Source organism: Musa acuminata, chromosome BXJ3-3 (assembly GCF_036884655.1).
Source record: "Musa acuminata AAA Group cultivar baxijiao chromosome BXJ3-3, Cavendish_Baxijiao_AAA, whole genome shotgun sequence".
Classification (NCBI taxonomy): Eukaryota; Viridiplantae; Streptophyta; class Magnoliopsida; order Zingiberales; family Musaceae; genus Musa; species Musa acuminata.
In genome coordinates this window covers 26,825,101-26,968,252 of record NC_088351.1, presented here as the reverse complement: position 1 = coordinate 26,968,252, position 143,152 = coordinate 26,825,101, and the positions used below count along the sequence as shown (strand labels likewise).

The 143,152-nt window shown below is 40.2% G+C and overlaps 11 protein-coding genes, 1 long non-coding RNA gene, 1 other non-coding gene and 1 pseudogene across 16 annotated transcripts; 5 read left to right on the top strand and 9 right to left on the bottom strand.

Moving 5' to 3' along the window:
- Positions 1-24,174: 24,174 nt before the first annotated feature.
- On the bottom strand, positions 24,175-29,240 carry LOC103978447 (probable galacturonosyltransferase 15; annotated as a pseudogene).
- Positions 29,241-38,344: 9,104 nt separating this feature from the next.
- LOC135633222 (protodermal factor 1-like) lies at positions 38,345-39,307 on the bottom strand. Its single transcript, XM_065142435.1, has 3 exons — positions 39,171-39,307; positions 38,918-39,089; positions 38,345-38,835 (listed from the first exon to the last, which is right to left on the bottom strand). Exons 1-3 carry the CDS (start codon positions 39,256-39,258, stop codon positions 38,505-38,507), a joined length of 591 nt encoding a protein of 196 aa, XP_064998507.1. The 5' UTR covers positions 39,259-39,307; the 3' UTR covers positions 38,345-38,504.
- A 9,177-nt stretch (positions 39,308-48,484) lies between these two features.
- Positions 48,485-49,777, top strand: LOC135633642 (VQ motif-containing protein 4-like). The gene has a single exon (XM_065143368.1). The coding sequence runs from the start codon at positions 48,915-48,917 to the stop codon at positions 49,581-49,583; it is 669 nt and encodes a 222-aa protein (XP_064999440.1). The 5' UTR covers positions 48,485-48,914; the 3' UTR covers positions 49,584-49,777.
- Positions 49,778-53,662: 3,885 nt separating this feature from the next.
- LOC108952417 (vesicle-fusing ATPase-like) lies at positions 53,663-59,804 on the bottom strand. Of its 3 annotated transcripts, none has more exons than XR_001977344.2 (5): positions 59,656-59,804; positions 57,319-57,449; positions 56,033-56,089; positions 54,755-54,935; positions 53,663-54,076 (listed from the first exon to the last, which is right to left on the bottom strand). XR_001977344.2 is itself a non-coding variant. In XM_065144067.1 (4 exons), the coding sequence occupies exons 1-4, from the start codon at positions 59,754-59,756 to the stop codon at positions 54,877-54,879; spliced, it is 348 nt and encodes a 115-aa protein (XP_065000139.1). In that variant the 5' UTR covers positions 59,757-59,804; the 3' UTR covers positions 53,663-54,876. The 3 variants fall into 3 exon arrangements, 1 of the variants encoding a protein (XP_065000139.1); XR_010495205.1 differs by having other exon boundaries at positions 59,664-59,804; XM_065144067.1 differs by having other exon boundaries at positions 53,663-54,935.
- A 356-nt stretch (positions 59,805-60,160) lies between these two features.
- Positions 60,161-64,249, bottom strand: LOC103978450 (chaperone protein ClpB1). The gene is made up of 7 exons (XM_009394242.3): positions 62,997-64,249; positions 62,166-62,347; positions 61,787-62,068; positions 61,366-61,706; positions 61,004-61,283; positions 60,707-60,904; positions 60,161-60,616 (listed from the first exon to the last, which is right to left on the bottom strand). The coding sequence occupies exons 1-7, from the start codon at positions 64,153-64,155 to the stop codon at positions 60,308-60,310; spliced, it is 2,751 nt and encodes a 916-aa protein (XP_009392517.2). The 5' UTR covers positions 64,156-64,249; the 3' UTR covers positions 60,161-60,307.
- Positions 62,776-62,847, bottom strand: TRNAR-GCG (transfer RNA arginine (anticodon GCG)). The gene has a single exon. It is a non-coding gene; the product is annotated as a tRNA-Arg (tRNA).
- Positions 64,250-64,575: 326 nt separating the features above from the next.
- On the top strand, positions 64,576-70,696 carry LOC135633147 (probable transcriptional regulatory protein At2g25830). Its single transcript, XM_065142273.1, has 8 exons — positions 64,576-64,806; positions 64,884-65,017; positions 66,273-66,334; positions 66,957-67,113; positions 67,186-67,463; positions 68,515-68,635; positions 70,052-70,165; positions 70,266-70,696. The coding sequence occupies exons 1-7, from the start codon at positions 64,713-64,715 to the stop codon at positions 70,148-70,150; spliced, it is 945 nt and encodes a 314-aa protein (XP_064998345.1). The 5' UTR covers positions 64,576-64,712; the 3' UTR covers positions 70,151-70,165; positions 70,266-70,696.
- A 3,403-nt stretch (positions 70,697-74,099) lies between these two features.
- LOC135633581 (protein unc-13 homolog) lies at positions 74,100-80,177 on the top strand. The gene is made up of 5 exons (XM_065143206.1): positions 74,100-74,741; positions 75,849-76,718; positions 77,121-77,576; positions 78,458-78,647; positions 78,727-80,177. The coding sequence occupies exons 1-5, from the start codon at positions 74,211-74,213 to the stop codon at positions 79,644-79,646; spliced, it is 2,967 nt and encodes a 988-aa protein (XP_064999278.1). The 5' UTR covers positions 74,100-74,210; the 3' UTR covers positions 79,647-80,177.
- Positions 80,178-81,796: 1,619 nt separating this feature from the next.
- Positions 81,797-91,783, bottom strand: LOC135633635 (probable inactive ATP-dependent zinc metalloprotease FTSHI 2, chloroplastic). The gene is made up of 12 exons (XM_065143350.1): positions 90,394-91,783; positions 88,432-88,604; positions 88,042-88,143; positions 87,776-87,940; positions 86,975-87,115; positions 85,844-86,002; positions 85,430-85,515; positions 85,170-85,248; positions 83,414-83,536; positions 83,282-83,338; positions 82,959-83,197; positions 81,797-82,345 (listed from the first exon to the last, which is right to left on the bottom strand). The coding sequence occupies exons 1-11, from the start codon at positions 91,721-91,723 to the stop codon at positions 82,982-82,984; spliced, it is 2,631 nt and encodes an 876-aa protein (XP_064999422.1). The 5' UTR covers positions 91,724-91,783; the 3' UTR covers positions 81,797-82,345; positions 82,959-82,981.
- A 256-nt stretch (positions 91,784-92,039) lies between these two features.
- LOC103978454 (tryptophan--tRNA ligase, chloroplastic/mitochondrial) lies at positions 92,040-100,639 on the top strand. The gene is made up of 15 exons (XM_009394246.3): positions 92,040-92,160; positions 92,264-92,404; positions 93,853-93,940; positions 94,475-94,516; positions 94,732-94,821; positions 94,912-95,034; positions 96,218-96,289; positions 96,521-96,633; positions 96,739-96,760; positions 96,868-96,933; positions 97,141-97,197; positions 97,945-97,991; positions 99,541-99,622; positions 99,769-99,858; positions 100,092-100,639. The coding sequence occupies exons 1-15, from the start codon at positions 92,090-92,092 to the stop codon at positions 100,224-100,226; spliced, it is 1,239 nt and encodes a 412-aa protein (XP_009392521.2). The 5' UTR covers positions 92,040-92,089; the 3' UTR covers positions 100,227-100,639.
- On the bottom strand, positions 100,091-110,495 carry LOC135633119 (uncharacterized). Its single transcript, XR_010494902.1, has 4 exons — positions 109,560-110,495; positions 103,611-105,802; positions 102,022-103,426; positions 100,091-100,350 (listed from the first exon to the last, which is right to left on the bottom strand). It is a non-coding gene; the product is annotated as an uncharacterized LOC135633119 (long non-coding RNA).
- Positions 104,339-108,130, top strand: LOC135633118 (auxin-responsive protein IAA6-like). Of its 2 annotated transcripts, XM_065142228.1 has the most exons (6): positions 104,339-104,645; positions 104,729-104,894; positions 105,748-106,010; positions 106,219-106,357; positions 107,583-107,646; positions 107,880-108,130. In XM_065142228.1, the coding sequence occupies exons 1-6, from the start codon at positions 104,339-104,341 to the stop codon at positions 107,919-107,921; spliced, it is 981 nt and encodes a 326-aa protein (XP_064998300.1). In that variant the 3' UTR covers positions 107,922-108,130. The 2 variants fall into 2 exon arrangements, with proteins under 2 accessions (XP_064998300.1, XP_064998301.1); XM_065142229.1 differs by lacking the exon at positions 107,583-107,646.
- A 2,118-nt stretch (positions 110,496-112,613) lies between the features above and the next one.
- LOC135633117 (hexokinase-2-like) lies at positions 112,614-118,814 on the bottom strand. Its single transcript, XM_065142227.1, has 9 exons — positions 118,237-118,814; positions 116,171-116,321; positions 115,906-116,088; positions 115,070-115,144; positions 114,785-114,940; positions 114,573-114,671; positions 114,362-114,492; positions 113,378-113,459; positions 112,614-113,288 (listed from the first exon to the last, which is right to left on the bottom strand). Exons 1-9 carry the CDS (start codon positions 118,506-118,508, stop codon positions 112,935-112,937), a joined length of 1,503 nt encoding a protein of 500 aa, XP_064998299.1. The 5' UTR covers positions 118,509-118,814; the 3' UTR covers positions 112,614-112,934.
- Positions 118,815-124,152: 5,338 nt separating this feature from the next.
- LOC103978459 (probable serine acetyltransferase 1) lies at positions 124,153-125,446 on the bottom strand. Its single transcript, XM_009394250.3, has one exon. It carries the CDS (start codon positions 125,318-125,320, stop codon positions 124,421-124,423), a length of 900 nt encoding a protein of 299 aa, XP_009392525.2. The 5' UTR covers positions 125,321-125,446; the 3' UTR covers positions 124,153-124,420.
- Between the last annotated feature and the right edge of the window lie 17,706 nt (positions 125,447-143,152).

Genomic DNA, 143,152 nt, shown 5'->3' with positions numbered 1-143,152 from the left:
GTCGTCGGAGGTTCAGAGAGAACAGATCCGAGAAGTCCAGAAGCTTGCCAAGCGAAGCTCGTCGGAACTCGCCAAGTGGATCGTCGCAAAGTCCAGGAGTATGCCGGATGTCCGCAGAAGGATCACCGAGGGTTATCGGTTGATCGACGGAAGTTGGCAGGAAACTCGCCGGAAGAAGCGATTGACGCATCGGAGCAAAGCTGCAGAAGTTGTCTTAGAGTTAATCGTAGTTAGCATGATGATTAAGCATGAAAATGGGAGGTGATCCCATTAGCTTAATCTTGGGGCAATTGGGCCCCTGAAAAGATTCAGAGTGGGCCGAATGGAGTGAACCATTCGGACCCTGATTGCACCAGGAGGTGCAACCGCCCCAGCCAGGAGGTGCAACCGCCTGGGCTGTGGGGTTGGGAGGTGCAACCGCCCCAGCCAGGAGGTGCAACCGCCAGGGCTGCGAGGCTGGGAGGTGCAACCGCCCCAGCCGAGAGGTGCAACCGCCCAGAGCTCAGTCTTCGAGCTAGACTGGGCGGTGCAACCTCCTCTGCCAAGAGGTAGCACCGCCAGAGCTCAAGTTTCGAGCTCTGCCAGGCGATGCAACCACCGAGCTCAGTCTTCGAGCTCTAGCAGAGAAGTGCATCAGCTTGAGCTCAGTCTCGAGCTCTGCCAGGTGATGCAATCACCGAGCTCAGTCTTCGAGCTCTGGCAGAGTGGTGGATCAGCCTGAGCTCAGCTTGGAGCTCTGCCAGGTGATGCAAGCACCAAGCTCAGTTTCGAGCTCTGCCAGGTGATGCAATCACCAAGCTCAGTCTTCGAGCTCTGCCAGGTGATGCAACCATCGAGCTCAGTCTTCGAGCTCTGGCAGAGAGAAGCAATCGGCAGAGCTCAGTCTTCGAGCTCTGCCAGGCGGTGCCACCTCTCCAGTCGAGAGGTGCAACCGCCTGATCCCAGAATTCTGGGATTTGATCGATTTGATCGTTTTGAGCTCGAATTTTGAATTGGGTTGGGGCCTATAAATACCCCACCCATTCAGCACTGAAAAGATACAGACCTATACCGAAATCGTGATCTTTTCTGTGATTCTAAGAGCTCAAAAGTGTTGTAAAGCCTTTAAGTCTCCTCCTTCTGTTCTTCAAGTTTTCAATTGTAAAGTGAGGAGAGAAAGGTCTGTAAAGGTTGTCTCCTGAGCCTGTCAAAAGGAGAGAAATTGTAAGAGGGAAGTTTGGCCTTCGCCCATTGAAGGAAGGCACCTAGTTGACGTCGGCAACCTCATTGGTGGAGGAAGCCAAAAGTGGAGTAGGTCAAGGCTGACCGAACCACTCTAAATCTCTGGTTTGCGTTTATTTTCGAGCACTTTATCATTACTGCAAACCTCCCTCATCACTACTGCTCTCTGCGCTTTCACGAACAAGTTCTAAGTGCTGTTCTTCCAAATCTGCATTCAGACGTAAATTCGTATTTTCATACATTATAGTTTACGTTTACGTTTGATTCTGCAGAACTGATTTCCGCGCTTTGACGAACGAGCTTCCTTGCAGTTTACGCTTACATTTTAATCCTATTAATAACTGCAATCTGTCCTCTACGATTTTACGAACGAGTTTCAACATTTAGACGTAAAACTACATTCAGACGTAAATCGGCTTTCCTCGCTCAATCATCAGATTTCAGTTCACGTTTACGTCTTGATTTCAACTGCATACTGCCTTCTGCGAGTATACAAACGAGTTTCAAAGTTTAGACGTAAATCTGCGTCTAGACGTAAAACTGCGTTTAGACGTAAATCTGCGTTTAGACGTAAAACTGCGTTTAGACGTAAAACTACGTTTAGACGTAAATCTGCGTTTAGACGTAAAACTACGTTTAGACGTAAAACTGCGTTTAGACGTAAATCTGCGTTTAGACGTAAATCTGCATTTAGACGTAAATCTGAGTTTAGACGCAAAACTGCGCTTAGACGCAAAACTGCGCTTAAACGCAATCTGCGCTTAGACGCAAACTGCACTTAGATACAAACTGAGAATTTGCTTTTGCATCATAATAGTTTTTGAACGAACGCAGCTTTTGGTTTTTAAATTATTATAAGATTTCCGCTGCACTAATTCACCCCCCCCCCTCTTAGTGCTCTTGATCCTAACAATTGGTATCAGAGCAAGGTTAACTCTCTAAAGGATTAAAACCCAAGAGAGATGGCATACGCCGGAAACCAAGAGGGGCATTCAATTACACGTCCACCCATGTTCAGTGGAACGGACTACACTTACTGGAAGACCCGAATGAGGATCTTTCTTATTTCTATGGATTTTGAACTGTGGAACCTTGTTGAAAATGGATTTTCAAAATCTTCTCTTCCAATGATCGATTGGAACGATTTGGAGAAGAAGGCTTTCGCTCTTAATGCAAAGGCTATGAATGCCTTATTTTGCGCACTTGATAAAAACGAGTTTAATCGTGTTTCAACTTGCGAAACTGCTTTTGATATTTGGCACACACTTGAAGTGACCCACGAGGGCACAAGTAGAGTGAAAGAGTCAAAAATCAATCTGTTGCTGCATTCTTTTGAACTTTTCCGAATGAAACCGAGTGAAACCATTGGCGACATGTTTACCCGTTTCACGGATGTCGTCAACGGTCTAAAGGGACTCGGAAAGAGCTTTTCGGATTTTGAGCTTGTTAGTAAGATACTAAGATCCCTTCCTAAGAGTTGGGATCCTAAAGTCACCACCATTCAAGAGGCAAAAGATCTGCGAAATTTCCCTCTTGAAGAACTAATCGGGTCATTAATGACCTACGAAATGACCTGCAAAGCTCATGAAGAGCAAGAAGACATCCTTCCAAAGAACAGGAAGGATATGGCACTTAAAACTTCTGAATGCCACTTGAGAGAAAACTCAAGTGATGAGGATTGTGACGATGACTTGGCACTTTTGACAAGAAAGTTTAAGAAATTCTTCAAAAGAAACAAGTTTAAAAACGATGTGAAAAATAAACTTGAATCAAAGAAGGACCAAGTGATCTGCTACGAATGTAAAAAGCCGGGACACTACAAAAGTGATTGTCCCCAAGTCAAGAAAAGAACAACAAAGAAGAAGGCGCTCCAAGCAACATGGGATGATTCGAGCGCATCTGAGGAAGAGGAGTCCAACACCGAGCAAGTTGCTCATTACGCCTTTATGGCCATCGAAGAGGAGGTAACGGATTTATTAGATGCTGATTTATCCTTCGATGAATTATTAAATGCCTTCCATGATTTATTTGATGAATGCAAAGTTATAAATAAGAAATACAAGTTGCTAAAAAAGGTACATGATAATCTTACTTGTGAGTTTGATAAGTTAAAAGTCGAACATCATGATAGTTTAAATTCATGTATCAAATGTCATGATTTAGAAACTATACAAAAAGAAAACTTGCTACTTAAGGACACCTTGAAGAAATTCGAGGTTGGTAGCAAGTCATTAAACATGATCCTTACAAACAAGGGTCATGCTCCCAAAAGAAGTGGGATTGGATTTGTGAGGAGTCCTCACCGAAATCCAACTACCTTTGTAAAAGGCCCCATCTTACATGTTCAAAACCAAACCAAGTGCAACTTTTGTTGCAAATCTGGACACAAGACACATTGTTGTCCATTCAAGAAAATAAGTCCAAACAAATTAATTTGGGTTCCTAAAGGAACCATGATAAACTCTATGCAACATGATAGAAAATGTAGATCTATTTATGAGGCACCCAAAAGCAAATGGGTTCCTAAAGATCATCCCTTCCTATAAAAACATTAAAAGTCTAGGCCGGAGCAAGAAATAATTTTCTGCTCCTTGACTCTCAATGGTCATAAACCAAGAATCAAAAAGGAAATCACAACGCTTAAGTAACAAGTGGAAGTTGTGAAATCACAAAAACGATACAACCTTATTAGAAACATATGATATCCAAATTCACATACCCCCCTGATCTTCAAAACCCGTTCATCTACGAATTAATTCTTGTAGAAACTAAATATGTCATGATCTTAAAAGGGATACCAAACAAACATACGTATGCACGTTAAAAGATCTATCTTGATCGTACAAAGAGCTTCTTCCTTAAAAACTCATACGAAATCATGTAACATACATTAATTGCTCTGAAACTCTCCTCAAGGCAAAGACTCCCTAATCAAATCATCTTAGGTGTTCACCTGCTGCAGGCGGTGGCACCTCTCCAGCTGGCGGTGGCACCTCCAGCCATCACGGGTTGCCAGAGGTTGCACCGCTCCAGCCAGAGGTGCAACCGCCAGCAAGCTCTGCCCTTTAAAACCACACTAGGGCCGGCTAAGGAACCGACCCCAACTCACCCCCATTTCCTCCTCTACTCTTCCAAGTCACCTCCATTCCCATTTCACTCCTCTAAGCCTTCCAAATACCTCCCATTTCGGAGCAAAACATCAAGAAACCTTCCTTCTCTTGAAGATTTCACAAAGGTACTCTCTAAGAAGCTCTTAAATTCTGTTTTGTTCTTCATTTACTTTAGCTCATCATCATCCCTCTAAACAGCAGTAGTAATGGGATCTAGAAGATCCTCAAGGGACAAGGGAAAGAGGAGAGTAGTAGAAGAGTTTGATCTCACTCTTTTTTATTCCAAAAACCATGCTGAAAAATTTCTCTCCTTCGAACTAAGAAGCATCAATAAGGGAAAATACGTAGATCTGAATGAACTAAGAGATGTAGAGACTATCCATTGGTTTGCAAACCTAAATCTACTTCCCATTTTGCAGATCAACGAACCCATTTATCCTAGACTAGTTAGATTGTTTTACAACAACATGCAAATAGATGATGAAGAAAGGATATCAACCTATCTCTTAGGACAACACATCTCAATCACTGATAGATTCATTTGTGATATGATAGGTATTCCCATGAAAAGCATAGGTCTTTACTTTAAAGGATCATGGGATGAAAAAACTATTGAAACATCCTACGCTGAAGCCTTAGGAACAATCCTTGCCAATCCTAACATAGAATCTATTCCTAAAAGTTGTGAACATCTAATGCCCTTTAACACTAAGATACTTCATCATATCATGACTAGTATAATTCTTCCTAAGCAATACCATCATGATGAAGTGAGTCAATTGGAATTAGGAATTATGTACCTAATCATGAAAGAACGTGACATTTGTCTTGGCTATCTGATCCAACAAAACATGTTGGAATTATCTACGAAAGATATGATGCTCCCATATGGTGGAATTATTACTAGAATAATGAAAGCTTACGACATTCAAATACCACTAGAAGAAGAAGTAATGAAATCAGATAGATTCAGCATAATAAACAAAAATCTACTTCACCGACTAAGATGTCACTATAGAAACGGTAACTGGGTTAGAATGCCTAGAAGAACTGATCCCCCTCAGCCTGAACCTGAACCTGAACCAGAGCCGGAAACCCCAGTCTTTAGGAGTACCCACTCTCCTCCGATCTGTCCCTTTGAGGAAACACATCCGGTTGAGCAAACTCACACATCATCCATCGAAGATATCGGGATTCGGATGGACCGATTTGAACAACGACAAGAACGGCTTGAACTTCGACAAGATCAAATCCTAACCGAGCTGCAGCAAATCCATCGACAATTTGACTCTTTACTTAGGCACTTTAATCTTCCACCTCATGAATAAGCTTGTATAAACATCTGATGTTTTTAATCTGACATGTTGTAAACTTCTTATGTTATTCATGAAGGACTTTGTCTTTATGGTTACCTGATATGCTGTACATATGTTACATTGATATGGTTGCTATTGCTAATATGATTGCTATCATGCCATGTATCAAGATATCAAACAAAAATTTGCATCATACGAGCTGATATCTTACCATGTGATGCAATGCTACACTTGCTGAAATAAAAATCCTGCTATGCAATATGATGCAATGCTACACTTGCTGAAATAAAAATCCTGCTATGCAATATGATACAATGCTACACTTGCTGAAATAAAAATCCTGCTATGCAATATGATACAATGCTACACTTGCTGAAATAAAAATCCTGCTATATGATATAATGCTGCACTTAAAATAATTGTGTTACTACATCAAAAGCTTAACACTCAAGAATCAAACGCATTGATATTAGACATCACTTTATACGAGATCATGTCACTAATCATGATGTAACCATAGAGTTTATTGATACCAAACATCAACTAGCTGATATCTTCACAAAACCCCTATGTGAAGAACAATTTGATTACATAAGAAGAGAATTAGGAATGTTGATGTGTCCGAATACTTAAAATTATTTTTCAAATGTTATTACTATTACATGCCTTGACAACGCTTGATCAAATAACATGTTGCAAATTATGTGACAAATATTTTTAACCAAATGCATGTAAGAAGTTCATTTTTCGGGTTGTATGCTAAAAATGGGATGTTCCCGTACACTCTTATGAAAACTCTTTGGAAAATGACTTTCCTTCGTCAAGCAAAAACAATAAAGAGATATATGTGTCATGACTTCCTTTATATGCTTGATAATGCTATCATGCTTTTTGTTGATGACAAAGGGGGAGAAAAATATGAATTGATAAACACTATGTCATAGCTGAACTGCCATAATCATATCTATGTCATAGTTGCAAATACTTGAGTGATGCCATAAACAATGTTATGCCATCCTTGCATCACCAAGAGATATGTGAACATGTACTATAGTTTGCATCATATCTTGATTTGATATTGTGAAGAAAATGCAAACTTACTAGAAAATCTCAAATGTGAGCATCATGTAAAAAGTCCTTCGTAGCTTTATATGATTACATGATGAATGGTTACAAACACAATCATACAAACTTGATGATGTATGTCATGCCTTGACATCATTCTTGAAGAGATACATCATGATGGGCATCATGATGGGAGCATTGATAAGTTTAACTGATCTAACTTATCAATACGTCACTTGAATTCTTAGGTCTTGAATTCAAGGTTGACTTATCTCAACTATGGCATATAGATAGGGGGAGTTAAGGACAACTCCTTTATCAATTGATTGTCATCATCAAAAAGGGGGAGATTGTTGAATCTCGGATTTTGATGATGAAGTCAATTGTCATTTGTTATCTAATCTATGTGTTGAGATAAGTGTGCAGGATTAACTACGATGATAGTAAGACAAGCAGCAGGTGTTGCGCCGGAGTCAAGATCATGATCACGTTGGGAGTTCGAGAGTTCGACGGAAGTTCGGACGGTCGTCGGAGGTTCAGAGAGAACAGATCCGAGAAGTCCAGAAGCTTGCCAAGCGAAGCTCGTCGGAACTCGCCAAGTGGATCGTCGCAAAGTCCAGGAGTATGCCGGATGTCCGCAGAAGGATCACCGAGGGTTATCGGTTGATCGACGGAAGTTGGCAGGAAACTCGCCGGAAGAAGCGATTGACGCATCGGAGCAAAGCTGCAGAAGTTGTCTTAGAGTTAATCATAGTTAGCATGATGATTAAGCATGAAAATGGGAGGTGATCCCATTAGCTTAATCTTGGGGCAATTGGGCCCCTGAAAAGATTCAGAGTGGGCCGAATGGAGTGAACCATTCGGACCCTGATTGCACCAGGAGGTGCAACCGCCCCAGCCAGGAGGTGCAACCGCCTGGGCTGTGGGGTTGGGAGGTGCAACCGCCCCAGCCAGGAGGTGCAACCGCCAGGGCTGCGAGGCTGGGAGGTGCAACCGCCCCAGCCGAGAGGTGCAACCGCCCAGAGCTCAGTCTTCGAGCTAGACTGGGCGGTGCAACCTCCTCTGCCAAGAGGTAGCACCGCCAGAGCTCAAGTTTCGAGCTCTGCCAGGCGATGCAACCACCGAGCTCAGTCTTCGAGCTCTGGCAGAGAAGTGCATCAGCCTGAGCTCAGTCTCGAGCTCTGCCAGGTGATGCAATCACCGAGCTCAGTCTTCGAGCTCTGGCAGAGAGGTGGATCAGCCTGAGCTCAGCTTGGAGCTCTGCCAGGTGATGCAACCACCGAGCTCAGTTTCGAGCTCTGCCAGGTGATGCAATCACCAAGCTCAGTCTTCGAGCTCTGCCAGGTGATGCAACCATCGAGCTCAGTCTTCGAGCTCTGGCAGAGAGAAGCAATCGGCAGAGCTCAGTCTTCGAGCTCTGCCAGGCGGTGCCACCTCTCCAGTCGAGAGGTGCAACCGCCTGATCCCAGAATTCTGGGATTTGATCGATTTGATCGTTTTGAGCTCGAATTTTGAATTGGGTTGGGGCCTATAAATACCCCACCCATTCAGCACTGAAAAGATACAGACCTATACCGAAATCGTGATCTTTTCTGTGATTCTAAGAGCTCAAAAGTGTTGTAAAGCCTTTAAGTCTCCTCCTTCTGTTCTTCAAGTTTTCAATTGTAAAGTGAGGAGAGAAAGGTCTGTAAAGGTTGTCTCCTGAGCCTGTCAAAAGGAGAGAAATTGTAAGAGGGAAGTTTGGCCTTCGCCCATTGAAGGAAGGCACCTAGTTGACGTCGGCAACCTCATTGGTGGAGGAAGCCAAAAGTGGAGTAGGTCAAGGCTGACCGAACCACTCTAAATCTCTGGTTTGCGTTTATTTTCGAGCACTTTATCATTACTGCAAACCTCCCTCATCACAACTGCTCTCTGCGCTTTCACGAACAAGTTCTAAGTGTTGTTCTTCCAAATCTGCATTCAGACGTAAATTCGTATTTTCATACATTACAGTTTACGTTTACGTTTGATTCTGCAGAACTGTTTTCCGCGCTTTTACGAACGAGCTTCCTTGCAGTTTACGCTTACATTTTAATCCTATTAATAACTGCAATATGTCCTCTACGATTTTACGAACGAGTTTCAACATTTAGACGTAAAACTGCATTCAGACGTAAATCGGCTTTCCTCGCTCAATCATCAGATTTCAGTTCACGTTTACGTCTTGATTTCAACTGCATACTGCCTTCTGCGAGTATACAAACGAGTTTCAAAGTTTAGACGTAAATCTGCGTCTAGACGTAAAACTGCGTTTAGACGTAAATCTGCGTTTAGACGTAAAACTGCGTTTAGACGTAAAACTGCGTTTAGACGTAAATCTGCATTTAGACGTAAAACTACGTTTAGACGTAAAACTGCGTTTAGACGTAAATCTGCGTTTAGACGTAAATCTGCATTTAGACGTAAATCTGAGTTTAGACGCAAAACTGCGCTTAGACGCAAAACTGTGCTTAAACGCAATCTGCGCTTAGACGCAAACTGCACTTAGATACAAACTGAGAATTTGCTTTTGCATCATAATAGTTTTTGAACGAACGCAGCTTTTGGTTTTTAAATTATTATAAGATTTCCGCTGCACTAATTCACCCCCCCCCTCTTAGTGCTCTTGATCCTAACAGTGATTACAACTTAATCATAGGCACGCAGGCCCGACAATAAATGAGAAATATAATGGAGGCTCGCAGACCTCAATAATAATAATCACAAGTACACACATCACACGGTCCATGATCATCCGTCCACACATCATACATCACATGTATAAATAATCATCATCATGTAGGACTACTAGATAATGATCAAAAATAATAATCAACTAAACCTTTTAATTAATTAGTATTTTATGAAATCAGGGACATATAGGGAATTTCTCAATTCCTAAGGGTATTTTCATAATTTGGACAAAAGATAGAAACTGAAATTTCTCAAATTCATAGGGGTAAAACTATCTTTTTGCCCAAAACCCTAATTCCCTCTTACTACTATCGCTGCACAAGCGGCACGCCCGCTGGTGGCGTTGCCGCTGCGGGTGGCAGCCCCCGCGGGCGGTTCTACCGGCGGTGCTGCCCCTGTAGGTTGGCGCCCCTATGGGCGCCGCCACCTCCGGGGGCGGTTGCTGCCCTGTGGGAGAAGTGACCGCAGGCGCCTCTGCCCGCGGACTGCTAGCCCCGCCGGATGCAAGCCTACTGCAAGCAGGCTACCGGCCGGCTACTGCAGACGTAGCCCTTGTGTTGCTTGCTTACGGTTGCGCTACACGCACGTAGATCGAGGGCAACAATTGTTGCTGCCCTTTCTCGCTATTGCGTTAACGATTTTGACATTAACAGTTTTTCCTAAACACAACACACGCAATTCAAAACCAATCATTCGCACGAACAACCTGGCTCTGATACCACTGTTGGGAAATTTTGGAGGCGACATTATATGCGCAGCGGAAGAATAAGAAAACAAAATCCCTGATTCCCAAAGAGATGTTCGTCATCTTGTGAAGATTGGTGCGCAAAATCCGCGAAACTTAAAACTGCGTATAGAGTAGATTGTGTTACCTAGGGAGATTGTATATCCCTGTTTCCTTGCAGATCCTTAGGAGAGGGTGAAGAAGGTCAAGAGTCCTCCTCTCTAGAGGTGATCCACACAGCAGGGTTGTGACGACGCTCCTCATAACTCCAGACCTGCTCTGAGGTGGAGAGGGAGAGGAGAATAGGAGAGGCAAGTAAAGGCTCTAGCCTATGAGGCTCTGAATCCCTCCTATTTATAGAGGCCCCCTGTCAAACCCTAATGGGTCCTCCCCTAGTGGGTATTGGATCTGCATCCAATAAGACAAGGGCTCCGTCGGATATCTTATATCCAAACCTCTATTCATCGCAACGCCTACCATATGTGTGTGACCCTCTAGGCCTAATATCGAGCTGGTCGTGAGTCATACCTATCAGAACTCCTTCTAACTCAGTGAATTATTATCTCTGTAATAATTTACTCGATTCATCGACTACGGACATACTATGCCACTACGCCGTAGTCCCCAAACGATACAAGGGAATCCAATCCATTGGACATGTATGCCCTTAGTTATCGTGTACCTATAGTCCCTCATCCATCTAATATCCTAGAGACCGTATATCGAGCATGGTGCTGTCAGACCCATACAGTTTCTACTCGAGTCTTGCTCTAATCGGATTCTCCCGGAGAACTCTTTCTCTCTCAACCCGAATGACCCTGGCCAGGGATTTGTCTGAGCAAGAACACATGGGATATTCCTCTCATGACGCCGAGAGTGGATGATCCTCTATCGACACTCAATAGCCCTCATAAGGTCGACTACCACTCCCAATGACCAGCTGTACTAGATCTAGGATAGCCAAACCTATAAGTCTGGTATTAAAGAGTGGAGCACTCATACAGGACATCCTTGGTGTCTCAAGTCTAAGGACCAGATACACCACTAGGACTACGGAATCACTGTCCGACAATAAGGCATCATCAACCATCCAGCATTCCATAAGCGGATCAATCAGTGAACTCATTCTCCAATGAGCACCTGTATTGTATCCCTAGTGTCCCTACACGAGCAGCTATGAGACCAACTGCATCCATCATATGGATGGGTATATAGCACACCAGTCTGTCCGGTTATCACGATATCCCTCTCGAGTAACCTAAGACTGGGATTATTTAGGATATGTGTTTAAAGGTGAATCGATCTCATTATCGTGATCTCATCACGATTCGATTCCCATTACATAAATCCAAGGACATCACAATATATATATGCATTTATGCAATAGTTATAAAGTGATATATGCCAAAATATAATAAGCAAAAAGATTCTGTATCAAGTCACACGTGCCATCACTCACGTGATTGGCTTGCTGGGCACCTATGACTAGCAGTTTCATCATCAAAATACGAGATTCAACAATCTCCCCCTTTTTTATGATGACAACCACTTGATGATGGATTTAACCTTAACTCCCAGAGTTTAAACAAACTCCCCCTATCAATATGCCATATTGATAGAACCTTGAATTCAAACTGAATTCAAGTCATTGCAATATTCATCATAAATACTTACAACACGTCATCATGAACATATGCATAAACTTATGCATCACATGTCATGTCATCAACATACTTCTCTCCCTTTGTCATCAACAAAAAGGAGAAGTACAACTATTCTTGTGTTTGTGATATAAGTTCAACTCATTGCATGAAAAACATAATATCAGGTTTTATCATCATGTAGTTTTGAAGCTATAAAATTTAGCAAGTGTTATATCATGCTTAGAACATTCAAGCTATCAAGTTGTAGATATGCAAGTTTTACAGCATACAAGATAGCACATACAAAGATATACAAGTTGGCATATTTGCTTTTCTTGAGATAGGCACGATAGCACATTTTTGCATTTTCTTGAGATTTCAAGCTAGCAATTCTCGGTGATGTTCAAGATAGCAATTTCTTCTCTTTTGAGAAGTGGAATTTTTGCTTTCTTCTTGAATTGTGCAATTTGCTTCTTTTGAGATAGCAACTTTTTGCTTCTCTTTAGATCACAAGCTAGCAATTCTAGCAAATTTTACATCATGCAAGATAGCAAATTTTTGTGATGTTCAAGATGTCAAGTTCTTTTCCTTGCAATATGTAAGCTAGCAAATATTTGCTTCCTTTGCAAAGTGCATATTTCTAAATTTTGTAAGATGAGCTAGTGATATTTCTCCCCCCTTGTCAATGTCAAAAAGAAGGGAAGACCCTTTGCGTCAATTTCTAAATCATGACAAAAGTGAGTAATCATTCTTATTTCAAAATTCCATAATTGAGATAAACCTTGAATTCAAATTAAGACAATTTTAATCATGATTCACATCATATGCAATATATCACATACATCATAATAAAAGGTATAAGTATTGCATGCATAATGTCAAATCATCATGTATATAAAATATAACATCATCATTACATGCATGATTCCAAATCATCATTCTATCAGAAAATGATAATTATTGATTTTCACATTATTTTAAAAAAAATCAAAGTGTTGCATGCCTTTTTATCTAAGGAAAAAATCATAATGTTGCATGCATTTTTATCTAAGGGAAAAATCATAGTGTTGCATGCATCATTCCAAAACATTTCAAGCCATGCAAGCCATAAATACAAAGAAATCATGTCATGAAGGATAAAATCATTTGAATACCAAAAGACATGATTCATATAATAAATATCTTTTTCAAATAAAATATCAAGAAAAATCATAGGAGTACAAAGAAGAGATCTTGTTTTAAAAGAAAATCAAGTAATAAATCCAAGAACTCACAAGGAAAAATCATGATTCATTTAGAAAATCTCCTCTTATGAAAATATCAAGTAGAATCATAGGAGATTGATTAATGAGAAATTTTGATTCATAATAAAATCTCATGTATCGAATGTCGAGAAATCAAAATGATGATTTATATAAAAAAAATATCACAAGTTATATTCAAGAGAGAAATCATCATTCTTTTTCAACTCATTCAATTTTTCAAATCAATATTTCTTAGATATGCATGATACCAAAACATGGTTTCAAATGTTTGACATATAACATGCATAAATTCAAAAATTGAAAGGAGAAGGGAATACTTCAAAGCTACAAATATTTCAACCATTTCATAAACAAATGAAGGATCAAGTAATGAATCGAAAATTCTATGAATCATTTCAACAAATCTCCTTTTAAATAATTGAGATGATCATCAAGGGAAATCTCATGTTATTCCAAGAAATCAAGATCATGATTTTGATAAAACTCATCTCAAATTCAAATTACCAAAATCATTTTTATGGTTCACAAAATTCATAACATAAGTAGATTCATGATTTCATTGATAATATATTTTCCCTTTTTTAAGTATTTCATTTTAAGTGATTGATTTCATGTTAGTATACTTTTTCATTTATGTTAAATAAAAACATGCATCAACGTTTATGATCGAAAAATGAATTTCATCATAAAACCATTAAGATCAATAAATCACAAAAATGAATTGTTAGGATCAAGAAAATCTGAAAATGAAATTTAACACTTTCATGTATTCGGACATGGTTTTGCTATAGATTTTCAAATTCAATCATGAAGATAAAACATACTCATGATCATGGAAATTTTTGTATCCAAAACACATAATTTCCAACACGTTATTAAGGCATGTAATAGTGTAAAATCATCAAGATACATATGCATGGATTAATCCTAAGCATTATCACATATCATATAAGTATCATCCCTAATGTTGCATACATCATTCAACATTTCAAAATATAACATGCATGAAACCTTAGCAATATACTTTTCATGATCAAATTTTTAATTTTTCAAAGATGCTAAAAAGAAAAACATGTTATAATTTTTGAAAAACAATTTTTTATTTTCTATTCCTACTATCTAAATTAAGCACTCATCAAAGACTTCAAGTAATTTCAAAATAATTCAAGGGAGTTGAGTTACTTACCTTGTAGTCGAAGCTCGTCAAAGCCCAATTCGCCATGTCACCTTTGGAAGTTTTTTATTCATCCTTGGTTGCCTTCCTCTTCTTTAGTCTCTTCCTCCGTTCAAGTTTATTATTTATTTTAGATTTTTGTTTAATAAACTTATTAAGATTTAGTGTTCGAAGTTCAAGTTCATCATTGTCCTCATCACTTGAGTCATCGCTCAAGTGTTATTCATTTGTTCTATGTCCCAAATCCTTCCTGTTCTTTGGAAGGTGATTTTGTTCATCATATTCATCATTTGCATTGTGCACCATTTCATATGTTATCAACTAACCAATTAGTTTTTCAAGTGGAAAAATATTTAAATCTTTTGTTTCTTGTATTACGGTTATTTTAGGATCCCACCTTTTTGGAAGGGATCTTAAGATCTTACTTACGAGATCAAAATTCGAAAAAGATTTACCAAGAACTCTTAGATTATTGATGACATCCATGAAACGGGTGTACATGTCGCCTATAGTCTCGTTTGGTTACATTCGAAAAAGCTCAAAATCATGTAATTAAATGTTAACTTTCGAGTCTTTGACTCTACTAGTTCTCTCGTGTGTGATTTCAAGTGTTCACCAAATATCAAAAGCCGTTCGCACGTAGAAATCCGATTGAACTTATTTTCGTCTAAAGCGCAAAATAAGGCATTCATAGCCTTTGCGTTTAAAGAAAAATATTTTTTCTCCAAATCCGACCATTTGTTTATCGATTTAGAGGGAAGTTGAAAAATGTTTTCAACAATATTCCATAAATCTAAATTCATAGAAATCAAGAAAACTCTCATTCGAGTTTTCCAATAAGTGTAGTCTAATCTGTTAAACAACGGTGGATGAACAACCGAAAAGCCCTCTTGAAAGCCATGAAGAGCCATTTCTCTCGGGTGTAAATCCGAAATTAAAAAAATCGGGTTCTGATACCAATTATTAGGATCAAGAGCACTAAGAAGGGGGGGGGGAGTGAATTAGTGCAGTGGAAAACTTTCGACGTTTAATACTGTATTCGTACGATGAAATCGTTTCCGACGTAAAACCATTTTCAGAAATTTAACTTGAAAGCAAGTTCGTAAATGAGCGCAGCAAAAGTAATGAGGAAGTAAAGCACATATGGAGGTTTGCAGTAAGGTAAGCAGCAAGAATAAATGCAAACCAGAGAAGACGAGAGTTTATAGTGGTTCGGTCAATCGTGACCTACATCCACTCCTTTGATTCCTCTTCCGTCGAGGCCACCAGCATCCACTAACGATCTTCCTTTACTAGGTGAAGATCAACCTCCTTCTTACACCCCTATTCTCCTTTTACCGGGTTTAGGAGACAACCCTTACAAGTACTCACTCTCCTCTCTTAAATAGAATTCTAACACTTAAGCTAGAGGAGGGAAATTCTAGAGATTACAGTAGTGTTTTCTCTCTTTTAATCTCTCTGTGCTTGTGTGTTTAACCCAGGAATGGGAGGGGTATTTATAGGCTCTAAACTGGTTTGAATTAGGAGCTCAAAAATGTCATCTCCCGGATTTTCGGGGTCTTGGCGGTACCACCTCCTGACTAGGGCGGTACAACCGCCTGGTAGCTCAGAGACTGAGCCTTTGGGCAGTGCCACCGCCTGACAGGGGCGGTTGCGCTGCCCAGTCTCTCTCGGAGACTGAGCCCTGGCGGTGCCACCACCTGATTGGGGCGGTTGCACAGCTTGGCAGAGCTCAGAGACCGAGCTCAAGCGGTTCCACCGCTTGTCAAGGGCGATTGCACCGCCCAGTCTTGCTCAGAGACTGAGCCCAGGCAGTGCGACCGCCTGCCTGGGGCGATTGCACCGCCTAGCTTTCCTGGAAGACCCTCTCCTGGGCGGTGCCACCGCCTAGCAGGAATTCTAGTCCGAATGGGTTGATCCATTCGGCCCAATTTGAGTCTGTCAAGAGCCCAATTGTCCCCAGATTAAGTTAATTGGATCACCTCTCATTCCTAACTTAATCTACATGCTAACTATGACATTTCTTAAGACATTTACTGCAACTTGCTCCGGTGCGTCAATCGCTTCTTCCGGTGAGCTTCCGACAAACTTCCGTCGATCATCCGATGAACCCTCGGTGATGCTCCTGCAGATTTCCGGCAAACTCCTGGACTTACGATGATCCACTTGGCGAGTTCCGATGAGCTTCTTTGGCAAGCTCTTGGACTTCTTGGATTTGTTCCCGCAGAACCTCCGACGACCTGACACGGACTTAGCTAGTTTTGCCTAAGTCGTGCGGCACCCTCGCGCGTCCGTCCGCAAAGGTCAGCCTCCCCGAAGCCTCCCATTGTCCCTTAGGACCTACAAAAGAGAGAATGGGTTAAAGAGAACGCCTCAATCGGGATCCACAAGCAAACATGTCCAAAAAACACTTCATAGACAATGCAAATTACAAACAGACTTTACAAGCTCTGAACAGTGACACAACAAAGGGTAAAATGGTCCATTACAGACCGAAAAGCTCTCGCACATGTCCACATGACACAACCTTTATTTACAAGCCTAAAGAGGCCACCAACCCAACTAAAATGTGACTATTATGCCTTCGGTCGCCCCTCTACATGTTGTACAAGGCATGAACATGCCAAAAGACACGGACATACATAAGTATTACACCAAACACCCTGTTTCGAAGTTTGTCTGTGACATTCTCCCCCACTTATCCCTTCGACGTCCTCGTCGAAGCCTTTGTGAACACTGCAACTCTTCGCCTTTACTGAATCTTCAATCTTCTGCTCCAGCTGCAATGCGCCTCCTGGCTCCCAGCTACTCTCCGTTGCTGTTTTTGAGTAGTCGAACCTTTGATCCGCCATGCTGCTTCAACTTGCCATTGACTCTGACTCTGGTGTGGGGTTGGCTGAGTTGTATTGATCCTCGTTGATTCCTGCGGATCCACCAAATGAAGGAAAAGACCATTCTTACTGTGCTAGTTTCTCAAAATTTCCACATGCTGCTTGAACTGGGTGGATGCTTGTTGGAGCTTTAACGAGCATCGCCTCGCAAACTTCTAAAGTTTTGGGTCCTTCCTCCACAAAATCTGCTCATTGACTCTTCTTTTAGTTAGTTGTCACATCCAAGTAGGTTCGCATCACTTCCACTTTTGATTGGCATTTCGTTGGGAAATGAAGTGGACAATCTACTCTCAGTAGCACTGATCACCGTTGGTGAGGATTTAACAACTATTGTCTTCCATTATCCTCGAAGGGTCTTTGAACTTGTGCAGAGCTCCTCTGCTAGATAAATAAGAGAACCGGGGTACTCGGTTTTGCCCATTCTCTTAAGAGTTGAGAAGGCAAAGGTTACTTGACTTCGCCCGCCTCCTCGAGGTTGTACTTCATGCATCGAGCTGGTTATTGGCCTTTGCCTGCTCTTTGCTCACACTTCTGAAGTACTTGAAGTGTTTGCACTCCTTACGTTGAGTTAGCTACTGTGATTCACCTTCTCAATGCCATTGAACTTCTGGAATGCAGGAAGTTTTCACCCCAACTTGGAGTAATTCTCTGATAGATGAGGTCGCCTTTGGGATTGTACCGTCTTCTCCATCAACCCTACCGCCTACTCCACTGAGTAGCAAAGGTACAGCACCGCGTACTACCTGCTTCGTTCCTTGGTCGTGCACTCTTGCATGACCCGAAGTCCTTCACTTATGGCTATCTTGATGAGAAACTTGTTGACACCGGTCTTACGAAGTTTCTCGGCCTCTGCCCTTCAGCCTTGTCTCGGTACTTGGAGATTGCCTCTGCATGCTCCACCTCCTCGACCCCTTACACGACCAAGCGCTCTCCCTCCGTGAGAGTAAGGGATCAATGACTTTCACGGAAGTCCCGCCTCTGCGGTACCATGGCGCTACCATGCCCATGGCCCTACTATCCGTCTCCTTGCATCTGTATCCCTTTTCTTCACGATCAGTAGATATGTCTCCATGGCACTCCTCTGAGTCCACCTCCATTCTGACTGATGCTTGAGTTTGGGTAGCTAAGTCCCTCTGGACTCGTCGTCGCTTCCTCGCCCCTTTCGACCTCCTGCTTCAACACCTCTGTATTCTCCAAGAAGTCTGTTTGGTCGATGGAAAGACAGACTGCAACTCCCATGCATGGCCTCTGCCATCACATTGTAGGGTTTGCACCGATTCTGTTCTCCTTAGCTTCCTTGGTAGCAACGTTCGCTTACTCGACCTTGTCCCCTGACTTGTCGGGCTCCCTTAAGCGAATATGAGCTCTGGAGTAGTCCAACTCTCCAGCTGCTTCGATCATACCTCTGCATGATCAAGTTCCTCCTATGGAACTCACTGGTACTTGCATTCGAACTTTTCCCTTGGTGGAACCCAACCCCCATATGCTGATGACCAAGGCTTTCATCCGAAGCAAAATTTGATGCACGCACGGAAGACCCGCCTCTGCGGTACCATGGCCTTCACTCCTTGAATTCATACCCTTCTTGCCGTCGTGTTGTTCACCGAAGTGGAGCTCCCAGTAGCTCCCGATCATACCTCCATATGATCTAGTCCCTCTCGGGACTATGTTGTGTGTGTCGCATTGCCACGAACTGTTCCACCACGATCCGCTGCACCATGTCGCCTCCTGGTGACATCTCCATTGCATTCTGATCCTTGTGGAATAAACTCGAATTGTGAACCCTCCATGTGTGGCCTCTGCCAATACATCGCAGGGTCTCCTCCACCTTCGATTTTGTTCGCTCCTTTGGCAATCGACCTTCATCCACCCACTCTTGGGTCACACCTAGATGAAGCACCGCTCTAGGACAGTCCGTCGCCTAGTAGCTCCCGAAGTCCACCGACTTCACTGTAATTTGTGCACCATTGTCTGGATCCTGTGCCTCTGCCCCTACCAACACAATCTCCGCTGTGCACTGCTTCCTTCATAGCAACTCGAATGGCAACACTATGGCATATTCTTTAAGAGTACCCGCCTTTGCGTCCTCTTGCCCCGTGCTAAGGCCTTCTGAACCCAACTTCGCCTCCGCAAATTGAGTCGCCTTAGTTCCTCCAAAAATGCTTCTCCGAGATAAGGTGCATTTGCCCCGAAGCTCCCTTCGTCTTTGGCACCATGCAAGATGAGTCCGCTCCGTCAGAATGAAGGACCCATGGAACAACATGATCCTACTATTGCCTCTGCAAGAGTTCATGTCCTTGACCTCTGTCTAAGGAAAGCACTGTGCCTCTGCTCCACGTTCCAACTTCTATGCTGGCTCCCTTCATGCGGCTTGGGTATTTCGCCAAGTTACACCCAAGTTGCTCCGCTCCTCGTTTTTGCATTGAGTCGATGGTGGCCCTCGCCCACCATTCCACGAGTCAACCCTCCCTTGAGTCCGATCTCTACATCGACTCTAAGTGTGCCTTCATTTAAGTTGCTTTAGGTCGCTCCCCCACTTGATCTCGCAATGCATCCACCAATGCATTCTCTTGAGCGAGATCATGCGACAACTCCTCGCTGCTTGCTCGGTCCATTGAGCTTCGTGCAGTTGTTGTTTGTGAGGTACTCCTCCTCAACATGTGAAGTTCGTCTCACATGATTCTCCCTCTAGAGAGCCGAGACTTATCCCTCCTGGATAACTGTCCCGTTGGAGCAACATCTCTCTTCGTTTCAGAGACCACCATCCCCTTGGACTACTCCGATCTGCTGAACAAACTGTGCATTGTTCTGCCTCCTACAAACGCACTTGCTAGATTGTGACTCCACGTCAATACAGCCCCCACTGCACCCCTCAAGGCCTAGCAACATGCTGAACTCATTGCACACTTCAGCCTCCTACGAACGTATCCTTCGCATGCCGAAGAGAAAGTTTCAATGCTCCATGGCGCCGAGTCTCGGTCGCCTTGGGATGGCCACGAACATTCCATCGTCCGTATACAAGCCCATGCATGAGTACCAAATTCTTCAAGTTAGCAATTCCCCTCACCTCTGTGAGCTTTGCATAACTCTTTTGGTCATTGAGCAACTCATTCCACCTTAGATGGTCTCATTCTTGCCAAGCGCCTCGCTTGCCTAGAGCACCATCAAGTATAGTTGTCAACATTGAGCCGTAGCTCAAACTCAGCCATCCCAACCTTTGTGCGCTCTAAATTCTTCCAAGCTTGCCTGTTCTCGTGGTGCCTCTTGCGCGAAGGGTTGCCCATTCCTCTGAATGCCAATCTCAGATGCCCGCTCCTTTGAGCGACTCCTTTTCCCTACATCTCCATGCCCGTTTTCCCGCAAACGGTCGCGCGTGTGCTGACTGCCCTCAACGTAGCCCCACTAGGTCCCCCACGTTTGCATGTCAAGTGTTTCTATGAGTGCTTGTCCCGCTCTGATACCATATGACACGGACTTAGCTAGTTTTGCCTAAGTCGTGCGGCACCCTCGCGCGTCCGTCCGCAAAGGTCAACCTCCTCGAAGCCTCCCATTGTCCCTTAGGACCAACAAAAGAGAGAACGGGTTAAAGAGAATGCCTCAATCGGGATCCACAAGCAAACATGTCTGAAAAACACTTCATAGACAATGCAAATTACAAACAGACTTTACAAGCTCTGAATAGTGGCACAACAAAGGGTAAAATGGTCCATTACAGACCGAAAAGCTCTCGCACATGTCCACATGACACAACCTTTATTTACAAGCCTAAAGAGGCCACCAACCCAACTAAAATGGGACTATTATGCGTTCGGCCGCCCCTCTACATGTTGTACAAGGCATGAACATGCCAAAAGACACGGACATACATAAGCATTACACCAAACACCCTGTTTCGAAGTTTGTCCGTGACAGACCGTCCGGACTTCCATCGAACTCCCTACATGATCATAGTCTTGACTCCAGCGCAACTCCTACTGTATGTCTTACTTCCATCGTAGTTAATCCTGCACATGTAAAACAAAACTTCGATCGAGACAATTAATCCTAGGCAATTAACCAAGTTGTCTAGCATGTCATTGGTCCCTCGACGCTTCGTCCGATTCTTCGACGCATCGTCCTCTCCTACGGCCTATTGCCCAATCGACCAATTGACTCCGCAACTCTGATATCCTTGGCACAATACCCGCTCTTCTTGGCCCGATGCCCGAGTCCACGGCCCGAAGCCTTTTGTCGATACATCGACCGATCCACTGGCCCGACGTCCAATCTTCTGACATATTCCTCCAGCACAACATGATTTTTCCTGCTTTAATTGTCTCATCCTGATCGAAGCATCCTGCGTCACTCAAAACGTAGATTAAAACATAAACACATATCAAGTGGTTTCATCATCAAAATACGAGATTCAACACTGATATGTTCCGAAATATTTCATTTGTCATTGACATGCTCCAAAACACTTCATACGCCATTGATAAGCTCTGAAATATTTCATTGGTTATTGATATGCTCTGGAACATTTAATACGCTATTGATATGATCCAATTACTCTTTATTTTATTTGTTATAAACCAAATATATTTGATTGAAATGACATTTGTGATTTTATATCTAATGAGATTATATCTATGAATTCTTGTATTTTGCCTTGTATTTTGATATCTTATTTGTTTGAAAATTGTCCTCTTTTGCTATAGATATATTAGTCACTTACTGAGCTTTATATGCTCACTCCATTGTTATATAAATTTCAATGAAAGACTAGAAGATTTTGGGCATATCTTTATTAGTAGATATGTTTTTATTATATAAGTACACTTTGTGTCTAATGAAATATGACGGTAAATATAAAGTTATGGGTTTTGTATAAGTTTAAAGGACCTCTCGTGTTTAGGATCCGGAATGTTAAGTTTAATTGGTGTAATGATATGAACTTATGGTAAAGGTTGGTTTTGTGATTGTATAGATTCCCACACTTATGGATTTATGTTGCGGTTATTGTTTTGGTGAGTTGACTTCAGATTTTATAAATCATCGAGCGATTATGTTGTATGATTATAAACTGTACAGGTTTTATGGATCATTAGATGTTTGAATATTTTTAGTATTTTTAAATGTTAGTTTGGATCTGGATTGGTTTGTGATGAAATTTTAATATTATCGATTTGAGGGGCATGATAGATGTTCACTTAGGGATCTTTAGGGTTTAGTTTATATCTATAAGATGGCCTAGTTAGAGGTGAAGTTGTTTGATATGTTTGATTAATCAAATTTTGTAAAGGTAGTTTGCTTGAAACTAATATTAAGTGTGATCAATAAAGTCGTTGTAATACTTAAGTCAATTCACCGGTAAAAAAAATCATAAATAACTTAAAATTTCATGATAAGTTTTGATAATTTGAGATGAGAACGTACTTAGTGAAATACCTATTGCTAATATTCATTCTATAATCGCTATAAGTTATAAAGGATTACATACTTGGCAAAGAAATATTTTTTTGAGATACTATGATAATGTGGCATGCCTAGTTGGCATGTTGAAGTTGGGTTTTATATGTCGAGTCTCAATTGACTATACATAATTATCATATCACTTATCCCCATAACGTATTATCCCTATAATATTTTAGAGTAAAGATATATCTATGCTATAGCGTTAATGTCCCTCTGGAGAATTTTATGGGGTGTTTCTTGGATAAAAAATGACTAGAGGGTGATTTAGATGCTTTCGGATAATATAGATACATCAAATATAGGGATGCTTTGCTGGATCAAGATATATCTATAAGCATAAAATCTGTAATATGTTATATGTAATGCGAAAAACTTTGATGCCAAGATTGAAATCAAATAACAATAGATAGAATATATGATGTGTACCTTATGATGCCATCTGAAAATAACTTTATCAGATCTGGCTAGACTTTCCTTGTCCTCTTTTTCTATCTTTTTATAGGATCATTTAGATTGATGGATTGGGTATAAGAAGGATGAGAGGGAAACCGTAATCTCTAAATAACTATCATGTATCTACGTCCCATATTTGTATCCACGTTCATCATGTCATACATCGTGTAACACATGTCATTTAGATCCTAGATATCGTATTTGTATATAGACGAAAGTAATAAGCAATTAGGAGAGTTTCTTCAAAATCTTCTAAAAAATCCTATAGACTTCCTTTCTATTAGTTATAACTTTCATAATTCAATCAATTTATAATATATCTTATTAATTAAATAAGATCACATAATCTAACAATATCAAGTTTTTTTTATACTTATTTCATCAATAAATGCATTGTACATGAGAATATGTTTTCCCTCGTTAAGACGTATTGGATGCTTTGATTCTTATATCATGAGTAGACATGATGTGAGCTAGCAGATGCTACAATTGAGATATTTATGATAAAATTCTCTTTGATGCGCATGTCCGAGGCATCATGATGCTTTGTTTGAATAGTGTATATCAAATACTTTGATGCTTATGTCTTGAATAGACATGATATATTTTACTTGACTAAAGCAAATAAGATGCTTTGATCTTTGCCTGATTATGACATCTTCATTAGTGCCCTGTTAACGTAGAAAGTTAATTCACTAAAAGATCAAGAAGACTTTAGGAGCCTAAGATGAGTTTTAAGGGTATAAGATGACAAACTACCTAACAACTTATAAAAGATTAAATACTTTAATAAAGGAATACTTTTAAAAACATTAATAAGAGAATATTCTTCCATTATATCATTATACTTTTAAAAACATTAATAAGAGAATATTCTTCCATTATATCATTCTGATGTGGCACTCATAGTTGACACATAATCATTAGACCCCACATGTTTGATGTTGAGTTATGATTGAGTGTGGATAATTATCATATCATATACTAACTTTAACATCTCTACTGGGGTGTCTCAAGCTCCACATAATTTTTCTGATGGCTGCAATTAGGGATGTGGTAGTAAGAGAATCACATTATTTTCATTACCCAAAACCACACTTTATTCAGTAGCATTACAAACAAATTTGAATAATCCAGAATATCATGACAACTGTTGCACATTCCCATCTCAAGTTACATGGAAATTGTAGTGAAGTATCAGTGGCCATCCCATATATATATATATATATATATATATACAAAGTTGCTCCTTGTACACAAAGTTGCTCAATTCTAAGAAGAAAGTAACAACCAGAGATAGCTGGAGCAGAGACTGAAGGCGACACCAACTTCTCTCTACTCAAACATTTTGCCTCTGATTGCTGGAGAGGAGGGCAAGACCTTCACCAGCCTCTCAACATGTCATCACTCCACAACCATACAGCTGTTTATCAACTCATAAGATTGATTTAAGTGGCTTTGCCAAATTTTTCGTAGTTCTGGATGCCCGGTCTCAAGCCATGGCTTCCCTGGTCCGGTGAAGTGAATGACAGCAGCAGATTCCAGCAGTTAATGATCGGGCATTTGCCAACCTAATCCTGACAAGAGCCACGAAAGATCAATTGGCAGAACTTGTCCACGGAATGCTAGTAATGCTGGCAGCAGCGATCCCATGGGCCACAAAGTGAATCCAGACTCACGATTCTGCATACAAAATTTAAGCTTTCGGTTAATATTGTTTACAGCTTAGCACCTTGTGAATGCAAAGAACACTAAATTGTTGATCTGGAAGAACATGCCAACTTAAGCCAGCGCTGGTGGGTCCTGGTGATGTTGTTCTTTCTCCATGCTCGCAGATCGAAAATGTTCATGCCCTCCAAACATGCACACTGAGTTCTCTGCAAGTCCAATGATGATGACGATATCAATGGATTTGAGACATTCATGTAGTCATTGAATGTCTTCCCAATACAAAGGCCATGATTGCACTCTTGTGAACTAACAGCACCCATGACAAGTCCATGGAGATCTAAATGCCACAGTGATGTCAAGTCTCTCTGCACCACCACATCGTCATCCAGAAAGATTACCCTTTCCAACTTTGGAAACAGCTGCTCGTGCAAAACCACCAGTTAATGCTTCTGATTATTTAACTTCTCTTTCAAAAGTTAGCAGTATATATCATTTAGAATCTGTGTTACCTCTGGAAGATGTATCCTCATATAATTCACGAGTGAAAACGTGCTTGGTTTTAAAGCTGAAAGTCTTCTGTATTCTTCAGCTACTCCCCTGTAGTAGCGATAAGCGTATGAGCTCTGATGAAGCTCCTCTACTGTGTCCATGATCACCGCATCCTCATCAGGAGGGAAGTTGAATTGGTGAAGTCCCCTTACCTCCAAAATGGCAGGAAAGACAGAGTGGAGAGCAAACCAGGTATGCATCGAGGTGTAGGTTTTCTTATCAGTGATAATGTGGAACACTATATTCTCGGCATCATCACAACTTGTCAGCATGGATGACACCACGACAGCAGCAGCAAGTATGTTGTCAGTAACAAGGGCAACATGAAGGTAAGAGTTATTTGTCAGGCACGAGGCATGTTCAGGTGGTTGGAGAGAAGATCGAGCAGCAGCATTCACTAGGTACTGCTCTGCCAACCTCAAGCTGAGGCAATGCATGCTTCAAGCCTAGCAGACTGGATTTCTTGATCCATCTTCAGTAGCTGATCAGAGGTTATAACACAGTTAGCTATTTATGATAGTATGAAGTGTAAATGATCCATCAGATGCAATGAATTCTACAACAGAAGGATGTAAAAAATAATTCATTAGATCCAATTAAAATCTCCCAAGGATCTAAGTCTAAGGGAAAATGGTTTTATTATTGGAAAAATGACAAAGAAAGCAAGGATTTAATAGTTCATTCGTAAGAGGCTTACAAGGTTTCCTTTTGGACTAAGATATCCTAATTCTAACCATATCATGCTTCCATTACTTATTTTTCTACATTTTATTATGTCTTTCTCTTATTTTTTTATCAAATTTGTATTCTGCTCTTACCACCTCAATAAGTTATATGCATTTTGGCACTGTGTCAACTCCGATTAAATATTGGATTACTACTTTCTATGAGTTAATGACTTGATCGTGACACTCTTTTGTATCCATATAAGGTGATATAGAACAAAAGAATGGAATGGGAGTCCTATAGCAAAGAAAACATTTCCTTTACCGGGATCTCATATTGATGGAAGCGAAAAGAGGAAGAGAGAAAAAGTAACAGATGAAAATCATTTTGATTCTTAAGCAACACATGTAGGGTTCTTAAATCTCACAATAGATACACCTCATGAGCAGATAATGAATCACATATTTTCAAAAAGATGGTGGCCTCATATCACTTGTATACAATGTAAATAAACACAAATTTTCATTCATTCAGTCATGTTCTTGATTAACATATTATCTTCTCTATAGACACCCCTTTTAAGTGTGTTGTGAGAACTCTCCAAAAAGCTAAAACTCATGAACAAAGGCATTCATGTACAGTTGGATATTGCACATCCAGTATGTAATTTTCAGACAGCATCTGATGGTGTGCATAATAAGCCAACAGTAGACGTCCATTCAGCTAGCAACAAATGGATTGCAGGCATGATAAATATCGGGCCATGCAACCTGCACCTCTACTTTTTGGCGCAAGTATGGCCCTTCATTTTTCAACATGAAGCCAGCACTAGTTTGCAGAGTCACTCTGCAGTAGCTGGTTAAGAACAAAGGATATGATCCAATTGCCAGTTGCCACTGTTACGTTTGTGCAAGTTTTTTGCTATCAACAATGACTCGGTCAGCATGTCTGGTGAGATGATCTATGACCATGCTTTCATGCCCAAGGCCCCATATCGTACTTACTTGCTGCTTGTATTAGAAATCCTGACCATGCATCTCAATGTAGGTGGATTCAAGAATGCTATAAGTTACAGCTACATTGGCAATCGAATCTTGAGAGTTCCTTAAACACAAGATGAGACAGAATTAAAAAAAAGACTCCTCTAAGGTGCCTCGGGAGTTCACTCACTCATATGGAATTAGTTAGTAAATGCAAATAGACATAGTGCACCTCAGCCTTTGCCCATCATCCAACCATTTAAATAAGTTACCACAGATTTAAAGTGACCTATCACCCAGGACATGTATCATCAGTAAGGTCCCCATGTGTCAGCAGGCTAGTGCAAGTTGAATCCAAGTTGCTCAAATCCTTGCCACTACCTAATTGTCCTTTACCAAGTTCAAATGCACCATCTCATAATGGGTGTGGGTTCTCTAACATTTATATTCTGAAAAGTCTAACACTATTGTACATCAGAATTAAAGCTCTGCAAGAGGATTCATAAAGGGCAGACGTACCATGGCCTTGGTCTTCAACAAGAATGTTCTGAGGTCAAGGTGTTGATAGAAAGAGGGAGAACTCGTTTCTAATATCAGATCATCCAACGAATCCGGTGCAGCATTCACCAACCTTTGATCTAAATTATGTCCCCCTTCGTCCGTCCCCTCCAAGTATACTCTCCTTAGTTCCTTCATGAAATCCTGGAAACAGTAATGGTCAACTTTACTAGAGCTAATCTTGTGCAGGTAAAGCAAACATGAGTAGGAGGAAGCCATAAGACAAAACTGGGTGGTAATTTTCCTATGCAATCATTTACTCTTTTAAAACCTTCTACATTGTGGAGTACAACAATCAAGAGACTAAAGTTTATGAATCCATCAGCGCATGATCAGGGAACAGGACAGCAGATGCACTGCGGAATACTGCATAAATCATAATTTCATTCTGACACCACAGACTCCAAATTATAAGATAGGCAAGAGAAAAAGAAATCATTCCAGATGCACTGTGGAATATTGCATAAGTTATAACATTACTCTGACACTAATTCTCTAAATCTGAGGATTTTCAAACAAAGAAAAGAGATGACAGAACATGATTGCACATCTATTATGGAATGCTGCATAAGTTATTACATCAGTCAAAAGTTCTCTTCTTCTTTCTTCCTTCCATCCATATCTAAGTATTACATAACACATAAAAGATCCTGACCACTTGATCATACATATAATACACTAACAATGTTTACGACATTGCGGAATATTTAGAAGAAGGGGGGAAAAGGATTGCAGATGCAAGATGCATTGCGGGATACTGTACAAGCTTTTACAACATTGAGACACAAAACACCCTAAAAAAGAAATCTTTACGTATTCGCTGTGGAATACTGCATAATTATTACATTATTCTGACACTATTTACTCTAAATTCACAAGATCTAGAAGAAAGAATAATAAATCATGATCAGGGTACAGGATTGCAAATGCATTGTGGAATACTGAACAAGTTATTACATCACTCTGACCCCAAAACACACTACTAGATTTCAAGATGGAAAAAAGGCAAGAAAAAATAATTAGATTCGAAAAAAAAAACAAAAGAAAAGGCTTCTTTTGTCTCAACAAGTGCTCCAAATACTAGTTTGGGGGGTTGGGTGGGGTTTCCTCCTCCCTTCAAAACCACGCGGCCGGAACTGGTCTAGATTCCAATAAATCCAAACATATCCACATGTGATAGATTTTCTTTCCGATAGTTTTGTTCTCCAAATGAGACAAATTCTGATCTAAGGAATAAACAAAATGACTATAATGTCCTCGATCTAACCTCACGTGTCAACACAGTCAATTCGAGAGCAGTGAGAAAGGAAGAGATAGAATGAAGGAAGAAGAGGAAAGTGGCGAGCGAACGATCACAGACCTGAGATGAATCAAGTAACAACCGAGGCCCAATCCTCCACCCTAAGCAACCTGAATCCATTCACTCATCACAGTGACCGCTAGTAACAGTTGAATCCGTAGCTGCAGCTGAAAGGAACTTGGAAGAGAGAACCAGAAAGGAAAGGGCGAGAAAGGATTACAAATGGAGGCGGCCCTGATGAAGACGAAGGGGAGAAGCAGGGCCATGACGAGGATGACGGGCACAACCAAGCGGTAACGCAACCGCCGACTCGATCCCTTCAACTTCATAACTCCGTCTCACGCAGCGCATCCCCCTCGAGATTGGTCACCAGCCACTCTTGTGCCGGGACGGAACACCTCATTCCCGTCTTCCTCTCGATCTTTACGCTGTTAGTCTCAACATGTTGGTTCCATCGGGCAGTAAACTAAATTCTGATTTATTAAAAAAAAAAAAACGTGCACAATGAAAAACAAAATGAGAAAAAAAATTAAGGTTTTTTTTTACTTTTGCTCATCGAGCATCTAAATTTTATTGATTTTGACTTAAATTTTATATAAAGAATTCTTGTAACAAGTTCTCCGATCTTAACTGGTATCGATCTATAATTTATCCTATCTAATGTTCTTTTCTGTTATACCCACTTCGTAAGATCTAAAATTTTCTTTCCATAAAATTTATTTTTGATAATGATGATATGTTAATGTTGAGTCAAGATATGTGTTCTTTATGTTGTTATAATCCTTTGGTTATTCTTGAAAAGACTTATTGTAAACTTGTTATCATTATTGGTGATAGTGGAAGTTTGAGGTAGATTACGTCCCGTAGTTTTTCCCGTATTAGGTTTTCCGCATAAAAATTTGGTGTCTCACTTTGTAACTGATTTATTATTCTACTGCTTATGCTGCTCTAGTTAATATTTGTATTTTAGTAACAAGTTGGTATTTTGATATACAAAGAGGAAAAATAATTATTCCACTATAATAGTTTTTCTCAACAAATGATATCATAGCAACAAATTATTTGGTGCTAGTTTTTTTCTTTTGTGATTGAAATGGAGGAGTCAGATGATATGATTAAATTGAACTCATCAAATTATTCCACTTGGAGACATATGATGGAAGATTTACTTTATTGCAAAGATTTGTATAAGCTCATTAAGGTTAAAGATAAATCTTCTACTATGGAAGATGAGGAACATGATGTTCAACATAGAAAAGCTATTGCTTATATTAGAAGATGAATGGATATAAACTTGCATGAGCATATTTATGATGAAACCAGCTGATATTGTTTGGCAAAGGTTAGAAAACCTCTTTACAAAAAAGACAGTGAAAAATAGAATTTCTCTCCTCGGAAGACTTGTAAATTTAAAGTATAAAGATAGTGGTAACATTGTTGAGCACATAAGCCTATTTCAGAGTCTTGTAAACATGTTGTTACTATAAAAATAAATATAGATGATGAGATGCAAGGATTATTACTTCTCAACTTTTTACTGGAAAGTTGAAAAATATATGTTGTGACAATTTGTAACTCTACGCCAAAGGGGACTCTAATTATAGATATGGTTAAAGACAGTTTGCTAAATGAAAATACCAAAAGGAAAGAACAGGAAGAATCTTCTTCTGGTGCATTTGTTATTGAAAAACTGTTAGGTCACATGAAGAAAGATGGTAGGTTTTGGAAGCGAGAACAGAATGAAAGGAAGAAAAATGAGAAAGAGACCAATATAGTTAATGTTGAAGGTGATATCATTAATGTTTGTGAGGACGGTTGTGTCCGTCTTGTAGCTCACGATAGTAACTGGGTAATTGACTCTGGTGCTTCATTTCATGTTACTCCTCATAGTGATTTCTTCAGATCTTACACTACTGATGATTTTGGTAATGTTAGAATGAAAAATAATAGTATATCTAATATTATGGGTATTTAAGATATTTGCTTGGAGACCAGTATTTTGAGCAAATTGATACTCAAAGATGTCATACATGTTCTAGATATTCGTCTTAACTTGATATCTATATACAGACTTGATGATGAGGTATTTACACACTATTTTAGTGAAAACAAATGGAAACTCACTAAAGGTTCTCTAATTATGATGAGAGAAAAGAAGCTTAACTTTTTTTATGTTATGAAAGCTAAGCTACATAAAAGAGATATTAATATAATTCATAAGGGTAAAAGTATAGATCTTTATCACTAGAGACTTGATCATATCAACGAGAAGGGACTTCAAACTCTTACTAGAAAGCAATTCATACTAGAGTTGCAAGGTACATCTCTTAAATCTTGTGATCAATGCTTAGTTGTAAAAACACATAGAGTTGCCTTTCATACATATCTATCATCTAAAAGATCAAATGTTATTGATTTGATTTATACTGATGTTTGTATTATGCAAACTAGAACTCTTGGAGGTGCTCTTTATTTTGTTACTTTTATTGATGACCATTCTAGAAAAGTATGGGCTTTTGCTTTAAAATCTAAAGACCAGTTACTCAATGTTTTTAAAGAGTTTCATGTCAGTGTTAAAAGAAAAATTAACAAAAAGCTAAATTATGTTCGAGCAGATAATGGTGGCGAGTACAAAGGTCGTTTTGAAAATTATTACAAGTTCCATAGTATCAAAATTAAGAAAATAGTTCCTAAAACTCCTCAGTAGAACGATGTGACAGAAAAGATAAACAGAACCATTGAAGAAAAGATTAGATATATGCTTTCCCATGCCAAGTTACCTAAGTCATTTTGGGGGAGGCTATGAGAACTACAGCTGACCTTATAAATCTTTCACCATTAGTTCTTCTAAAAAGTGATGTTCCAGAGAGAGTATGGAAAAAAAAAAGACATATCTTATAATCACTTAAGAGTCTTTGTGTGTAAAGCATTTGTTTATATTCTCAAATATGAGAGGTCCAAGCTCGATAATAATGTAAAGGCATGTATCTTCTTGGGATATGGTCATGAAAAGTTCGGTTACAGATTATGCGATCTAGTCAATTAGATGATTATTAAAAGCAAAGATATTGTGTTTCTTGAAGACCAATTGTTTGATGATGGTGATAATGTTGAGAACCCAAAAACCTTTGTTTATATTCCTTGGAGTTTGGGTCCAGTTCCTTCACCTATAGTTCATGATGATCATGGGGGAGATGAAAAAGAATATTGTAGTGAGAATGTCAGTGATGATACTCCTACAGTTGATAAAGTTGAACCAACTGAACAAGCACCTCTACCATATTATGAACGAGTCGGCACTAAGAGGGTGAATTAGTACAATGGTAAAAATCACAGTTTTGAAAATTTCTTTCATTTCGTACAATAAAACCAATTTCGAAAACTTGCTCAACTTGAAAGCGTATTTGTAAACATGTTGAAAGCAGTAAGCAAGTAAGGAGGTTTGCAGTAAAGTAAGTTGCACAATAGAAAATCAAACCAGATTTTTATAATGGTTCGGTCGTCATGACCTACATCCACTCCACCGATTCCTCTTTCGTTGAGGCCATCGGCATCCACTATCAATCTTCCTTTAATAGGTGAAGATCAACCTCCTTCTTATACTCCTCTTCTCCTTTTCACAGGTTTAGAATATAACATTTACAAGCACACACTCGTCTCTAAACAAAATTCTAAGTTTAAGCTAGAGGAGGGGATTTCTCAAGAGATTTCTACAGCGTTTTCTCACTTTTAAACTCTTTGTACTTGTATGTTTTAACTAGGGATAAGAGGGGTATTTATAGGCTTCAAGTTGATTCAAACATGGAGCCTAGAAAGGTCTCATCCCAGGTTTCCTGGGTACTGACGGTACCACCGTCGTTCCTAGGCGATACTACTATCGCAAGATCTACCACTGAACGGTACCATTGCTTGATAGGGGTGGCACCACTACTGGCAGCATTACTGCTAGTGGTATCACTGCCCAGCCTGGGCGGTACCACTGCCCAAAATACTTGGGGTGTTGTTCCCCAAGCGGTGCCACAGCCGGCTAGGGTTTCAGCACCCTGATTGGGCCTTGAATCCGACCCAAACCAGCCCAACTTTGGGCCTAGTTGGCCCCTAACAGAGTTGATGGGATTACCTCTCAATCCCAACTCCAATTATGTGCTAGCTATGATTCCTAAGACATAATCTAAGCAAGATAAGTCCGGTTTCTTTCGGCGATCTTCCGACGAACTTCCGACGATCTATCGGCAATGTTCCAGTGGTCTCCCAGTAAGCTCCTGAACTTTACGACAATCTTCTTGGCGAGTTCTGACGAGCTTCCTTGGCAAGCTCCTAGACTTCTCGGTTGGTTCCGACAGAACTTCCGACGAACGTTCGGATATCCGACGAACTCTCAAACTCCCAACGCGATTTCCCAACGAAATCGCGTTCTTGACTCCGGGATTTCATTTTGCTTTATGCTTTGCTATTATAGTTAATCCTGCACACATAAAAATACACTTTGATCTAGACAATTATTACAAAACATGAATCATGTTGTCCGGCATGTCATTGGTCCATCGATGCTTCATTCGATTATTCGGCGCATCGTCCGATCTTACGGCCTATTGCCTAATCGGCCAGTTGATCTCCGCAACTCCGATATCCTTGGCGCAATATCCGCTCTTCTTGACCCGATACCCGAATCCATGGCCCGAAGCCTTCTGTCGATACGTCGACCAATCCTCCAGCCCAACATGATTCTTCCTACTTTAATTGTCTCTCCCTAATCAAAGCATCCTGTGTCTCTCAAAACGCAGATTAAATCATAAATACTATCAATTTGTTTCATTATAAAAATCCAAGATTCAACAATCTCCCCCTTTTTTATGATAACAACCAATTGATGACGAAGTTAACATTAACTCCTGTAGTTTAAACAAACTCCCCTATTATGCCATATTGATAGAACCTTGAATTCAAGCTGAATTCAAGTCGTTGCAAATTTCATCGTGAATATTTGCAACACGTCATCATGTCATATTGATAGAACCTTGAATTCAAGCTGAATTCAAATCATTAAAAATTTTATCATAAATATTTGCAACACGTCATCATATATAATATGATCATACTTCTCCCCTTTTGTCAACAACAAAAAAGAAGAAGTTCCAACTATCAAGTGTTTGAGATATAAGTTCAAATCATTACATAAAAAACATAATATCAAGTTTTATCATCATGCAATTTGTAAGTTAAAAAATTTAGCAAATGTTACATCATGCAAGCTATCAAGTTTTAGGTATGCAAGGTAGTAAGATAGCAAGTTTACAACATACATGCTAGCAAAAATTTTGAAAGAAAATGCAAGATAGCTTTCTTGTTGAAGTGTGTAAGCTAGCGATTCTTGCTTCCTATTGCAATGTGCAAGTTGCAAGTTTTGCTTCTTGAGATTGGCAAGAGAGTAATGTTCAAGATAGCAAGCTCTTTCTTCTCTTTTGAGAAGTATCATTTTTACTTTCTTTGTAAAGTGCAAGCTAGCAAAATTTTACATTATTTTACAATAATCCACTCCACCAATTCCTCTTCCGTTGAGGCCACCAGCATCCACTATCGATCTTTCTTTAATAGACGAAGATCAACCTCCTTCTTACACCCCTATTCTCCTTTTCACAGGTTTAGAAGACAACCTTTACAAGCACTCACTTCTCTCTAAACAAAATTCTAAGTTTAAGCTAGAGGAGGGGATTTCTCAAGAGATTTCTACAGCATTTTCTCACTTTTAAACTCTCTGTGCTTATGTATTTTAACTAGGGATGAGAGAGGTATTTATAGGCTTCAAGTTGATTCAAAATCGGAGCCTAAAAAGGTCTCATCCCATGTTTCCTGGGTACTAGCGATACCACCGCCATTCCTAGGCGATACTACCATTGCAGGATCTACCACAAGGGTGGTACCATCGCATGACAAGGGCAGTACCACTGCTGGCAGCATTACTATCGATGGTACCATCGCCCAAAATACCTGGGGTGCTGTTCCCGAGGCAGTTCCACCGTCGGCCAGGGTTTCATCACCCTGGTTGGGCCTTGAATCTAGCCTAAACTAGCCTAACTTCGGGCCTAGTTGGCCCCTAATAGAGTTAATGGGATTACCTCCCAATCCCAACTCTAATTATATGCTAACTATGATTCCTAAGACATAATCTAAGCAAGATAAGTTTGATTTCTTCCAGCGAGCTTCCGGCGATCTTCCGATGATCTCTCGGCAATGTTTTAGTGGTCTCCCGGCAAGCTCCTGGACTTCACGATGATCTTCTTGGCAAGTTCCAATGAGCTTCTTTGGCAAGGTCCTAGACTTCTCGGTTGGTTCCGATAGAACTGCCGACGAACGTTTGGACTTGCAACAAACTCTCGAACTCCCAACGAAATCGCGTTCTTGACTCTGGGACTTCATTTTGCTTTATGCCTTGCTATTATAGTTAATCCTGCACATATAAAAACACACTTCGATCTAGACAATTATTACAAAGAATGAATCATGTTGTCCGGCATGCCATTGGTCCATCGACGCTTCGTTTGATTCTTCAGCGCATCGTCCGATCTTGCAGCCTATTGCCCAATCGGCCAATTGATCTCTACAACTTTGATATCCTTGGCACAATATCTGCTCTTCTTAGCCCGATGCCCGAATCCATGGCCCAAAGCCTTCTGTCGATACGTCGATCGATCCTCCAGCCTGACGCCCAATCTTCTAACACGTTTTCCTCCGGTCCAACATGATTCTTCCTGTTTTAATTATCTCTCCCTGATCGAAGCATCTTGCGTCAATCAAAATGTAGATCAAATCATAAATACTATCAATTGGTTTCATTATCAAAATCCAATATTCAACACACCACCAACTAAGATTCCATTGAGAAGATCCGACAATCATCTACTAGATATCCTCCACATGAGTATATTATGTTTACTGACGAGGGAGAGCTAGAAACTTACTAAGAAGCTATTCTACATGAGCATAAGAATGAGTGGGTTAAAGCCTTGCAAGAATAAATGAGATCCTTGCTTGAGAACCACACCTCTGACTTGGCAAAGTTTCCTAAAAAGAAGAAAGCTCTCAAGAATAAATTGATTTACAAATTGAAGATAAAAAATAATAGCTTTCAACAAATATATAAGGCACGACTAGTTTGTGAAAGAATTCAGTCAAAAGAAATGTATTGACTTTGAAAAAATATTTTCTCGTATGATGAAAATATCATCTATCTAAGTTGTTCTTGGTTTGACTACCCGCTTAAATTTAGAAGTTAGAGCAACTTGATATGAAAACAGCATTTCTTCATGGTAACTTAGAAGAAGAAATTTATATAGAGTAACCAAAATGTTACAAAATCAAGGGAAAAGAAAATCTAGTGTGCAAGCTTAAAAAAAGCTTATATGGACTCAAACAAGCACCAAGACAATGGTACAAGAAGTTTGATTCCTTTATAATGAGTCAATGATATAATAGAATCATATCTGATCATTATGTGTTTATAAAGAAATTTTTAGATAATGATTTTATTATTCTCCTATTATTGACCATGATGCTAGTAAAATGAAAAAGTTTAAAAGAGAGCTAAGTAAGTCTTTTGCAATAAAAGACTTGGGATCGGTGAAATAAATACTTAGCATGAAGATTCTTCGTGATAGAAAGAAAATGAAGATTTTGCTTTCTTAGGAGACTTACATTGAAAAGGTTTTTGAAAGATGAATAAAGCCAAAGCAGTTTGTTCTTCACTTGTAGGTCATTTCAAGCTTAGTTCGTAACAATGTCCTATAAGTGAGAAAGAAAAAAAACAAATATCCAAAGTGTCTTACTCATCTGTAGTAGGCAGTTTGATGTATGCTATAGTTTGTATTATGCTAGATATATCTCATTCAGTTAGAGTTGCCAGCAAATTTCTCTCTAATCCTGGTAAGAAACATTAGGCAACAGTGAAATAAATATTAATATATCTAAGAGATACTTCTAGGTTATGTTTATGTTTTAGGATGAACCTATGCTAGAAGGGTACATAGATGTAGACATGACATGTGATACTAATTCCAATAAATCCACTTCGAGATTCTTGATAATATTTACAGGGGGAGCAATCTCTTGGCAGTCTAAGTTATAGAATTGTGTTGTTTTGTCAACCACAGAAGTAAAATATATAGCAATTACTAAAGCATGCAAGGAAACTTTGTGGATGAAAAAGTTTCTATAGGAATTAGGCTTGAAACAAGAAGGATATACTATTTACTATGATAGTTAATGTGTCATTCACCTCTCCAAGAATTCAGCATACCATTCTTGATCAAGTATATTGATGTTAGATATCACTAGATTGTGATGTGCTTGAGACAAAAGAATTGCACTTGGAAAAGATGCATACGAATGAAAATGGATCAGATATATTGATAAAGTTTTTGTCTAAGGAGAAGCTTGAACTATATAGGTAAAAAGCGGGTTTAGTATAGCCCACCATATGAGCTGGAGGGGAAGAATTATTTGGTCTAACCTATATGTGGGTTTGAACTAGATAATTTGAAAAGTAAGCCCAATTCTGATTTATTAAAAAAAAAAAGGACATACACTTACTGCAGCGAACTGGCAAGGCGTGCTTGCAGCAAAAATAGCGACAACGTGAGAAAGAAACATAGAGAAAAGAGAAAAGGTGAAAAAAAGTTAAGGTTTGTTGGGGGCTTTCCGTAGATGATCGAGCAACTAAATTTTGTTGGTTTTGGCTCAAATTTTATATGAAGAATTCTTGTAACAAGTTTTGTAATCTTAATGGTACCAATTTTGGTTCAAATTTTATATGAAGAATTTTTGTAACAAGTTTTATAATCTTAATGGTACCGATCTACAATTTATTCTCTCTAAGGTACTTTCCTGCTATACCTATTTTGTGAGACCTAAAATTTTCTTTTTATGAAGATAATATGTTAATGTTCAGCGTCAAGATATGTGTTTTTATTGTTATTATGATCCTTTGGTTCTTTTGGAGAAAACTTATTGTAAACTTGTTATTATTATTAGTGATAGTGGAAGTTTGAGGTGGACTACGATCCCATGATTTCTTTTTTAAATTCAATATCTCAATTTGTGACTGATTTATTAATCTACTATTTAGAGCGTCAATTTTGTAAATTGCCCCTCGAAAAATATTAAAATAAAAAAAATCTCACGTTTTTTTTCTTAATTTTAATTTTAATTTTAATTTTAATTTAATGAATATTCAACAAGTGGAATTGAAAGTAACTCATGTTTGATAAAATTCATATTAAAATAAATAATATTGTTTATGAGGATTCATATTCTAAAAATCTTAGGACTCTTCTCTAAATTTCTTCAATTTTTGGACATGTATGTTTTAATTTGAGCATCGGAAAAGATATGCAGCCTAATGCAAAGAATTATTTACCTTTTATACTATATTCTAATTTAATTATTGAATGAGAAATTATTAGATTATGTGGTCCTGTAATTTGTGATAAGATATACTAAAGATTTAATTAAATAGCTTAACATATTTATCTTTAAATTTCACCGACTACTTCAAGTTCTGATTAACGTAGACCATCTCCATGACAAGGTAGAAGCGGAAGATAATGGAGTTGCTACATTAGCAGACACACAACTTACAGTAGGAAACAAACACGAGCCTAAGCACACTGGCTAGCAGCAACACACAAGCAGAGCTTCACGATGAGAAGAGCGAGAAGGAGATGAACGAGGAGATGAACAATGGCGCTAAACACAGCCTAATGGTGCTTCACGAGGTGGCCCTCGTTGGCCCTCTTGAAGAGCTCTGCCTGCGCTGCTGCGGCGCTGTTGGAGACCACCGCGGCGTTGAATGCATCCCTGACTTGCCGGGCCGTGAAGACGAAGCTCCTGCTCACCAGTGAGTTCAGGAACGACGCAGTCCCTTCCCGGTACAGAGCTCCGATCCCGTCGGCGCGGGTGTTCGATAGCGCCTCCAGCACGCTGGGGTTCCGCCCCAAAGCGTAAGTTGCCGGCGTGCCTAAGAGTTGGCCCAAGGTGCACCAGAACCCGAAGAGAGCCAGTATTGCTTCCGGGTGCGTTCTCCAGTAGCTACAAACACAGATCAATGCATGAACGAGGTCGGAAACCAATAGGCTCAGAAGGATGAGACGGAGATGCCGCTAGCTCTTACTCGCAGGTGAATGGTGAGGGATTGGAATCGGTGATCGGTGTCCCCGGAGGTGGCACGAGTGTAGGAGATGGAGGGGCGGTGGTGACCTGAGAAGAAGGTGCACCTTGAGACGGCACACCGCCGCCGCCGCCACCTCCATGCGACGGCGTCGTGCATGGAGTGCTCTGTGAGTCTGCACCATGCAAAGCAAACGTTGTGTCACAAGTCGCATTAACTCTTCACACCAATGCTTACTGTGAAGGAGACACATTACTCTTCTCGTCAACAACGCTAGTGACAGGTTGCTGAGAAACCAGCCATATGAGCAGAAAGAAGATGAGAAGAAGTTTCCCTTTCTTCATACTCCCCTCCGTGTACTACCAAACCAAGCTCAAAGTGGCAGAGGAGGAATGAGTAGATGAACAGTAGTGAGGAGTGACAGGAAGAGTGCATGTCTATTTATACGCAGGTGAATGAAAGTTAGCAGCTTGGATTAATAGCACTGAACAAGAAAATAAATGGAGTCAGGGAAATGGTTGGTGGGCTGCAGAAGAATGCATTCAAATTTCTTGTAGAAAGGACATGGCTTAGCAGAGATTTGTATCCGATCCATTTCAGATGGTTGCCTCCCTCACAATCTGGACAATAACATCTATCTAATTCTTTATCAGCTGCCTAATTTGTTCACTCTTGTAACATTGTTCATTACTACAGTTTGGATGCAACTGTGTCCTTCAGGGTCTTAAATGCCAACACAAAGGGGCTCACTTGTTCTATGCTTCATATTTATGAGCATAACACATGCAGCACCACATCCTTGAGAGGATTGTTTTCAGGGTTGTAGCAGAGAGAGAGAGAGACTAGTAAATTGAAACACTATCCTAAAACATGATATAGCATCTAACTAATATATGTTATCATTGCATTAGAACTAATTTAGTCCAACATCATTTGTAGGAGAAGAATTAGCTTCTTATACTATTAATCCTTCAGCTATGGGGTAACTGCAGTGGGTAGAGTTCAAAGATGATGCCATGAGGACAGTTTGAATTGTAGGTCTGAGTGCGAACAATGACTTTGGGGCATAAATGCCAAGTATTTGTTTCTTCTCCTGCTTTTGTTTTATTAGAAAAAGTCATGTGTTGTCTAGAAATCACAGATTTTTTGTTTTGTTCTGGAGAAACAATACCATCATGTCTAGAATGATGTCTCCTGTGGGCAATTACCAGTTGATGTTTCTAATTTAAGGATTTTTGTATATGTTCATTTTTCTCTTTTCTAAATTACATGTTATTTTATTTCTTTTGAAGTTTGTGTTTGATTAGAACGTACGAGGATGAAAACCACGCATGATCGTGTTACACAGTTATGATTATAATATCTTTCTATAACATTTTTAGTATTAGAAAAAAAATGCTCAATACCATAAGAATGTTCACCTACCGATTCTCTCAACGAATACTCAACTAAAGAGACTCTACCTCTAACCTATAGTACTTTTACCAAATGGAGATAAAAATCATTCTATCAATATATCAATGTATATACCTCAACATATACACCGGTGGAATACTGGTCCCTCACTGAGGTATTCTTAAGTCTCACTCAGTATGTGTAGATGCTAACAGGTTTGATAAAAGATCGTGCTCCACTTTTGCCCTAGTTGACCCAATAGGTGGTGCCACCAACTTAACTATAATCCGTAGGTCCACTACCACTAACACTTGTTAAGATTCCTCGACCTGATGCAATGTTAATATTTCAAAAGTACCCGAGGCCTATTAAATCGTCAATTGAAGGGATGCTTCGGTCCTCAATCGTGAAATTCAACAAATCATATCACCCTCAATTTACCTAGCTTGAATTCAAGACTTAAGCAGCAAACTCGATGGAGGACTCTATATGGATTTAACTATGATAGATGGACTGACGTTTGCAGGAGATACAATGAGAGCTTTAATTATAAAAAAGGGAAGTGCTAATTGACCGCATCACCCTCAATCTATCTTACCTGAATCTGAGGCCCAAGCAGCAAAGTCAATAGAGGACTCCCTGGTATCTAACTATGATAGATAGATTGATGTTCGGACGAAATGTGATGAGAGATTTAATAATAAAAAAGAGAAGCATTGATTGACCCCACCTTGGGTTGATCATCGTTCACCCAAAAAATCTAAGAGGAATGGATTCTAATGAGTTTCTTTCTCCTATCATTGGAGGTGTTCAATGGTAGTGTTGATCCGATATAGCATATTATAACTTTGTATATGGTATATCGGATGTCATAATATATTGTACATTCTCAATCATATTAGGAGGTCTAACACAAGAATGATATGCTCACTTGAAGTTATTTTTCATTTGTTCTTTCTCCCAACTAATGTACAAATTTTACTTCCTCAAGAATGTATATCCTTAGCCCTCAATGGCAACATTTCTCAGACTAAATTAGGGGGAGAAAGAAATACTCACAGTCTTTATCACTCGATTCGCCAATGAAATTCGAGGCATAGTAGACACTCATCTATTACTTATAATACAGATATTTATAATAGGGCACAATCTCTCTTGTCTCTTTTGGTTATTGATAAAAAGACTATCAACGATTATACTCGAGACACTTCAAAGAGTTAATCAATATACTATCGTTGAAGCAATGATCTTAAGCAAGCATGAGAAATTACGGAAGAGGCCAAAGCAACAGTAGCTATAATCAACCCCAACTTTGAGCTCACCATAATGGAGGTGAAATGAACGACCTGAGTTATCTCACCTAGAGTTTAAGCTGACCCTCCTAAATATAAATAGAATTAATTTTTTTCTACAAATAAAAGATAAGAGGCTCTTTGGGGACCCTCATCCAATGAAGACCTTGTTGACGAAAAAAAAGACAAGTCCAAATACTATTAGTTCTACCAAAATTATGGCTATGATACTAAAGATTGCTATGACTTGAAAGAGCAAATTGAAGAACTAATATATTCGAAGCATCTTATGTGGTTCATTCGCAAGCACCGAGAACTCACACCTTGTCCTTAAGGGCTAATGGAGAAATATATTGATGTCATCATTGATAGACCCACCTCGAGGGGAGGGGGGAGATGAGCGAAAAGCTCCTTAGCTTATAAAGCTTATATTTAAGCTACCATTAAAAAATGTCTAAGGATGGAGGGTAACATGAAAATAACCTTCAAGCGATAAGAGGTAGAGTGCCTCGACCCAAATCATATTGATGCCTTGGTGGTCTTTGTGAGAATAATTAATACTTGGGTAAGAGGGTCATGATTGACATAGATTGCTCTATTGATATCCTCTACTTTGATGCTTTTCGAAAACTTAAGATGTCAACTAACGATCTTACCTCAATGACTTTTTCATTGTCAGGGTTCACTGGTAACTCCATCTAACCTCTAAAGACTGTAAACATGCACATTATATTCGACAATGAGCTTTACTCCAAAACAATATTAGCTAAGTTTATAGTAATGAATATCCTCTTGACATACAACACAATCATAAGTCGACCAACATTGAATAGACTAAGAGTGATGGTGTTGACTTATCATATATGATAAAATTCTTAAGGAGAGTTGAGATTAAAGAGCTAAAAAGTAATTTAAGGGAGTCATACTAATGCTACCTAATGGTAGTCTCTCTACCAAAGAAAGCTCGACCTGAGACTTATCCAAGTTTATCCCCACATCTTAAGCCAATGGAGTACCAATCGAGTTGCCTTTAGACAAAGCTCAACCCAACCAAACTATTAAGGTCAAGGGGACCCTTCCCAAGAAGAAGCATATGTAGCTTATCAATTTCCCAAGAGATATGCCAGGAATCGATCCCAACATAGCTCAATTTCACTTGAACAATTTTTCTGAGGTGTGACTAGTAAAGCAAAAGCCTCATAAGTTTGTGCTGGACCACCAACAAACAATTAGTGAGGAGGTAAATAAGTTGTTAGGAGCAAGGTTTAATCTCGATATGTAGTACCCCCAACAGCTCACCAACGTTATACATGTTAAATAATCTAATAGAAACTAGTGGATATATGTCGACTATATTGATCTCAATAAAGCATGCCCAAAGGATAATTATCTCATTTCTTAGATTGATTAGTTGATGGATGCTACCTTGAGTCATGAGCTTCTCACCTTTATAGATATATTCTTAGGGTATAACAAAATAAAAAGGTGATGGAGGATCAATAATATACTTTATTTATCATAGATTGAGGCATATATTGCTACTGAGTAATGCCCTTCGGGTATAAAAATACAAGAGCAATATATCAAAAGATAATAAATAAAATATTCAAGCATAAGATTGGGAGGAATATTGAAGTTTATATAGATGACATGATAGTAAAAAGTAAGATGATTGACTCGCATAGTTGATCGAGACATTTCAAGTTATGAAAAAGTTTAATATACATCTCAATTCAACCAAATGCATCTTCAAAGTTAACTTAGGGAAATTCCTCAAGTTCATTATCCATCAAAGAGAAATAGATATAAAACTTGAGAGAGAACGAGTCATTTTAGAGATGCATCCATCTCGGTCAATAAAGAAGGTTCAATAGTCAACGGGTCGACTTATGGCACTTAGTCAATTCTTATCCTGATCTGACAGTAGGTGTTTACCTTTCTTTCGGGAATTGAAGGACCTAAAGGGTTTCCTTTGGATCAAGGAGTGCCAAAATACATTTAAGAAGCTGAAGGATTACCTTACCAAGTTGTTGTAGCTCACTTCCTCTACCTCGGGCGAGATTCTAAGCGAGCTTACTTCAAGTTCAAAATCTCTAACAACAAAATTGAATATGAGACACTTCGAAGCTTTGGCTTGCTTGAGAGTTTCAAATTCAAGATTTGATAGTGTTCGATAACTCACAGTTGATTGTGAACCAAATAAAGGGGAACTATGAGGCTTGAGATATAACCATGATAATATATCTTGTCAAAGTTTATAAACTAATATCAGTTTCTCTAGACTTAATGTGTTGTAGGTTCCCTATGAACATAATACCCAAGTAAATGTACTTGTTAGGTTAGCTTTGACTCAAGATGTGAGAGATGGTCGATCACTAATCGAGATGCTTTCAGCTTAAACTATAGACATGCATGACATGGCTACGATCGGGGAAGAGCCAAGCTTGATATACAAAATTCATGAACACTTTCGAGTGATCCCATGTTGGCATCAAGAGTCAAGCAGCATCAAGCATAGTATTGCCCAATTAATTACTTACATTGTAAGTTTTTTAATTAATCATTTCTTATATGTCTAACACCTTGGGAGGTCGGGAGGGTGTTAGTCGAGGTGTATGAGGGTATACACATGGAGTATATTAGTGTATGAACTATCATTTTCAAGATACTTTAGTAAGGTATCTACTAGCTGACGCTGTGCAAGGATGTGATAGCCTATGCCTAAAAATGCGATATGTGCTCAAGGTATGTATGGATATAACATCAACCGATAATCCCTTCGAGTCTAATCAATTGTGGGTAGCCCTTCACTTAGTAAAGCATGGACATCCTCGAGCCCTTTCCACTATCCTCAAGCTAGTAAAAGTTTTTTATCATTGTAGTTGACTATTTTATAAAATAAGTGGAAGCTAAGCCACTGGCATCGATCGCTGAGAAGCAAGTCAAAGAATTCATATAGAAGAATATCATCACCCGCTTTAGATGGAGATCAAATCGATAGCTCATTCTCATACTAATAGTCTTGTCAAGGTCACTAATCGAACCATTCTCGAAGGGTTAAAAAAGAGGATTATAGAGAAAAAGACACTTGGGTAGATGAGATACCGAGTATCTTATGGCTCTCTTGGATGACACCTAAAATTAGATTAAGAGTCACCATTCAACCTAGCCTTTAGTACCAAAGCTATCTTGTCATATGAGATAGTCTTTTGAATATCTCGGGTTCGAGAATTTTGATGAGAAAATCTTCGAAGGACTTTGGGCCAAACTCAACCTAATCAATGTGGTTAGAGTAGATGACACTTAAGGGTACTAAGATATAAAAAAGTGATAGCCAAGCTTTATAACCAAAGTGTTTACCCATGTGGAGTCAGATTAGGAGACTTGATGCTTTGAAAAGCTAAAGCCAATGACCTAATTAGATCTTAAAGTAAGTTAGCATTAAACTAAAGAAGACCTCATCCAGTTATCAAAGTTGTCTTAGACGGAACCTATCACTTCAAAATGAGAGGGGATAGTTATGTAAGAACATAGTACATTGTAAACTTCAAGAAATTCTACTCTTAAGGCATCTCTCGAGGTTGGGTTGGGGTGATTATGTCCTAAGCGTAATGCTTTAGTTTACTATGTCTTTGGCACTAATTGTTAGAAAAAAAGAGGGATATTCTCAAAGTGCATGTGTTGTAAGTCAAGAAAAGAAAATTTCATTACTTTAAAAAAACTACATCAACTCGGCCACACTGATATATTCAAAATAAGACATTGACCCACCAAAGTACAAAACTGATTAAGTGGACAAGCCCAGCGATGCAATAAAGTAAAGACAAAAAAACTAAGTTAGGTAGATAGACCCGATAAGTTAGAGAAGGCCAACATAATATGACAAGGGACTAAGCATTATGGTGAGGTGGCAAGTTGAGATTATTGTTAAAGAACACTTGAGTAGTTATCGGAACATTCTGGTCTTTGGGGTACTCGGCGAATAGATCTTCCTCAATCTTTACCTCGGGGTACCTTATCTTGAAATGAGCTTAGGTGATATAGTATTTGTATTGATACAAGATGACCCTCGGTCTCTCTAGACCCTTCCTGAACTCGATGCTGGCCTTGTAGTCAATGAATATCTCATTCCATTACCTTGGTATCATGATTTTCTCAACCTCTAATGTCTCCCTCAAAGCCTTCAACTTACTGCTCCTACTTTAAATTTGCTCGTTTAAGGTGACCAATTGCTCGGGCATACTCATGACCTGCTAGTTGGCTGCAGCAACTTACCAAGTAAGCTCAGAGTTGTAGGTTCTCATTGAATCCAGCTCTCAAGTAAGTCATAGTAGCTCATCCTTCATGTTGCGATTATTGATCTTGACCATCTTCAACAATTCAGCGTGATCAACAAAATATTGCTCGACATACTCTAATTGGCTCCCCAACTCAACTCCCTAAGCCGCTACTTCGGTAATAAGTGTTGTGTCTCCCCTCTCCCTCTTTAGCTCATCTACCTCCTAATGAAGATTATTGATCATAAGAAACTAATGATTAATAACGAAACCAGCATTTTGTATGCGATCGAGAAGGGTCATGACAAAATGATGATGCTACAAGTTAAAAACAAAGAGATTAACCATGATACATCAACAAAGAACTAAGGGGCAACCCAAGATCTATGATTTAACTTATCAGCACTTCATTATGGTGGCCCATGTTGAGAAAAACCTTTGAAAGAGAATGATAAATCTATTTGGTAATCCCGGAACATAAGGACCCTTAGACAATATTACTGTGTGACTCCAACATTGCTTCATATTTTTTATTCTTCTTGCAAGTCCTTGTATCTTGGTTATAATAATATATCTAAAATAGAGTCTACTTTGAACAAGTCAAATATTGGCTTTTGTCTCTCTCATTTTCTTCACGAGGATGACCTTCGAGGATCTTTGAAAACATTAGCATCTCGAGATCGAGAGGCACCTCAATCGACTTCTCTTTAGAAGTTTGTTTCACCTCAGAGTCTTTAACCTATCGAGGATGGGTCCATTTTTTTTTTTTGATTTTTTTCTTCTTTTATGAACTATGATCGATGATGAAAGGACAATCAAAACAAGTTAAGATTGAATTATATTATTAAATTATATTATTAGTGAAAGAATAGTTGAATTGAGTGAGTTCCAAATTATTTCACGGCTTTTCACAAAATTATATAATTAGATTCTAACATTTGTCTGCATTATTATAGTGTGTAAAATTAAAGTGGAGCAAAGAAAGCATAATAAACAGAGACAGCTGAACATTAGAAGGCAACACCCACCCCCCAATACTGTGTCCCAGGAGCCACTAGAAGTCTGCAAGAAGCCATTACTCACCATCTTACCACCTCAATATTATTGTTGTGGAGATAAATTTGTAGGGTTTCTTTCCTTTTTGTTGTTCCGGATAAAGTGAGGAAACAAAGTTATAGTCTCATATCACACGAATGTGTGAGGATAATTTAATTGTTGTAGAGTACTTGAGTAGCTTGTATTTAATCCTGTTGGACCACTGGTTCCTGCTCATTAAATTAATGAATCATTTATTTCATCGGGTAGAATTATGATGAATGATTACCATATACAAGTGAAAAAAAGGACTACCTAAACCCATGGAAGGGGGGAGAAGTTGGTCAACATGAGCTGGCCATAACATCAGGTCCCCTTCCTTCAGCTTCATCGACAACATGATCCATCAAACCTTGAATGCTGAATCTGCATGGACAAGTGACTCACTACATCATTGACCCAATTTGTCCCACACTTGAGATGGCAATTGATCTGAGGAGCCCAACATAAAAGAACTTGTTTTCCAACCAAACACACCTCTCTCTCTCTCTCTCTCTCATTGTTCTTCTTCCTGCAGCTGGATCTAATTTAGTTGATTCTTGTAGTGGTTAAAGGGACAGAAATGGTGAGAGAGAGAGAGAGAGAGAGAGAGAGATCATCATCATTTTACTGCATGAAATATGAGTCAAATGTCTGCCAAATCCATCTTTCCACATCTCAACGAGGACCACATCCCTCAACCATGAACATGGCTGTCTACTTCATAATTAAAGCTAAGTTGATTACAACACCTACAAGTCCATCCATTATTTGTACTTGTTGGTCAAGTGTTGATCTTTCAAGGAAAATCCATTTAGAAAATAATTTCCCTAATTTTTCTTTGCTTCATCTTTTTCCATCTCTGCTTTATGTTTTTAGACAGAGAAAAAGAGAGGGAGAGAGACCTAATCAGCAGCCTGTTCTTTGTAATTTAAGATATGATCGTTCACAATAGTCATTTAGATCACCATCTACTTGTGGAATGTAGACGACTGCACTCACTTGTTGTGCTATTCTCTGCAAGGGAAGGAGAGGGACTTCCATTGATCCAACTACTGAGGCTCCAAGATTCTGTCATGGCATTCATGATCAAGCCAAACTCCAGCTTGATTTGGGAGTCTTTTCTCCTTCCCTGGCTGCCTCATCCTCTCTTCCCTGTGACATTTCCTTGCTTGTGAATTGGATGAGGAGGGTAAAACTTCCCTTGACATGCATAATAACAGCAGCTACTTGCCAGTCAAATCCTGCAAGTCTTTGATCATGTCATCTGCCGCTTCACACAAATGTCCATTGATGGATGCCTTTATATTGCCACTGACAGGTCTCGCATGGTGGTGGTCCATCTGCATCTGCTCTGACTTGAACTAGTGAGACATTGATGCTCCCTTTCGCTCGCCTCTCGGCAACAATTCAAAGATCCATCCAAGGAGAGTGCTGTAGTTACCCTGCCGTTGACAAGCAAGCTAATCTTCTTCCAGTTCGAGATCCACATGATCGTTGTTTGGACCAACTCATAAGACAAAAGAAACAGGGGAGAGGGAAAGGAGTAGCAGTGGCCCCCAACCATGGCAGAAGCCACTGTGTGCCTTCGAAGCAGCTTCAGTGATCAGCTCAGCTCAGCTCTTGAAGTCAAAGCAGCTCGAGCTTTTCCTGAATTGGTCAACATACGGAGCACCATATTTCTGTGCCATGGCAATTTGCCCGTGATACATTTGCACACAGAGCGAGAGAGAGAGAGAGAGAGTTCCATTTCAACACAGCCTACCCAACTCCAAGTCTACACAGTCTCGGCTCCTTCGGTCATTCCCTCTCGTCACCCAAATCCAAATCCAACGCCAACAAACACCAACACAATCTCTACTTTTAATCCCTCCTCTTCTCACTCTCATCCAGATTGCCACACCACACTGCACCCGTCAGCAAAAGATTAGATTTTTCTTCTTCTTTAGGCACATCCATCAAATGGAACTGCAATCTCCTGATCCTTCCTCCTCCCCCAACTCCACCTCCAGCAGCAGCAGCAGCAATGGAGTGGCCACTGCAGCAGCCCCTTCATCCGCACCTCTCACTCCCAAGTCCATACCCAGATCCATCGACGCCAATCCTTCCCCCACCACCTTCGTCCAGGCCGACGCCGGTTCCTTCAAACAGGTAGTCCAGATGCTGACGGGCTCCGTCGAGACCACCGCCAAGCACGTGGGCGGCACCGTGGCGTCGCCCACAAGGAGCGGGATCCCGCCCGCCGCTAAGGCCACCGGCCCCAAGAAGCCGGCTTTCAAGCTCTACGAGCGCCGCGGCAGCCTCAAGAACCTCAAGATGATCTGTTCTGACCCGAACTCGCCGTTGGGCAGGGCCGCCTTCCCCCCCCGGAGGCAGCCGGAGATCCTCTCCCCGAGCACGCTGGACCTGCCGTCGTTGACCCTTAGCCCGGTCACACCGCTGATCCCTGATCCTTTCAACCATTCGGCGGCCGCAGCGGCAGCGTCGTCGGCGGAGGACCGGGCGATCGCTGAGAAGGGGTTCTACCTCCACCCTTCGCCGAGGACCACGACAGGGGCCGCGGAGCCGCCAAGGCTGCTGCCGCTCTTCCCGGTGACATCGCCAAGGATGCCGTCCGCATCTTCCACCTGAGATGGCTCAATTGTACACCTCGGGCGCTCTACCACCAAGCAAACCAAATCAACGAAGCATGGACGAACCATCTCCGTTATGTTCCCCTTCAGTCTTACTTGTCTCTGCGTGGTCTCTCCTTCATCAAGATCATCTTTTTCTATCCATTTCTTGGCTATCTGATGCTTCTGAGTCGACAACTGAGAAAATTCTCTTCCCTGGCGCATACTGTGATTGATTTGTGTCAGATTTTTCCTTAGTAGATTACTGTTTCTCGAGAAACCACGTGGAGATCATCCCATGCAAGATCCAAGAAAGCAAAAGCTAGCTGCTTTGGACTTCCACTTGCCGATGAGCAACACAAACAAGACGCAAATGATTGGTTCCTTCGATTCACGACTTGTGTGAGCCATGTCCAAACTCTAAATAATGAATGCTATGCGGTGTTTGCGAGAGTCAGAGAGACCGTGAGGTGAGAGCAGAGGCGCCTAGAATTGCATCATGATATATATATATATATATATAATGAGAACAATAACAGTGTTCCCCACTTGTTGATTGACTCGAGTGTGAATTAAAAAGGACTCTCTCATTATAAGACTTGAGCTTGGGGTTGGGGTTCAGTGAGAAGGATGGAATGCAGAGAAATGGTGTTTACTGGGAGTAACCGCAGTAATAATCATGATAAATAGCCAAGATTATTGGTACTAATCATGCAAACAGAACATACGTTTACAATATAGGCATTTTGGTTTACTGATGGTTCAGTTCTTTCATCAGATCAAATGATGACAATAGCACACACATCCCAATCTTCCCTTCCATGGATGAGGTCCTCATCTTCCATGCTGTCCCACCCAAACATAGTGGTTTCTGCTGAGATAAGATACTTGCCTTTTGGGACGTTGTGGAGAATTCCTTCCGGTTGTATTGTAACCTTCACTAAAGCCAGAGAAGGAAAAGGAAGAAGAAGAAGAAGAAGAAGAAGGAAGTTGACCAGGTCTCATCTGTATCTGCTTAATTGACTTGAGATGCGGTACATGGAGAGTGAAATTACAGTCTCTCTCTGCATCTGGATATTTATTAGCTCATTATTATGCATATAACAGGAAGGAAGTCAGCATCTGGTGAAGTTTCTTCTTCTTCGGTGACATGTTGCTGCTAAATGACAAAAGGTAAAAAAAAAAAATAAGAGTCATATTACTAGGATTTGGCATTTCTTTTAAACCCCATATATTGATTGATTCCTTAAACAAAGTTTCTTTGCCAACCTCACAATCGACCTCAAACATTATGTTGTCGGCCATGTCCAATGATGTTCTCTTACTCTGAAAAGGATCCAAGTGATGTTCTTCATTCTTTTCATGTTCTAACATTTTCAACCTTTTTATGCAATCATCAAATCTGCTTAAACTTGCTGTGAGATTTTGTATCACAAAATGAAAACTCCGCCACAATCGAAAGATCAGGATAGATCTGTGATCTTTCAAGTTGCAAGGGCATTCCTATCCTTTCCTCTTCTCTGTCATATCAAGGTATCTTTTGTTGGCAATCATCTCTATCTATCTATCTATCTATCTATCTATCTATCTATATTGGTGGCATTTCAAAAACCTGGACCTCCTCTCTGTACCCATGATCAAGACAGTCATAAGAACAGTTCAACTCTGAGGCACCTCTGTTAGTTAGATTGCTCTCCATTTCATCATACTTGTACCAAAGAGTACCAGTGTAGATTCTTTTGGGCAATGCATAAGTTGGAACCGATCAATTCATTCATTGGCAATGTCACCAAAAAGAATAAAGAAGAACAATCTTTCAGAAATATGTATATAAAGAAATATTATTCTGACCCTTTGTGTTGCTAATGGGCACAAGAATATGTTCTTCCTACAAAGCTTTTAATCCATGAGCTGACTTTAAAAGGAGAAAGATGTGATGCCAATGCTTTTGATTGTAGTTGTAATGTGGATCAATAGTGCGCCCGCCCAGTCATACCCATCTGAAAGAAGCAGCATAATTTGTATTCCATATAAATTAGGGCGAATATAGTCAGTCCTTCGTCCAAACTTTGGACATCAAAATATCATAAGAATCCCTATCATAAAACTCCCAATATCACTAGATTCTCGGTTCTTGCCGGACCGGTAAATACTAGCAGGTAAGTACGTGATAAAATTGCACTCTTTTGCCAGTGGTATATCATCCGATTAGGATAGGGAGGGGAAGTCTAAACACAGATGTAATCAAAACAACAAATGATACTGCCTTGTCCCATCCTCCTTCAATAAAGAGGAACCTTTCACTGATATTTCTGAAGTTTAAATTTGCAGACTCGTTTGGTTGCTGTTCATTCATCGTAGCTGAGCGAGCATATCGGTGAGGAAGTTGGGCCTTGCAGTGCAATCAATCCTTTAGGTTGATTGGTGAAAGAGGAAGCAGCAGCAGCAGCAGCATATATGAATGACACAACCAGATTAATACTGATAATATTTCATTGACTAGGATAGATAGGAGAGTTGTAACACAGGACAGAGATAACACAGATGATACTGCGTTATCCCATCTTACAACCTATCAGCCTGCCCGAATTATTAGAGTACATAGCCACACCTTCTTCTTCCGTTTTTTTTGTTCTTTTGTTTTTTATGCATTGCAAACTTTTATTTAGTGGTAGTGACAAGTGCTTCTCAGTTGCCACACTTGCAGTCGGTGCAGGCGCAGGCGGCGCCGCACTTGCACTTGCCGTCATGCTCGGCAGCTTCTGCGGCAACGATCACCTCGTCGACGTAGCTGAAGAGACGAAATGAATACGGAAGAAGCATTAGGTAAGGTGATAAGGTGTAATCCTAATTAGTTTGATCATCCTCGAAGAGGAGGAGGGAGAAGAAGCTAATCAGTACCTCTTCTCGGTCTCAACAATATCGATACCGTAGCTGTTTCCCTTCTTCCTGCAAAGGCAAAACCAAGTTCCTCAGCCAACGTTGACCTTCTACATATACATATAGTATCGCTGATGTTCCCTAATAAAGCTCTGAGTTTTGACAAGCGATGTGGGAAGAGTCGACTCATCAAACACAAACGGGGCGAGGTTAGAAGAAGAAGAAGAAGAAGAGGTGGAGGGATGGAGGATGACTTACACGCACTGGCTCTTGTCAACGCAGTCGCAGTTGCCGCAGGTCGACATGGTTAGACGAGGAAGGAAGGCGAAGAGGCTCGAAGAAAGCAGAGGATGTAGTGTGTGACTGGTATGGTGTGTTCTTGGAGAGAAAAGGGGCTTGTTTCGTGCTTATTTATAGGCGCTCCTCTCACACACGCAAAGAGAAAGAATGAAAGAGGGAGGATGGGCATTTACTCGTTCGTCTGTGCAATCCACACGCCACCCGGATAGGCCGTCTCGGGAATCTTAGACGTGCGTGGTGGGGGAGGAGAAGACTTGGCATCGTCCGCTCACGTCCTTGTCTTCGTCTCGTCCCCGCCACAGAGATCGCAGGCGGCTGACACACGCAAGCTCGCATCCTTCCATCTTATCATCCGGAGCATCATCACTGTAAAAGATACGAGTATACTTTTATTGGAAATCTCTAGAAATTTAAAAGCTACTTTCGATCCTTAATTCAATGAGCGTTTACTGTGAACAATTGGTGGGTTTTTGCGGATATGGCCGTCGATTCCTATTCTTGTGAGAGAAATGGTTAGAATCTAATATATATATATATATATATATATATATATATATATATATATAATATTATATTATATCCTTCCCTAACGAATTAAAAGAAATATTTATTCATCTGTCAAAGGGAGAGATTTTTTAGAACCTAATATATGAAATTAATTAGAAGCCGATGTCAAATTTGGTGGATAGAATGTGAATCGTTAGAGTGAGTAGATGATTATGATTTATTTTTTATTTTAATATTTTTAATCCATGATTCTCTCATAGTGACCAAATCAATTCAATGTGCATCCTAAATTTTTGTTGTTGTATTTTTCTTGGAGATGGAGCAAGTCAAGCCAATATTGGGGTTGGATTTTAAATGAGGTTTTCGGTCTAATTAGATCCAAACCCATGGAGATGATGATGATGATGATAATAATGTAAATCCTACCCATTACTTCAATGATAGATCTCATGTTTGGATCCATACCGAAATGTCTTATGTGCAATTTTATGTAACAGAAGAAGATTAATGTAAGAAAGAAAAACAGCAATTTGCATGGCTTTCAATTAATTCCTGCGAGAAATAGTGCCAACTACAAACCCATATATTCCCACTCTACGGTAGGGAACGGACATTGCAGGAGCAGGTCGTCGTTGTCATGCTCGAAAAAGTCGATCGTCACTGTCGCCTGACCTTTCGATCTTTACTGGAACAACAACAGCCTAGTGTTGCGGGCTTCCCTTATCTACGTTGCTATGTGGATCTCACATCCCATGGCTGCTCGCTGTGGAGGAGTCCATATCATCATGACCCAGTGGGCGTCCGATGTGATTTCAGGCCCTCAGCCTGCAGTGCTTTCAGGAAAAAGAACATTATCGCCAGATTTATCTGCTCAAAGATGGACACAGTTTGGCCAAGATAAACATAGCAATTCAGCATTACAACCATTTTTAAAGACATACAGAGAGAGAGAGAGAGAGAGAGAGAGAGAGAGAGAGAGAGAGAGAGAGAGAGAGAGAGAGAAGAGAGAGAGAGAGAGAGATTGAGAGAAGAGATCAAAGCTTCGTAGTGCTACTTCAGAATTCCAGAGAGTGGAAGTTCGTTTAGTGAGACAACCAAAGGAACAGTCCTGGATTGCCAGAATTGGAAGAGTCATGGGTGATTTATATTGAGTTTGGCATTAAACCTAATTAGCTTAAGCTATTGGTTGCATGGTGTCCAATCTCATGTATATTGATCATGACTAGCTTAACTTCGATTTATTTGATCCAATAAACAAGAGAACGAAAGAGACAGAGAATTGATGGGCACGATAGCCACCTTCTTATTATCTCGAGATCGTAAGAACGAGAATGCAGGTGAAAGCTATTGTTGCAGTAGTAACTTGGCCAAAATATCTTTCAAAACAAGGGAGACATCATATGGTTGCTAAAGGATCATGAACTGAAGAAATAGACCTTTGTTAAAGAGCTAATAAGTAAAATACAACAGTAATAGAGAGAGAGAGAGATCATTGGAAGGCACCTTTTTTGTGTTGCTGGTGTGAACTCATCTGAGCTTGTGCCTCCTCCCTTGAATTGATGGTGTCAATTCCTGCATCTCGGAGGAGAGAACTATCAACTCATCCTTTGGGGACCAAATAAGTGTCAGTCTCTATATATTGTCAGGCAAGCATACTTTATGAGGAACAGCTTGGCCTGCATCTCTGCAGACAATGCCACTAACAACTCTTAGAACTGGTTAGATAAACTATTGCATGTCAACTAAAATAATCCGAATATGCAAAATTGTGTTCAGATTGACTCATTAAAAGCAAAAAAAATTGAATATAAAACTTGATCCAGAACTCCAGCTTAAATTGAAGCCATCAGATTGAATCTGACAAAGTTCCTTTGGTCACAAAAGATAAAGATAAAGAAAAAAGAAAAATCATCAAAACGTCACATGTAAGAAAGAAATGTGTTTTGCTAACAAAAGATTCTCATGCATCTGTGATCTGGCGCAGAGATATAAGTTAATGACAGCATGTAAAATATCCTTCAGTATATCATAGAAATGGTTGAGATCAATTTCCTCTTTCTCAGAACAAATAGCCTCAGCACTTTTCCAGAACAAATATATGACATGTACCAAATGCTAAGATAAAGACTTGATCTACAATAAAACACAGTATAACCATAATACAGAGAGATTGGATGGGATGCAACCATTTTTCACTCTGATGATGGTAACTTATATCATTCAGCTCTTATACTGCAAAGTCAAGATCATGTTCAACAAATGCATTGAGCACTTGCAGGTTGTGCAGAAAGGTCTTGTGAGTTAAAGGTCAAAAAGGAAATCATCGTTCATAGTTTCAGATTGGTTGTAAAAGTTCAGTAGTAATTTGGCTGTGTAGAAAAAAATTCTTCTCTTAACCTATATTTATACTGGTAAATGATTCCATCAGAAGATAATTTTATACTTTTAATGATAACCATGACAACTTTTGAAAAGCATAATATTGTTAGTAGTAAGTTTCTGAAGTAAATAGATTATGAAAACTAGGAAAACAAACATGTAAAAATCTAAGAGAAATCATGTCAAACGTGAAATCCTATTATTCATTTCTCAATTAAGTATATATTGATGCATCTGTCTATTCTACATTTCATAACTGTTATTCTAAGAAATGGTCACCAGAAATTCAAAATCCAGCATCTGTACACCTCTCTACAAGGTAAACTATATATCATTAAAGATTAACATCTTTCCTGTTCAATTTCGGAACATTCTAGGTAACAGAGAATGCATCACACATACCAAGATACTCCATCAAGCTCACCTCGCTTGCCATTCCAATTACCAGCATATTCTTACCTGACGAATGACGACACGATCAACATACCACAGCTAACATTATTCAGCATACAATTTCTTTAAAATGCTATTGTACAACAAACAAAAGAGGTTACATAACGAATAGGTCACAGTGAGCGAAATTGCAATGGGCATCTTTGGGGTCAAAGAAACAACAGGAGAAACATACAGGTCATTTTTATTTTAGCATTGAATGTGTAAGTGTGATTCTTGACTGGTATTCTCTAACACTGCTTTCTTCTTTTCTTTTTCTTCCCTTCTTTTTTTCTGCTTGGTGAAATTAGGGAGGAATTTATACAGAGGAAGAGAATAGAACCTTCCTCGGAAGCCATTTCAGGAGGACTAACAATGTCAGTGAAAATCAAATTTGAAACGTGCGGTCCAATAGCTACATACTCTAAACATGACAGAATTGTCAAGCCACAATAGTTTACAAGAACATGGAGCCCTGCAGGACAAGCGTACTGACTGTGACCAGAGAATGTAGGACAAGCCACAATAGTCAAGAGCTATCTATTATAGAAATCACTATCTTTAGATAGAATAATGTATGTTTTGAAACAGCTGTTTAATATGTTCAAATGGTACTAAGAATCTAGGCAAAAGAAAATTATAATGGACATGACTTACCTGTCCATATCATCAAGAATTATGATTCTTAGTTGAGATCTTTGTAAGTATCCCCAAAAATCTGTGTCAGACAAGACTTAGTGACAGCACTAAAAAGAGACCACTACGACTGAACTAACTAGATCAGGTGGCAGCTGCAAATAAGTAGGCTAGAAAGTCAGATTCAAAAGAATCCAGAACCAAAACAACATTAATTCTTCCGGGGAAGATATAACTTATGGAGAAGGATATATATATAGATTAAATGTTATCTCATAATCAATTCATTGACTTGAACATTTTCAGTGAGATAGTTCTACTAGCATAATAATAGGAATCTTGACAATTTGTGCAGGTTTACTTGCATCACTTAGACCAAGCATTGTTTCTGCAGAGATCTATGTCATGAAAGGTGTCGATCATTAGACGGATGAAGACGCCAAGTTATTCTGATCATCACAAATGCAAGAACAAGTTAGGAACTTGACAAATGGAAAGTCAGTTTCAATACCAATTGTTGCCGTCATTGCAGTTTTGCCACTGTTAACAAAGAAATATCATGAATCAACACTGCTAAGAAGTAGGATTTTTATCATTTAGAAAACAGGTTGTCGACTTACCTGCACTTGGCCCTTCCAGAAGGCATGTAACAAGTGGATTACCCTGGCTTACTTTGACTTGTTCCACGACAAGCATAGCTCTTACATGGATGAGAATGTGTCTATTGCCACATTCAACAATCCCATTAAGCCTGCACATCATTACACACTTAATTTAGTACTATACTACCAAGACAAAATAGAGATTCAATTCTTGTCTAACAGATGACAGATAGCAACCATAAGACGGTAAAAAGAGATGGATAACTCATTTTAATGATATAGGAATTGCAAAGACCATCATGCATCAGTAAAGAAGTCCAAGAATGCTCAAGCTTCATTTCATATTAGTATTGTAGTAATTAAAGGCTTTTGAGAAGCATCAGAAACATTATTTCAAATGAATCAGATTCTTCAAAGTATCAAGAAACATGAATGATGGTTCTTAACAGCTCAGCAAGGTCTTGCAACATGGTTTTCTGACGTTATATTTTCATATTTATCACACATTATTCAAAATCCAAAATAAGGAGCAAAGAAAAGCTTCCATCAACTACACAATATAGCAAAATAGCAAGTGATAACAGTCTCGAAAGCAAATATGTCAGGCATTTAGGAAGTAATAATTTTATCTGTTGAGAATAACAGAGGTGCTGACTCCCACTATTAATTTTTCAAGATTCTGCAGTAACATGATATAAGAGCCAAAACAACCAAATAGTAGAGTAAAAAGGTTAAATAAGAACATTGAATGTGGGACCCATGATTTAAAAAGCGCTAGATGCCAAGGTCCTAAAATGCCTGAGGTGCTAGGTGCTTGTTCGAACGAAGCGAGACGCTCTAAAATATTAAATATAAAATAATTGATAAATATGATTATATAAATAAAAATATGATATTAAATTACTATTAACAATAGTTAGAGGGGAAAAAAAAATTGTTAAGCGGGAGAGAAAAACTCACTGACTGTGGAACTTTTGGACGATAGCGACAATGGCAACGAAGGAAGCTACGGACGACAACAGCGGTAGCAACGGAAGCTACGGATGGCACGTCGTGGGCAGAAGAAGTTTCAGAGGTGTCCGTTATTGGCAGAGGAAGCTGCAATCCTCTCCCTCAATGGTGGAAGGAGCTGCACATGAAAGCAACGATGGCGAATGGAAGCTACGGATGAATGCTACGCCGTTGAACCCGTCTGTCGACAATAGAGGAAGCCTCAGCCCTTGAGGCAACAATAAAAAGTGTCGGCGACAAAGGCAAACACTATGCTATGGTTGATGGCTCGGACTTGCACGGGAGTACGAGGGGTGGCTTTTGCGGGGAAGAAAATAGCTACTTGGTTCAATTGAACCAACTAGCCACTTTGGTTTAATTGCTTCATTTGAACCGATCGCTCGACGCTTGGGTTTAGGAGCGCGCACAAGCGACGCCTCACTAAAGAGCACTGCCTGGTGGCTCGCCCAACCGGCGCCTCACTGAAGCGCACCGCCTGGCCCATCATTGAGGCACTTGGGCCTCGCCTCGTTCGTGCACCTAGGCAAGCGCCTAGGCGCCTATTTAAACCACTGTGGGACATAAGTCTCAAAAGACATTACAGAAAGAAATCTTAAAATCTTATTGACACAAGTGGTTGTTCATGCGCTTATCCGATAAGCTTATTTGAATATGATGCAAGAGTCATTAGTATCTACAAAAGCTTATTTGTGTCATTAATGTAATAAAGTAGGATGGTCAAAATGGAAAAGTATTTGGAATGTTGCATGGCTTTCATGTGCTAATGAACAAACAACAAGGGGTAGTCATAATCAATGTAAAATGACACAATCACAATTCCATATGAACACACTCATCTATATACACTTTTATGTTGGACAAGTTCTTTCATCATTTCCCAAGTTCACTACTAAAGGACTTAATAACTCAATGGCACATTAAAATCATATAACATTCCAAATACTTCTATCCATTTTGACTGTCCTACTTTAGTGCATTAACAACACAAATAACATCCTCTTTAATATTGTCATCCCATCAAATAATATCTAGATATCAGAATTTATTATGGCTTCAAGTTTCTTATTCATCTATTTCAACAATGTCTTCACAATTTCTTTTAATGTAGTTAGTGTTATGACACACATGATTAACCTCAACATGCATAATGTAAAAACTTTTGCTACTAAAAGTTGTCTCCATTGTTCTATACCTGATCCTTCTTCTCACGAACACAGCATACAAAATGATGATCTAGATCCAATGTAAACATAAATCTTTGGGAATAGCAACTACTGCAATACATATGCAAACATGCTAGCATACCAGATGAAGATAGTGATATCAAGCAGAAACACATCTAACCAGTCAACCTCACTGTCGACAGCAGCACCTCCTGCACCCTCTTTGTCAGCATCCGCTTCCTTGCTGTCTTCAGCAGCACCTCCTGCACCCTTTGTCAGCATCCGCTTCCTTGCTGTCTTCAGCAGCACCTCTTGCAACCTCTTTGTCAGCCTCCGCTTCCTGCATTATCCTCCAGTATCCTTGATTGCCCCATTATTGCCTGTGACCTCCTTGCAGCCTCTTACGGAGAGGGCCTTTGTCTGGGACATGACGAGGCCAGTGGTGTCTTCATCACCATCATGCTATCATGAATAAATATGACGTGTTAGATATCATAGTCAGACATTCAAATAAATGAACCATCATGCCGATTCATCCTTATATCATCATGGAAGATGACATTTACATAAAAAAGACTTACCAAATTAGCAGCACAATTGGACATCATCCAGAGGCGGAATATACTATTCAGGAACTTTACACGATGAAAGTTATAATAACATTTTCACAACAGAACAGCAGCGGCAGTACAACACATAAGATGGCATTCTTATTATATTTTCAGTGTACAGTGGATAAACCCCAACTTGGCAAAAAAGAAAAAAGCAACTAAAACAATATTCCATTTATTTTGGCCTCTGGAAAAGACCATTCCTTGGCATCCAACAACTACTCATTCCAACTCTTCATCCACATCATTGTCAGTCTCATTACGCAATACCTTCAATTTTTTAACAGCCTGAGCAGCATCGGTTTTGGCTGCACCATTGGCAATCTCAATAAGGATATCAGACTTCCGCCCTGTGGCCGCATCAACAAGCCCCCCATTCTTCTCAACCTTATATGATAGCTCGTTCCTCCCAAGGGCTGCATCAATGTATACAGTGGTGTTCTCATCAATCTCACCCTGTATGAGCATCCTGGATAGGTGGGTCACAACCTTCTTCTCCAACCATCTCCTGATTGGTCTTGCACCATACACCTGGAAACTCAAATATGTGTTATTCAATCACTCTTACGTCCTATTAACAGCAAAATCAAAAGAGAAAAGAGATGATGAACCTATACTTACAGGATCATAGGATTCAGATAAGACTATGTCCAAAGCAGCATCTGTCACAGCCAAAGCAATGCCCCTCTGAGCAAGGCGGAGCGCAACATCCTTCATTTGGAGCCTGGCCACCTTTCTGAGCTGATCATGTGACAATGGATCGAAGACTACTATCTCATCTAGTCGGTTAAGCATCTCAGGCCTAAAATGCCTTCTCACCTGCATAATTGACATATACACTAGTTAACCATTCAAAGTCTAACATTATGATCACTGATCAGGGCATGAGATCAGAAAAGGGTAGTCCGGATAAAGTACTTCTAGCAGAACTTGTTCACGAGCAATCTTCATCGAAGATTCCCCTGCCATTCCAGCAAGGAGGTGCTCAGCGCCAAGATTAGAAGTCATGATAATGACAGTGTTCGTGAAGTCGACAGTCCTCCCTTGGCCATCAGTTAATCTGCCATCATCAAGAACTTGAAGGAGTGTATTGAAGACGGCAACATGAGCCTTCTCTACTTCATCAAAGAGGATGACACTGTATGGCCTCCGCCTCACTGCCTCGGTGAGTTGTCCACCTTCCTCGTGCCCCACATACCTAAAAAATCAAATACTAAGCAATGACATTTGTAAGGTACAACCCTAGAACCCAGTAGACAATCCTGAGAAGCTTTACTCACCCTGGTGGAGCACCAATTAGGCGTGCCACTGAATGCTGCTCCATGTACTCTGACATGTCAATGCGGATGAGAAGATTCTCATCATCAAATAGTTGCTCTGCAAGTGCTTTGGCAAGTTCTGTTTTGCCAACACCAGTCGGACCCAAAAAGAGGAATGAGCCAGTTGGCTGCAGCGGCCGACCTAGACCGGCTCTAGACCGAAGCACTGCATCTGCTACTGCATCAACTGCTTGATTCTGGCCAACAACTCTCTTGTGTAACCTCTCAGCAAGGCCAATTAACCTGTCTTTCTCATTCTGACCAAGCCTTGTCACTGGAATTCCTGTCCACCGGCTCACAACCTAACCAGGACATCAAACTTTTAGTAACAAGATTGGTGAACAACTAAATCCTGAAGATTATGTTGATGTTGGACCCACACCTCTGCAATGTGCTCGGGCCCAACAGTCTCTGTCAACATCAAGTTCTCATTGGTACCCCCCTCAAGCGTTGCAATAGAAGCATCTATTTCTTGCAAGGCACCATACTTGAGATCAGCAACACGAGCCAGATCCATCCTCCGCTCAGCCTCCTTTAGAGTAAACATTAGCTCTTCACGGCGCTGCTTCAACCTGCGAATCTCATCAACTCCCTCCTTCTCCTTCCTGTATTTCATCATCAGTGGTTGCAGCTTATCCCTTAAATCATCCAATTCCTTCCTAACCTGAAGGAAACACATTGCACAACGTCATCAGAACTCAGAACAGACAACATATAGGATAACATATAAGATAAAAAGCTCTTAGGCAACAGACACCCACCTCAATAAGCCTTGCTTTACTAGCTTTGTCCTTCTCCTTCTCAAGAGCATGCAATTCCACTTCCAACTGAATCCTTTTCCTCTCCAGGTTATCAATCTCCTCTGGCTGACTATCAAGCTGTACCCTTACATTTGCACAAGCCTCATCAACCAAGTCAATTGCCTTGTCAGGAAGGTGACGGCCTGTTGAAAAATGAGAACAACACAATTCTCAGAACACAAATCAGAACAAGAACAGACCATACAGGGAAAAATTCCTGCTACGCCTATGACATTTAATGTCTATACTATGAAATAACTGGTTTATGTAGAAAACCAAATAAGTTCTTTTGCTGGGCCAAACACCCAATAGGTTCAGAAATGTAACCATACTAGCAGTTAATTTGGCCTTTGCTCTAATGAATTAGATCATTACAACTATGATGTTCAACAGCATTGTTAGAACATTGAAACTATTTGTAAATAAACAAACTAAAAAGGGCATATCCGGTGTACAAGGCTCTCGCAGAGGGTCAATGTACGTAGCTTTATAAAGAGAATATTTCCGTGACTTGAACCCTCCCTGATCTCCCAGGTGTACCAAGGCTCACCCTCTAAAATTATTAACATTTTGTGGCTGCTGGGATTTAAACCCAGGTCTCTACGGTCGCAAAGTAGAATTCTAACCACTAAACTACAGCCACGTTGGTGAAATCATTTGTATATACAAAAACCTAAATTTAGTTCTTTATGGCTGCTTCATATGCACAATCAAGTCAGAAACATGACGGTACAGTAACTACACTCACCATTAGTTGTCCTGAAAGCTAAGAGGAAAAGCTTGAAAACGTACCGGTAATATAGCGGCTTGAGAGCTGAACAGCGACCACAAGAGCACGGTCCTGGATTCGAACACCATGATGTCCTTCATACTTCTCCTTGAGTCCCCGAAGGATGCTTATGGTGTCAGCAATGCTGGGCTCTGCCACGTATACCTGCTGGAACCGCCGCTCAAAGGCGGCATCTTTCTCGACGTACTTCCTGTACTCCTCCAACGTCGTTGCTCCAATGCACCGCAACTGCCCTCTCGCAAGCATCGGCTTGAGGAGGTTGGCAGCGTCCATGGAGCCCTCGGTGCGTCCTGCGCCAAGAACGAGGTGGATTTCATCGATGAAGAGGATGACCTTGCCATCGGCCTCCTCCACCTCCTTAAGCACAGCCTTGAGGCGCTCCTCGAACTCGCCACGGTACTTGGCCCCGGCGATGAGTGCACCCATGTCGAGCGCCACGAGGCGGACATCCAGCAAATTGCTGGGAACGTCGCCGCGCACGATCCGCTGCGCGAGGCCCTCGACGACGGCCGTCTTGCCGACGCCGGGCTCGCCGATGAGGACCGGGTTGTTCTTGGTCCTCCTGGAGAGGACGCGTATGACGCGGCGGATCTCCTCGTCGCGGCCAATGACGGGGTCGAGCTTCCCAGCGACCTCGACCAGGTCGCGGCCATAGGTCTTGAGGGCCTGGAAGTTGGTGTCCCCGGACGCGCTTTCTACCTTCTTGCCCTCCTTTCCCCGGAGCTTCTCGATCTCGGCGCGGACGCTAGCGGCGCTGACACCGGCCTCCTTGAGGCACTCGGCAATCTGAGGGTCCTCCAGGAGACCGAGGATGAGTTGGTCGACGGCGAGGTGGGAGTCGCCGCGCGACTTCTGGGAGGACTGCGCACGGCGGATGACGTTGATGAGAGAGGTGGCAGCGGGAACCTCGTCGGGAGGGGGGGACTGGGAGGCGAGCTTCTTGAGGGCGACGCCGACGGTCCGATCGAAGGACTGGGCTGCGGCGTCGCCGGCGCCACCGGAGGCGTTGACGAGGGCCTGGCGGAGGAGGCCATTAGGATCGGCGGCGAGGGCGGAGGCAAGGTGGAGCGGCGTGATCTGGGCGTGCCCAGAGTCAAGGGCAAGCTCGTGGGCCGCGACCAGCGCCTCGTTCGTCTTGTGCGTGAATTTGTCGGGGTTCATGGCGGATCGCTTTCTTTAATATGTGGATACAGAAAGAACCAGATTTGAGGGTTGGGCTTACCAGACGGCCAGCACCTCTGGCAATGGACGAGGATGAGGGTCGCTATAAGCGGGAAGCAGAGAGCATTCGCGAAGCTACGAGAGAGAGAGAGAGAGAGAGGCTATACCAGAAGTGTCTGCAACGTCGGATGGACATCGTACGGATGTGATGTTTACACGTGGAACGAGGTTGGGGGTTGGGGGACGGGCCCGATCGAGTCTTTTTCCAAGGATGAGAATAGAAACGTGCCCAAATGTTTCGGGCTCCAGTACCGGTCTCAACTACGTGCTTATATTGGAGCAAGGCATATGTGGGACCCGCGAATTTTCCACTAAAGATGAGGTAAGCACCTCGGGTACGTTTTGGGCAAAACGCGTCTACCAATTGGGCCGAACGTGACCACCCGCCCCCGGATATGCCCCAAGTGCTCTCCACTGCGGGGCCTTAGTCGCCGCGGGTGAGAAACTTAATCGAACACCTTAAGCGCGCCAGCCCAACCAGGCGACGAGAAGCATCGATGGCTTCGTCTGCGAGGGCTTTCGGTGCAGTCCTCTGCAGAGTCTCACTGTCACAGGGCCTCTCTCCCCTCAGGAGCTCACTGTGCCTTCAGGGTATGTCTCCCCCTCTCTCATCTTTACCGTAACAACAATTTCTTCGATGAATCCAACCGCTCGTCTCTTCTCTTTAGGAATCGGCTTGCTGGGCTCGAGGTTGCCTTCTGCTCTTCCGAAGGAGGCGCGTAATACCCAGACCGTGCGAAAGATATGGACCTCGCGCCCTGTTTGCATGGGCAGGCGTTCTTGCAAGATCGCTGGAAGAAAGGTGCCAACTTTTTGGTCTTACACGCTTGATTCCTTGTTATCATTTGTTCTAGGTAGCATCTGTCTATCACAAACACGGATTCATTTGTTTGTTTTCTTTTCCCTCTTTAAAAGTAAAAGAAGGTGATCAGCAATATGTCTCTCGTGCATTGCTCACTTGGTTAGGTATCTAATCCTTGGGTCTTCGTTGGTCCGAACATGTCTGATTGACGCAGTAATGTGATCAGCAATATGTCTCTCGTGCATTGCTCACTTGGTTAGGTTTATAATCCTTGGGTCTTCGTTGGTACGAACACGTTTGATTGACGCAGTAGTGCTCTTTGGGATCTCCATTCTGGCTGCATTACTCAAATCTAGATCTCCTATGTAGTGGAATGTTCTACTTATCACTATGTGGAAAGTTGCATCAAGGAAAAATAGAACTGTGGTGCAGTTGCTAACAATAATTTAGCAGCTTGAAGTTCCAACTAAAGATTTAGTTTCTTCCAAAGCATTATTGCATTGTGTTGGCAATTGTTTATTTGCACAACATCAATTTGTTCCCTCTTCTATCCTTAAACATCATCATCTCATGCCCCATTCGTCCTGAAAATAATTATTGTGTTATGTTCAATTTTCAATGCTGACAGCTTTTTGTCTTCGGGACATCAGTTTCATGCCCTTTCCTGAAAACACTATTGTTCCTTTTATAGGTAGTGTCAAGAATGCTTTATCTACCACTTGCTGTTTAGTTTCTTAACAGCCACTCCGGTACTATTTACAATAAGTTCTCTGTACTGTAAATCTGGCTTTTGCTAATAATTTCTAGGTTACTTGTTTGCATTTGTTACTTCTCATGTTCTTTTCATGCCTTGGTGTCAGTACATGTGAGGTTCTTCAGGATCATCATCTATGTGATCATAAGTTTTTTTCTTTTTCCAATTAGGAAATCCAGTCAAGGACTGCAGGTTTCTTTTTCTAACTTCATTTTAGATATGTAAGGAAACTTCTTTTTGAAAGTAATATTCCCTTACATTGACTTGTCAAAGCTTATTTAAGAATTATAGAAAGATATAATTGTTGTGTCAAAATGATTCCACAGTGCTTTTTTTTTATTAGTTACCCTGAAAAATGTCATTTCCATCTAATCTTTTTTTGTCTTTTCTTTATTTAATTCAGATGTTATGATAAGCTCTAGCGAGATAAGTGTGATTATACAATGAAATAATTTTTTTCTTTTGTTTTTGGCTTAAGTTCCATTTGCCACTTCTTTGCAGGATGCACAGAATCTGAAGAAAATGAAACGTAATAGCAAAATTGGAAAAGAAATTGTTGCTGCGTAAGTTGTAAAAGCTTTGAAATTCTGAAGCTTTCTATATTGTTATTGATTATTAGCTTTCTGGAACTTACTATGTTCATATGCCATGTTTCAGCAACGTTTTATCAGAGAGTAGGCTTGTTTGTAATGACAGCACCCATGATGTCCTGAAACTTCGTAGTAATACTTTTTTGTGTATGATGTTATTCAAGGGTGCCTTTTGCTAGAAAGTTTTACCTGCATCAGATTTTGTAAATCATAGTTACTTATGTCTCCTATGTCCAAGTGCTGAACCATCAACATGTCTTGTTTCTATGTTTGACAAGAATTCTAGCTGCTTGGCTATTTATCCTAATTTAATGTCTCCATTAGATAGATGAAAAGAGCTTTTCTATATTGCATCAGAACTTCCCACTTCATCTGGTTACTTAGGCATTTTCTTGATATGTCATGTCATTCAAGTTCCTTCCTGAAAATTAAGAAGATCACTCTGTTGCAGAATGATAAAATCTCTTTCTTGATGTAAAGGACCAAATTATCTGATCTAAAACTGGGGTTTATGTTTTAAGTGAAATTTTCTGTTCTCTTAATGTGAAAAATTTTTGAAGTTGACATGCTGTGGTTGCTGTGTTGCATCATAAAGTATACAGAAAGGAGGTCCAAATCCTAATTCGAATACAGTTTTAGCTGCTATACTAGACAAAGCTAGGGAGCTTGATGTACCCAAGGAAATTGTGGAGCGTAACATAAAAAAAGCATCGGAAAAGGGACAAGAGGCTTATATTGAGAAATTCTACGAGGTAAATGATCCATTTGAATATGTTTTTGAAAATCAGTTTGCAATTTTGACTAATACATATATTCTGAATCAGGTATATGGTTTTGGTGGGGTTGGTATGGTTGTTGAGGTCCTAACAGATAAAGTGACAAGATCAGTGGCTGCCGTCAGAGGAGTCGTAAAGGACTCTGGAGTAAAGCTAGCTGATCCAGGATCTATTTTATTCAAGTTTAGGCGAGTTCGAGTTGTAAATATAAAGGCTAATGCTGCTGACAAAGACCAGCTGCTTAGTATTGCTCTGGATGCTGGTGCTGAAGATGTTATAGAACCAGCAGAGGATGAAGATGACTTGGAAGAAGATCGTCCTGATAGGTATTTTGCCAAGCAGAGGATGTCATTAGTCACTGTTTATTGTTATTAACCCTTCTATGTGATGTATTATTATCTTTTGCTAGTTGGTATGGTCACAAATAGCAAAGAATGAGCCTTGGCACCACATAAGGCTGCTTCTTTGCGACCTAGGTGACTGAGGTCAGAGTCACAAGACATAAGGAGTAGGGCTACAATCATTAGCCTTCTTCAAACCTTCCATCTGTGAGAGTCTGATGCATTGGACTGCCCTTTATGTAACATATGCTAGTCTAGACCAGATATACATTTAAATGAAGCAATATAAAATGACATCCTTAAGTTAACATAATGGTCAAAATGTTAATAATTTAATTAGAGAAACAAATCAAGTAACATGAGATATTTAAGGTCGCTACAACTGTTGTTGCTGCATGAAGTATGTTGACTATCTAACTTCAGATAGTTCAAAAATTATGTGTGTTCTCATTATTCTCCTCCTCAAACATCAATTCCTCCTCCTCAGACATTGTTTCCACAAATATTTTGTTGTTTTCCTTCATAATTTGCCAGTGGAAATTGGTAAAATTCCACAGCTAGTATTTATTGAAGAATTGCATACATCATTCTTATGCAATGGATTTTGATGTCCAAAAGACAATGCTACGAAATCGTTGCCTGTGCCTGTGATATAAACTGAGATTTTACTCGGTTGCCTTCTGAAATATCAAGCAACCACATGAATTTCTTTTGGGTTATTATATTATGGTACAAGCAATCTGCTAATTTGTCAGTCATATTGTGGCCAGTTATATTTGGGACAACTAATTGAACTGGGAAGCAGCATACATAATGTCCAAATTCAAACATGTGATGAGTTCATTCATGGGGATACGTCACATCCAGAAACATATACTGTGATCATTATAATATGTGGTCCTGACAGATAATTAATCGGAGATGGATGCTTTATATGCTTGACTGTTGTCTTATAAGTTATAATCATGATCATTTAGTATTAATGTTCTTGAAAATTTGTTCAGAAAATTATTTCTATACTCGATTCCTTTTGCAGATATTACAAGATTGTTACTTCTTCAGAAAATTATTCCACAATACTATCAAAACTACGAGATGATGGAGTAGCGTTTGAACCAGATAATGGTTTTGAGCTACTGCCACATAACCCCATTGAGGTATGGTTTACCATCTACACCAATGCTCTCATCTCATATGTCTTTTTTTTTTTTTTTTAGAGAAGTAAATTAGATACCTTAGTGAACATTTAGAATAGGTAGTGGCAATAACTCAAAACTATAAAGTACCATCATTTGGAAGTCTTATAAAGCAGATTTTGTCCTCCATAGGCTCCTTTGATATTTTTGTAAAATAATGGGCCACCATGTAGGCCTTTCTTGTGACTTGTGAGACACAATAGTCGTTAACCTTTTGTAGGAAACAGCACATATGTTGTGGAAGCTCCATTTGAATGGCCTAGCAAAGTGGATTTATGCACGCAATGCTTCAACTTCTGGAGTATAGCCATATATTTTCTCTGGTGTGGCCATACCCTTTACTGGCTGATCTTAAATGCCTAACCAACCCCTGCATATTGTTGAATGCTGTTGTGCCCTTTTGTTTTTTTTTTTTTTTTCCTTCACCTCTCTTGACCTAATTGAATGGAAATTCTAGCTATAACTGTCTTTCCAATGAAGTTCATGTCATTATTAACTTTGTAATCCTCTAACTTCTGCTTACCTTTGCTTCATGGACCATTCTCTGTAACAAATGAAGGTGTGATATCTAGTAATTCGACAAGTTCTGCATCTTTTCACTATCATTAAGTAGTTATTTCACAATTGGAACAGCCAAAGAAGTAAAGATATTCTGATAACAATTTTGACATATTTCTCTATGATTAAAGATAAACCTCTGCTTTACTTATTGTGTCATGTAACATGTAGAACATCTTGTTCTATGGGCATTAGAAATTTGAGAACATGGTCAAAATGCAAGTTTGTTAGTTGCATTGTGTTAGCCTCAAATTTTTCTCCCGATGATTATTGATGCTAGATCCAAATAGTTTTGTCTAATAAGCACATAGTCAAGATTAGTTACCACCACGGCTCATAATCTTTTTCAAGACGGTTGAATTCTTTAGGGTCCATTTGGATAATAAGTGATGGAATAAGGATTTTCTCATTATAACATTTCAGACAATTATTATTTTATAGGACTATAAACTTGTATAGTTAAATGGTGTAACCAACAGAATAGCCTATTCTACAAAATAACAGATTAACTATTTCTTTCATTACTGTTACTTATTTTGGTAGTGACAAAACGTAAATATTCTTTATCTTAGGTATATTCTTATTCCATGCAAGAAAGGTACAATATTCTTGAGCCAAATGGGCCTTTGAGTAGTTCGTCTCGTGTATTAGAGCTTTGCCACAATACTTGTTCAATTTTTCATATTACGTCTTAAAGCACGGTGTCATTATTTAGGTACAAGTTAATCCTCTAACATATTTGTCCTCCAGCCGCTCCATATCATAATAATTAATTCCACTTCTCTCTGGAATTTCATTGTGTGGTGTTTTCTGTGCCAGGTAGATGATGAAGCCATGGAGTTAAACAAGGACCTTATGTCCAAGTTGCTTGAACTTGATGATGTTGATGCTGTTTATTCGGTTCAAAAGGATACGTGATTGTTTTACAGTCAGGTATGGATTCTCTTGCATCATCTTATCATTTTCTTGCTTATTTTGGTGATAGGACTTTCAATATCTCTGTACAAAATCTTGACCATTCCTAAATATACAGAAATCTTCCTGGCATCCAGAGGTTTCAAAAATATGATAGAGAGAACTACGACAGATCTTGATTTAGTTATATTGCCAGGTGTTCATCATTGTAAGGAAGAAGTTTCATGTCCCATCACTTGCAGAGAGATGAATTTTTCTTCAACATTATTAAGGTTTCCATCCCAAACGTTGTGTCAAACACAACTAATTTTAGACTTGGCAAGAAGCGACCTCTATTCCTTTTCCCAAATTTGTTGCAACCACAGAAATAGAGGGTTGGCACTCTCTTCCCAATAATCATGATTTCGTATATTAGTTAAAAACACTTGCCTAGATCCTGTTGGATTGTTTGTATTTGGATTTTTTTTTTTTTTTCTGTTGATATGTACCTTGTTACAGAGGTTCGTTCCCTAGTCTTATAAGAGCATCAGAAGATGCTAATTAGAGCCATATTTGTGCTTTTATTTATTTATTTTAATCTCTAAATGCTTCGTGGACTGCAGTATCGACAAATATTTCTTTTTTTCTTATGCATCCAGTGGAGTTGTTTTTTGACATGGAATTTTGGAAGAGTAGATGATCTTAGACTCTTTCGATTATATGTCGGAAGTTCTGATTATTAAAACGGCTCTTTTTTTTTCCTTTTTTTTTTTTTTTTTAAAGGGATTGATTGAGAACACATCATATGATACTTCACTTTTGTCCGTGGTTTTAAATACTGCTCAGATGGGTCCGTCTTAATCAGTGTTTATCAATCCAACAAAGAACACCGGTATTTGTTTTGTCGGTATGGAGATATGGGGGTAAGTAGATAGGATCAGCATTCTTGTATCAGTTCAAGATATGAATGCAACTATGGGCGTGCCACTCTTTCTTATGCTTGCTTCTGAAAGAACATGATAAGTTTGGACCACTTGGTTGCGGTAGTATTGAGGACATTGTATTGAGGAAAAATATGACCCATCCCACCAACCAATCACTCTTAAAATTATATTCTTTTTCTTTTGGCAGAATGATACCATCCAAACTTTATCAAACACTGCCCCATGTAATTTTGATATAATATCCCTCCGAATATTAGATTAACTATATTAGTTTTGTAGAGAAGTATATTCTAAACCTAAATCGAGAGGAATAAATATGCAATCATGAGGGTGGACTTTATGAAGGTCAAAGTGGCCTAGCAAAACTGTAGGACAATTGTGTGAGCCATAGTGCTCAATCAGAGACAGGCAAAAGAATCCCATTTCATACATGATATTTTAAATAGGGCTTACCCACTACTATCCTATCCTTTGACAATCTGTAAACGAATGCCGATAAGATTGATTACTTACCCTCTTGCAATGTCCTGATTACTATCACCGGCGAAACTCTTCCGTCGACGTGAGATCTGAAGATGATGATGATGATGATCCATATACTCGACCGACTCCTATTAAAAGATGGATACGTACGTATCGGATGCAGCCATCAGAAACAGCTGGTGGAAAAGCGGACATGGGCCCCTCCGTCCACAGCCTGTTCCCAAAGGCAGTCAGTCACGGGCTGCTTTAATCGAAATTAGTCTCGGAGCCATTTCATCCAACACCTGCCAGCCTAACCCAGAGTGTCCCGCCGCGCCGCCCTCTCCGCCACGAGCTCCCATGTTCCTCGCCTGGCCATCTCCTTCATGCCCACACGCCAAACTCGCCGCCGAGGCAGAGACAACTATGTGCTCCTCCCCCCCTGCTGCGTCGTCAACTCGCCACGGGAGCAGACCACCCCTCGACTGCAAACGTTTGCTTCTCGGCTGCTTAACCGCTCATCTTCATCCGTCAACGGCTATCCTTTTGTTGCCTGCTCTGTTTGATAGGAAGCTGATGATGATCGCAGACTTCTCAGTTTGGGTCCTAAAAAGCAATTTAAAACTATGTTCATTATTATGCTAACAAAAGATATAAATACGTCGAATAATCAACACATTGTTGCATAATTGATCGTTTTCGAATTCAAATAACACTATATATACGTTAGTTTATTGATAGGGGAATGATGATATGGTCGATACCTATCAACCATAATTGACATCGATTAGTCACGTAGTCGATACCTCAACACTATATGATTGATAGATACATACTTATCATTGTAGTCGATACCTCAACATTATATGATTGATAGATACATACTTGTCATGTAGTCGACACATTGTTATTGATCACGTGCCCCCAACAACTCAATATCATATTGGCCAATACCTAGATAGTATGTGGTTGACTTGGAGTTACCCTTGGACGTTACAAATCACATCAATAGTTATTGCATATTTCGTCGAGATGGAGAGAAGCATGCAAACCATCTTTGATATCATTGTGTATCTTTGAGCATAACAATTATAAAGCTATATCATGAAAGATCCCCATACGTGTATTCTTTCACACACTGGGTTGTTAGGCTCTAATACGTTCGACTCTAAAGGACTCAAATCTTGATTAATACCTTATAATCAAAATTAACTTAAGCATTGAAAGGGGTTTTGATGAACATGTCATCGACGTTGTTTCATAGAGTTTAACACCTAGGGAACAAAAGGGATTTGATATTTTTTTCGACACTAGTCAAAGACAAAACATGTAAAAGGACCTCGATAAGCTCCAAATCCGGTTCCCTTTCGAATAATCAAAATTTATATTAAATATTATATATAATTAGAAAAAATTGATATAGTGGGCAAAAAATGAGTCAAGTTCAACTCTACTCTTCTAATACCGGATGGTTACTAATAAATAAGTAAAAAATAAACATTAAACTAGGACCTTAAAATCATTTTTTTAAATATGGCCAAATTTATAAAAAAAAACTATAAGTTTTCACTTTTTTTTTCATAGAGCATTCTTGTTTTACTTTATTCCCCCGTCCCTTATTTTTTAAACGATGAGATTATCCATAATCTCTACACCATCTGTCGTTACCTTCACCTCTCCTCACCCTTGAGAAGGCCAAGTTTGCTAAAGGGATTCATCAAACTCTAGATATCCATCATTTTTTGAGCCGGAGCTCGTGCTGCCTTATCTTTTCGACCTCTATAATCACTATTGTTTCGTGTGACACATCCTCTATCGTAAGCTCTTCCACTCTACCTTCACCATCCTCTCCATGGCCATCGAATTAGTCGAGTGATATTGTGGTAATGTTAATGCCTCCATTGGCAAGTTATAGATACAGAGTGATCATAAGACTCTCTCACAAGCTTGATCTCAATCTTCGTAACGTGATTACATACTCTTTATTTAAGACTCCGTATCCTCAATAAGGTAGCTCACCATTTGGTTGCCTCTATCCATCCTAGTGCAACAAAATACACTAATTGAAATCTTTGCCGGTTGAGTTGCTTGCTTACCTCTTGATTGGGCATATGCTAGCGCTGAGAAGGAAATCTTGGATGGGTCACTATGGCATGATGGCTTGCTTTCCTAGAATGAAGTAACATCTTTGCCCTTGTATAACTATTGAAAATAATCTCCTTTGAGTTTAAGGAGAAGATGGTCATGCAAATGCAAAGATAATGAAATCGTTTGACTAGGCGAAGATCATGATAATGAAACGAAGGTGAAGGATAATATGAATTTTTAGAAAATAAAATAAAAAGCGACATTATGCAGAAAGAAAAAAAAAAGTAAATATTAAAATTTTTGGGATAAATTTGTCCAAAATATATTAATTTTTGGTTAAAAACAGTGTTTTTGCTCTTTTTTTTATCTCTGTCACCCCTTATACACTATGATCAGACTGTTTTCTTTTCTCTCTCTCTCTCTCTCTCTCCTTCTTTAGTGTTCATTACCCAATAATTACTGCATTTCACCTAAACATAAAAGAAATCATTACATCCCCATCCGATGACAGCGGAAAGCGAAAGGAGAAGCCGCGAACGAGAAGAGAAGCAAGGAAGCGAGCCTTAAGAGGAGCCCTTCTCGCGGCGGTGATGGCTCGGCTCTTCCGAGGAGGAAGCCTCGGCGACTCCAAGCGAGAGAGCAGCGGCAGTTCCTCCCTCCGCCTCTCCTCCTCCTCCTCCTCCGTCGCCGCCGCCATGTCCGCCGCCGATCTCCTCTCCCCCTTCGGCCAGATGGGCGTCCCCCTCTCGGATCCCGAGCTCCGCGAGACCGCCTACGAGATCTTCGTCGCTTCCTGCCGTACCACCGGCTCCAAGCCCCTCACCTACATCCCCCAGTCCGAGCGGACGCCGCCCTCCGCCGAGCGCTCCTCCTCGCTCTCCCCCTCGGCCTCGTCGCTGCAGAGGTCGATCACCTCCACCGCCGCCAGCAAGATGAAGAAGGCCCTCGGGCTCAAGTCGTCCTCGTCGTCGAAGAAGGGGAGCCCCGGCAAGGACAGCAGCCCGTCCAAGCCCTCCAAAAAGCCGGCCACAGTCGGGGAGCTCATTAGGGTGCAGATGAGGATCTCCGAGCAGACGGATTCCCGGATCCGGAAGGGGTTGCTCCGGATTGCGGCGGGGCAGGTGACTAATTTTACAGATCACTGTTTTTCTGCCTAGATCTCTATGTGTTTGTTGATCTTCTTGACTTGTTAGTCTTCATTATACACGCTGCTAGTGTAGTAAGAACTGATCTGACTTCTTAAACCGATAAGATCAGATGAAGTAGTTAGACTGATCAAAATTGTCTGTTGGAGATCTTAAGATGTGAATCAATTAGTAGGAAATTCAAATCAGGGCATAAAAATTTCCAAAGATCTCTTATATATGCTAATTATTTCACTTCTTTCGACAATCCTTCTGATCCACTTAGTTTAGTCTTTGCTTGTTCACTCCCGTGCTTGTATTTGTGTTTACCTGTTAAGTTCTGGCACGAGAAGTGGTATATTCCTGTATCTACGCAAGTTTTTATTAACCTCCTGTGATGGTCAAAAGGTTCTTCCTGCAGAAAATGAGTCTTTTCCTGTTAGTTTAGACTTTGTTAGAGTTTTCCATTCCTACTCACTTCCCATATGTAAATAGGTTTGTACTTCTCACTGTAATTTTCTTTATATGCGTGCTGTCCACCAATGAACATCCAGATGATAGCACTTGAACATTCCTATCTATACAGGGATTACTGTATGATCTGTTTGGTTTTTTTGGTCAATGCTTAATTATGGTGTTTCATGGTTGTCTGTTTACTCGTCCATCAAACTTATGATGTCAATGCACTGTGCATAAGTGACGTGCCAGAGAGTTCTAGGATTTTTACTATGAAATTATTTTTTATCATTTTATGGTGTTTCATGGTTGTCTGTTTACTCGTTCATCAAACTTATGATGTCAATGCACTGTGCATAAGTGATGTGCCCGAGGGTTCTAGGATTTTTACTATGAAATTATTTTTTAATAGACACTTTCTCCATATATTTTCACAGGATAAAGGAACTAATGTGGCTGACTTTCTTGGTTTGTGATAGTGGATTTTTGTTGATTTAGTTGGTGACCGATGATAACATTTAAGACTGGCAGTTGCATCTTAATTGATGGTTAATGTGTCCTTTTCTTATAATTTAAGTTTCATAAATTGCTATTGTTCTCAGATAATATGTTTGATTAGTATTTATTGGTCTTCCTCCATGATGACAGCTTGGGAAACGTGTGGAGTCAATGGTTCTGCCTCTAGAGTTGCTGCAGCAGTTCAAAGCTTCAGATTTTTCTGACCAGCAAGAATATGAAGCCTGGCAAAGTAGAAACTTAAAGGTTCTTGAGGCTGGGTTGCTTGTGCATCCTCTTGTTCCATTAAATAAATCAGATAATGCATCACAACGACTTAGACAAATAATACGTGGAGCTTCCGAGAAGCCGATTGAAACTGGAAGAAATTCGGAGTCGATGCAAGTGCTGCGTAGTGCTGTGATGTCCCTTGCCTGTAGATCTCCTGATAGATCTGCTTCAGATTTTTGCCACTGGGCTGATGGTTTTCCACTGAATCTCCACCTGTACCAAATGTTATTGGAGACTTGTTTTGATGCCAGCGAGAATGGATCGATAATTGATGAAATCGATGAGGTTTTAGAGTTGCTAAAGAAGACTTGGGTGATACTGGGCATAAATCAGATGCTTCACAATCTCTGCTTTACTTGGGTTTTATTTCACCGTTTTGTTACAACTGCTCAAGTAGACATCGATCTGCTGCATGCAGCTGATAATCACATGGATGAAGTTGCAAAGGATGCCAAAGCAACAAAAGACTCAGTGTATTCAAAGATATTGAGTTCAACTTTGAGCTCAATATTGGGGTGGGCAGAGAAAAGACTTCTTGCTTACCATGACACATTTAATGCTAGTAATATTGAATATATGCAAAGTATTGTATCATTAGGTGTATCGGCTGCCAAGATACTAGTGGAAGATATTTCTAATGAATATCGTCGTAAGAGGAGAGAAGAAACTGACGTAGCTCGTAGCAGGGTTGATACGTATATTCGGTCATCACTTCGTACAGCTTTTGCTCAGGTAAGTTCTGCAGAATTGTCAGATTGAGTTCCTGCAGCCTGCTTGTTCCTGTTAACCTCTATCTTTTTCACATGCCTTCATGGACTTTACTAGATTGCCTCTAGATTTTTACACAACATCAATCATTTGTGTTAATGTATGGTTCATTTTTGCTCCAAATCACCCATAAGACAATATGACTGCACATTTGACGCGTAGTTCCCTGGCTGTATTAGTTCAAAGTTCATCCATTACTTGGGTCTCATGTAACTGTACGCTTGTACATGTACCTGTTTTACCTTACTGGAATGATGGATAAAAGGTTGGTTAGTCTGCTAAAAGGCTATATGATTAGATGAGATCATCTAGTAGTAGTTGCCTGCCTACTTCGATAATTCTGATCCATTGATCGATCTGATACAGAGAATGGAACAAGCAGACTCCAGCAGGCGATCATCGAAGAACCAGAGTACTCCTACTCCTGTTCTTTCCATCCTGGCAAAGGACATTGGTGAACTAGCAAGCAAAGAAAAAGAGTTGTTCAGTCCAATGTTAAAGAGATGGCATCCACTTGCTGCAGGTGTTGCTGTGGCTACACTTCATTCTTGTTATGGAAACGAACTAAAACAGTTCATAGTGGGTGTTATGGAACTAACACCAGATACAGTTCAAGTTCTTAAAGCTGCAGACAAGTTAGAGAAAGATCTTGTGCATATTGCTGTCGAAGATTCGGTCGATAGTGATGATGGGGGTAAGTCATTAATCAGAGAGATGCCGCCTTATGAGGCTGAATCTGCAATCGCCAATCTTGTCAAAGTGTGGATCAAGACAAGAGTAGACAGGCTGAAGGATTGGGTTGACCGCAACTTGCAGCAGGAGGTTTGTCTTGTTTTTTCTTCCGTGCAACGGATGCATAATTTTCCTTCATTGTACATACTAAACATACTATGGAATGGTTTTATCTATTGTTTTTCTTTTTAAAACTATGAATGTAACCTTGGTTAACATAATGGTTTTATCATCTTCGTCAAAGTTTTCTCCCATGACATGATCTTCTGGAGTGTAGCTCAAAACCAAGATGGCCTATATGAAGTTTGAGTACAGTTTTTGGCTAACTGTCAACCCCATGTGAACCCTCTAAAACTAAGTGAACTCTTGCCCCAGCTAAATTTAGTTAAACGGACTACTCTTGTTAGTTGCTGTTTAATGTCACACAAACAAGGGGCTAAGTTCCCAGAGCTTTCCAGGAATGCAGAAGAGAAAACATTACAAGAAGTAGAAAGAAACAAAAAAAGGGCAGGGAGGGTTGACATGCTTCAAGCAAGATAATGAGAACCATTAGAAAGGCACAAATAAGCCAATGAACCACTAGCAACTGATGTTATTTGCTTCTGTCATAATAGTAAATGTGTTTTTACCTCTCACTATGGCATCTTGAAATTTTTTTTTAAAGTACTATCATTCTTATAAGCATGTTGCACTTCTTTTTACTAGGGCTTCCATGTTCGAGATTTCACTTTGCAGTCTACATGTAGGCCATATATTAAGAACCCCTGGTTGTGCTTTTGCCTTTTTCTAAATGTGCATACGTAGATTTGTGCCTTTTAAATATGTAGTAAATGACGATTCATTGATTTAGAGACTTATATGACACAAAAACTCTTTATGTGCCAACATGTAATATTTTTATGTTTTTTTCACTTTTTAAACATTTTAATATAACCTGATTTCTGATATTGTTATGTGGAACATCCCTGTAGAATTGGAATCCAGGGGCAAACAGAGAGAACTGTGCACCTTCTGCAACTGAAGTTCTACGGATTATTAATGAGACTTTAGATGCATTCTTTCAACTGCCTATACCAATGCATGCAGCCATGCTTCCTGACTTGTTGATAGAACTTGATAGAAGTCTGCAACATTATGCATTAAAGGTGAAGTCTGGATGCGGTAAGTATCAAGTAACACTGCAAATAGGTTGCTTCAATCGGTGGAATGTTAAATTATTTACCGTTGTCTTTCTGTTCAGCAACCCGAAGTAGTTTTCTGCCTTCGTTGCCAACATTAACCAGATGTGAGGTTGGTTCAAAACTTTGGAAGAAAAAAGAGAAGCCACAGAATTTGCCAAAACGCAGATCACAGGTTGGATCAAGAGATAGTAATTCATTTGGTCTGCCACAGCTCTGTGTACGCATGAATTCACTTCATTATATACGGACAGAGTTAGAGAACCTGGAGAAGAAAATAAAAACTTGTCTACGGAATGTTGAATCAGCACAAGCAGATATATCAAATGGGTTGGAGATCAGCTTCGAGCTTACTCTGGCTTCTTGTCAAGAAGGAATTCAGCAACTATGCGAGACAACAGCTTACAAGGTGATCTTCCGTGACTTGAGTCATGTTCTGTGGGATGCCTTATACATTGGTGAGACTACTTCATCGAGAATTGATCCGTTTATAAAGGAACTTGACCCGATTCTGGAGATGATATCAAATACGGTGCACAACAGGGTGAGAAATCGTGTCATAACTGCATTAATGAAGGCTTCTTTTGATGGGTTTTTGCTAGTTCTTCTTGCCGGCGGCCCACTTCGTGCATTCTCCCGCCAAGATTCACAGATAATAGATGAGGATTTTAGGTCACTCAAGGACATATACCTGGCCGAAGGTGATGGATTACCCCAGGAACTAGTTGAGAAGGCCTCAGCGCAAGTGAAAAATGTGCTGCCTCTATTCCATGCTGACACCGAAAGCCTCATCGAGCGGTTTAGACGATTGATTACAGAAACATATGGCGCTTCGGCCAAATCCAGGTACCCGTTACCTCCAACCTCTGGCAACTGGAATCCTACGGAGGCCAATACAGTTCTGCGGGTGTTGTGCCACAGAAACGATGAGAGTGCCACAAGGTTTCTAAAGAAAACTTACAACCTCCCGAAAAAGCTGTAGCCTCAGAGTACTGCTGCCGACAGATGAATCGCTGGTTTTCTGGAAGCTCTCTGTTTTCTATCTTTCTGAAATTTTTTTGCCATGAGTTGCAAGTATATTCCAACTGCTGATGAATCTGATTACAACATAGTTCGTATGCCAGCACTGTTTAACTCAGGGGATCTAATCCTTTACAGGCATGTGGATGTGTGATCCAATAGCTGAATGATCGACCAGGTTCAAGGTGGGAGCAAATCCATCCTTCTTTTAATGAGTGAGCATGTCTGAAGCTTAGGATGTGTATACTACATTTAGCAGTATTCTTTTCATTTACTAGTAGCTATGCTGCGCTCGGTGATCGTCTCTAATCCGGTTTTCTCTGGTGGGTAATGTATGCTTGCATAAGTTAAAAGAAAAGCTGTTGTGGATAAGTTCTTTCTAAATGTATTATGACCTGCTCTTGTATGTACAACATTGTGCTACATGTTGTTTGCTTTTGTGCTCTTCTCAGAGCCACAGTGAAATACAATGTTTCAACATGGATTTGTTTCATCAATGGGTTGGTAATGTTACATATGCATTATGCCGCTAATCTGATCAATCATCTGTTTTTACCCAATGGATCCATCACTGGTGAGAGAGTTTGATTTATTCTACTGCTCTCTTTGGAATGATAATTCTACATCTTCTTTTGTCCCTCTTACTTGAGTTGGCTTAGGATGGATGGCTGAAGCTTTGGTACGATCGAGGTTAATTTTCTTATCAGCCCTTTAGTGATAGAAGAGATACGTATCTCTGAACTTATCGGGACTGTTCGTAGAGACCCAATGTCTAAAGTCTTCTATCATACTATACTGTCTTCTTCTTCTTCTTCTTCTTCTTGCTTTCGGACTACATCAAGACTCATATTATTTTCATTCGCAAGTGCAACAATCCATGTCAGGTTAGGGATTTTGGGCCAATCTCTTTGTATAATGTGAATTATAGGATCATTGCCAAATTTTTTGCTAATCGAATGAAATCTTTTCTTGACTCCCTAATTAATTTCTAAGGTACAATCTGTTTTCTTACCTAAATTGAACATAAATAATAATATTTTGATTATCCTAAGAGATTGTAATGTACGATTTTAAGAACAAAAATTCTTATGTATTAATTTGCCTTGATTTAGAAAAAGCTTATGATCGTCTCCCGACATTCAATATATTAATATCTTATATATATATATGCTCTAATGACATTTTTCTATGCTTTATTTAAAGCAAACCAAACCTCTTGCCAAAGTGTTCAAAAAAATTTTCAACTTCATGAATCACTTTAATGTCCTAAAATTTGGTATAAGCCTCCCTCAAACTACTCATCTCGATATAAAGAAAGAAGTATGCAATCGGTTTAACATCTAAGAAGGCAACTTTTCTATCGAGCATCCTAAAACTATAGTAACCCTTTGGCAAGACGGTGTCTTCTCATGTTCTTAAATAAACTGTAACCAAGATCACCAATAAAATTGGGACTCGGCAATGATCCTTTCTCTCAAACCGACACGATCATTCTTATTAAGTCAATCTTGAATATTATATCCTAACACTCTTTTAGGTATATAACTCGAATGCCTCAATCTGTGTATTATCGGGCTATGGCTTTATTTCAAGAGCCTTTTACATAAAACCAATGATAGGATAGGGTAAATTAAATCCAAAGTTTCTTGGAACCCTCTTCGGATAGCTCTTGCAAGAGAGAGTCATTCTGAGAAACAGTGACCGGAATGATTATTCTCGACGAAACAACTGAGATTTATAAGATACACATTGAAAGAGACTCGAGGATGACGACGATGGATCTCGTGACACTTGAAACTGCTCTCTCTCCCTTGAAGAATCCGTAGTTCGATTCAAGATATAGTTGCCAATCTTTCTTGAAATTTAAAATCTTATATGTACCAAGGGAGGAGAAATTAATTACTTGTAATGTGTTTTCTTTTGATTGGTTGTGCTCAGCTTCTTAATATAATTTTCACTTCTTTGGGACAAACAAAAAAACAAAAACAAAAATGTTACATGCTGATATCATTGCCGATCTAACATGTTACTCCTTCCTAGCCATAATCGAATAAAATACAAGGTAAAGGCATTGCTTAGAAACACGCTTACTGTCACTTGCACTTTGTCCGATTTATCTTCCAATGAATCTATTATGGGTTGGCTTTGTCCACAATAAAGTCTGCTCTATGGCGCAGAATCAAGAAATCACTTTACCTAAACATAACAAAAGCACGGTTCAATGATCAAAAGAAATAACAGCGAGCGCTACAAGGCTTAGAATTTTTTTGTTGGTGGTGGATGAGCAAGGCACAAAATTTGCAGGTTGGAACCTCTTGATTTACCTCCATCCGCTATGAATCTGATCCAAATCAGATATCAGGAATTTGGACATCTTCCAACCATCTCAACTCTGCATGTGCAATCACATGGATACTCATCATGCCATAAGAAAAAACATGAGAAAAGCTCTCGACTTTCCAAAGTATCAGCACCACCAGAATGGGAAGTAGCTGTGATGCTATCTTGCTAAGAAGACGATATCGGCACCATAGTGATGACGCCAATTGTAACAATATGCTCCAATTTTTAACTCGGGAACAGGGACTGATTCTGAGCACAGCAAATTGGAAGGATAATAACTGATCCATATGTGCCAATCCCAAATACTGCAGCAGGCATCTATCAAGAAACAATATCATGGGTTTAATTCAGTCCATAAACATGAAGTGAATTGAAAAACCAAGATGAAACCATATGGATGAGAAAATCAAGCAACGGAAATGATCAATGGCAATAAAAGCCTGCTATTTAGCAAAGACTACTCAAACCATTTACTGTTGAATGGTTGCCATGGCGGAAAAGAGATGCCATTCTCTTGGTGTTTTGTTAAAGGCAGGAGCAACCATAGGGTCGTGTCCAGTGTCAACCATAAAAATTTCCTTTATTTGAGTCATTTAAAATTGACACTTTCAGCATAATATAAGACTACATAATTTGCTTGATAGATGTGAACTGATGGTTATGATGCCGGATAATGAAAGGAATGCAACTTTTATACATGAAAATCTCCATTATTTCAGATCTAAAAGAGAATGGCGTAAAGTCCTGGAAAACAATAACATGTCGCAGATTCTTGCTTGCTTTTGCAAAGATTACCACAACCAAAAAGGTGGTCTGATCTTTCCGACAATGGTTGCCCCGAAAAAACTAATTATGGTAAAGTGGGAGAACCATTAAAATTGTGAACAAAACAAGCAATTCAAGCACACATAGCCATTGATTTTAGGCATACCTAACGATAATTCTTCTAGCATATCAGACAAGGCTTCCCTGAGCTCGTTCCTTCCCAGCCATCATCATTTGTTGAAATTGCAAAAGCTTCGTTTTCCTTATATCAATAATATTTTTCGGCATCTGCTCAACATGACCATATTCCTCCACCAGGCGAAAGAACTCCTGCTTGGTGAGACTTTTCTTCTGAACTAATTGGTCAACTATCACATCCATTAACTCTTTATTGCGTCGCAATATCTACAGAATATCAATTCGATTATGCAATTTAATCCACATAACTAAGATTTACTAAAAGTAAGGTTACAGGAACATAGTAAATACCTCTTTTGCTCGATCATAGCAATTGTTCAGTAACCGCTGTGCCTCCAGATCAATATCCTGGTTAAATATTCATTGTCAGACATACAACACTTTTGGCAGTGCATTCAAAAATTACAAAATTATAGAAGGTACATTGATCCGATCTGCAACCCAGAAGTTGGACAGTCCATGATATTTTTCTGAGAGGCCACCAAGAACAAAGGAACGTGCAGCTGACCTTGCATTGTCTGCTGTTTCTGCCCAAATTGTACTCAGCTGTAATTGTATGTACAACATTTTCATCTTAGTCACATTGGTTCCAAGGGACACTGAGAAACTAAATTTTTAACACAGCTAACCAATCTATATTAACGACATTAAAGATGTACACCGGTTGGTAATGCCTGAGTACTAGATAAACTGAAGAACCATATTCAGAAAGAAACAAGGAAAATATATATCATTAGTCATTACCAATTGAAAGCCCATTATGATGTGTGTATTATCAAGTTGGTGACATCCAGTATAGAAAGAAAACTGAAAAATAATAATTTCATTTTCACCCAAAACATATAACATGTGAATTGAACCAGCCTGCAATCCATTTGATAAAGAGGTCAACTCAAATCATACTATCAGACAATTAACTCATTTTCAACAACATTTGACCTTAAACTCAACATATAGTCATATACTGTCTAATCAACTCAGCAGTAGTAAGCAGCACATTGTTTTTGGTAATGATAGTTTTAACACGCATAACTTAGTTTATCACTCAGGTCAATTTGCGATAGTTAGAAGAAGCGAAATGATTAATGTTAGTAGTAAGAGAGGAGGCAGAGAAAACTATAAATAAAGATTTGAATACTCTAAACATATGTCTCTTTACGGACCTGAATGACAGCAAAAGATCCGTGTAACCGATTCCAAATAATTGAGACTTAAGGCTTAGTTGTTGTTGTTGTCATCATCAATTTGGATCAATCGTGTCAATGCGTAATGCTTGAAATCAGACCATTAATTAATCAGGTTAATCCTGTCAACCTAAATATAACCCAAGGCCTCTCTTACCATGTCGTGTTTGTGGTGGGTCCAGAATTGCCACCCCATGGCTGGATAGTAGTACTGGGCTACTAAAGTAAGCTCTGAGCACCAGGACATTTTCATGCAACTTGTTTGAACAATATATCTGTGACCTGTTAGAATGGTCATTGCATGTAAGATTTTTCAACGGCTTCAATGAGCCCTAGCATCCCTTGCAAGAATGAGTTCTCTTTCCCATTGAAGCATTAACATAATTAATGCTGATTCAAGGCCAAGCATAATAGAGAACAAAACAATAGATACATTATGTGCAACCAACATAATTAGAAGAACCAAGGATTTACTATGCTAGTGCATAGTGCATGCTACACAATTGTCTCAGATATGGCATCGACATGCAGTGGATCATAAACAGGGAAATGGCATAGTGCAGCACCAGTGGCATGGTACACAGCATGAACCATAAAGAACTATGACAAACAGGGGCTGACTATAAAGCATGACCTTGTGAACCAGGGCTACTCCAACTCAAAAGACCTGTGAGTAAGAAGTGCTGCGAAACAGATACAGGCTAACTTACTCTAAGTTAGATATCACTACGTATCTACAATTGAAACAAACCCCGCAAAAATAAAATTTATGCTTTATTACCTTTTAACTAGCAGAATCAAAGTTAACACAACTATGACAATCAATCAAGTCAAGTACAAATCAATCGTGAATTCGTAGAATCAAGTATAGCAGGTTTTTACTTCCTATAATATATCATGTAAAAGGACAACAATACAAGCAACAACGGATTAGTCCCTTTCAACAAATGTGTCCTTCCAAACAAGAAAATTAAATATGGTACACCTTCAATTACCTGATTCTCACCAAACCAGATTTCATCAGCAGCCCGAGGGGCTATCTGAACAGTGATATGATCAATCAGGGACTGGCGGCTGTAAAAATAAAAAAACACATAAGCCAATCATTTTAAAAAAATTGCTCAACTTAAAATAAGATACAGCTAAATTCAGGTTCTATTGCCAAAATTTTTACACCCCATATGCTATTTAAAGTGCAATATTGGAACTTGATGCACCAAGAAACAAAAATTTTGGTTCCAAAAGAAAGAAGTACCTAAGCATTCCTTTTGTAAATTTAATATGATCCATCTTGACTCGCACATAACCCAATTCTCTGCCAGCTCGAGGTGCAATGGTTATCTGGATGGAGAAACAAGGCTTCAACTACTAAAAATCATATAAATGCAGCTTCAATTGATGACTCTAACTAGCTTCAGGAAGATTATTATGCATATAAACATGTAAGAATACAAACATGTCCCCATGACAGGTGCGAGTGCCAAATCGGCAGTATAGTTCATAATAAGATCATAGCTGCAATTAGTATTGGCATAATGATCACTAAGTGTCTATTCCAGACAGATGGATGCATGATTAAATAAATATAATGAATTGATCCTGTGAGTAATCATGAAAAAGTGCTGCACAGAAATGCGTCAATTTATAAAGCAGAGAGTACAGACAGTACAAACTCAATGTTCTTTAGATCAGGGAAGTTGACAGCTACAATAGCCATAGCTGCTTCATTTAGAGCCAATCGTTTCCACATCTCTGGCCTCCTATCCTTTTTATCAAGCATTCCTCTTTCTTCAATTTGTGCAGCTTGTAATAAGTCATCAGTTGTTATCTGGACCAGTGCAAATAATTTAATAAAATAGGTTAAGGACACCCTGATAAAATATAGCAACCATAACAGAAAAGCATCAAGAAGTGCAATCACAATCAGATATTAGCATTGAGTGACATCCTTGATGTGCCAAGTCCATCATTCTTTTATACTCCACAATAATATACAATTTGATTTTTTTAATTGATCTAGACAAGAAATATGGTGCAAGAGCATTTTTATACCCTTCCAAGCCCCAGCTGTCAGAGTGATCAACCACAAAGGTGGGAAAAATGTGCAGATTACACAAGATGGAAATCAATCCTAAACATCCCCATGATAGGGGGGGGGGAGAGAGATAAAGAGAGAGAGAGAGAGAGAGAGAGAGAGAGAGAGAGCAAACAGCTAGTGATACTAATAATATATACTAAAACAAATACAATAAATGTACATCAATTTTGCAACGTTGGAGACAAGTCGCTCGTAATATATGCAATTCTCACAAGATACAAAATGACAATAATTTAAGAACAACTTAAACTAGATAATCTAGCTCCGTTAATTAGAGAAACATACAACAGAACAGAAAAGCTGGAAAGTAGAATAGACTCTCTCTCTCTCTCCTTATTTCTACACAAGACAAAAAAGAAATGAAATTTACTAATACTAGAGAAAGTAGGATATTTTTCTCTTTTTTGTTCATTTTTGACCAGTGATGTCCATGCGGTGGCCCAGAAAGTTAATGGTCTGAATGCAGAGTAGCTTATAAGGGATAATATAATTATAGCATTAACTAAACTGTTAGTTCATCCGACAATAATCTTATCCAACCACTGTATTAATGCAGTATTTCACAAACTAAACAGTCATCCTAGACAATGAACATCTCATATCAGGATGCATTTGTGCAACCAAAAAGAGTGATATCAGTTAACTACTTAATATATATTAGAATCATCAAAGAATTAGACCGACTTGCAAGAGGTAGTTTACCTCAGACCTTCCATCACGTATCATATTAATGGCAGCAATTTCAATAATGTTTGCCAGCTCAGCACCAACCATTCCATTAGTCATACTGGCAACTGCCATATAATCCACATCATCAGCCATTGGCTTTTTCCGAGCGTGAACCTGTTAGGAACAAAGCCAAAGTTTTTTCGTTGCAAAAAAAGAACATAAAATCTTTTAATTTATTTTGCTTCGGCAGAAAACCTATAAAAAAAAAATAGTTTGAGTGCTGCATGTTTGCGTGCTTAATATAATAAAAAGAACATATATAGCTGAACTGAACATATGAATTTAAACAAATGAAGCATCTAAAAAGCTGAAAAAAAGAGACTTTCACTCAGAGTATAAAGCCAAACAAAATTAGGAGAGCACAAAAACCTAAATATTTGACTCAGCTTTCCCTTGAAATTCTCAAAAGAAGAAACATTAAAATGACCAATTTAAACAGACATTTGCAGGCTCAAGCCAAAATAAGAAAAACTGTATAAAATGACTTTTACAGAAAATACACTACTGATGCAGCAGATTCTATCATGTTTGTAATGCAAAGCTCAAAACTAGGGCTGTTGGCTTTTGCAAATACAAATCTCTTCAACAATGAATTGCCATAGGAATCATAAAAGCTAAAAGGCCAACCCTATGAGCATGTACAGATAATACAGAATAGGTAAGCAGGCAGAAGCTCCTACAAGGAAAACTGGTCATTGGAAAACCCATAGAAACTTTTGACTAAACATCTCATGTCAAATGAATTATCACAGTTAGTAAATTAGACTTTAATACCTTCAGAATCTCAATTCGACCAATTAGACTAGGCTTTGGTATGAATATTTTTCTATCAAACCGCCCTGGTCTCACAAGAGCTGGATCAAGGATATCTGGTCTATTGGTTGCAGCTATGGTAATTACATTGCCTCTTCCTTCAAAGCCATCCAAGCATACAAGGAGCTTCAGTGATTACAAGAAGATAAGGATGTCAAATATATTAAACTTGTAAGATAATCAACTATAATAAGAATAGCAGCTGTTCACCATTTCCTTTCTTTTACCTGATTGAGTGTGGCATCTCGTTCTTGTCCACCAGAACCCTTGATAAGACCACGTTCTCTTCCAACAGCATCTAGTTCATCAATAAACACAACAGCAGGAGCCTAGAAAACATTCAGAAAATATTTTTTAAGGTCAAACTGAGGCCAGCAATAACATTAGACTTCAAATAGCAAATAAGTGTAAAGTGATCAGCATCTCGGCATATAAACAGCACTTTTACACTAAACATGTAGTATAAGCGTAAACAAACAAACAAACAAAATAGTATCAAGAGATAAGAAATAACACTAAAAAGATTAACTAAAAACATGGGGAAACTATAATTTACTGCTATGTTGAGCATATGAAATTGTTAGAAAGAAGATTCAATGCAACTCGCCAGGGCTTACATTTTCCTTGGCTTCTTGGTACAGTGCACGAACACGAGAAGCACCAACACCAACATATATTTCCACAAATTGTGAAGCTGAAATTGAAAAGAAGTTCACACCAGCCTCACCAGCAACAGCTTTCGCTAATAATGTCTTACCCACACCAGGAGGCCCACACAGAAGTATGCCACCTATATGATAGCAGTATTAGCAGATATATGAGACCATAATGTTGAATGAAGGCTTTTATACATAATAAACTGTATGTGTTACAATTCTGGAGAAGGAAGAATTATTAAGACCTGTAGTGTCTGATAATCATTTAGTAATTAATAAAATCAAACTTTGAAGCTTCAGTATCTGATAATATGTTAAGTTCTGATATAGAAAATAGAATAAATAGTTTCAGAGTGTTGTAATTTGTAAATATTCACTAAGGCCATTTCCTTTATTCTTACTGGTTCCTACTGTTTCTGCCCTACATCTGGTTTAGGTGAAAAGGTGAATCATAAAGGGCGAAAAGGAATAATCAATATCAAGTCCACATCAAAGAATCACATGTGATTAATGGGCATGCCCTATCCAAAAAAAAAAGATGAAACAATAATCTGTAGTAGTTACCCAACAAGAACCAGATGGACTCAATTTTTTGATCCGGCCTAAAACACATCACCAACTAGCTTGACAAGTTCAAGAGAAATTACCTGTTGTAGATGCCTCAAATTAGAAAATAGATACTTGCATACAGAGATTCAGCGAGAAAATAGTCAGGTTCTACCTGATAAGCTCAATCTCTTCAGGATACTAAACTTTTATACTTCATCACAACATATGCAGAAATTGGCAAAACCATGGGAGATAAATATGTTTGCAAATACTCCAAATTTTGTATTAATGGTCAAGTCTTGCCCTAAATATCCAGGTTGCTTAGGAAATTTTTGAGTTCACCAGCTTTTCCAGTTATGCAAACTGGCAAAATATTGATGAACGAGTCATCTCAGATTTGTTTTAAGCAACTTCCAAGTTGCTGAGAAATCTTTAGATGCTTTAAGCAACTACAAGCAGAACACCTATTCACGGTTTCAAGTGCTAATGTAATATAATCCATCCAAAGCATTTAGCCAGCACTTGTCATACTTCCATGTGGCTTCAAAACAGATAACTACATTTATCCAGCACTTTTCATGCATTCATGTGACTACAAAACAGATGACAATTTAAAGGAATAATATTAAAGAAACAGATGACTACACAGTAGAAGAACTAACAAATGATACAATAATAGAGAAGTAAAAGAAATATGTGCTTAACAGGATTATGATAGCATATGCACCGATTATCATGCTATGACATAGTGCTCTCTCTCAGTATAACCATATAACCATGAAAAATAATAACAGACACAACGTACAGCAATAATAACAATAACAACAACGACATGTCATCTTTGCGACTATTTGGGGTAACATACCCAACCTCAACACATAAATCAAGTAATGTGATACAGCATGGAGAATCATGTAAACTTTGGGTCAGTGGAATATTTCATAAAGACCATAAGCAAAATGAAAAAAACCAACAATGGAAAGCAAATTTATGTGCTCATGCTTCAAACTTAGGAATAGGCAGATTATGAGTTATAGCATCCGTATCAGATCATGCATGTTCTTGATGCATCTTTTAACCAAGTAACAAGCAATTATCCTGTAGTTAACTATTATTTTAAGAATTCAACATAAAGAATGCCAATCAAAGCCAAGTAACTATGAGTCTGTGGCATAAGCCACTATACATGGATTAACTAGCTCAACATAACCTGTGAAGAAAACTATTTTAAGCCTCACTCTTCAGAACTTTGTTCCAGAATGAGAGACTGAATAAGACATTGACTATACATGCCTAGTGTAACACCAATGAGATTGTCAGACTATAATCTGCATTAAGAAGAAACACTATAACAATCTAAACAAGGACCCTTACCTGGTATTTTGATGCCTCTTCTCCTGTACATTTCCCCCAATGTGAAGAACTTCACAATCTCCTCAAGCTCTAGCCTTATTTTCCCAAGACCAGCAACATCGCTAAACTTGACATCGACTCCCCTCTCCAAGTATTGTGGTACTTTACTATTCGCTCGCCTCACCCGAGCACCTGACTGCATAAACTTCATTGCCATCTTCATATAAGGATTCTGCTCATCTCCTCTCTCCTCGCTCTCATCTTCCCCTGGTCCCTCAAGTCCTGCCATTTCCCTCTCCAACTGCCTCATTTTCTTCCGTTCCTCTGCCTCTGCCTTCTCAATCTTCAGCCTATCTTCATAATCCTTCTGCTGCTTCCTATAATTAAGCACAACAGTTCTGTAGAAGACGTAGAATATCACGAACCCAATAGCAGTGGCAACATTCTTGTCCCTCGCCATATCATCCCACATATAGGCCATCCGCTGATAATTCTTTCTAGCCTGCCGTAGCGACTCCTCGTATTTGGCCTTCTTAATCTGTTTCCTCCTCTTCCTTTCCTCTGCCTTCTTCTGTGCCTTCATAATTTTCTCCATCGCCTCCCTCTCTGCCCTCACTCTTGCTAACTCTTCTCTCCGCCTCTCTGCCAGCTCCTTCCGTGCATTCTCAAGCTCCAACACACGCTTTGACTTGGGTTTGGGCTTCTCCATTGACAGAAAGTGGCCTGGAATGTTTACCAACCACCCCAAATAGGGGGTGGGGACTTCCGGCTTCCGGACCGGGGGTGTATATGCATTGATGCAAAAAGAATCCAACTCGAGCCGATCCCAGGACTCCCAAAACCTCTCATCCCTCTCGGCCGCCGGCAGCACCGCCCGAAGGACCCTGGAATCATCGAGGACGACGAGCACCAGGTTCGGCCGCAGCTTCAAAGTGACGGAAGGTGGCTTCACGATATGCCGGAGCTTCCCTTCGCCCCTAAGGGTCAAGATTTCGGTATATGGAATACGGTCGCCGACAGTGGGGAGGCCGCGGGACCAGGATTTGAGCTCCTCAGGGGAAAGGGTCTCCGCCGGGCGCTTTGGCCTCGGCTTCTTCTCGGTGACCCCAGCGTGAGCACGTGGCAGCGGAAGCGAGGAGGAGATGACGGTCATGGTGACGGAGAGCTGGAGCAACATGGTGCAATTCTTCTTGGCTTCCTCCTCATTCTGGTCATCTAGCGGTGGATTGACGGAATTGCGTGGAACGAAACATTTGCGCGGAATCGAGCGGAAAGGGGCTTTTGGTGGGGATGGGGCGAGGGCGAGGGCGAGGGAGGAGAATAGGAGAGAGCTCGATGCAGCGAGCTCCATGGTCCAGGAGGGGCACGGAGAAGAGGGTTTGGATCACATCGACGAAGCAATAGCGTCTCAACCGAGGAAGGATGGGAACGGCTGCGGATAGATCACAGCCATTTGTGCTCGCCGTGATTCGTGTAGGAAACTTTAAACGTTGGGCCCGGCCCATCAAAAGCCCCGTCAAAGAACGAGCTTCGTTTCAAAACGGTATTCTTTTTGTATCTGTTACATTATATTAAAACGGCACATAATTCATGATTGTTTGATATGACCGTTATATAATATCCGATATATCCGATATTACTAACGGTCCTCGTAACGCTAAGAGGGAGAAGTGAGGTGGGAATAAGGGGAGAGAGATTAGCGCTGCGAGGATTGGCGATGGCTCGCGCTCTCCTATCTCAGTTGCTCATCCTCTCCGACCGCCCCCCTCGCTTCTCCACATCGATCATGTCCGTGCTTCGCCATTACTGCGTCTGTTTGGGGTTTCTTCTCTGTCTTTTCGGATTTCGATCTTCCAAGTCGGTGAACTTATTTCTTGGTAAATCGAAACAGCGGCCGTGGTCGAGATCTCACAAGAACCCGAGGAGCTGTCCCGTCTCGTTTCCCTCTCTTGCCCGGCTTGGACTTTAGATGCAACTGCACCGCTTCCTCTCCTGTGGCCGAGGCCCCCGGGGTTTCTCCCAGCCCTATTAGGTAAGCGTTTGTGATATTATCTTTGTCGTTGGACTGCTCAGATGCTGTTCCGGTCGTCCCATGTGATTTTTACGGTTTAACATTAACATTGCTTCCTGGTGCCTTTCGATGGAAAACGGTCTAAACTTTGATCCAAGAAGAGCTTTTTCTGGTCTAATCAAGTCAATTGTTTATAGTCGTATAGACTGTTAGTGGTTAGTGACTGATGAACTTAATCGATAAATATTTCTTTCCAAAGGAATCAATTTGGAGCTTCCTTGGGCTCATTGAAGCTTTCCTAATTCAGTTTTGATTCTCGCCATCTTTATAGCGTTTCATCTTTCAATGTCTTGACTATCGTCATTCTGGTAATGTACTTACAATTTGTCTCCGTATATGTCTGTTTATTTATCTAGTCAGTCAGTAGGATCTTATTATATAATATGTTCTACTATTAACTATTTTGATGCAAACATAATTTTCTGGTCATATCCAATTCCAATAATCAAATATTTGAACTATTCAGTGTTAAGAACTCTTAACTTCTATCTAAATCAGTAAATCTCAGCATTTCACCTGGGTTAATTTGATTGCCTTTTTCTTGATGCTTCAGACATTGTATGCACCAGTATATTGCTCTTTGACCTTCTCTAGTGAATCGTCTTCTGACCTTTATTATCATAAGGAGAGAATTCCGTCGATGTTTCTACTTAGAGATGTTCAATATTCTTTCTTACAAGCATTTCTTTTCTGCAAACTATTGTTGAAGTTTGAGATGCAAGAATGTAGGACCCAATAGATTTGGTGCTTTTGCAAGGTAACATTGGTTCTGCTTGACATGTTTAGTCAGTGAGATCACAGTAGATACTAATGTTTGTTAACAGCATCATCATAGGAATTATATAACTTTAAGTAATTGTTCTCCTGATCTATCATGATGAACTGAGAAATCTTTTCGATGATTTGTCTAACCTATGCTAGGATCATATTGAGAATCTTAGAGTATAGATTTAAGAAGACTATATAGTTCCCAAGTAGTTTAAAAAACTAATGACAAAACCAATCCTGAACTTACAGAAAATTTGAAAAATCTATTTCATTGCTGTATACTTAGCAGCTCGATTATGAAAATCTAGCCAGAAATCACAAAAATTTTAGCAGCTTGAGGATGAATTGTTGGCATTATGGTGAAAAATGACAGAGTAAAACTGATGCTAGTGTTATGCATGAACAAATGCAAAAAATTTAGATACTTTCTCTTGTTTATATTGATGAAAAGCAGCAGCTTCGGCTATCATATATACCATGAGATTGCTACTTTTTCATGTAACCTATTGAAGTACATTTTGCTGCATCTTTTATGTGTGATTAACTTTGTGATTGCTACTTTCTCATGTAACCTATTGAAGTACATTGTGCTGCATCTGTTTTGTGTGATTAACTTGGTTTCTGAATGCTTTAACAATCAGGAAAAGGGTTGTTTCTGGGGTCCAACCTACGGGATCAGTACACCTTGGAAATTACCTTGGTGCAATTAAAAATTGGATTCTCCTTCAGGTTATTTCACTTTCTTTCATTATTATCTTAATCTCACTAAATTACTCAATTTAAATCCGAATATGGAATTCGATCATATGGTACAAATATTGTGGAATGATAAAGAATCAATGCTTCCTGCTCTAGTAATTCTGTAACACAAAATAAACTGTATGTATTATGTGTTACAGTGCTTAGTACTTTTAGTTTCTGTTACTTCTGCAGTCTTCCTTGCATGGTTAACAGCATTACACTACTCCTGGTCATGATTTTAGTTTCTGTTCTCATGTACATTATCATTGTCATGGGTCCATGATTTTGCCAAGTGTATGCCAGTACACCCTTTTGCAGATTGTTGGCTTGTATTGGTCACATGATAATGGTGTAGGGTATGGCATCTAAAGTTGGATCTTTTTTTAATTTTCTGCTGCTTCAATAAGCATGTATGTTTTGAAGATCAGAATTTCTGAATGACTTAAAAGAAAGAGCCATTGTTCAATACTTTTACATGTTGGCATAATGATGTTATTTTCCTGATCTTGCTATCTGTTGCAGGATACTTATGATACACTCTTCTTCATTGTAGACTTACATGCAGTAAGTTTCCTTGGATCCTTGACTTTTTAATCATGACATGAACTTAGTACTGCTACCTGGTCTAGTATAAGAGTATCTAATATCTCAATTATAACTCCTTTTTTGTTGTAGAATATTATTCTGAATTTGTTAACGTAAATATCATTTACCTTGCTAAGACTTTCTCTTAAATTTGGCTGATTTCAAAATTGTTGATCTTTTGATGTCTTTTACAGATCACACTACCATATGATACCCCAGAGTTGTTGAAAGCAACAAGAAGTACAGCTGCTATATATCTAGCTTGTGGTGTCAACCCACTCAAGGTCTATGAATGTCTTTACTATTCGTAGTTGATATCTTTTGTTATTTTCATTTGCCATCCAGCGTTTTAGAGGTACTGTCTGCATTTTCAGGCTTCAATATTTGTGCAATCTCATGTCCGTGCTCATGTGGAGTTGATGTGGCTGCTCAGTTCTGCTACACCACTTGGTTGGCTGAACAGGATGATCCAATTTAAAGAAAAATCTCGGAAGGCGGTGTGTGCCGCTGTCACAGGCTTTATCACTTTTTTTAAAATTTTCTTTTCTAATATAACGTTCTACTAATTTGTTTTACTTATTTTAACTTCACTATTTTTACATATCTATTTGGATTTATTGTTTACAATAATTACATGTCAAATATCAGTTACAATTTTATATTTAATGGTGAAAATTTTACTTTCATTAGTGACCCATTATCTGAAATGTATATGAATACATATGACAGTAGATAGAGAAGCTGCTTGACAATCTAGACAGGCATTCCAAATCCTAGTATCATCTTTTGAGTCCTTAGGTGGATATCATGCACCATATATGTGGAGCACAGTAGAATTCATGTGGGGTGGGACTTCATGTGCATTCCAGGGAGAGGGAGGGAGTGTGCAGAACTTTTAGTCTATTTGTTTAATGAATCAAATACCTATATTTGGAACCCTTATTTATTTTTATGTGCTGCTTCTTCAAATCTGATACCTATGTGAAGTGTCATTCTTCTATTCATAGGGAAATGTCTTATCTTCTTTTGGTAGTTCCTTAAGAGATCTTGCTACTTTATGTTCACTTAGCAGAAACACAAACCAGCACAGATGTGTTTAGGTTTGCATGTACCAATGCATGTTTAAGAAGATTGTTGTGGAATCATTGAGAGGAAACCATAAGTTAGGTGTGATCATCACATACCCAAGTTGCTTCTGGTCCAGGAAGAAGAGTCTCTCAAAGCATTTTCTGTAACTGTAATGAAGGGAAGACCTAAGTTTGAGACTGTTCTACAATTTTAACTCATTTTGAATCCTTTTAAGAACTGATACTGAGTTCCTATTGATACATATTGATCACATATTATGCATTTTTCAAGTACTACTATTCATTATCCAGAAAATGCATAAAACTGTATATGAAAAGTGAATGGTTTTGGTTTGATATCTGGAGAATAAGACAGTGATTTTAGGAAAATTGCATACCTACATGCAAGTTTGTGCCCAATATGGATGCGGACTTCCTTTTGCAAATATATGAATCTGTATTTATATATTTCAAGCAATCTTCTGGATATCTTTATGTTACATTCTCCATTTCACAAAAATTGCATGAGTTTGATACTTTGCTGTGTATGAAAATAAGATAAACGTTGCTTTTTTCTTGAAGCATTTGAACTAAACTTACTACTCTTTGGTAGGGTGATGAGAATGTCGGAGTTTCACTTTTAACTTATCCTGTCCTAATGGCTTCAGATATTTTGTTATATCAGGTAAATTATCGTCCCAGTTGTATATCTTCAGGGGCTGTTTTACTATGAATAATAATATGTAGTTGGAAATGACTTAGCTCTGTTAGATTTTGAGACTATATTATACTATATATTTGGCTTTTAAGCTAATTGGTTCTATTCCTAGAATTTTTCAATATGGACAACGTGCTATCAATCTATCAATCTGACATTTAATGATCTGTCACACTATTCTTGGTCATGTTCGTGCAGACTGATTTGGTACCAGTTGGTGAGGATCAGAAACAACATTTGGAACTTACTCGTGAACTAGCTGAACGCATAAATTATTTATACGGAGGAAGGAAGTGGAAGAAACTGGGGGGGTAGTAAGATTTATTTGCTTAACACATTTAATTCAGTGCCAACAATGAACCTTTTTCTTTTTTTTTATTTTCACCGTAATCTGATGGTTAGTAAACTATTTGCAGGAGAGGTGGTACACTGTTCAAGGTTTCTTTTTTTCTTAATGGAACTGAATTTTTCACATCGAGCTTTCGAGCATATTGTCTTCGTTGCTTCCTGTATCAATTTTCTTGACATCATCTATCTATTCTTAGGTTCCTGAAGCCCTTATTCCACCTACTGGGGCCCGGGTGATGTCCTTGACTGATGGTCTTTCAAAGGTAAAAATTTTCTGAAAGCATTTCATCGAGGCTTATGAAACAATCTTTATGATATCAAGTTAGACAAATGGTACCCATGTTCTCAGATGGGTTCAAGCTTATTTGCTGATACTCAGTAGACCCTTTAGACCTGTTGGTTTTCCTCCATTATTTCTCTGCTTGTAGTGTGATATAAAATCTATGATTTTCACTTGTTGTGGTTGATAGATGTCGAAGTCTGCTCCTTCAGATCAGTCTCGGATCAATCTTCTTGACACAAAAGATGTAAGGAATTGATGCCAGATAGGATGATTCTCTTACTGATGAGCTGTATCTTGCCTTGCATTCTCATTGCTATTTTAAATTGATGATTTAATATTTCTTGTCTGCTAAGAAAAGAGGAAATGCTGATGAATTAGAGGTGCATTTGGAAGAAAACATGATACATATGCTTGAACATAGAAGTAGAACACACGATAAGGGTTCTGACATTGAAGAACTTCGGTGGCATATTTACTGTTGGAGTTCACTTCTGCCTTTTCTCATTACTCCTTAGTCTTCACAGCTCATGGTTTGCTCTTTGTCTTATTCATGTCATTCTTGTGAGCTATTAACAAGCATAATCTGAAGCATTCTTAAGTTTTTAAAGTGTGCATATTCCTTTCCTGTCCAATATTATTTCTAGCAATAATTTCAAATAACTTCTAAAGGGAGCATCGCATTTGGTCCTTCATCATGTCAGATTAATAGGTTTGGACGTTAAGTAGATGACTGGAATTTCAACATAAGCTATTTATCTTCACGTCAATAAATAGATGGACTAAAAACATGTATATAAAATTTTGAGACTAGTTTGGCCTTCTACTTTCTTCATATTCCTTTTAATTAACATAAATGTGATGTTGAATAACCATGTAGCACTAGTATTTTATTAAACATAATTGTTATTGAGTTTTATTTTGTTGCCTCTTTGAAAGTTTGAGTGGTCTATTTTCCTTCTCTGATTTCAGAAATGTTCATTTTTGTTTATAGGTAATTGCAAACAAGATAAAGCGTTGCAAGACCGACTCACATCCTGGGTTTGGAACATAAAACCTTCTGAAATTTATTTGGTTGTAGTTGTCCCTTGAATGCATTTCCTTGTGTGATCAACACCAGCAACTGGACTTTGGCTTGTTTCAGTTTTTAATTCTTGTTAGAAGCCTGAATTTGTTTCTGTTTTTTTTCCTATGTTCCTGATTGATGTCCCTGTAGATGAATTTGCATAGGCCATTCTATGGCAGACTAGGGATCTACCGTTTACAACAAGCCTTTTTTGTTGTATGGTAGTGGGCAAGGTCAAGGTCCTTGGTGCATACCGTTACTGATGATTTTTTGTGCCTATTAAAGAGTTTAGAATTCCTGTTAGTTGTAAAGTATCTTCCATACTTGTTTAGAAAGAGATAACAGATCTAAGTGCTTCATATGGGTAATTAAACATAAACCTTCAATCGCGATTTGACAAACCAGGTGGAGCAGTACATATCACCTGGTGCATACTGGTCCGCCTGTGGACCAACATAGGATTTTGGATGGTCCACTTGCGAACAAGGTTTACTATTTAGTAAGCTTGGTGAATCATGCGTACTGTCTGGTCCAGACCTGGTAATGAGCTTGGACCCCAGGTGGTATGTCTTTTTACCTAATAAAAAACCTAAAAATAATCGTCTCTCTCATGTACTCATGCATGTATCCTTTGTAGCCTTACCGCCTTCTAACCCATGTCTGTCATCAGCCACTGTCACCGCAGCCCCCACTTCTACCGAATCAGTACTTCTCTTCCACCTCTGCCACCACCTCCTCTTCTTCTCCACCAAAAACAAAAACAAAAAAAAAATCCTTCTATGTACCATGATATCCATTGTACTTGGTATCAATTTTCTGAAACAAACAGAACCGATCTTTTTAACAATCTTAAATATCTAATCTGCTTTGTCCATAGATTAAGATTGAATTATATATATCGAGTCAACAATAAACATTCTATAAAGTTTCTCCAACCAAAGTTGTCTTGCCAGATGCTAATCTCTGATTCTGTTTGCAGACACATTCCTTGGTTTAGGACTGACTACCAATCCCAGACAAAATGCTAAAAATTCCTTCAAAATAGTAAGATACTCGGGGCTTCTTATTGACCAGAAGAAATTATTGGATTGGTAGGTAGAGGATGGGCATCTTAATGCAGAAGTCTGTTTTCTCAGAACCTTTTTTAGTATGGCTTCTGGCAGAGGCTGTTTTGGCAACAAACTAGGATCATCATACATTTGAGGTCTATTCCAGTCATTCAGTTGAAGTTTGTTGTTCATTGACAACTAGATCCTTGATAATTGCCTACATTCTTCAGTTGCTGAATCTTTCACAATTATGTCTTCCATCTTACAATAGATGAAGCTGTCTAATGAATGCTCAAAGTCCAATACTTACACTGCTTTAATACTTTTGATACTGCAAATATGTTACATTTATATATTTGCCTCATGATGGATGATCATGTTTGTATAATGACTTAATGCTATGCTCGATATAGATCCTTCTACTTATCCCAATTAATAATCTGAGACAAATTTAATTGGTCTTACCAACTTCCAGATTGGAATTTGATAATCCAGAAAGACCTGAATGCAGTAATCTTCTATCCATCTATCAGATTATTACTGGGAGGACAAAAGAGGTAAATTGTCATATATGTATATGGTAGAGCTACCTGAATCTTATATTTAATGTGCATATTCTGTTCTCTTATTGCCATATGTTTGGAAGTTTAGTGTTTGTGAGAAATTTTCATGTAATGTATTGGCAATTTTTCCATATTTACAGGAAGTTGAACATGAATGCCGAGATATGAACTGGGGAACATTCAAAGCAACCCTCGCAGATGCTCTAATTGATCATCTACTCCCAATTCAGGTTACATTTGGATATCATTACACAATTGTTTGGTACGACATTGCATACATATCTAGTTATATACGATATTGTGCTGTCACAATACTTATAAAAGGTTCTCGTGCGTGAAAATGATTTCTGATAGTGAATAAGTCCTGATGCACAAATGCTTTCTTTCACGTGAATGATTCATTTTTGCATTGAGTAGAAAATATGAGCTCGAACGCAACTACTGATTGTGGTTCTCTTCCCAGGCTCGGTACTCGGAGATCACCTCTGATCCAGCATATCTGGATCAGATTTTGTCAGAGGGGGCTAGAAAAGCAGCCGATATAGCAGAAACCACTCTCAATAATGTCTATCAAGCTATGGGGTTCCTGCAGAGATAGTTTTGTTCCAAGATAACTTCAGTAGCTTCGGATGCATTTGAAGGGGAACCGTCAAGTTAAATTGTGACCGTGCTTTGAATTCTCCAGGCAATTCACTGCATAAGTGCTGAGTTATCCTCTCATTCTTCAAACAAAGAGCAGCATTCATGATTAGTCCACAGCAGATGACAAAATTCTTGTGTACTGATAATCATAGTTTTGTGTTTGACTTGATGCAGCAGTAATTTATAAGTAAAATTATCAAAATTTAAGGGTCATTCCATAAATTATTTGGTAGAAAGGCACTTGTGATTTTTAACCTAGAAAAGCTGTATCCTCGGAATTAGCTGGAAATATGTATTGGTACTTGCAATTCTGTAATTGAACCCTTTGCCTCAGTTTATTAATTGTAAACTGGATATTTTGTTTTACAATTTGGGGACATTGTAATGGTGCTTTCATTTTGGATATCCCAACTTTTATCAGTATGTGCAGTAAATATTGACGAGAATTTTATCCCGATCGAAAATCTCTTCCTGTGCGCCAGCATCGCGGGTAGAAGATTTTTTTTTCCTTTATTTTTTTCAGCTTTGAGCAGTGGAAAAATAAATAAAAACGGATGAAAACAAGAAACTTAGATGCAACAAAAGTTGATGTTCAAAAATCATATCCAATAAATTTTTGCACATATATTGCATGTAAAAAAAGTTGGGGGTGGGTTCAAAGTCTTATTCGGTAATTGAAAAATAATAAGAATTTTTATTATTTATTTGAGTTAATCTAAAACATAAGGAGAGGAAAAATTTGGAGTTATTCCAACCCTCAAATCCTAACACGGCCAACAAGTTCGATACCTATCATTTGACAAAGATGGATCAACAAGATGTCTTCTCTTGTACTTCCTCATCCACTTTTAGAGATTCTGCCCTCGATGATCTAGCTAGAAAAAGCAAGGCAGGAAGACAGGAATAGTTTGTGGCGAAAACGAAGGTGACCAACTTTTATGAAGACGTGAGATGCCATGCCATGTGCCATGCCTGTTGCCCTTGTTTTAATTGACTACTAATGGGTGGGTGGGTTTCATATTTCAATAGGTAAATATTTAACTTTCATTTCATTTTCATGAGAATTTCTTAAATTCACATTGAAATAATATATATATATATATATATATCATTTTTATTTTAAATAATATATTTTTCTAGTTACAAAAATATTTTTTGTAATTCTAAATACAATTGAAGTAATATTATAATTGTAGAATTATTCTTAGTTAAAAGTTTACTAGTTAGCGATCATTGTTTTTATTGTAACACTTAATATTGTCACTGTAATAACAACATTCTTCACGCAATTATCTTATTGTTATTGTCATCATCATGGATATCCATGGATAGTTATTTCATTGAATATCTTCTTCGTGTCACTATCATTATCATTATTTGGTGGGCGATGGTAGTTTTCATCATCGATGTCATCACTATCGATATTGTTATTACGCCCACTATCAAACATGTTATTGTACTTATTTCACAAAAGAAATAATAACTTAAAAATAGAGATAAAAATAAATATGAAGGTTACAACACTATTTTCCTTGGGAGTAAACACAGCCCAAAATTTGTTGCTTTGATGACACCATCATTATTATCATTGCTATCTATGGTAAGATCCTAGTATTATTTGTCATTGTTATCATCATCTCTATCATCATTGTCGTTCCCATCTCTACTATTATTTCATCAAAAATAATAACTTGAAAATAGAGATAAATAAACAAATATGAAAAATAGAAAAGTGGTTTCCGAGAACTAACCATTCATGTGCCAATTTGCTGATGCTGATGCTGCTGCTGCTGCTGCTGCTGCTGATGATGATGATATAGATGCTTCTGGTCCTGAGGAGGAGACGGATGAAGGTTAAACGCCCCTCGTGACAAGTTACAATTTATGGCACACACAGGCATTTTGTCAAACAGTTGGGGGACCAGAGCAGATCGACCACCACACGGAGAGTGAGCCTTGACCATAGACTTTGCGAGGCACGCCCGTGGCCTAAGCACGCGAGGGTGGACCGCCTCGGGCGCCCACCGCCGCCTACAGCCCGCCCGCCCTCCCGATGCATTGAATCGAGTGCTTTTCCGGAGCTCCTCTTCAGTTCCCTCCAGCGAGCCACCAGCTTTTTCCACAGGAACTGTGATCATGATGCCTGCCACAGCCATCTCCTCCTCCTCCTCTTGTGAGGTCCCCAACTACTGCTGTCACATTTCCCTTGTGTTGTGCTGCGTGACATTAGGCTTAGCTCATAGCCTACATTAGTATCACTCACTCTGCAGGCTTCATTCATTTTCAGAAAATATTTTCATGTATTTGGTAATGTCACAGTACTACCAACACAGAGAGAGAGAGAGAAAGAGAGAGAGAGAGAGAGAGAAAGAGAGAGAGAGAGATTCGGTGATGATTGTGTGCATCTTTCCAGCTTCCATGGACTGTTGATCCGCCTACAAAACCTCATGGTCACAAAATTCAGAATTATGATCTGTTTTCTCTTTGCTACTGTTTTCTTATATTATTTGAGAGCATGGATGGATATGATTACGTGTAGTATAAGATAAAAGTCGTATTAATGCCAATAGTTTAGATCCATGAAATAAATAAATGTTTTTGTCATTGGATCAGAACATGATTAATTGGTAATCAGAACTGATTCAATATTAAACAGGAAAAGTTATCATGGATGAACAAAGCTAGAAGCACATTAAAAGTATGTATGTATAAAGTCACCACCAAATTGAATCTCATCTCATCTAATGTATGATTGATTAAGTATAATTTTCGATTATGAGTTAAAAACCTAAGCTTCTAAGTAGGAAAGACTGTTGAATGACTAGATAATAATGTTGGTAATATTTTTTTTATAATGAAAAGAAAATTACGAAAAAAAAAAAGAAAAAAAAAAAGAGAGGATACTTTCATTATGGAGATGGAAAAGGATTGACATGAACAAATGGACGGATGGAATTCTAGGAAGAACCTGATCGATTAATCCATAAAAGATGTTAGAGAAGAGCACCCAACAAAAAATCTTGAAAGAAATAATCACAATACCAAGTTTAAGTTGGCCACAAAGAGAGGAAGAAGAAGAGTTAAAAGGACCACTGATCCAATCATTACCCCCTCCCACTTTGTTAGGCGTAAGCAACCAGCCGAATTCTGATTGACCTGGAAATCCAAAATGATCAAAGAAATTAATCCCTGAAACAATAAACAAAAAATAATAATAATTTCATCAACTGAGGACCACTGATCCATCGACTGAAATCAGCAGCACCTCCCTCCCACCACCGTGCTAGGCGAAAGCAACCAGCTAAAAACTCTACAAGTAAAGGGATAAAAGCCCACTCACCAGTGTATTAAGAATTCCGAGTATCCGATACTGTGTATGGCTCATGGCTGCTACAGTGTATAGCTTTTGTTCTTTTCTGCAATTTTTCTTAGGGAGGGAACAATACGAATATGACTGTAGAGAGAGAGTGTCACGTCCCTGTTCCACCTGCTTGGGTTAGCGTGCAGGAGTAGAGATGGGATGGGAATGCCTCGATCCCACTGTCCCTTTTTCGGGCTCCTTTCCCAGCCATGGAATCCCTGCCGCTGTACCCTTTTTAAGCACCACTTCTCCTACAAGACAGAGAAAAAGGATGGATGAGAAGAGGAGTGTAGGTGAAAAAAGAAGCCTTTTTCATTATTTACTGAGTGGTTTTTGGCCTAATTCTCCCTCCAAGATTTGGTTTTGAGGATTTGGCTTCCTCAGTGGCTGGAGCGAGCAGAGCTTTCCTTCCTCCGCCTTCCTCTGATCCTACTTCTCGTCCCGGAACTCGAGTGCAGGTGGGTTAGCCGTGTGTCGTCTCCTTCCCCTCTTCTTGATCAACTATGCTGATACGGCTGATCTTCTTCTTCTTCTTCTTCTTCTTCTTCTAGTCTTTCATTTTGGCTAGCATGGTTGTAGGTGATAATGTTTCCGAAGAGGCGACTGCTTTTGTCCATAAAAAAAAATTTCATCTTTGACGCTTTCTCCCAACTTGAGCGTTGAAACAGGAAGCTGCTGGTCGTTCATCCTCGACTTTTGAACTTGCCATGGAAGAAGATCTCGAGAACAGAGGAGGTGCATGTCCTCAGCTGCTCGATCTGATTCCAAATGAGAGCGACTGGATGATGGCGCCAGAGGCATCAGGAGGAGGAAGAGGAGTCGGCGGCTTAGATGACTCGGAAGACAAAAAGTTGGAGCTGAAGCTTGGGCTCCCTGGAGTAGGAGGAGGAGAAGAAGCGGCTGCTGCTGTTCTCTGTCTTGATTTCTTCTCCAAGGCTTCAAAGACCACCACCACCACCACCTGTACTGGAGCCAGAAGACGGCTCTTCGAATCTGCAGAGTCCAAATCAGAAGGTACTATATTTTTTCAAGCGCCAAAGGTCATGCATGTCTTCCTGGGATTTATCTACTCCTACACCATATTCTTCCCTTTTCAGGTCCTCAGCAAGAGCAGCAGGCTGGGTTCCTCCAGTTGCAGAGCAGAGCAGAGTCTGGGAATGAATGGCCACACAAGGCAGTTTGGGCTGGTGGGAAGGCTGATCTGCAGCAAAGCCATGCTGCTCCCGGAGGTGCAGCTGGACCCAACACCAGCTCCCAGACAAGGTAACCATGATTGGCATGTGCCATGATCTCATTCGGGCTTGCATTTGTTTGTGTGTCATCAATGTATCTGCTACTTTTTCTGCACATTATTTGATGTCTCTTGTCTCGATATCGTGCTCACTGTGACTTTAAATGCCCAGCCCAGCTGGATGGCCTGTCTTTATTGTCTGATAGAACTGGGGTTAATAATTTTACTAAACAGTGTTCCCAGTTGCAAAATTAAGTATTTCATGCAGCATATCTATCTTTTTTTCCCTTATATTTTGGGTTCTAATTTTTCCATGGCTGCTAGGTATAGTTTTACACTTCCTAATTAATACAAGTTTGCTGCTGCTGCTGCTGCTGCCTGCTGCTGCTTAAGTACTTCACACCACCGACTTACAGTTCAAAAGAGATTTAGTTTTCTCTTCTTTTTGTGCTGTTACAATTTACTCTTTCATTCACAAAATTTTAAGGTTCTTGCTATGTTTATTTTGTCCAACCTCTCTAAAAATACTGAATTCAGTATCATCTTCACCAGCATAAATCTGAAGTTAGATCTATAAGATGATAGCATTTATCAAAATCTTCATAAATAAAGTATGGCTATTTAAATAAAAGGATGCAAGTCTAACAAAGATCAAGACATGCAGTAAATTTACCTTTACAAGCAAAAACATTATTTATACTGACTCCAAATATAAGCATCGTAGGTTGTGGAAGAGCAGTCTTACTGTTGATCTCCTTGCTAAAGAAATGGAAACCGACTGGTCTTGGACATCGTGATTCAATTGCATTTTCCTCTATCTTACCTTTCTGTAATTTGTTTTAACACTTCTTACTTGATATTTCCTACTCCTCAACAAAAATGCAGAGCTGCGCCTGCTCCTGTTGTTGGTTGGCCTCCTATCCGCTCCTTCAGAAAGAACCTGTCAAGTAGTTCGGTCAAGCCATCAGTTGGGTTGGAGAATGACAATGCAGAGATGAAGCAGAAGTTCGATAACAACAAGAAAGGGTTGCTCGTAAAGATCAACATGGATGGTATCCCCATCGGAAGAAAAGTAGACCTGAAGGCCTATGACAATTATGAGAAGCTCTCTTTAGCTGTCAAAGAGCTCTTCCTTGGCCTTCTTGCAGGTATATATCTGACAGAATGGTTAAACAGTAGATAGATTATAATTATATGCATAAGGGTGGCTAGATATCACTGCAACTTTAGCTTTCATGTATGTGATTTCTCTTCCATTAGATTCTGACTCATCTGGAGATAAATAAGGCCACCCATATGTAAAACCCTAGAGTAATTCTTGACTTCCTAGTCTTTCTTCTTTCAATTAATGTGCAGCTCAAAGGGACACCCCTGAAAATGAGAATGAAGCAGCCAAACAAGCATTCGTAGGCTTGTTAGATGGTTCCGGTGAATACACTTTGGTTTATGAAGACAATGAAGGTGACAAAATGTTCGTCGGGGATGTTCCATGGGAGTAAGCCTCTAATTTCCTTGTTCTTAATTTAATTACCTGATGCTGTGATATTAGTCTCACAAATGTGTGAAAAAAGAACTTGTAGATGACTGCATATTAGCATCTTTATATATATATGATCAACCAACAGACATCAAATTATACCTTTGACCAATTTACATGTGTGTTAATAAACTTACACATGGATCCCATTAAAATTTGTTAACATAGTAACTTGCAAGATTCAATATAAGAAATTAGTTGGAGTATGTCAACTTTTTCACTAAAAGCACATTGAACTTGTACTCGAAGGTTTGGAATATGCAGCTGAGAAATGTCTGTCGGTCTTTATTATGCCAATTGCTCGCTTGGTGTTGACAAGTATCATGTCTTTTCCTCATCTGGAAAAGGGGTGGTTGAGTTGGTTCATCGTTTGGCAGCCAACAAAAACAGTTGAGCATGCTTTTGATGACATGACTGCCTATAGCTATGTGTCAGTCAGGTTCTAAACTAAAATAAAAAATATCCAAAGTTCACTATCATTGAGTGGAATCTAGTCTACTAATTGAGAAGCATTGTACTAAATCCAAGAAACCCTAGATCAAGAATGAATAGTTGCTTGCTGTCTTGCAAAGATGACAGTGTTAACAGATTAGGAGTTTTTTTTTGCCATGGCAGATGACTAACTAGTATTTGAATACTTGATGACTAACTAGTATGAGCTGATGATCCAGTCAAATGAACTACCACCTACTCACTTTTGGATGTGTCTATGTGCCTATTTTTATTTCCCTTCACAGCCTATCAAGTAACCCCCAGCTTAAAGTTCAACTAGTGTAAAACATAATTTTGCAGGGTATTGCAAATTAGATGCCAGCTTACCTGGACCTCGAACCACACAACTAGGCACTAAAATAAAAAACATGACTTTGTTGACACTTTAAAAGTCGATATAGATATATAAGGATAGTTGAATTTATTACTATCTTTGAACTAGGAAAAAGAAAAAGATAAGAACCTCATGCTTGTATTGTTTTGCAGTCAATGGGGCCCAAATATGTTCTTTACTTACCGCTAAGAGAACATCTTATATGCACAATGAATTTATTGCTAACGATATAGTTTCTTCTTTACTTACTGCTAAGAGAACATCTTATATGCATAATGCAAACTTCACTTGATTAAAGAGTATCACATCAACTAAATCCTATAGGCAGAAGTTTTGACCACTTTCTAAAACTTGCAGCATGTTTGTTTCAACGGTTAAAAGGTTGAGGGTGCTGAAAAGTTCTGATCTCGCTGCATTACGTGTAAGTCCACTTCATTGAATCACAACATTTGTATATCAGACCATTGATGCTAGTTGTGAAAGACCATCGATGCTATAATTAAAGAATGCAACATAAAATCATGTTGCTCAGAGGTTTATCCGCATACAATGATAAGTTTATCAAGTTAATTGTAATTGGATTCAACATAACTTGGAAAAGGGCTAATTCTAATCTTATGGTTGCATTACCTTTATTATGTTTCCTTGTTTCAGTTAGGAGCAGTCAGCAGGAAAAGAACAGCAACTGAAAGTTGAGTAGAATGAGAAACACAAAGTTTGGGTTATGCATCCATCTTTCCTCATCTTTGGATGTTATTGGCTAATGCAACTGGACTAATTCCTAACTATTTTGGGGGTTGTTGAACTCATATTCCTGATAAACCATGTATCGGTGCAATCGAATGTTAATCCAGTGTACATACTCCCATAATCACTCATTTATCTGAGTTTGAATTGCATGATAACACCAAGGATTTTTGGAAGTCTAAAAGAAATAGATTACAGTAGTTTACTGCCTAGTGTCAAGTATAAATGATTATGATATACTTGCCTGAATTTGGCTCCCTGAAGGTTCATCAAACACTTGTTTCCTAATAAGGGTCATCCTATAGCAGTTGCAGATTGCCTGCTGAAGAAATGACTGAGAAAGCTGAACCAGTCGCCCTCCACTTGTATGATGTGCTTTTTTGTTATCTGGTTGGATGTCACAAGTGGTTTCGACCTCCACTTGTGCTATTTGTTCCAGCCCTGCTGATCCATGTCTACTTAATGGTCCAGGTAGCAAACCCGGACCATGCTAGAAGTAAATTTGTCCCAAATCTAGTTAAGTCACTCTCAAAATAGCGTATGCTTAAGAAGCACCTCTCACAAGTAGCTTGTCCATACTATGACAAGCTATCTACTGCAACACTAGATTTAAAGTCAAGTCCAACCATTTACAAAATCAGTCAATCTCTTGCAGCAGTTAAACCTTCAGCCAGTCAATTTTCTCATTCTCATTTGTCCCTTACAATCTCCATCCAATCATCCATATGCTAACCAGCTATCCATAGCGCATGAAGCAAGAAGAGTCCAACGATACCAAAACCCTTTGTCCATTGCATAGGTGAGAGAAGAATCTTGTTGGTGGGAAAGCACGCTTGGTGTTCCCTCCATTTTATGCTGGAGACAAGAAAATGTCCCTTTCATCAGGCCACGCCTGCTCTCCAGACAGGCAAAAGGATGAGAGTTTGGTTGGTGCACGAAAGGAATATGACAGTTTTCTCATGCAGTTGCTGTAAGAATCTCCCTCGAGGGTTACAGCGATATCGCTCGTCGCGATTATGGGGATAAAGCAGGTAAGAAGATAAGCAGATACATGAAGCGGACAAAGAAGCACCTGTTCTCAACTCCCCCACCATGAGATATTAACATCAGAGATGATACTACACAAGGCTGTTGGATCCTTGCGGCTGTCATCTACTGCAGCCTTAGTTCAGAGTCTACAGAAAGCTAACCTAACTTGCATTCAATCAAACACCTTGTGATATCAAGACCAATGGTGTTTATTCAAGCAAACACTTCCTGCACCATCATTGGAGATCCCTCACTGCTTATTCTATCGATCAATGTAGGTCTAAGTCAACTAAGTGGACCTAAGCATGCAACTTTGAGTTGGCAAATCCTTCCACAGGGCAAAAACTGACGGTTAACTCTGACCACAAAGAGTGAGCTGCTCAGAATCATTCATGTGACAAATGGAATATACTGATAGAGTGGTTAGCAAAGAGACCAAGTAAAGAAGCTACAATAAGAACACTTCTTCAAGCAAAATAAAGATTACTACAAGAAGGCATGTGCATGTGCTTAGAATAGAAAGTAACATTTATCATTATAAGAGGGATGATTGCTGACCTTTGATAAGAGCACACAGATGCGTCCCATCTGACCGACATATTGCAGCATGGTCATCAATATCCTGTGGTAATTCCACATCGATCAGACACATCAAAATGGTCAAGGCCAATAGCCCTAGTCAAAGCCATTCATTGGTGACAACAGTCGTGAATTAACATAAAAAGTCAATCTTTTGATCCTTCAACTAATTCCAGTATAAGAAAGGGAAATTTAACTCTATAAGTGTTTTTTCTCCATCTTAGTCAAGCACTAACTAAAGTGTGGAAGGATCAGCTGGTAGCATTCCCAGGCCAAGCCGGATACTGGTTTTCATGACAGATAAACATATTGAAAGCCTCAACAAGTGATACACTGAGCCAGAAAAAGAAGAACTTGGTCGGCTCCTTGATCCAACTTTGACAAAATGACCAAAATTAACTTCCTCAATCTTGAAAGTGGAGGGAAAAAATGACATGAACTAGTTGGAAAACACTATCGATTAAGTTAAATGTCAACTATGGTCACCACAACAGCTTTATTGCCAAAACCAATAAAAAGAACTGCCCTTTTTCCTATACCTGGTTGGTGAAACCGAGAAATGAAGTCTATGTTAACCAATGGGAAAACTTTTGGTAGTAAGATTATATCCAGATACTAAAAGCTAGTTATTCTAAAATGAAATTATATGTGAATTTAAGGTGAACAGTAGTCATTTCACATTGTAGTCAAAATGCAGAATGGGGCGAGAAAAAGGAGGAACAAAATGGCCTAGAAAATAGTACAAAATGTCCTACAAACATTTAGCATGTAAGAACTACAGATAGAAGTAGAACAACAGAAGCCAAAAAGATTCACCCATGCAGGCATGACGAACATGAAGAACACATTTTATTTGTCGGTCTTTCACATCAGATCTATGTTATGATTTCTTTGCCACATATGAGATTGGAGTAGACATACCACTTGTTGAGAATTGCAATTCTCCAAGTACTTCGAACCAAATGTGATCATCTAAAACTGCAGAAAATATATAACAATGAGGGAACGCAAAGAGAAAGGAAATTTTATGGGTTATTTCCATGGTTAAGGTCTGATGAAAGGAGGATTCATGAAATAACAAAAGTGATATTCTTTGTTTCAGTAGGTTAGTGTCAACTGGCAGCCTGAAAGCAAATAATGCAGGGAATTGAAATTGTCAAACTGTAACATGTTAAAGTCTGTGTTTCATTTTAAGGTGCAACAAAAGGAAGAAAAAAAGATGATGCCAAATCACTTCTCCAAGATTAACAAAATAGCTTACCAAAACAACATTCATAGTATATTAAAAAGATTACCAGCAAATAACTAATATTAGGACAAGTTCAACCAAAAGTAAGAGATAGTTAATATATGTTTGGACAGAGGTAAATTTAGAACCTAGATATTACAATTAGTCTCCAACCAAGCAAACCAAACATCCTAGACCAAAGCATACTGATTAAAGCTCCAAAAGATCTCCAGAGGGAGAACACATTATAAGTGAAAATGCAACATGATAAGAGTTCATATAAAACCACCAAAACAATGTAAGAAAAATTTTGTGAAACATGTTGCATTGAAAAAAAAAAAAAAGGGTTCTTCTAAAGTAATTCAGAATCTGAACCTCTGAAGAATGCAAGTCCCTTTTACAAAGATACGTATAAATCAGCAAGCTTCCACAATGATAAATGATGCAAAGTTAGATAACTGAGACAATCTAAAGAGCATGTTCAAACATGCAAAATGTCCTCGTATCAAAATCTGCTTCGATATAACTCAATTTGACAGCTTCTGACAAGACTGATACCTCAAGAACTCGCCAACCATTTGCAGCTGATGATAAGAACTGCATCATGTTCTTACAAGACAGAAGCTCAAACAATTAAACAGGGCCTCCCTAGGATCAACCCTTCTGCTGCAACGGAATAGGCTGCTGACCTAATTAGGGCTACTAAGTTTTGAGGGTCTCTTACCTCATCAAAAGCCACCCACAGAGTGGCTCTTTGACCCTCTGCCATGACACGGTTCACCATCTCCAACGGAGAAGCATCAAGAACCAATCCTTGATGAGGTCAGTTTTCGATTACCATATCTTGATCATGCTTCTATGACCATCAATCCTACCTTCTCCGCCATCTTCAAGATTGTTTTCCACTGCTTTCTGATGTTTCTACACTTGGAACATGAATTTTCCTTCTTTCCACCATCAATGCTGCAAAACCGCACACCATAAACGCCTCGGCCGACCACCTTTAGCACTGACGATTCGATCGCCTTTCCCCCATGTCTGCCCGCCCCAACTCTCCTGCTACTCGGCCTCTTTCCTTGGCCTACGCTGTGATTCCAGAAACCCCTTGTTATTGAGATTCCAGAAACCCCTTGTTCTTGATCTAACCCATCTAGGATCATCAGCAAGTTCCGCGTCTCCATCTTTCGCAGCAGGAAGCCACCGGACGCACGAGAATTGCTCGGTGAAATATCCCACCGATGAATGCCGCTTCTGCACCTCACGTACGAGCCGGCCCACGTCTCAGGCCCAGCTTTCTGAGGCCCTGTCTGTTAAAAGGCTTAGTTTATGAAATATTAAATTATTAGGAATTATAATTCCCAATTTAAGCATGGAAATTCCGATCGTTGATTATGAGAACATGACAATATAAAATTACCAAATAGGGATTTTGAATTGTAATTCCACATTAAATTACAAATAATTTATAGAGAAATATTAAATTGCAACGTTAGAATTAAATAAATGATGACAAAATATCAAATCATTAAATTAATAAGAATAATAAATTAATGTAATAGTATTAAATATTTAATTAATGTTAAAAATATGAAATTATAAGAAGAAAATATTAATCAACAAGGAATTATTAGATTAAAAATATGAAATTAACAGCGAGTCATAAACGATTAGATAATATAAACTAACTACCGCATACTTTTCCACCTAATGAAGCCACGCAGGGCACAGTCAATGGGCTCCTGCAAGGAGAGCTCAACGAGGACGTCCATGGCGTGATTCCGCAACTGGAAGGTTTCCAAGTGATGTGTCTTCGAAAGGAGTTCTCGAATCCCCTCCATTTATTCGTCAATGATCGAGTGACAGCAGCAAAAAGGAGAGCAAGAAAAAGAAGACATATGAGATGCCAACAACGCAGGGAAGGTTTGCAGAGATTCTGCTGTTCTTCCTTCTCTGAGGCGACTGCCTCGTCGTTTCCTCAGCTATCATATGCTACCGCAGCAGCGGACATGAATTAAGACGGAAGAAGTCCTCCTCCTACTCCTCCTCCTCCTCCTCCTCCTCCATGGAAACCAGAGGACGTCGAGGTTGATATGGGTTTATTGAGCTCTTCTTATTAGACGCCGCCTTCAGGACTGTTCGAGTTCTCGATACTGAGAGTGAGAAGCTGCGAGGAGGGCGGCGCCGATGCCCGATCCGTCATTTGCTAGCTTGATGACGACAGAAGCTGCGGCCTCGGCTCCGAGCATCTCCTCGAAGGTGGCCTGCAAGCACTCGCGGAATATGGTGTAATGCTCGTAGAGTCCACCATCCATGGCGACGACCGTCCTTGGCACGCTCTCTCCGCCCTTCACCGCCGTGTCTCGCCCGACCTTCTTCAGGATGCCGGCTACACCAGCGGCGGCCAAGCGAGCGCCACGCCTGGCGACGATGTCGCAGATCTGGACCACCACTTTTCTTGCTTTGAGAGAGGTGTTGGGGATCTGGAATTGGAGCAGAAGCAGACAGTGCTCGAGGTTGAGAGGCATCAGACATCAACCATGTCAGTCAAGGATGAAGAGAAGAATCATACCCCCAGGAGGTCCTTCAGTTTGGCACCAACAACTTTAAGATCAGGCGAGGTGTCGTGATGCATGGCTGACATGACTGGAGTCCTGCAAATCTCACATTGGATAGTTTGTGTTAGAATGAACACTGAGTTGCAATAATCTGGAAGAGAAACATAGATACATCCAATTCAGGCTCGAGAATAATGGTGTCAAGCTGCTGATCATCACAAATTCAACTATGATCCTCTGTCCAGGAAGATCAATGAAATTTTCGAATGAATTCATGCTATATATTCATTGGACACCAAAACACTTGATATTTCAAAATCGGTGTATGAGAAACATAGCTTCAAGTTCTAGTTTTATCTTCCATTTCATTCACTCCCCAAGTCAGTTAAGGTTTTTTTTTTATTCTATCATGTTGAAAGATTAAAAAAAGAAGGAAGAATAAATCATTTCAACTAGCAACTTAATATTCTCAAACAAAATATAAAAGTGCCACAATCTACAAGACAAGTTAGTAAGGATTTTGTTGGTAAGAAGAGCAGTTTGATGTCTGCTATTGGAGGCTGGGAGATGAAAAAACAGAGGGCGACAGGATACCCGAAATATGATAAATTGTAAGAAAGCCTCCACCGATATAATAATCATGAAAAGAAATAAAATTACATAAATTAGGAAGAGTTAATATATTCCAAATTTTCAGTTCTACTGAGTGATTAATCCTTACAAATCAGGGCCCTGACGGCACCTTGTAATGAGATAGGCCTAGAATAGAACAAACCAATCTGGAGGAGTTGTTAATTTTTTAGAATATTCGATCACTCACTTAGTTCATATAATCCTTGAAGGAACTTGACACGATAATTTTTTTCGGTTCCAGCAACAAAAATGTTGAGAATAATTACATGGTCAATCAATTGTAGTACATTAACCTCCAGAATAAATTAACCAGATCTGTATGCAAAATAAAAATACTATTTCTGTGAAAGCAGTTTGAAACTTACCGTAGCATGAACGGAATTTCAAGTTTTGGAGGAACACTGTCTCCGAAAAGGGAAGCTTCCTTAGCCAGCCGCAAAAGGACTCGTCGTAAAATTTCTCCCAGGTACATTCCAGAGATCAACTTTTCAAAAATCTGTCATGACAAACTATTTGAATATATAGCATCCCCACAGATGTTCACGATGAAAAGATGTCTAGCCATGTATACATCACCTGTTCACTAGGGTTCAAACTCTCATTATCTAATGCTTGATCATAGTCTGTTAAAGGAAGATGGGATGACCTAAAGTTTCCCCACTCCATGTTGATAACCTAAATAACAATACAATTCACTAACAATTTATACGATGTCAACAAGCTTTGGCAACAGGCATAAACCAGGAAGTTGGAAAAAAAATATTAGAAATAAGAATAGGGTTTCTTACCATCTCTCCTGATTTTGGCAAGAGACCGTGCCACTTAGGTATTGCGTGGGCACGCTCTACATAGGCTGCATTTGTGCCGGTGCCCAATATCACGGCAGCAACTACATCATTATCATGATATCTCCCCCCAGCTAATGTTCCAACGGTATCATTAATCTACATCATAGATATATATGTCCATCTCATCCAGATAATTGAATCCATTAAAAAAATTATCATTAATTAACATTTATGGATAAAATTATGTTTTGAACTGGAAGATGGGAAATGCGAAGAGGAGCATACCAAAGCTGATACTCGCATATCAAGACCTTGTCTTTCTATGGCCCTAGTCAATTCAGCCACCACATCTTCCCCAACCTGCCTTAAGCAACAACAAGCCATGAGGTCCCAAACTTCCTTTCACATAACATAAAATTCATATTCAAACTAACTACATGATAACCTGATGAACCATCAAAAGAAACGACCATGTCTGAATTGCTTGACATGCCATGGAGCATCAACATTTACAGGCAATTAACATTTAAGTATAATTTTTTTCACATTAGCATGACCTTGTCTGAAGTTGTGTTTAAGACATTTTAATACAAGAAAGAAGTCCTTAAAGAAATTTGACACCATAGGCATGTAAAGTTATTAGCTTCAAGAAAAAGAGATAAATGTGAAACCTAAATATGCATTGAACGATGGGACTTGGTTAATAAGGGAGTTTCTTTTGCTATCAACACAATCTAGTCGTGTCTTTACTATTACTTTTTTTGTCTTTACCAACTATTATTTTAAAATAAGTTAAGATTACACATAACCATAGACATTTGCAAAGCAACTACCTGACAGAAACCAAAATAAGAAGGAATTTTTGTTGTTGTCGTCACAATTATAGCCTAAAACATAGAAGACTAAGCATCGGTAGGGGGAAGAAAGCTTTTTTTTTCTCCCTAAAACTTACCTCAAAAGTATAACAATAATTGTTCCATTATGTAACATCATATGCAAAAAACATAAACAACAAAACTACATCTATTTGTGACTACTATGACAGCTTTGGAGAAAGCTAATCAGCACACAACAAAATCAAATATATCTTCTCAAGAGAAAAAAAAAAGCTGAGAAATTACCGTCTCATCAATATTGAAACCTTTCGTCCATTTAATTAAGGTGCCTGATGCTATAGAGGTTTGTCTCACAGGAAAAGAAAAGGTAAATCCAATTTCCCTCTGCCTACCAACAGGAAGGTGAAAATCTTCACCTTCAGATGCAACAAACTTTGCTAAAGCTGAAGCAATGAAATCAAAGAGTTCCTGAAAACAGAGAAATAATCACCTTAGATGCCCCACATACATAATATCGATAAAGAACATGACAGTCAATCATTTTACTTACATCTGAGCCTCCAACCATTAGAAGCGGTGGAATGGAGACCTCCTCAAATTCTTGCTTTAGTACATGCCTCTCCTTACCCCCCAGTTGCACACGTAGGACGCGGAAGTTGGTTCCGCCAAGGTCTAAAGCATAAAACAACCCTGTCTCCTCCCTGTGAAAGTAGTATTTGAGGAAATCAAAATGTTACTCTAGACCATAGATGAAATCTCAAAGTTGTATATCTAGTAATATACAGCAACAGGTCAAATTTCAATGCCGACCTCCATCCTTAAGGTGTGTGTTTTGTGTAGACTGATTGTCAAATGAAAATAACTTTTACATGTAACTATATAAACCGCAAATCTTAAAGTCCAAATGGCCATTCTGTTGTAATGCCTAATAGCCCATAGAACATATTTCTCTTCCGACATACTTCAAAATTCCTAAGGCTATTTCTCAACCCTCGTGCAGGTTGAAATCAAGAAATCCGCCCCAATACAACCGGCAGTCAATCTGCCCCAAGTTACGATTGAGAGTCATCCTCCTGCATGCACAAACGTGGGGATGTCGAAGACGATCCATGCAGTAACAACAAAAACATCTTCAGAGGAAAAGAGATAATTAAAGTCTCTTCAACCCTCTACCATGCCCGTCACAGGTCTAGTGAATATATGAGAGATTAGAGAGAGAAAGCTCTAAGCTGGAAATGACTAAAGGGAATCTAAGTTTTTTCTACTTTAGGTTCCAACATTCCCCCACAAAAAACTCAATTTTTTTGTCAAACAAATACATAGTTAAAACAAATAAGGAAATAAGTGAAATGAGACAAGCAAGACAACAAATAAAATAAAAGTAAAAAAAACTGAAATAAAAATTACTGGTTTTCAAAGACTTTAACCTTTTTTAGTAAGTAAGCATCCATCTGAAATGTTGTCACTAAGAATTATTTGCCTACACTTACATATACGGACAATAATATGTATACACATGTCAGAGCTCTAGATAGATACTGACTAAAATCTATATTGCTGAATCCCAGAATAAAGTTGAACTTTTTCCCCTCCAACACACTGCATGTGTTGCTCTAATGCAGTTACCATTTTAACCAAAATTCCTATGCCGACGCTTGTGCACACTTACACTGCATGTGTTGCTCTTAAGGCAGTTTATCTTTCAAATCAAAATACATGACATGATTAACAATCAAAACATTTTATCGGCTTAAACTTACACTGCACTAATTTCCGAATGCCTCTAAAGCAAAGATAGAACCAATGTTTGGCCCAATAATCCTACTATTTATATTTCCAACAAAGAACAGGCTATAAAAAAATGCAAACACCTTGCTTGAGCCAAAGTCAACTGATGCAAAATAAAATGAGCTACGGAATGAAAAATTTTGAAAAACATTATCCTGCTATTCCAATAGCATCTTCCACTATGGGATCAATCACATATTGATCAAAGTCCAGCCTAGTCATTAATCTATCCCTACCTAAATCGCCCATGTCCGTGTCAGATCAGACGCACATCACATGTACAGATGCATGACCATGATCCTCTACAGGTGATGTGGGCTCCCAAGGCATCGCCCACCACCACAGAAGTTCCCTCGACAGCACAATCTATCACTCGAAAAAATATTATTAAAAATAAAAAAAATAAAAATCTAATACAAAAAATAATGTAATGAATACTTATTTTCATTTCACCGGGAGAAAGCAAGTGGGTTATACAAAGAATTCTAGTGGTCACAAAAGGTTCCAAGGAGCTCTTCAAGAAAAGGAAGACCATAGCAAAATAGATTAACAACAACACAGGATGGTTGCAAGATGAAGAAGAGATGTAAAGAAAAGAAAACTGTAATCAAAATCGAATCTTTCATGAAACAAGCGAGAAAAAGATTATACGAAGGAAGTACAGAATCTATTCTCAAACATAGTGAAATGAAGACCACCACCCCAACACCCAAAATTTGGTATAAATATAGATAAATTAAATCGAAAAAAATGGGACCAAATAACACGCCAAAAATTTCAACAATCCATTAAAAGGTGGAGCTGATCTCGCATCAAGAAAACCCCTACCCGGTCGGGAGGTTGTTGACGTAGCTGATTAGCATCTTAAGCTTGCTCCCGCCCTCGGAGGCGAGCCCGGCGTGCATCTCCACCGCCATCGCGTCCGCCACCTGTCGCAGCTTCCCAACGGGCGTGGCGCACCGCTCCTCAAGCTCCTTCAGCAGGGCGGCGACCCGCGCCCACCTACCGGAGCTCCGCATCCGGTACCGCACGACCAGCGCCGCCACCGCGCATGCCGCCGCGGCGCACACAACCGCCGTCGTCACCGCCGCCTTCCCCATGCCCCCGCGAACGAGCTAGTAGGGCCCCAAGCCGATCCCCCGCCCTTCCCAATCGATCCAACAACCTAGGACTCCGAGCCCCGTCTTCCAAAATCCTTCTTTTGGGCGTCAAAAACGATCGAGATCACGAGACCAAGACAGGATTTTGAAGCGATCGGCAGCTGCCTTACCCTGGTTGGGATCGATTAAGGGGAGGCAAGGAGGGATCTTGGAGGCCGGCGCCAGACTCACATAGGATCAGCCATTTCTCCTGGAGGATGACGGAGAATATAGCGGGAGGAAGATAAAGCCGCATATTAACAGAGATTTATAGCTCGTTGTATTAGCATTCGTTGGGCGCATTAAAATACTCTTTTATCCCAAAATAAATAAATAAATAAATCCTCCAATTTTACCATAATGCCCTCAAATCAAGACACGTGCAATCTTAGCCGTCGATCAACCGGAAGGGAAATAAAATCACATGAATGCATACGAGCAGTTGCATGTAATATCAGGACATTTATATGATACTCGTATTCATATTTGTTCACTCTACATTTTTAATGTTTCATAACATCTGTTTAAGCTCTATTATGTAATATAGTAGTTGACATTTTCTTTAAACTCCTCTGAATAAATCCAAGTAACACTTTTTTATAAATTAAAACTAGCCATAATAATGTATTCGCAAAGACATCATTTTTTTATAAAATCATTCAATTTAGCTAGTTCCTCGAAATCATCATAAAAATATTAAGATTATAAGGAGATAATACAAGGCTATTTTTTTAAAAAAATTTTAATTTGATATGAAGTATTATATTAAGATGATACTAATTGCTTGGAGATGATAGTAGGAGGGGGGCATTTTGGTCATAGAAATTTTGTGCAGTTGATCTGGCGGGATGGCAGTTGGCGCGTGGCCGCATAGCTTCGGTGGTGACTTTGGCGGCGGGCGAAGCCAAGACGGTGGTCTTGGTCACGTGACTGGATATCGGTTCAAGAACTGAAGTCGCGCTTACAGGCACGTGACTCGGTCCACATAGCCAGCCAACACGTAGTTGGGAAAACCGCTGATGCCCCCCCCCCCCCCCCCCTCTTTTTTTTCCTCTTTTTTTTAATGCGAGAATAGGATTCTTATAACCATTATTTAATTATATATATGCCATATCAGCACCACCTGTACACCTCGATGGCGCCTCATCATCACACACCTCATCCGCTACATCAATATCGATACTTCACAATCACCTGTCATGAACAAATCAAATCGGTTTAGGTTTGATGTGTAAATGAAATCCAAACGACGAATGATAATGTTTGGAAGGGCAAACAAATATATTGTATTAAAATTTATAATAATTAATAAATTATCTTCAAAATATATAAGGATATACATGTAGAAACATTTTGTTCCGTTATTAGTTGATTTCTAACAAGAGAAAATCATATTGATATAAACGAAAAGAATTGATATTTTATTTTATTTTTAATACCATAATTTACTTGTTGACCTCGTGGCTTTAGACATAATTGTATTTTATCTTATCATCCGTAAGTAACAAGGGGAAAAGTTAGGCTACACGCAAGAAGACCACTTTTTGTGTGGGTGCTCAATGCATTAGGCCATGATTAGACCGAACCTTATCTTGATGCCCCACGACGTGTTCGACGAAACTACAGATATCCACTTGGGTCACGGATGAGGGATGGAGAGGGAGACCAGCACAAAAGTTGGTGTGTCCTCAACCCTGCAAGTGTCCGAAAGAGAACAAAGTGTGAGGCAAAGATGAGGGAGAAATGTTGGCAGCCGTTTGGGCCTCGGAAAGGATACGATTCCACAACGACGTGCATTGAGATGGAAGAGAGACGCGCTGCGGCTGACGCCATGGAATGGCTAGGATTGCTCGACGCATCTTTTGCGGCGGATTGAGCCGTGCCAGACTCAAAGTTCGGCCCTTTATATTATTGTTTTCGGGCCACACAATCCATCGACAGGTTCGAGCACCGATATGGATTGAATCCACTTTATCATACCCCTTTGTCGTCCTTGAGAATATTGGAAAAGGAGAATGCTGCAGAGAGAGATATATATGTTAGAGATTATATACTGATTCCTAACATAAACAATTTATCTTTATATCTGTTGGAGCAAAAAAAAAATAACATACGTTCTTCATCAAATTAAGTATGAGCGGAAAGATTCAAATAAAGTTTGGATATTCTCGGCCTTCAGAGTAATCTCAATCAAGAACACCATATCCCAAGATACAAATTAAAATCAGCAAAAGAACATGAGACTGAAATAAAGTCACTTTGCTCCTAAATGATTGATTTGTAACATAAACAGATTAAGCTTAAATCAAAGATTTGGGGAATTTGAGACAACCCATAGATATCATTTATGGTAAAAGATGTGCAGTAACTTAAACCTCTCGATAGATGATGCCACTGTGAAAGCAACGAGTGATAGATGCAACTGGACTTTGCATAGATATCGCTGTCTAGAAGATTGGATGGAGCGGAGACTTACCTGACCGAGGTGAAGGTGAGATGTGCATGCGAAAAGAGACCCACCTGCACAAGTGTCTGCTGATGGCACAGGAAGTCACCTTTTGTGTGCAGACACCTCATGCCTCTCAAACACAGCTACACCGAAAGCAGTGGGCCAGCCATTGTTTGAATTGGCTTTCAGTTTAAAGCATTGCTTGATTTGGACATTTTTGTTGTCGTTCCTGTTTGAACAGCAGAACAAAGAACTCAAAGTATGCTTTACTAGAACTAAGTTAGCCAATTAGGAATTATTTCCTGGGTAGCATGTCGTTTGGTGAAGTAGAACACAAGCAGAGTAGCTGCTTCAGGAGAGAAAGAAGGCTCACACAGATGTAAGATTGGCCAAGGAATTATTTACACAGCATCTCACTAGTAAAATTATAGCAATAGTGGAGAATGGCAAGTTACTATCATGTTTGAATTAAAAGATGTATAAACATATTTTAAAAAAAAATCTTTTTATATTCTTACCATCATAACATTAAACTGACAAGGGTACTAGTGTCATTTACAATTTCAATATCTCTAACTTTTGCCATTTCTACACAACCTCCAATCTACCATTCCAAACAAGAAGGGTGAACTATTGATTCTTCATAATGCTAAGCTGAAGAAACAGCTAGAGTTATAGTGAGTGGTCAATCATCTAAAGTAGGATTCACTTTGACAGAATATTTTCATCGTTACAAGCATACCTAGAATATTATGATCACACGATAGAAGCAACGTAGGAAAGAACTAGGACTGAAGGAAATCATTACTCGTGATGCCAGATTTCTAATTATTCTGGCGCAATGGCGGCTTATTGGCTTCCCTGAAACCCCTTGCATCTTCTCTCCCCTGTGTACTAAGTTCTTCAGTTAAGGTGGTAAAACACCAACACATTTGAAGCAAACCAAAGCACTCTCCTTTCAGGTGATGACAATAGTTTTCCATTATATTGAGCAATGCTTCAATCAGCAAGCTGTAACTAAACGAATGGAGTTGACAACAATAAACTTAAATGAACACTCCCCTTTCATTCCATACTGAATACAAAAAATGTACTGTACTTGATGGTAATGCATGCATGTTAAAACATTTACATAGTAATTTGATTAAATAATACCAGAAAAAAGATCTATGCTCAATGATAAGGCATGCATGAGGGAGCAAATACACAAGCAAATACAGCAAAATTGGTTGCATGTTTTTGAAGGCAACTGACAGGTATTACCAGAAATTTTAAGCTAATATGTCTTTGCCGATGTGTACATACTGATGAAATAGCAACCCTTGAATTTTAAAGTATAAGCCAATTTGTTGTTATAAGAGGGGAGGATGAACATTCACCAACAAATGGATAAACAGAGGATGAAAAAACATCGATAGACGGATTAAATGCTTTAATAGATGCTAAAGACACAAGAATTTTTTTCTTGAAATTAAGCAAAGACAGCAAAAAATAAGCTTCGGTCTAATGCAAAAAAAAATGAATCATGGATGTTAACCCTTGCTGGGACACCAACTATAGATAAGCATGTGTTTATCCTTCTTCCTTCTTCCGTATGTCAACACAAGAAACATCAAGATGTTCATGACAACTTAATAGATCACCAGAAGAAAATATTGATACCATGTAAAACACAAACATCACGACATGCAGTAGAGATAAAAAAAAAGTTCTACCCTATGTTTACTCGGGCCCTGAGTCATCTTTCCTAACATGCCACAGGAAAATGGCTTATGAATTTGCTATGAGGTGCCAGTGAAAAAAATCACATGTTCACAAACTAACCATGAGTATTAGCTGAGATGAAAAATGTTAAACTAGAGAAGACAAAAGAAGAAACCATAGAACTAATACAACAGGTAGTAAAGTGAACGAAAATGGGAGGAGAATCAGAAAATGAGCTTGACTAATTTTAGCGCGATGCCATGATCATTCTCGATTTTTCCTATGTGTTGGATGTTTGAAGATAGACGTATAGCATGTAAATTCCTGTTGTTACATGATTCTTGAAGCCAATTACTGCAATGGTGTCTGTGAGATCAAATAGTGGAGAATTACTGCAATAAAGGAAGGCTCGTGATGTTGCATATAGCTTGGGATAGTTAATCAGAAAGGAATCTTGTTGGACATTGCCTAGCCATTGGAATGTTATGGACATTCAGATCTAAATTAAAGGAGCAAAAATCTACAAGGGTTTACATGCTTTAACAAAGATAATAACTGAGATGTTACCGATGCATCAAATTACTACTAAAGTCATTCTTGATTAAAAGAAGGTTTTACTTTGCGTAGGATGTAATCACAGAAAATAAGAGGGGATGAGCGACTAAAGAGTACAGGCAAATGAAAAAGTGTGACACTTGTTTACATCTTCTTGTAGGAACCATTCTTCCATATTGAGGATCAAAGGCCTCGATGCAGCTGAGTCATTCTCAAAGTGTAACCATTATTATAGGTAATAAAGCGGACCATCAGTAACCTATTTCTCATCTATGTTAAAGATTTTGCCTCGTCGTGTGCCCTATTCTAGTCGGTTAAACGCCAAAATTAATAATCTATTTGTCAGACGTTGCCTTGTCATAGCCAGTTCGATATGAATCTCCTTAGCATCAATTGTTATTTCTATCATCCGCCTGCATTCTACTTGAGACCAATTTTCATCGAATGCAAAATTATGTTGAACTAATACTTTGAATTACACATGATAATTTCTTAAAGGTGTTCAGCACAAGTAGCTCTCCTTCTCGACCATGTCATGATTCCCAATTCTTTAGAGACAAGCAAAATCTAAATTAAGAAAACAGAAACTCTAATTTTCGTGAGTATTTTTATCAGTTACCTACTTTTCACTGGCAAAAGGTAAAGAAAAGAAACAAAAAAAAGAACAGTCTAACATAGCAAAAAAGCAAAATCTCAAATGTAAAAGCTAGTCGATTCTGGAGGATATATCTAATAAACCCTAATACATCTACATCACTGTTAAGCCAAATAAATTCTCAACATTGCAGTTGCAGGAAGAAAACACAACAAAATTGAAGAAAAAGACCATAGCTGCATACTCTACGCGATCAGAAACACAATTTCTCAAAGAAAAAAAAACAAGCTTAAACATATTCCTGATACAAAAGGTCACTTAATCATGTTATAGTTATCCAGCCCAGATAAGAGCAAAACACAATAAGAAGATACAACGATTTAATGTATTACTTTTGACCTACTACAGGTCCTCATATAAGTAATTCATGGCAGTCTGACAGCATATGTAGATAAGAAGAAGAAACAGAAGCGGATGATAGCTGGAAGAGAGCCAGTTACTTGTTACGATGTAGCATCAGAAGCAACAAGATGAAGGTGAGAGAAGAGAGAAGGGGCACAACCAAGGAGGTCAGATGATGTAGTCGGACCACTCCTGGATGAAGGATGTGTGATCCATGGATTCGCTGGGCAGGTCGTCGTGCCTGGCGGGCTTGTCCTTCCCCCCGACGAGTCGGGCGGGGTTCCCAACGGCGGTGGTCCTGGGGGGCACGTCGATCAGCACGACGGATCCGGCCCCGATCTTGGCCCCCTCGCCGATGCGGATGTTCCCGAGGATGGTGGCGCCAGCACCGATGAGGACGCCGTCCCCGATCTTGGGGTGGCGGTCCCCGACGGCCTTGCCGGTGCCGCCGAGGGTGACGTGGTGGAGGATGGAAACGTTGTTGCCGATGACGGCGGTCTCGCCGACGACGACGCCGGTGGCGTGGTCGAGGAGGATGCCCTTGCCGATGCGGGCGGCGGGGTGGATGTCGACGGCGAAGACGTCGGCGATGCGGGACTGGAGGGCGAGGGCGAGGGGGCGGCGGTTCTGGGTCCAGAGGTGGTGGGACACGCGGTGAGCCTGGACGGCGAGGAAACCCTTGTAGTTGAGGAGGCAGTGGGAGAAGGAGGCGCAGGCGGGGTCGCGGTGACGGACGGCGAGGAGGTCGGCGACAACAGCGGAGATGAGGGAGGGAGAGGAGGAGAAGGAGTGGAGGACGAGGTCGTAGAGGAGGGTGGAGAGGAGGGTGGAGGAGCAGAGCTTGTTGGCGAGGTGGAAGGCGAGGGAGCGGGCCAGGGAGGGGTGCGACAGCACCGTCGCGTACAGGAAGCTCGCTAGCGCTGGCTCCGAATCCGCGTCCCGGTGCGCCTCCGCCTTGATCTGCGCCCACACCCACGACTCCTCCGTCTCCGACTCCGGCGGTGGGTATGTCGGCACCATCGCGGCCGTAGGGCCAACGCCGTTCTGGTTCACCTGGCCCGCCGGCATCTCTCTCTCTCTCTCTCTCTCTTCTCTCTATGCGAGTATCGTGATGGCAAAGCCAGAGGAGGAGAAGGCGGCGGCGGCGGCAGAGGACAAATGTGCGTGTATGACCTTCAAGTTGTGTGGTGGCAGTCTCTGGAACGATAACAGGTAATATAAAAATCTACATTTATAAAATAATAATAAATACGCAACACACTTACGTGAAATGGTAGGAAGCCTTTTGTTGAACAATTCAGAAAATGGGCGAGAAAAGTCTTTTTATTAACCCATTTTCCGGATTTTTCAAAGGGGTGCATCACCTTTTCTTAATATCGGAATATCTCTTTTTTTAAATGAATAAATGGGTCCATGGATTTTGACAATATTTTTTTTATAATAATTTTAAAAAAAATATATATTATAAATATCTTTAAAAATATTATAATTAATATGAAAGTCTTGTTCTGGTTCTAAAATAATAATGATACATATCTAAAATTATAATTTTTATATAAGCTGGTTTATACTAAATTTTGAGTCCATTTATTTCAGTTATAATATTTTTGAATATATTTATAATATTTTAATAAAAATATCATAATATTATAATTAATATAGAAGTCTATGTATTTGTTTGTTCTTATTCCTAAATCAATAAGGATAGTTATTTGAGACTTCATTTTGCATATAGGTTGATTGCTATTAGGTTTTGAGTCCATTTACGTTAGTAATAATATTTTTGAATAAGTTTACTGTGTCCTAGCAGAGGTACTAAGATAATATAAATATATTTAAAAACACTATAATTGAAATATAAGTCTTTTTATTTGGTCATTCTTATTATTAAACTGATATAGATAATTATTTGAAATCTTATATATATATATATATATAACTTGGTTTCTATTAAATTTTCGATCAATTTGTCACAGCTACAATGTTTTTAAATATAGTATTTTTGGTTAAAATATTATAATTAATAATATAAATCTTATACCTAAAAAATTAGATAAATCCAATTTACGAGATAAATCATGCCGAGAGGGCACTTGAAAAGGTTGAGGTACTCCGTAAAAAATTTGAAAACAGACATCCCTCTCTCAAAAAAAAATTTAAGAAAAAAAGTGATTTTTTTTTTAGAAAATCACTTTAAAAAATTTTCTCTCGTTTATTTCTTTTATGGATTAGTTGGGCGATTGCAATTACCAAAATTTATATTGTGCTAGCCATAGAGTTTATGACAGATTATTAGGCAGTTAGATATGAGTGAAACCAAAAGTAAATTATATTATATATTTTTTTAAATATATAAACATGGCAAATTAGTTAAGCTGTTTGCCACCAATCACATGTGCATAAAAGATTTTCAATTCCATATAATTTAATTATTCAATTCCATATAATCAATGATCTTAATTTTGTCTCAAAATTCAATTAGTTTGTGATATGAATAATACGTAGTTATAAGGTATACTTTGGGCCTCGGTCAATCACAATCGATGTCACGCCACATCATAGCCAACTCAGTAAGAGAAACACCCCCACGCGTCGAGCCAGCAACTGTATCAAGATGCCACTCAGTATGTCCCATCCCGGTAAGCCTGGGACAGTGCCGCATGGCGTCGTTCTGCACGTCCCGGGATGACGGCCGCACAAAGGTACCATCTCATTCCTCGACGATCGATCATCATGCCAAACCCGCATACGATCGACCCTCGTATAGTAGTATAAAAGCCCCTGATCGGCATCCGACCAAAGGAGAAAAAAAAGGAGGCAGAAAGTAGAACCCCACACTGGCTTACTTGTCGAGGGGCCACAATCGATAATGACCCAACGGGGCCTTTTGTGTAGGAAAATGGCAACGTCCGAGGCGAGGCCATCCCGATCGATATAGGCGTCCTTCATACGAACGCGCCAATCAGCATCCCGACGAAGAAACGTCAATATTGCGATGCCAACACACCAATTGAAGGGCTTGACTGACTTCGGCATCCAGATAAGCCGACCGAAGACTCCCGACATCGCCCCGTGGACTAGGCTGTGCTGACTCATCAGCCATGGCTTATCAGTTCACCAATATTTTTGGCACTAGAAGGAGGGACATGTTGCAGGAGAATCACGTAGGATCTCTCCTAGAGGAAGAACCATCAACCGGTCACCCCTTTGTTGGGCCCGGAGATCAACCCCTCCCCATCCTCAGAGACGAGAGAATCCCGGCCTCGATGCCATATTGCTACTAGCACCTGTTCAATGACCCAGGGTTGTCACCCCCCGGGCTTACCACGGGACCCTCGGTCGTCTCGCCCGAAGCATTCCTCGGCCTAACCAAGCAAGTGCAGGTGATGGCGGGAATGATGTAGACGATCGTCCCACTCATTCCTCAGATCATCCGACTAGTGGCTCCCCCGATTGACCCGATATGACAAAGATCGAGCAGGGAGCAAGTTGGGACGGGAGAAGCCCGAGAGTAAATAATAGACCCGAGAGGCTTGCCCGAGAAGAGCATACCCGCACCCTGATGGATCACTCCGCCCCTCTCTGAGCCTGATACCATATCGTCCGACTCGACGGATGACTCGTTCAGGATCCAACTATCCTGGGTCAACCAATGCCTGGACGAGTTCTAGTGCGAGTTCCAGAAGTCACGGGGCGAGACGGGCGAAGGTAGCTCAGGCGGATCCCCTTTTACTCCAGAAATATAGGACAAGCCTATACCCCTCAACTTCAGGCTGCAGGGACTGGAGACGTACGACGGTGGCTCTGATCCCACAGAACACATCGCCGTGTTTTGGGCTCAGATGGCCCTCTATGGCACCTCCGATGCACTGATGTGTCGGGCATTGCCGACCACCTTTAGGGGACCGACACGAGCGTGGTTCAGCCGGCTACGCCCGTACTCGATCTTGTCTTTCGACCAGCTCGCCAAGGAGTTCGAGCAGAATTTCCTTACCAGCATGCATCCCAGACCTTCCATGGCCACTTTGCTCGCGTTATCCTAGTGCGAAAATAAGTCGCTCTCTCAGTTTGTGGCACGTTTCGCTACTAAAATCCTAGGATTCCTGGATGCTCATCCTTCTTTAATCATGTAGGCATTTCTGATGGGTTTGAAGCCTTCAAGGTTCTTCTAGCCATTGATCGAGAAGCCACCATCAACCATCCTCGAGATGCTCCAGCGCGCCAACTAGTACATCGCCGCCGAAGCTCTGGTAGCGGGAAAGCGCATGGGCGAGAAGAGGCCAAGGGTAGAATAATCCCGAGGAACGACCTCAGTAGCCCTAGGGCAACCCCGCCGGAGGCCCGACCGACAAGAGTTGCTGCTCCCGAGGCCCTTGCCTCTCCCTCTAAATGCATCTCATACCGAGATCTTCCTCTAAATCAGGGAGAAGGACCTCTTGCGATAGCCCAACCCCATGAAAGCTACTCACAAAAATCGGTCAAAATATTACAGGTTCCACCGAGACTACAACCATGACATGGAAGACTGCCGTGACCTCCAGAATCAAATCGAGGACCTGATCCGAAGAGGTCACCTCAGGTGCTATCTCAAGGAACCTCGGGAAGCAACTCCGCGCCCCAAGGGACCCGCCGAAAGGCAGATCGACGTCATCTCTGGAGGACCGGCTACCGGTGACAGCAACTCCACGGCAAGGAAGGCCTATGCCTGGAGCACGGTCGAGAAACGTCCCCGACCCGAGCTCGAGCCCGAAATCACTTTCAGAGCTGAAGAGGTTGAGCGTTCCCATCACAATGATGCTCTGGCGATCTCCATCCGGATGGCCAACGCTTGGGTCAAAAGAGTAATGGCCGACACCTTAACGCCTTCAAGAAGCTCGGCTTAACCAACGAGGACCTCACCCCCATGGCGTCTGCACTTACCGGGTTCATCGGGGATTCTATCTCCCTGCTCGGAACCACCATCATCCATATCACCATCGGGGAAGAGCCGAGAGCCAAGACAATAATGACCACCTTCATGATAGTCGATCTGCCCTTGGCCTATAACGTCATCCTCAGCCGACCAACACTCAACAAGTTGAAAGCAGTAGTGTCCACCTACCACCGGGCCATTAAGTTTCCAACTTCGGTAGGGATCGGGGAGTCCCGAAGTGACCCAGGAGAATCGAGGCGATGCTATCTTACAGCAGTTACTCTCCCGGAGAAGTCACGCCCCCGTCAAGTCCTAGATCCCCGAGAATGAGCTATAGTGTCAAGGCGTCTAAGCCTCCCGAGCAACTCACCGAGGTACTCTTGAAAAGGAACCGCCCCGATTTGACCGTAAAAATCAGGATGGCACTCCCTAAAGTAAATCAACTCTAGCTCATAGACTTCCTGAGAGAGAATGCCGATGTATTTGCATGGTCCTCCAAGGAGATGCCCGGGATTGGCCTAGACGTGACCCAGCACCAGCTCAAAATCGACCCCGAGGCTAGGCCAGTGAAGTAAAGGCCAAGGAAGTTCGCCCCTAACTGATAGAAGGCGATCGGCGATGAGGTCGACTGCCTTAAAGAGGTAGGGTTTATTACCGAGGTAAAATACCCTCGGTGGCCGTCAAATATAGTCCTCGTTAAGAAACCAAATGGAAGCTGGAGGATGTGTGTTGATTACACCGATCTCAACCGGGCATGCCCCAAAGACTACTATCTACTCCCGAGAATCGATCGGTTGGTCAATGTCACTGTAGGCGAACTTCTTACATTTGTGGATGCATTCTTGGGCTACAACCAAATCCGAATGGCGCTGCAAGACCAACAGAACACGGCCTTCATCACCGACAAAGGAGTATATTACTACAAAGTGATGCCTTTCGGCCTGAAAAACGTCGGGGCAACTTACCAAAGAAAGGACGACCAGATGTTCAAGTAATAGCTCGGGAGAAACATAGCAGTATATGTGGATGACATGATTGTGAAGAGCAAGACTACAAGCACACACCTGGCCGACCTGGCAGAGATATTCTAAATGCTCAGACGATTCAACATGCGCCTGAATCCAGCAAAGTGCGTCTTCGGGGTCAGCTCGGGAAAATTCCTTGGTTTCGTTATCCACCAGAGAGGAATCGATGCCAACCCAGAAAAGGTTCAGGCCATAACCGAGATGCACCCCCCCCGCATGATCAAGGGGTTGCAGTGCCTCGCCAAAAAGTTGGCGACACTCACCAGGTTCATATTGCGATCAGGCGATAAGTGCCTCCCCTTCTTCTATGCTCTACGGTAGGCCGACAATTTTACATGGACCCCGGAATGTGAGGAAGCCTTCGAAAAGTTAAAGGCATGCCTCGCTTGCTTGCCTCGACTCACCTCACCCGAGCCGGGCGAAACCCTCGGTCTCTATCTAGCGACCTCGGCACGGGCGGTTAGCTTGGTGTTGGTTCGAGAAACACCACCAACGCAACAACTTGTCTATTATGTCAGCAACATCCTTGTTGGCCTGAGGTGCGGTATTCTTCGATCGAGAAGCTAGTCCTCGCACTAATGAAGATGGTCCAAAAGTTGCGACCATATTTCCAAGCTCACACAATCAAAGTGATTACTAACGAACCATTGCAGCAAATCCTTTCCAAATTCGATGTATCGGGTTGAATGCTGCGGTGGTCGGTCGAACTCGGCGAATTCAACATCCAGTATTCCCTAGAGCCGCCATCAAAGCTCAGGTACTGGCTGACTTCATCTTCGAGTTAACTCCTGAAGATCATGCTATTAGATAGGAGAACAACGAGAGCTCATGGACCCTACATGTGGATGGCTCGGCCACTACCGAAGCAGCCTGGGTCGGATTTATCCTCGAGGGCCCATCCGGAGAAACCTACGAGAGATCGCTCCGATTACAATTCTGGGCCACCAACAATGAGGCCGAGTACGAGGCGCTACTTCATGGCTTGTGCCTCGCCCTGGAGATGCACGCGAGCAACCTCAAAGTCTTCAGTGACTCCCAACTGGTGATGGAACATGTCAACGGGAGCTACGAAGCTCAGGATCCAAAAATGGCATTATATCTAACATAAGCGAAAAGGTTTGCCCATCACTTCAATCGCCTCTCAATCACTGGAGTACCTCGGGCGCAAAACACGTGGGCCAATGCTTGGCAAGATCGACATCCGCTCGTAGCCTAGCAGCAACCCTGATAACTGAATCTGTAACAACACCGACAGTACCAACTCATGAGGTCACCGAGACAGAAGCCTCGCCAAACTGGGTGGAAGAGATCCTCCACTTCAAGAAGGACAGGATGAATCCTGATGACCCGATGGTGGCAAAATGACTAAGGTGAACCCAAGCCTAGTGCTGTGTGGTCAGCGAAAAGTTGTACCACAGGGCTTTCTCTCAACCTCTCTTGCGTTGTCTCGCACCACCCGAAGTTGAAATGGTCCTTGCCGAACTCCACGAGGGGATTTGTGGGGAGTACATTGGGAGACGAACCTTGGCCTTCAAGACCCTCAAACAGGGGTACTACTGGCCAACTATGTGCCAAGACACTATATCATATGTGCAGCAGTGCCAATAGTGTCAAGTGAATGCCCGACTACACAACCAGCCAGCAGTGCCTCTTACCCCGATGGACGTGGCCTGGCCCTTCGCCCAATGGGGACTCGACCTCCTCGGGCCTTTTCCTCCAGCTTCGGGACAACGACGCTTCCATATAGTCAAGGTCGACTACTTCACGAAGGGGGTCGAAGCCGAGCTCTTAGCCTCCATCATAGAGAAACAAGTTCAAAGCTTCATGTGGAAGAATATTATTACCCGATTCGGGATCTTGAGGGTTATCATCACCGACAACGGGGCTTAATTCAACAATGCCAAGTTCAAGGCCTATTACCAGTCGTATAGGATACAATTGAAGTTTAGCTTGGTGGCGCACCCCTAAACTAATGGCCAGACCAAAGTGATGAACCGGGCGATTCTGGAGGGCCTCAAGAAGAGGGTCTCAAGCGCGCACGAAGCCTGGGTGGACGAGCTCTCTAACGTCCTATAGGTGATGTGGATAACTCCTAAAATTGCCTCGGGGGAGTCTCCATTTAGCCTGGCATTCGCGACAGAAGCAATCCTCCCCCCTGAGATGGTGTTCCCGACCCTACGCACCTCAAACTATAAACAAGAGGACTCTGAGGAGGGCCTACGAGCAAACCTAGATCTCCTTGAAGAAAGAAGAGCCAAGGCACACCTATGTATCTTCGCATACAAGAAGGCTACAACTCGGATATACAACCATAAGATTCGTCTACGACCGATCAAGGTCAGGGACCTAGTCCTTCAAAAGGCAAAAGTGAGCGACCCAACCCGAGCGAGAGGAAAACTCACACTTAATTAGGAAGGCCACTATCGGGTCTACGATGTGGTCCGAGAGGGGACCTTTCGACTCAAGACTATAGAGGGAAACCCTTTGCCGAGGACGTGGAATGTAGTGAACTTAAAGAAGTTCTACCCATGAAGAAAGTAAGTCGAGGTATGGGAAAGACATGTGTTATTAAGAAACATACACATCCACAATCGAAAAAGACAAGTTAGAATTCCAAAACAAAAGTTTCTTTATTAATGAAAAAGAAGTACGTGTTGTGATCGAGTGATACAGTTTTAAAATTCGACCCGACCAAAGCAAAAGAAAAAAGAAATAATACCTTTTAGTTCAGAGGAGGAGTCTTGGGCCCGTCATCGAAGGGGACGCTCGCCGGCATGTCGACGTTCTGATCCTCCGGCTAGTCAGCAAATGGGTCCGACTCCAATTCCAGGTCCGGGTACTTCGCTCAAAAACGAGCATAAGCCACCCGATACCCAAACTCATATGTCACCCGCCAAGACCTTACCAGGCCGCGTTCGAACCTGACGGATGCCTTGTACTCAGCGATCGCCCCCTTGATCTTCTCGGGCAGCACCAGTCGCTCCTCCTTCAGGACCTCTTCGGCGGCCCAAGCCAAAGACTTGGCGGACTCGACGTCGTGGGAGAGGGTCAACAACTCATCGTCTAGCATCTGGATGCAGGATCGACTTTCCTCCAGCTCGGCCTTCAGACGGTTCACTTCCTCATCCAAAGCCGAGGCGCGTTGTTTGGCTACAACCACGGCCTCAAGTCCAGATCCGCTCCTCAGCTCCAGATTCTCCAAACAAAGAGCGGCATAGACATCCAACTGATGTCTGATCACCCGCCCTGCATCGAGGACCCGGTCGATCAACGCCATGGTGTAGTGCTGACCCTGCACAAAGATCGACATTAGGACCCACGCAAAGAAGGAAGAATCAAATGAGGAAGGAGCACCACCGCTTACCTAGACAAATGACTTGGTCGCCCGATCCACCAGCACCTCCGAGGAGGAGCAATAAAGCTCCTTCGCCATCGTCGGGTGGAGCGCCCCCCGGATAAACTCCTGGGTGATCGGCCTATCGCTCTAGATTCGACTATCGGCCTTGAGGTTCGCCCACCTAGAGGCGTATGGGGTTCCCAGCTCCCTAGAAGGAAGGTCGGTCATGCTCAGGGTCTTGTATTGCTCGCCTTCGGCCCGTGATCGGACTCGACACGGGTCCTGCATCGACTTCGGGCACACCGAAGGCCTTCTCAAGGGGTCGCTACCAGATAATTCGGCCACCCCCTTTCCTCTCGCACCCCCCGAGCCGTCACCTAGGGGAGCAGCCTTGGACGACTCTGGAACAGCACCCTCGTGAGCACCCGAGCTTACGTATGTCTTCCACACTGCAGTCTTCGCCTTCTTTTGAGGGTGACCCACCTCTGGAGTCCCCAATGTCCTCTTCGATGTGCCCTTTTATAGGGAACACCCAGCTCTAGAACCCTCGCCACCTCGAGGTGGTGGCACGACGGCCTTGGCGTGAGGCATCCTCTTCACCGACTAGAGGTCCACCATTTCTACAAGCAAAAACTCGGTCGATTAAGCCAGCTCGGGACGAGCGGACGATCCATAATATTCAAATAACCATACCCTTAGTGGTTGGGCTTAGTCCCGCCTCGACCAACCACTCCTCGGTTATCTCCCTGATTGCCCGAGAAGAGGACAAGATGCCCCTCAACTGGTTCACGTCCGCTATCTCTCCAACAGAAAGCAACAGGGGGACGTTGTCGATGGTTCGGGAAGTCCATCCAATAATAAAATCCTACCCCTGACTACAATTGACGAAGAAGAAGCGACTCTTCCAACCTTTGTTGTTAGAAGGAGCACCGCTAATCTTAAAGCCGCTACGGGCGGTCAAGTAATACCCGCCTCACCCTCTACACAAACAGAAGTAGGCCAGGAAAAGGGTCCTGGACGGCTCTATCTGTTGGGAAATCTTGGGGGCAACATCACATGTGCAGCAAAAGAATAAGAAAACAAAATCCACAATTTCCCAAAAAGATGTTCGTCGTCGTGCGAAGATTGGTGCATAAAAATCCGCGAAATAAATTGTGTATAGAATAGATTGTGTTACCTAGAGAGATCGTATATCCTTGTTTCCTTGTAGATCTCTAGGAGAGGGTGAAGGAGGTCAAGCGTCCTCCTCTTTAGCGGTGATCCACATAACAGGGCTACGATGACACTCCTCAAAACTCTAGGCCTGCTCTAAGGTGGAGAGGGGGGAGGATAATATGAGAGGCAAGTAAAGGCTCTAGTCTACGAACTATTGAATCCCTCCTATTTATAGAAGTCCCCTGTCAAACCCTAATGGATCCTCTCCTAGTGGGTATTAGATCTGCATCCAATTACCTAAGCCTTTTAGATTAGTGGATCTCTATCCAATAATCTCTCATGGGCTCTTATTGGATCTCGTTCATGGGATCCAATAACTCAGGGGCTTATTGGATATCCAATAAGATAGGGGCTCCAATGGATATCTCATATCCGAACCTCTACTCATCGCAATGCCTACCATATGTGTGTGACCCTCTAGGCCCAATATCGAGCTGGCCATAAGTTATACCTGTCAGAACTCCTTATAACTTAGTGAATTATTATCTCTATAATAATTCACTCGACTCATCGACTACGGACGTACTAGGCCACTACGTCGTAGTCCCTAGATGATACAGAGGAATCCAATCCATTAGACATGTCTTTCCTTAGTTACCATATACCTATAGTCCCTCATCCATCTAATATCATAGAGACCGTATATTGGACATGGTGTTGTCAGACCCATACGGTTTCTTCTCGAGTCTTACTCTAATTGGATTTTCTCGGAGAACTCTTTCTCTCTCAATCCGAATGACCCTGGCTAGGGATTTATCTGAGCAAGAATACATGGGATATTCTTCTCATGATGCCGAGAGTGGATGATCCTCTATCGACACTCAATAGCCCTCATAAGGTCGATTGCTACTCTCAATGACCAGCTGTACTAGATCTGGGACATCCAAACCTATAAGTCTGGTATCAAAGAGTGGAGCACTCATACAGGATATCCTTGGTGTTTCAAGTCTAAAGACCAGATACACCACTAGGACTACGGAATCGTTGTTTGACAATAAGGCATCATCAACCATCCAGCATTCCGTAAACGGATCAATCAGTAAACTCATTCTCCAATGAGCACCTGTACTGTATCTCTAGTATCCCTACACGAGTAGCTATGAGACCAACTGTATCCATCATATTGATGGATATATAGCATACCAATTTGTCCCGTTATCATGATGTCCCTCTCGAGTAACCTATGATCAGGATTATTTAGGATTTGTGTTTAAATGTGAATCGATCTCATTATTGTGATCTCATCACGATCTGATTCCTATTGCACAGATCCAAGGACATCACAATATATACATGCATATATGCAATAGTTAATATAAAGTGATAAATGTCAAAATGTAATAAGTAAAAAGATTCTGTGTCAAGTTACATGTGCCATCACTCACGTGATTGGCTTGTTGAGCACCTATGACTAGCAATCTCCCACTTGACCTAAAGCCAATTATCTATGTGTCTGATCCCCATCAAACCCCTATGATGCTCAAAGATAATCTGAGACAACGACTTTATCAGTGGATCTACAATGTTATCTTCGGATGGAAATCTTTCCACTGCTACATATCCTCGGGTTACGATCTCTCTGATCAGATGGAACCTCCTCAGAACATGTTTAGATTTCTGATAAGACCTGGGTTTCTTCGCTTGAGTAATCACCTTGTTGTTGTTGCAATATAAGGAAATCAGCTTCTCACTACCCGGCACGACTCCCAGATCTGTGATGAACTTCTTCACCATACTCCCTCCTTTGCTGCATCTGCTACAGCAATGTACTCTGCCTCTATGGTCGAGTTAGCAGTAGTATCTTGCTTGGAACTCTTCCAGCATACTATTCCTCCATTCAAGGTGTACACATACCCTGAATTTGACTTGCTATCATCGACATCAGACTGAAAACTTGAGTCCGTGTAGCCTTCAACCCTGAGGCTACTATCTCCATATACTAGTAAAAGATCCTTAGTCATTCTCAAGTACTTAAGGATACACTTTACTACTTTCCAGTGCTCCAAGCCTGGATCCGCATGATACCTGCCCATGACACTCAGAGCATGCGCTATAACAGGCCTAGTACATAGCATGGCATACATGATAGACCCTATCGCTAAGCCATAAGGTATCATATCTATGTTCACCCTTTCTTCTGGAGTCTTTGGGGACATACTCCTAGAAAGCGATATCCCATGTCTCATCGGTATGAGACTTCTCTTGGAATTTTCTATGCCAAACCTTTTGATAATGGTTTTTATGTACTTGGAAAGATTTGTACAACATATAGAGGGACGGTCGAAGACTTAATAGTCTCATTGTAGTTAGGTTGGTGGCCGCTTTAGGCTTGTAAATAAATATTGTGTCATGTGGACATGTGTGAGAGATTGTCGGTCTATAATGGACCATTTTACCCTTTATTGTGCAACTATTCAGAGCTTGTAAAACTTGTTTGTAATTTGCATTGTCTATGAAGTGTTTTCGGAGATGTTTGATTGTGGATCCCGAGTGAGGCGTTCTCTCTTTTGTTGGTCCTAAGGGACAATGGGAGGCTTCGGAGATGTTGACCTTTGTGGACAGACACACAAGGGTGTCGCACGACTTAGGCAAAACCAGCTAAGTCCGTGACAGATGGTATCAGAGCAGGACAAGCACTCATAGAAACACTTAGCATGCAAACGTGGGGGACCTAGCGGGGCAGCGTTGAGGGCAGTCAGCACATGCACGACCGTTTGGGGGAAAACGGGCATGGAGATGTAGGGAAAAGGAGTCACTCGGAGGAGCGGGCATCTGACATTGGCATTCAATAGAATGGCCAACCCTTCGCGCAAGAGGCACCACGAGAACAGGCAAGATTGGATGAATGCAGAGTGCACAAAGGTTGGCATGACTGAGTTTGAGCTACGGCTCAACGTTGACAACTATACTTGATGGTGCTCAAGACAAGCGAGGCGCTTGATAAAGGATGAGACTATGCAAGGTGGAATGAGTTGTTCAGCGACTGAAAGAGTTGTGCAAAGCTCATAGAGGTGAGTGTTAGGACTCTAGCTAGGAGAGTCCTAATTGAGAGGGACATTCATGTAAAACCTATCTAAGCCGACCCCTATTAAAGAGGTGAAGTGGCCATCTAGGGTTAGGAGGTTATTTCTTAGAGAAGAATAAGGAGTTGTAAAGGAATATGAGTCTTGAGTAGGAGTCTTATTAGGAGTTGGTTAGAAGTATGAGTCTTGAGTAGGAGTCATATTAGGAGTTGGTTAGAAGTAGGAGTCTTAAGTAAGAGTCCTATTAGGAGTTAGGGTTTATAAGCCCTATAAATAGTCATGTAATCTACCTCTTTTCAAAAAACAATAGACGAATCTTTTCTGCAGCCTTTGAGCAGCAACTTGGAGGGAGGAACTCCTATAGAGTTCCAAGGAGGTCGATCCCCTAAAGAGATCAACCCCAAGTTTAGAATCTGCAATGGTTCTAACACCTGGTATCAGAGCAATGTTCTTGGCATCTCGCTGCCCTTCCACAGCCATCCATCAACCCTCCACAACCGCCCAAAGTAATTCCCACAATTGCTTAAGAGATCGTTGCCAAATTCCGCCGTCAACTCCACCACCACGGATCATCCTTTGATCTCCCTGTGAATTGCAACAAGTTCTGATTTTCTACCTTACTACTGCTGCAATTTAGTTATCCTTATTTGAAAATCTCAAAAAAACTATTCCTATATTTCTGCATAAACTTTTCGTCATAAAGTTTTCATCTCTACGACGAAAGATACATTGCAGAATTCCAACCGTATAGCACCGTCTATTTGATCTTGCTACTGTGTTTTTTCTATCTAAATCTCTACAAAATTTTTATGACATCTTTGACACTTCCTAACAGCAGATTTTCCTTTAGTTTTGTCAAAAAATTCTCAATATAAACCATTGATATTTTACATCTAATCTGCTATACTTGAAAATCTGCACTATAAAATTTCCGCCGCATAGCACTATTTTTTTATCTTGATACTATATTGTTTCTATCCAAATCTCTATGAAATTTTTATGATAGCTTTGACAGTTCCTAACAGTGTATTTCCCTTTGGTTTCATCAAAAAATTCTCAATATAAACCACTAATCTTTTACGTCCAATCTGCTATACCTAAAAATCTGTGCTGTAGAAAATTTCAGCTGCATATTGTTGCCTTAACCCATCTATTTGCAATCTTTTGTTGAATGAAATTTCTTATACACTTCATAGATCATCTTGAATTCCATGTAAGATTGATCTATTAAGAAATTCATCTCTAAAAATGATTTTATGTTGCTGCAAATTTTCGTCGTAACTCGCTAAAATTTTTCGACGAGAATTCTGCAATCGCAACTTGCACCAATTTCCTTGCTATTATACTGCCGAAATTTTCTTGATTAAATTAGATATCCTTGCTGTTATATAAACTGTGATTTTGTTATCAATTCCCTCATCAATTCTCTCAAGTTTTTGGTGGAAATTACGTCGAGAAACCGTTGTTTCTTCGACGATAATTCTACTCTTACAAGACAGCACATACTTGCTGCAACTTCTACTAATTTCTATCAAACCTTTGCTACCATCTACCATAGATCCAAAACATTCATCCATAGCCCTAAAACTCCACCAAACCACACCCTCAAACTGCACTCAAAATAGCCACAAAACAATCCTAAATCGTAGCCTACATCCACCAATCCACCAACCCTTTCGACCATCACCTCTCTCAACCAATACATGCCTTTAACCCGACAACAAAAGAGAGATCTTAACATCATAGATTTGGCAGCATATACTATGGCATCTGAGGAGGTAATCAATGCTAAATTTGAAGCCTTCGAGGTGCGAATGGAGGATAAGATTCGGATGCTCTTTACCGAACTCAGATTGGGCCGACCACTAAGCCCGAAGAAATCACATCAAAGAGAGAGCTTTGCCCAATCACACCAAGCCCGAATATATGACTTCCAAGAGAGGGGAAGCTCTATGACCAACCCCAACTATCCATGCATGAGAGTGGACTTCCCTAGATGGGACGAAGGAGACCCAATTGGTTGGATCTCGCACGCAGGGCGATATTTTCGGTACCATAAAACCGCGGATGCATCTATGGTGAAAATTGCAGCTATACATCTTCAAGGTGATGCTATACAGTGGTTTGACTAGTTTGAACATACTTATGGAGTCCTTTCATGGTGACAATTCAAAGAAGGACTACTGATCCGCTTCAGACCAACCGATTATGAGAATATTAATGGACAACTAGCAAAGATCCGACAAACCTCTACCATTCAAGAGTACCAAACTAGGTTTGAAAGGTCATCTAATCTAACTCATGATTGGTCTCAAAAACAGCTATTGAGGACCTTCATTGAGGGCTTGAAGCCGGAGATCCGAGGAGAAGTTAAAGCACGACAACCGTATACGCTTATGGCAGCCATCTCTTTCGCACGATATCAAGAGGAGTAATTGAACCATGAAGCTTGGAGGACTAGGGTCACTCCTCAACTAGTAATATTGAAGCCCTTAGCCCCCCCTACTATCGACCAAGTCCCTACACCAAAGAGGTTAACAAGAGAAGAGCTTCGGGAGCGATATGCGAAGGTGTTATGTTGGCATTGTGACGAGCCGTGGAGCCATGAGCATCGCTGTAGTAAAGGGGGACTTCTTATGATTGAACCGATAGAAGAAGAGGTCATTGAACATCCAAAAGAGAGCCTTGAACATGAAGAAGAAGATGTAGAAGAAGAGCTACAACCGACCGAAGTTACGGTACATACACTAGCTGGCTACTCAAACCCGCAAACGATGAAAGTTGGAGGCATTCTCAAACAATAACCGATCACTGTTCTCATCGACACGGGCAGCACTAATAACTTCCTAAACAGTAAGGTTGCTGTCCATATAAACTTACCTATTGAGAATTACAGCAGGTTTGTCGTTAATATCGCCAACGGACGGATTTTGAAGTGTGATTATAGGTGCCCGCAGGTGAAACTATTGCTGTAGGACCAAGAGATAATTGCAGATTTCTTCCTCCTCCCTCTTGATGATCATAAGGCCATACTCAGAATTAAATGGTTGATGACATTAGGTGATATTTCTTGGAATTTTATGCAACTAATTATAAAATTTTACACTAAGGAGAAACAGGTGATACTGCACGGGAAACGTGAGGGTGACGTAACGATGATTTGCACACAACAAATGGAGAAGGTTTTGCATAAAGCATGCAGGGGCTTTTTGGTACAACTTGAGCAGCAAATTAAAAGAGAGCCAATAGAATTTGAAGATCCAAACCTATTTCCTTTGCTTGTTGAATTTTCAGATATATTTGACGAGCCACACAACCTACCTCTTACTCGTCGGCATGATCATTGTATAATGATTTTTCCAATCAAATCTCCAGCAAATACTCAGCCATATCAGTATCGACATCTCCAAAAGGATGAAATAGAAAGGATTGTAAAAGAATTGCTTGAAACAAGAGTTATTTGGCCACGTTGCAACCTCCACTCTTCACCGGTGCTACTTGTACGCAAGAAGGACGGAACATGGCGAATATGCGTTGATTACCGAGCTCTCAATGGCATAACCATCAAGGATAAATACCCTATTCCAGTAGTAGATGAATTGCTAGATGAAAGGGAGAACAAATCTTCACAAAACTGGACCTTCGATCCGGGTATTATCAAATATGAGTGTATGAAGAAGTCATACTGAAAACCGCCTTTCTTCAACAAAAGGTGAAATATCTTGGGCATATCATATCAGAGGAAGGTGTGATGGTGGACCTCTTCAAAATTGAAGCAATGTAAAACTGGCCTACCCCGAGGAACATAAAATTGCTACATGGCTTTCTGAGTTTAACAGGCTACTACTGCAAGTTCGTGAAAAACTATGGAGAGATCAGTGCACCACTTACTTCCTTACTGAAAAAAGATGTCTTCTAATGGTCGGACATAGCCTCCGCTGCCTTCGACAAACTTAAGGCAACCATGACGACAACGCCAGTGCTAACACTACCAGATTTCAACCGACCCTTCATTATTGAGGCCGACACATCTGGAGTCAGAATTGGAGCCATTCTTATGCAAGATGGTCGACCACTCACATACACTAGCAAGGCATTATCTCCCTCCCATCAAAATAAGTCAACATATGATAAGGAGATGCTCGCCATTGTGCGCGCAGCAACGAGGTGGAGACCCTACTTGATTGGCCGACGATTTCAAATTAAAACCGACCATAAAAGCCTCAAGTACTTTTTGGAGTGAAAGATATCATTCCCTGAGCAGCAAAATTGGGTAACAAGACTTCTTGGATTTGATTATGAAATAACTTACAAAATGGGGAAAGAGAATGTTCTTGCAGATGCGTTTTCGCAGCTACTCGAGCAAGTTGAAGTTTCGACCGTTTCACTTCCGACCAGCAACTTTCTTCAGGATATTAAGATGGAATGGTAGGAAGATTCAGAGACTAGTAAGATTATAAAAAAATTGGAGGAAGCACCATGCCCCATGGCTCATTACAATTGGGACTCAAAAGAATTACACTATAAGGGACGCATTGTGCTTATGATAAATTCTACTTGCATCTTCACGAGCAGATTTTGGACAAAGTTATTCTATTTGCATGGTACTAAATTGAAAAGGAATATGACATATCACCCACAAACCGACGGCCAGATGGAAGTTGTAAATAGGTGCTTGGAGACAGCCCAAAGCCACCCACCAAATATGACTACCCAAAGAGAACTTCAGACTAAACCAAGTACCATTATTGATCGATGGATCGTGACTCAACGACGACGATCCACTACTGAATTGCTAATACAGTGGGCAAACCTACTAACAAAAGATGCCACTTGGGAGAACTATGATGACTTGAAGATCAAATTCTCAAAATTCATGAATCGTTAGCCTCGAGGACAAGGCTGATTTAAAGAGGGTGGGTTTGTTAGGACTCTAGCTAGGAGAGTCCTAATTGAGAGGGACATTCATGTAAAACCTACCTAAGCCGACCCCTATTAAAGAGGTGAAGTGGTCGGTTAGGGTTAGGAGGTTATTTCTTAGAGAAGAATAAGGAGTTGTAAAGGAATAGGAGTCTTAAGTATGAGTCATATTAGGAGTTGGTTAGAAGTAGGAGTCTTGAGTAGGAGTCCTATTAGGAGTTGGTTAGAAGTAAGAGTCTTAAGTAAGAGTCCTATTAGGAGTTAGGGTTTAGAAGCCCTATAAATAGTCATGTAATCCACCTCTTTTCAAAAAACAATAGACGAATCTTTTCTGCAGCCTTTGAGCAGCAACTTGGAGGGAGGAACCCCTATAGAGTTCCAAGGAGGCCGATCCCCTAAAGAGATCAACCCTAAGTTTAGAATCTGCAAGGGTTCTAACAATGAGGGGAATTGCTAACTCAAAGAATT

Bases quoted from the DNA above. Each gene is read 5' to 3' on its own strand.
- LOC135633222 (XM_065142435.1), bottom strand. From the start codon at position 39,258: ATGAAGAAAGGGAAACTTCTTCTCATCTTCTTTCTGCTCATATGGCTG. The intron at 39,090-39,170 runs GTAATGTGTCTC...TGCATGGTGCAG, and splicing joins TAGCGTTGTTGACGAGAAGA to ACTCACAGAGCACTCCATGC. The intron at 38,836-38,917 runs GTAAGAGCTAGC...CTGTGTTTGTAG, and splicing joins CCCTCACCATTCACCTGCGA to CTACTGGAGAACGCACCCGG.
- LOC135633642 (XM_065143368.1), top strand. From the start codon at position 48,915: ATGGAACTGCAATCTCCTGATCCTTCCTCCTCCCCCAACTCCACCTCC.
- LOC108952417 (XM_065144067.1), bottom strand. From the start codon at position 59,756: ATGCTGACAAAGGGTGCAGGAGGTGCTGCTGAAGACAGCAAGGAAGCG. The intron at 57,450-59,655 runs GTTAGATGTGTT...AATGATGTGCAG, and splicing joins GTCGACAGTGAGGTTGACTG to GCTTAATGGGATTGTTGAAT. The intron at 56,090-57,318 runs GTAAGTCGACAA...GTCATTCGTCAG, and splicing joins TCTGGAAGGGCCAAGTGCAG to GTAAGAATATGCTGGTAATT.
- LOC103978450 (XM_009394242.3), bottom strand. From the start codon at position 64,155: ATGAACCCCGACAAATTCACGCACAAGACGAACGAGGCGCTGGTCGCG. The intron at 60,905-61,003 runs GTACTTTATCCG...TCAATTATGCAG, and splicing joins GTGAACAAGTTCTGCTAGAA to GTGAGAAGGCATTTTAGGCC. The intron at 60,617-60,706 runs GTAAGTATAGGT...TTGAGTTTCCAG, and splicing joins TATCTGAATCCTATGATCCT to GTGTATGGTGCAAGACCAAT.
- LOC135633147 (XM_065142273.1), top strand. From the start codon at position 64,713: ATGGCTTCGTCTGCGAGGGCTTTCGGTGCAGTCCTCTGCAGAGTCTCA. The intron at 66,335-66,956 runs GTAAGTTGTAAA...TGCATCATAAAG, and splicing joins GGAAAAGAAATTGTTGCTGC to TATACAGAAAGGAGGTCCAA. The intron at 67,114-67,185 runs GTAAATGATCCA...ATTCTGAATCAG, and splicing joins ATATTGAGAAATTCTACGAG to GTATATGGTTTTGGTGGGGT.
- LOC135633581 (XM_065143206.1), top strand. From the start codon at position 74,211: ATGGCTCGGCTCTTCCGAGGAGGAAGCCTCGGCGACTCCAAGCGAGAG. The intron at 77,577-78,457 runs GTTTGTCTTGTT...ACATCCCTGTAG, and splicing joins ACCGCAACTTGCAGCAGGAG to AATTGGAATCCAGGGGCAAA. The intron at 78,648-78,726 runs GTAAGTATCAAG...CTTTCTGTTCAG, and splicing joins AAAGGTGAAGTCTGGATGCG to CAACCCGAAGTAGTTTTCTG.
- LOC135633635 (XM_065143350.1), bottom strand. From the start codon at position 91,723: ATGGAGCTCGCTGCATCGAGCTCTCTCCTATTCTCCTCCCTCGCCCTC. The intron at 87,116-87,775 runs GTATTAAAGTCT...TGTTCCTAACAG, and splicing joins GTCGAATTGAGATTCTGAAG to GTTCACGCTCGGAAAAAGCC. The intron at 85,249-85,429 runs GTACTTCTTTCT...TTATTTTTACAG, and splicing joins TTTACAAAAGGAATGCTTAG to CCGCCAGTCCCTGATTGATC.
- LOC103978454 (XM_009394246.3), top strand. From the start codon at position 92,090: ATGGCTCGCGCTCTCCTATCTCAGTTGCTCATCCTCTCCGACCGCCCC. The intron at 92,405-93,852 runs GTAAGCGTTTGT...TTTAACAATCAG, and splicing joins GTTTCTCCCAGCCCTATTAG to GAAAAGGGTTGTTTCTGGGG. The intron at 96,761-96,867 runs GTTTCTTTTTTT...ATCTATTCTTAG, and splicing joins GAGGTGGTACACTGTTCAAG to GTTCCTGAAGCCCTTATTCC.
- LOC135633118 (XM_065142228.1), top strand. From the start codon at position 104,339: ATGGAAGAAGATCTCGAGAACAGAGGAGGTGCATGTCCTCAGCTGCTC. The intron at 104,895-105,747 runs GTAACCATGATT...ACAAAAATGCAG, and splicing joins AACACCAGCTCCCAGACAAG to AGCTGCGCCTGCTCCTGTTG. The intron at 106,011-106,218 runs GTATATATCTGA...ATTAATGTGCAG, and splicing joins CTTCCTTGGCCTTCTTGCAG to CTCAAAGGGACACCCCTGAA.
- LOC135633117 (XM_065142227.1), bottom strand. From the start codon at position 118,508: ATGGGGAAGGCGGCGGTGACGACGGCGGTTGTGTGCGCCGCGGCGGCA. The intron at 113,460-114,361 runs GTAAGTTTCAAA...TGAGATTTGCAG, and splicing joins GAAATTCCGTTCATGCTACG to GACTCCAGTCATGTCAGCCA. The intron at 113,289-113,377 runs GTATGATTCTTC...CTCCAATTCCAG, and splicing joins AACTGAAGGACCTCCTGGGG to ATCCCCAACACCTCTCTCAA.
- LOC103978459 (XM_009394250.3), bottom strand. From the start codon at position 125,320: ATGCCGGCGGGCCAGGTGAACCAGAACGGCGTTGGCCCTACGGCCGCG.